The 144,179-nt window shown below is 38.2% G+C and overlaps 2 protein-coding genes and 1 non-coding gene across 5 annotated transcripts; 2 read left to right on the top strand and 1 right to left on the bottom strand.

Moving 5' to 3' along the window:
- The first annotated feature begins 36,579 nt into the window (after positions 1–36,579).
- DAPP1 (dual adaptor of phosphotyrosine and 3-phosphoinositides 1) lies at positions 36,580–111,933 on the top strand. 2 transcript variants are annotated; one of them, XM_066279713.1, is made up of 9 exons: positions 36,580–37,008; positions 58,880–59,002; positions 60,550–60,683; positions 76,198–76,328; positions 103,547–103,594; positions 105,608–105,670; positions 106,322–106,407; positions 108,864–108,951; positions 110,269–111,933. In XM_066279713.1, exons 1-9 carry the CDS (start codon positions 36,908–36,910, stop codon positions 110,335–110,337), a joined length of 843 nt encoding a protein of 280 aa, XP_066135810.1. In that variant the 5' UTR covers positions 36,580–36,907; the 3' UTR covers positions 110,338–111,933. The 2 variants fall into 2 exon arrangements, with proteins under 2 accessions (XP_066135810.1, XP_066135811.1); XM_066279714.1 differs by lacking the exon at positions 58,880–59,002.
- On the top strand, positions 65,922–66,057 carry LOC136307233 (small nucleolar RNA SNORA42/SNORA80 family). The gene has a single exon (XR_010725895.1). It is a non-coding gene; the product is annotated as a small nucleolar RNA SNORA42/SNORA80 family (small nucleolar RNA).
- Positions 111,934–128,236: 16,303 nt separating the features above from the next.
- On the bottom strand, positions 128,237–143,799 carry LAMTOR3 (late endosomal/lysosomal adaptor, MAPK and MTOR activator 3). Of its 2 annotated transcripts, none has more exons than XM_066281156.1 (7): positions 143,661–143,799; positions 143,298–143,343; positions 140,637–140,671; positions 133,685–133,743; positions 131,745–131,878; positions 130,582–130,645; positions 128,237–129,057 (listed from the first exon to the last, which is right to left on the bottom strand). In XM_066281156.1, the coding sequence occupies exons 2-7, from the start codon at positions 143,304–143,306 to the stop codon at positions 128,984–128,986; spliced, it is 375 nt and encodes a 124-aa protein (XP_066137253.1). In that variant the 5' UTR covers positions 143,307–143,343; positions 143,661–143,799; the 3' UTR covers positions 128,237–128,983. The 2 variants fall into 2 exon arrangements, with proteins under 2 accessions (XP_066137253.1, XP_066137254.1); XM_066281157.1 differs by lacking the exon at positions 143,661–143,799 and adding an exon at positions 143,487–143,634.
- Between the last annotated feature and the right edge of the window lie 380 nt (positions 143,800–144,179).

The raw sequence follows: 144,179 nt of genomic DNA, 5'->3' as shown, positions 1-144,179 counted from the left end.
GCAGCGGAGGGGTGGAGAAGCAAATGGGCGCTTCTCCTGTGTGCCCTGGCCGGGAATCGAACCCGGGTCCTCCGCACGCTAGGCCGATGCTCTACTGCTGAGCCAACCAGCCAGGGCCTTTCCAATTTCTTAATTTCCACCCTGGGATGGACCAAAACAGTTTGAAATTTTAGCTGAGCTGTTCCGTTCACTCTGCCCTTACCCCCTGCCTACACACACAATTATGGGTGATTTCAAGGCTGATCCATTTTTGTAACCTGATTCTACCCTGGGACCTTATGGAAAGTTAGAGTATCTCAGAAATATATCAGCTGGCCCATTGGCTAAGCCACTTTGCACTTTGTCATTTGCACATGTTGGTTAGCACAACAATTTTTTCAAATGAAGTCAGACCAAGAAGACAAGAAGGATTTGAATAAGGCTTACAAGATCCAAAAGTATGAAACCATAGTCTCCCTTTGTTGAATTAGCAGCTACTCTTGGAAACTTAAAAACAAAAGCTGATGTTCTCAAGGTTTCATTTCAGTCCATTTTTTCATTATTCAGAAATCAGTGCCAAGACGATTAAGCATGACTTTCCACACAGATGGTGCCTCTCTTCACCAGATCAAATGGCACCTGTCACACTAACCCTCAAATGCAGATGTGTGCATGTGTTTTTCTTCTTTTCTTTATTGATGTTTAGAAAAAGAGGAAAGGAGAGAGAGAGAGAGAAACATTTACTTGTTGTTTCACTTATTCATGCTGTCATTGATTCATTCTTGTATGTTCCCTGACCAGGGATGGAACCTATCACCTTGGCATGTTGGGATGATACTCTAACCAACTGAGCTACCTGGCCAGGACCTGCACATTTTTAAGACACAGTGTCTTAAAATGGCTAAGTAGTAAAGACTGTTCAGAAATTAGGAGACATGTTAAACAAAGCACTCTTCTGTTTTATTTTTTTAAAGATTTTTGTTTATTGATTTTACAGAGAGATTGGGGAGGGCGAGGAGCAAGGAATATAGTTGCTTCACTTTAGTTGTTTATTGCTTGCTTATCATATGTGCATTGACTGAGCAAGCCCAGGGTTTTGAACTGGAGACTTCAGCTTTCCAGGTTGATGCTTTATCCACTGTGATACCATAGGACAGACAAAAGCACTCTTAAACCACACACACACGTGCTTTCTTAAAGTGACTGGAATAACATACCAACACTGCTCTATCTGAAGGCATATTGATTCACTGTGATAAGAAGTGTTTTGTTAAATGCAAGTAGTCCCCAGATTCAACACAACACATAATGTGATCCATGTATGTGCAGGTAGCTTCCACAACACTGCATGATGTTTTCCAAAAGGTAACAACATCTGAAAGTTAAAAGAAATATTCAAAATTATTTTCTCCAAATCCATGAATCCTTTTACCAGTAGCTACAAAGGCAGATAAAAGATGGTCGTGAGCAATTGAACCCCAGGAATAACCAATGAGAATTGAGAAACAATAATATACCTCAGGAGAATAGGTCAGTCAGATTTTAATATCATTAGACATCAGCAGTTCAGAACAATGTCAATATTGCTACTTTTCCAACAGGGCAAACCCCCGTCACTGCTCTCCACAACCCCACTCACCCCATCCACAGCCTGGCTTCCTGCACTATCTGGCCTCTGGTTTAATATTACATGACTAAAAGCATGCTCTTTTCTTGTTCTTTTGTGTGTTTTCTTTGGTTTGTTTTTTTTCTAATAGGTTTTTTACTTTATATCTTCTAACTAACAAAGTGAGTTTTGAACTTAGGAGATATAAAAACAATACAAAGAAGCATTTAAAAAGTTGTCCAGCCCTGGCCAGGTAGCTTGGTTAGTTAGAGCATTTGTCCTAAAGCACAGAGGTCACTGGTTCAATCTCTAATCAGGGCACATACAGGGACAGATCAGTATTCCTGTCTCTCTTTTGCTCTCTTCCTTCCTATCTCTCTTTTTTTTTAAAATTTGAACCAATTCGTTTTATTACTAACGATTGTCCCAAGGCTTAGATAGGGGAAGGGGTCTGATGAAATTCAGATAGTAAGTTAATGGCCATAACTTTCCAGTCCTGTGCATTTTCTTCTTGCCTTTTTTTTTTTTTCTTTTTCCTTGGTGGAAAGCATGCAATAAGGACTAGGGAACTTCAACTGCTAACTGCAGGGAATTCACACTGTGCCCTGCATGCATGCAAATTACTGTAATAACTTGGACTTGAAAAGATTCCTAGTAGTGACGAGACGGAAATGGCGCCGTGAGCAGCGCGTCCGACAGATCTCCCCAAAATCACAACAAATTTATCAACTAGAAACAGAAAAATTTATCCTCGGAGCATTCTGGAGTTCCACACAAACTGAAAGCGAAAGGACTGTTATCACTTGAATCTGAGAAACGAAGGTGTAGAGGAAGCTACCGCAGGGACGTTCATTCAAGCCACGGAGGGAGTGCGCCTGTGGTGAGTCAGCCCACACTCAGGAGCATGAGAAGCCACCACCGTGTGCCCAGTCCGGTTGCAGAGCGAGCACCGCTAACGTTCCCAGCGGCCCGCGCACTGCGAGTGAGAGTCCCCAGCCACCGGTGCCCGGAGCACCCCATTCGCGCGCGTGCCCTGGGCATTCCACACGCCCAGAGCGCCCTACTGGCCCGCACACCCAGGGTGCCCCATTATCCTGTGCCCGGTGTGCCCCAGCCGCCAGCAGCGGGGCGAGCGGGAGAGGTGCCAGGGCGGTCTTCCCTACTTGGGAGATTCTCTCTGTGGGCGGGGCACCTCACCCAGCCATTCAAGCTAACAATCAAGTGTTGGGGGAGGGGCGCTCAGGCAGCCTGAAATACCTTCGGGAGCACAGCTGCGACCCAATCACTGAAATTAGCTTAACCCATGAAATCTGCGCACCCACAGGCTCTAATTGATAAGATCTCTCTCAGTTCAGCGATCCAAGACAAGAGGCGTGATATTTTTTAGTGCCTCTCGCTAAAGGGGCGGGGGCAACTTCTGATTGATAGAGCCTCCATATTCAGGGATAAACGCTAACAAGAGGGACTTGGCAGATAATAAGATCTATACTACACTAGTCGCAAGCAGAGACTAGTGCCTCTTCTTCCCTGCAAAAACAGGCTACAAAGTGTGGAAAGCCTGGGTTGAGTGGTCCAACTGAATGCTAGGCGCTAAACAGTCACCTTGACAACAATTGACTCCCACCCCCGCCTGATTACACTGGAGGCTCTGACTGCCAGAGCCTTTCCCAAAGCCTTGCGCTGAGTGGGGATAGAGTGGGGATTGCCCAGCTCTTTGAGCCTCTTACTCCCCAGGCAGAAGCAGTTGCAGCCTTATAGCTGGATCACCAGGCTGCTAATTCAGGAAGGGGGGACTAGGAGAGAGACTCCAGGAAAGCAAACTCTCTCATCGTTGGACCCTGCAAACGCCAACAAGCCTTGACTACCAGCAAGACTAAAGCCAATTATATGACATTGCCATAGAATCCCATCAACTGCAAATCCCTACCTAAGTGTGACACAGGGGCAGAGCCTGGGGTACAGAGTCACCGACCAGGAAGAGGGAGAGAAAAGAAAAAGGAAGAAGTTAACCTCTCAAAATTAAGAAAAATCCACAGACTTTACAACTTGTTCCACTAATTTTTTTGTTGTTGTTGTTGTTTGTTTCTTCTATCTTATTGCCTTTATTATTATTATTTCTATTTCCTCCACCTCGGTCCTTCTATTCTCTGCCCATCTTATGCTTCCCTTTTCTTGAACTATACTACCCATGAGTGTTACATTTTATTTCTCTTCTTCATCCTCACCCTCCTTTAAGGTTATACTCCAAAATACTTAACTCTCACTCTCTCCTCTTTTGTTTTTTTTTGTTTTGCTTTATTTTTTTTCTCTTCCTTTTTTTTTCTTCCTTCGTTTTTCTCTTTTTCTTATTTTTTCCTTTCTATTCGTTTTTATCTTTTCTTGTTTTACTTTCCTCCCATTTAATCCTCAATCACGAACAAATTAGTTAATTTGGGACTAAAGGGGTTTTTTTTGGCTTTATTTTTCTTTTTCGCTTTTGTTTTTGTTTTTTTTTCTTGTTTGTTTATTTTTGTGGCATTTTGGGTACTTTTTACATTGTTTTTTAACTCACTAGCATTCCTCCCAACCCAAGGTCTCCATTGTATTTAGTCTTCGCTCCACTTAATACAACAGATTTTTACTTATTATTTTTATTTTTTTTCTTCTTTATTATTCTTTTTTTTCCCTCCTTTTTTATGGTTCCCTCTTATCCCTCTCATTATATCTCTTAGTCAACCATCACTTACAAGCAAATCATCTTATGCTTGTCTAAGATTTTCTTCCTTTTTTTTTTTTTTTTTTTTTTTTTTTTGCATTTAGTAGGTCCCTACTCCCCTTTTTTTGCCCCTTGAACTCTTCACCCCAAATCAGGCCCTCCATTATAGGCAGTTTTTGTTCCATTTAGCATAATATAATTCACAGGTCATCACGATATTTCCCTGAGGAGAGGAGAGGAGGGAAAGAGAAGAAAGAAAAAAGGGGGAAATAATAAATTATTACTGTTATTTTTTTGTGGGGTGTTTTACCTTTTTTTTTTTTTTTTTTTTTTACTTTTTACTCTTTATTAATTCTAATTAGTGCTATCAACAAGACCACCCTCAGATGCCAATAAGAAAGAGGAAATCGAATATTATGGATACAAAAGAAAGAGAGGTAACACAAATAGATGTGGGAAAATCTATGGAGAAAAGACAACATATTGGAAGCCTTGGAGCTAAATGACAGAGAATTTAAAATAGAAATCTTAAAAATACTCAGAGATATACAAGAAACAGAGAAAGGCAATTTAGGGAGATCAGAAAACAACTCAATGAACACAAAGAATATATTACCAAGTAAATTGAAACTATAAAAACAAATCAAACAGAAATGAAAAACTCAATTCACGAGCTGAAAAATGAGGTAACAAGCTTAGCTAACAGAACAGTCCAGATTGAAGATAGGATTAGTGAAATAGAAGACAAACAACTTGAGGCACAACAGAGAGAAGAAGAAAGAGACTTAAAAATAATAAAAAAACGAGAAAGCCCTACAGGAATTGTCTGACTCCATCAGAAAGAATAACATAAGAATAATAGGTATATCAGAGGGAGAAGAGAAAGAAAATGGAATGGAGAATGTACTCAAACAAATAATAGACGAGAAATTCCCAAGCCTGTGGAAAGAACTAAAGCCTCAAATTCAAGAAGCAAACAGAACACCGAGTTTTCTTTTTTTTTTTTTTTTTAATATTTTTAATTCTTTTTTTTTTAATATTTTATTTATTGATTATTTTTTTTAGAGAGAGAGGAGTGAGAGAGAGAGACAGAGAGAGAGAGAAGGGGGAGGAGCAGGAAGCATCAACTCCCATATGTGCCTTGACCAGGCAAGCCCAAGGTTTCGAACCGGCGACCTCAGTGTTCCAGGTCGACGCTTTATCCCACTGCGCCACCACAGGTCAGGCCACACCGAGTTTTCTTAACCCCAACAAACCCACTCCAAGGCACATCATAATAAAGATGACACAAACCAATGACAAAGAAAAAATTCTCAAGGCAGCCAGGGAAAAGAAGAGTACAACATATAAAGGAAGGCCTATTAGATTATCATCAGATTTCTCAACAGAAACTCTACAAGCTAGAAGAGAGTGGACCCCAATATTTAAAGCCCTGAAAGAGAGGAACTTTCAGCCAAGAATACTATACCCATCAAAGCTATCCTTCAAGTACGAAGGAGATATAAAAACATTCACAAATACAGAAAAGATGAGAGAATTTATCAGCAGAAAGCCCCCACTCCAGGAAATACTAAAGGGGGTTTTCCAACCAGATTCAAAGAACAAAAGAAAACAACACCACAAGTAACAGCTCCACCAAGAACACAATAAAACCAAACTTAAACTGTGACAACAAAGGAAAAAAAGGGGGGAGAGGATGGAGATTAACAGTAGCAAAGGACAATGAAGTGCAGAAATACTCATAAGATAGGGTACTACAATGAATATGGTAGGTACCCTTTTCATTACTTAATGGTAACCACCCTTGAAAAAACCAACACAAAAACACTTGACTTAAAAAAGGTAGCAACAGAGGAAAGAAGTATGGAACACAAACAAACAAAAACAAATGATAGAAAAACAAAAAAGAAGAATCAAACAAGATACAAAACTAACAGAAAGCAATTTATAAAATGGCAGTAGGGAACCCACAAGTGTCAATAATTACACTAAATGTAAATGGATTAAACTTACCAATAAAAAGACACAGAGTAGCAGAATGGATTAAAAAAGAAAATCCAACTATATGCTGCCTACAAGAAACACATCTAAGCAACAAGGATAAAAACAAATTCAAAGTGAAAGGCTGGAAAACAATACTCCAAGCAAACAACACCCAACAAAAAGCAGGTGTAGCAATACTCATACCTAATAATGCTGACTACAAGACAGAAAAAGTACTCAGAGACAAAAATGGTCATTTCATAATGATTAAGGGGAAGTTGAATCAAGAAGACATAACAATCCTTAATATATATGCACCAAACCAAGGAGCACCAAAATATATAAGACAGCTACTTACTGACCTTAAAACAAAAACTAACAAAAATACAATCATACTTGGAGACCTCAATACACTGCTGACGGCTCTAGATCGGTCATCCAAACAGAGAATCAATAAAGATATAGTGGCCTTAAACGAAATACTAGAACACCTGGATATGATAGACATCTACAGGACACTTCATCCCAAAGCAACAGAGTATACATTTTTCTCTAGTGTACATGGAACATTCTCAAGAATTGACCATATGTTGGGCCACAAAGACAATATCAGCAAATTCAGAAAAATTGAAATTGTACCAAGCATATTTTCTGATCATAAAGCCTTGAAACTAGAATTCAACTGCAAAAAAGAGGGGGGAAAACCCACAAAAATGTGGAAACTAAACAACATACTTTTAAAAAATGAATGGGTCAAAGAAGAAATAAGTGCAGAGATCAAAAGATATATACAGACAAATGAAAATGAAAATACGACATATCAGAATCTCTGGGATGCAGCAAAAGCAGTAATAAGAGGAAAGTTCATATCACTTCAGGCATATATGAACAAACAAGAGAGAGCCAAAGTAAACCACTTAACTTCACACCTTAAGGAACTAGAAAAAGAAGAACAAAGACAACCCAAAACCAGCTGAAGAAAGGAGATAATAAAAATCAGAGCAGAAATAAATGAAATAGAGAACAGAAAAACTATAGAAAAAATCAATAAAACAAGGAGCTGGTTCTTTGAAAAGATCAACAAAATTGACAAACCCTTGGCAAGACTCACCAAGGAAAAAAGGCACAGGACTCAAATAAATAAAATCCAAAATGAAAGAGGAGAGATCACCACAGACATCATAGATATACAAAGAATTATTGTAGAATACTATGAAAAATTATATGCCACCAAATACAACAATCTAGAAGAAATGGATAAATTCCTAGAACAATACAACCTTCCTAGACTGAGTCATGAAGAAGCAGAAAGCCTAAACAGACCAATCAGTAGGGAGGAAATAGAAAAAAAACATTAAAAACCTCCCCAAAAATAAAAGTCCAGGCCCTGATGGTTATACTAGTGAATTCTATCAAACATTCAAAGAAGACTTGGTTCCTATTCTACTCAAAGTCTTCCAAAAGATTGAAGAAGAAGCAATACTTCCAAACACATTTTATGAGGCCAACATAACCCTCATACCAAAACCTGGCAAGGATGGCACAAAGAAAGAAAACTACAGACCAATATCTCTAATGAATACAGATGCTAAAATACTAAACAAAATACTGGCAAACCAAATACAACATATTAAAAAAATAATACATCATGATCAAGTGGGATTCATCCCAGAATCTCAAGGATGGTTCAACATACGCAAAACAGTTAACATAATACACCATATCAACAAAACAAAGAACAAAAACCACATGATCTTATCAATAGATGCAGAAAAGGCTTTTGATAAAATACAACACAATTTTATGTTTAAGACTCTCAACAAAATGGGTATAGAAGGAAAATATCTCAACATGATAAAGGCCATATATGATAAACCATCAGCCAACATCCTATTAAACGGCATAAAACTGAGGACTTTCTACCTTAAATCAGGAACAAGACAGGGTTGTCCACTCTCTCCACTCTTATTCAACGTGGTGCTAGAAGTTCTGGTCAGAGCAATCAGACAAGACAAAGAAATAAAAGGCATCCATATCGGAAAAGAAGAAGTAAAGGTATCACTTTTTGCTGATGATATGATCCTATACATCGAAAACCTGAAGGACTCCAAAAAAAGATTATTAGAAATAATAAACCAATACAGTAAGGTCGCAGGATACAAAATTAACATACAAAAGTCCATAGCCTTTCTATATGCCAACAATGAAATATTAGAAAACAAACTCAAAAAAATAATCCCCTTCACGATTGCAACAAAAAAAATAAAATACCTAGGAATAAACATAACAAAGAACGTAAAGGACCTTTATAATAAAAATTACAAAGCATTGTTAAGGGAAATCGAAAAAGATACAATGAGATGGAAAAATATTCCTTGTTCTTGGATAGGAAGAATAAATATAATCAAAATGGCCATATTACCCAAAGCAATATACAAATTTAATGCAATTCCCATCAAAATTCCTATGAGATTTTTTAAAGAAATGGAACAAAAAATCATCAGATTTATATGGAACTATAAAAAACACCGAATAGCCAAAACAATCCTAAGGAAAAAGAATGAAGCTTGGGGCATTACAATACCTGACTTTAAACTATATTATAGGGCCACGATAATCAAAACAGCATGGTATTGGCAGAAAAATAGACACTCAGACCAATGGAACAGAATAGAAAGCCCAGAAATAAAACCACATATATATGGTTCAATAATCTTTGATAAAGGGGCCAACAACACACAATGGAGAAAAGAAAGCCTCTTCAACAAATGGTGTTGGGAAAACTGGAAAGCCACATGCAAAAGAATGAAACTCGACTACAGCCTGTCCCCGTGTACTAAAATTAATTCAAAATGGATCAAAGACCTAAATATAAGACCTGAAACAATAAAGTACATAGAAGAAGACATAGGTACTAAAATCATGGACCTGGGTTTTAAAGAACATTTTATGAACTTGACTCCAATGGCAAGAGAAGTGAAGGCAAAGATAAATGAATGGGACTACATCAGAATTAAAAGTTTTTGCTCAGCAAGAGAAACTGATATCATAATAAACAGACAGCCAACTAAATGGGAAATATTTTCAAACAACAGCTCAGATAAGGGACTAATATCCAAAATTTACAAAGAACTCATAAAACTCAACAACAAACAAACAAACAATCCAATAAAAAAATGGGAAGAGGACATGAACAGACACTTCTCCCAGGAAGAGATACAAATGGCCAACAGATATATGAAAAGATGCTCAACTTCATTAGTTATTAGAGAAATACAAATCAAAACTACAATGAGATACCACCTCACCCCTGTTAGATTAGCTATTATCAACAAGACGGGTAATAGCAAATGTTGGAGAGGCTGTGGAGAAAAAGGAACCCTCATTCACTGTTGGTGGGACTGTAAAGTAGTACAACCATTATGGAGGAAAGTATGGTGGTTCCTCAAAAAACTGAAAATAGAACTACCTTATGACCCAGCAATCCCTCTACTGGGTATATACCCCAAAACCTCAGAAACATTGATACGTGAAGACACATGTAGCCCCATGTTCATTGCAGCACTGTTCACAGTGGCCAAGACATGGAAACAACCAAAAAGCCCTTCAATAGAAGACTGGATAAAGAAGATGTGGCACATATACACTATGGAATACTACTCAGCCATAAGAAATGATGATATCAGATCATTTATAGCAAAATGGTGGGAACTTGATAACATTATACGGAGTGAAATAAGTAAATCAGAAAAAAACAACTACATGATTCCATACATTGGTGGAACATAAAAACGAGACTAAGAGACATGGACAAGAGTGTGGTGGTTACCAGGGGTGGGGGGAGGGAGGACATGGGAGAGAGGGAGGGAGAGAATTAGGGGGAGGGGGAGGGGCACAGAGAACTAGATAGAGGGTGGCGGAGGACAATCTGACTTTGGGCGAGGGGTATGCAACATAATTTAATGACAAAATAACCTAGACATGTTTTCTTTGAATATATGTACCCTGATTTATTAATGTCATCCCATTAACATTAATAAAAATTTGTTTTTAAAAAAAAAAAAAGATTCCTAGTTCATGTAGTCCCCTCACTTTACAGGTGCAAAGAATGAAAAAAGAAAAAAAAAAACCACTGGAGAGAGAAAAGCAGCCTCTGACATTTGGAAGCTGGCCTGATACATTACTGGCCTGTTAATATTATTAGATGATAGCCTCGCCCTCTTAGCTGGCCTTGTATTTTCCTGTTGAACATAATTTCACAGAACATAAACATCAGACAAGGACATTCTGTAACCATGATAGATCAAGGCAAAAACAAGACCACTTAATTATATCTGACCACAAATACAACATAGACATTGCTCAAACCGCGTGCGCGTGCGCGCGCACACACACACACACACACACACACACACAACCAGAGAAGACATCCCCCATCCTAATAGGAGGGGCTGCTGCTTCTTTACCGATTATAGCTTTACCCTCAGCCTAGTATCCCTTCCAGGTGGGATTTATTGAGGTACCCATCATGGGTACGCCTGCTTTCTGGCATCATCTAATCCAGGTAACAGCCCACTTCCCAAAACCCTTTACCACATCACCTAAAAACTTCCTGGATGCCCCACGGTTCCCTGTAGTGTGCGTTCTCCCTCACAGGAAACAGCAATGTCCCCAACTTGTTCAACGACTAGTGTGTCCCTGGTGGTCTTGGATTAGAAGGCACTGCTGGACCTGATGAAGTTCACACAGAGCTGGTGACCCAGCTCACGAGGAATCTCCAAGTCTCCAGCGTGTTTTATCCTTCTTAGCATCCGTCGCTCTTTTCCTTAATGTCTCTCCCTTCCCCTCCTCCCCCAATTAGAATTAGCTCCACGAGGACAGAGACCTTGTCTGTGATGTTCAGAGCTGACTCCCAGTGCCTAGACCGGTATCCGACGGCGGCTGGAAGTGGAAACGATACTTTCTGAACAAATAAATAAGTGGGGCTTAATTGACACAGTTTCCTTTCATCAGTAGGCTCCTCCCAGTTTGTGGTGCAAACAGGCAAGCACCATAAACCCCTCCAAAACCCCTCACTGGGACGCCCGGGACACGCCTCAATCCTCCTCCCTTGCTCGAGCTTCTCCCACTCACCGGCCCTGCCACACACCTGGGTCCCAGGACCAGCCCCTCTAAAGCACCTAGAACCCACCTGTCTCCAACACGTGTCCCTACCACCAGAAGCTCGCTGCCCAACTGAGCTGCTACTTAGGCGTCTAATCCCTATCTCTCAAATAAATAAACATTAAAACTTGTCCATAATTTCACTATTCAGAGATGCTTCCAGCTCACCTGTTGCCATATTTCTGGCATTTCCTTTTTCTGTCAAGCTTTTCCCCCTATGATTGAGTTTATTTGTATATTTATACTACATAACAAATCACATTTTTAAAGGCTACTTAATAATCCTGTCTATGGCCTTGTTGTGCATTTCTTTTCTTTCTTTCTTTCTTTCTTCCTTTCTTCCTTCCTTTCTTTCTCTTTCTTTCTTTCTTTCTTTCTTTCTTTCTTTCTTTCTTTCTTTCTTTCTTTCTTTCTTTCTTTCTTTCTTTCTTTCTGTTTAAATTCAGTGAGAGGAGGGGAGACAGAGAGACTCCTGCATGTACCCTGACCAAGATCCACCTGGCTAGCCCACTAGGGGACCTTACTCTGCCTATCTAGGGTGCTGCTCTGTTGCTCAGCAACCAAGCTCTTCTTGGTGCCTGAGATGGAGGCCATGTAGCTATCTTCAGCACCCAAGGCTAACTCGCTCCAATTGAGCCATGGCTGCAGGAAGAGAAGAGAGAGAGAGAGAGAAATGAGAACAGGAGGGGTGGAGAAGCAGAAGGGTGACTCTCCAGTGTGCCCTGACTAGGAATTGAACCCAGGACATCCACATACCAGGCTGAAGGTCTACCACTGAGCCAACTGAATGGAGCCATTTTTTTGCCACGCATTTCTTAATTCTGCTAATGTTATTATATTTAGGCTGTTTCTAGCTTGCCACTTTTATAAGATAAAGAAACATTGAAAAAAAATTATTTAACAATGAAGATTACTATATTAATATTGTATTTGCTTAATTATTTTGCTTAAAATTCTTACAAATGAAATTATTGAGTCAAAGACTAAGTACTTCTCACTAAGACCTGAGAAATTATAATACTAAATGGCCAGTTTTCATACCCAGAAAGCACAAAAATGCTGATTCATAGCAGATCTCACTGACATTGAGCATTATCAGGTGGTTGGGTTTTGGGGTTGGAGAGAAAAGAAGGGGGCTTGTTTATTTTCACTTTTGCTAATTTGATAAACAAAAAAGAGTGTCCTTTTGCTAATATAATTTATATTTCTTGGATTACCAGTGGGTTTTGCATTTGCATTTTCTCATTCATGAATTTCTCTTCAAGGCCTTTGCTCATATAGCCACCCTTTTGAACTTATTATTATTAGTGGTAGTAGTAAGGTTTTTTTTATTAGTTTTAATGGGGTGACATTGTTAAATCAGGGTACATATGTTCAGAGAAAACATCTCCAGATTATTTTGACACTTGATTATGTTGCATATCCCTTATCCAAAATCAAATTGTCTTCCGTCACCTTCTATCTGGTTTTCTTTGTGCCCCTCCCTACCCCCAACCCCTTTGTGCCCCTCTCTTTTCTCCCACCCCCTCATCCTCCCCCATAACCATCACACTCTTGTCCATGTCTCTGAGTCTCCTTTATATGTTCCATCTATATATGGAATCATATAGTTCTTAGTTTTTTCTGATTTACTTCTTTCACTCAGTATAATGTTATCAATGTCCATCCATGTTATTGTAAATGATCCGATGTCATCATTTCTTATGTCTGAATAGTATTCCATAGTATATATGTACCAAAGCTTTTTAATCCACTTGTCCACGGATGGACACTTGGGCTGCTTCCAGCTCTTCGCTATTGTGAACAATGCTGCCATAAATATGGGGGTACATTTCTCCTTTTCAAACTGTGCTGTGGTATTCTTGGGGTATTTTTCTAAAAGTGGGATGGCTGGGTCAAAAGGCAGTTCAATTTTTAATTTTTTGAGGAATCTCCATACTGTTTTCCACAGCGGCTGCACCAGTCTGCATTTCCACCAGCAGTGCAGAAGGGTTCCCTTTTTTCCACATCCTTACCAGCACTTATTCTGTGTTATTTTGTTGATGAGCACCATTCTGACTGGTGTTAGGTGATATCTCATTGTGGTTTTAATTTGCATTTCTCTAATGATTAGTGATGTTGAGCATTTTTTCATATGCCTGTTGGCCAACTGTATGTCCTCTTTGGAAAAGTGTCTGTTCATTTCTTTTGCTCATTTTTTGTTTGGATTGTTTGTCTTCCTGGTGTTGAGTTTTACAAGTTCTTTATAAATTTTGGTGATAAACCCCTTATCAGACGTATTATCAAATATGTTCTCCCATTGTGTAGTTTGTCTTTTTATTTTGTATTTATTGTCTTTAGCTGTGCAGAAGCTTTTTAGTTTGATATAGTCCCATTTGTTTATCTTGTCTTTTATTTCACTTGCCTGTGGAGATAAGTCGGCAAATATATTGCTGCGGGAGATGTTGAAGAGCTTACTGCCTATGTTTTCTTCTAAGATGCTTATGGTTCCACGGCTTACATTTAAGTCTTTTATCCATTTTGAGTTTCTTTCTGTGAATGGTGTAAGTTGGTGGTCTAGTTTCATTTTTTTGCAGGTAGCTGTCCAATTTTCCCAACACCATTTATTAGAGAGGCTGTCTTTACTCCATTATATGCTCTTACCTCCTTAGTCAAATATCAATTGTCCAGAAAGGTGTAGGTTTATTTCTGGGTTCTCTGTTCTGTTCTGTTGATCTATATGCCTGTTCTTATGCCAGTACCAGGCTGTTCTGAATACAATGGCCTTGTAGTATAACTTGATATCAAGAAGTGTGATACCTCCCGCTTTATTCTTCCTTTTCAAGATTGCTGAGGCTATTTGCGTTCTTTTCTGGTTCCATATAAATTTTTGGAATATGTGTTCTATCTCTTTGAAGTACGTTATTGGTATTTTAATTGGTATTGCATTGAATTTATAAATTGCTTTGGGTAATATAGACATTTTAATGATGTTTATTCTTCCTAACTATGAGCATGGTATATGCTTCCACCTGTTTGTATCTTCCTTGATTTTTTTTAATCAATGTTTTATAACTTTTCAAGTACAAGTCTTTAATCTCCTTGGTTAAATTTACTCCTAGGTACTTTACTTTTTTGGTTGCAATAGTGAAGGGGATTGTTTCCTTAATTTCTCTTTCGGACAGTTCATTGTTGGTGTATAAAAATGCCTCTGATTTCTGAGCATTAATTTTATATCCTGCCACCTTGCTGAATTTATTTATCAGGTCCAGTAGTTTTTTTACTGCGACTATAGGGTTTTCTAATTACAATATCATATCATCTGCAAATAATGATAGTTTTACTTCTTCTTTTCCAGTTTGGATGCCTTTTATTTCTTCTTCTTGTCTGATTGCTGTGGCTAGGACTTCCAGGACTATGTTGAATAAGAGTGGTGAAAGGGGGCACCCTGCCTTGTTTCTGATCTTAAGGGGATTGCTTTTCATTTTTGCCCATTGAGTATGATTTTGGCTGTGGGGTTGTCATAGATGGCCGTTATCATGTTAAGGTATGTTCCCTGTATTCCCACTTTGCTGAGAGTTTTGATCATAAATGGATGCTGGATTTTATCAAATGCTTTTTCTGCATCTATTAAAATTATCATGTGGTTTTTCTACTTCCTTTTGTTTATGTGATGAATCACATTGATTGATTTGTGAATATTGTACCAGCCTTGCCTCCCAAGAATAAATCCCACTTGATCATGGTGTATGATTTTTTTCATATATTGCTGGATCCGGTTGGCTAATATTTTGTTTAGGATTTTAGCATCTATAGTCATCAGGAATATTGGCCTATAATTTTCTTTCTTTGTGTTGTCTTTGCCTGGTTTTGGAATCAGAATTGTGCTCGCCTCATAAAAGGAACTTGGAAGTCTTCCTTCCTCTAAAATTATTTTTAATTATTTTTATTTATTCATTTTAGAGGAGAGAGAGAGATTGAGAGAGAGAGAGAGAGAGAGAGAGAGAGAGAGAGAGAGAAGGAGGGAGGAGCAGGAAGCTTCAATTCCCATATGTGCCTTCACCAGGCAAGCCCAGGGTTTTGAACCGGAAACCTCAGCATTCCAGGTCAACGCTTTATCCACTGCACCACCACAGGTCAGGCCCTCTAAAATTTTTTGAAATAGCTTGAGAAGAATAAGAGTTAGTTCTTATATTTGGTAGAATTCACTTGTGAAGCCATCAGGCCTGGGACTTTTCTTTGTTGGAAGTTTTTTGATAACTGTTTCAATCCCCTTTGTTATAATCAGTCTGTTTAGGTTTTCTGATTCTTCCAGATTGATTTTTGGAAGATTGTATGTTTCAAGGAATTTGTCCATTTCATCTAGGTTGTCTAGTTTTTTGGCATACAGTTCTTCATAGTATTTTCTTACAATATTTTGTATTTCTGTTGTGTCAATTGTTATTTCTCCACTCTCATTTCTAATTTTATTTATTTGAGTCCTCTCTCTCTTTTTTTTTCTTTTTCTTTTTTGGTGAGTCTCATTAAAAGTTCATCGATCTTGTTTACCTTTTCAAAGAACCAGTTCCTGGTTTCATTGATCCTCTGTATTGTTTCTTTAGCCTCTCTGATCTTTATTATTTCCTTCCTTCTACTACATCTGGGCTTTCCTTGCTGTTCTTTTTCTAGTTCTTTTAGATGCAGGGTTAAATTTTTTATTTGAGCTTTTTCTAGCTTCTTTTTTTTTAAGATTTTATTTATTCATTTTAGAGAGGGGGGAGAGAAAGAGAGAGAGAGAGAGAAAGAAAGAAGGGGGAGGAGCAGGAAGCATCAACTCCCATATGTGCCTTGACCAGGCAAGCCCAGGGTTTTGAACTGGCAACCTCAGTGTTTCCAGGTTGACACTTTATCCACTGTGCCACCACAGGTCAGGCTTTTCTAGCTTCTTAAAGTATGCCTGTGGTGCTATGAACTTCCCTCTCAGTACTGTTTTTGCGGTGTCCCATAAATTGTGAGTTGTTTTATGCTCATTATCATTCATTTCTAGGAATTTTTTTTATTTCTTTTTTGATCTCATTCTTAATCCATTCGTTATTTAACAACCTGCTATTTAGTTTCCATGTGTTTTAGAATTTTTGAGTTTTTCTGTTGTGGTTGATTTCTAGTTTCATGCCATTGTGATCAGAGAAAATGCTTGATATAATTTCAGTCTTCTTAAATTTGTTGAGACCACTTTTTTGCCCTAACATATGGTCTATCCTAGAGAATGTACCATGAGCACTTGAAAAGAATGTATATTCTGCTGCTTTAGGGTGAAAGGTTCTGAAGATATATATTAAATCCAGTTTCTCTAGTGTGTCCTTTAAGTCTGCTGTTTCTTTGTTAATTTTCTTTCTTGAGGATCTATCTAGTGATGTTAGTGGGGTATTGAAATCCCTTCTATTATAGTATTGCTGTTCATCTCGCCCTTTAAATCCATCAAAGTCTGCTTTATATATTTGGGTGCTCCTATATTAGGTGCGTAGATATTTATAATGGTTATCTCTTCCTGTTGGATTGCTCCCTTTATCATTATGTAGTGGCCTTCTTTATCTCTTACTTAGCCTTTGTTTTAAAGTTCATTTTGTCTGATATAAGTATTGCTATTCCAGCTTTTTTATTTCATTTCCATTTGCATGCAATATTTTTTTCCATCCTTTTACCTTCAGTCTATATGTATCTTTTGTTTTAAGGTATGTCTCTTGTAGACAGCATATGTACAGGTCCTGTTTTTGTATCCATGCAGCTACCCTATGCCTTTCGAATGGATCATTTAATCCATTTACATTTAAGGTTATTATTGATATGTAGTTGTTTATTGCCATTTTATTCTTTAAAGCTGTATTCCTCTTTTGCTATATTTTTCCCACTTTGATCTGTTTACAACAGGTCCCTTAACATTTCTTGCTGCATTGGTTTGGTTGTAATAAATTCTTTTAGTTCTTTTTGTTGTCGTTGTTTTTGTCTGGGAAGCTTTTTATTTTTCCTTCAATTTTAAATGATAGCCTTGCTGGATAAAGTAGTCTTGGTTGTAGGTTCTTGTTCTGCATTACTTTGAATATTTCTTGCCATTTTCTTCTGGCCTCAAGTGTTTCTGTTGAGAAGTTCTGTGTTATTTATTTATTTATTTTTTTTAATGGGGTGACATCAGTAAATCAAGATACATATATTCAAAGATAACATGTCCAGGTTATCTTGTCGTTCAATTATGTTGCATACCCATCACCCAAAGTCAGATTGTCCTCTGTCACCCTCTATCTAGTTCTCTTTGTGCCCCTCCCCCTCCCCCTTCCCTTTCCCTCTCCCCCCTCCCCCCGCAACCACCACACTCTTATCAATGTCTCTTGGTTTCACTTTTATGTCCCATCTACGTATGGAATAATGCAGTTCCTGGTTTTTTCTGATTTATTTATTTCACTCCGTATAATGTTGTCAAGGTCCCACCATTTTGCTATAAATGATCCGATGTCATCATTTCTTATGGCCGAGTAGTATTCCATAGTGTATATGTGCCACGTCTTCTTTATCCAGTCATGTATTCATGGGCTTTTTGGTTGTTTCCATGTCCTGGCCACTGTGAACAATGCTGCAATGAACATGGGGCTGCATGTGTCTTTACGAGTCAATGTTTCTGAGTTTTGGGGGTATATACCCAGTAGAGGGATTGCTGGGTCATAAGGTAGTTCTATTTTCAGTTTTTTGAGGAACCACCATACTTTCTTCCATAATGGTTGTACTACTTTACATTCCCACCAACAGTGGATTAGGGTTCCTTTTTCTCCACAACCTCTCCAACATTTGCTATTACCTGTCTTGTTAATAATAGCTAATCTAACAGGTGTGAGGCGGTATCTCATTGCAGTTTTGATTTGCATTTCTCTAATAACTAAGGAAGATGAGCATCTTTTCATATATCTGTTGGCCATTTGTATTTCTTCCTGGGAGAAGTGTCTGTTCATATCCTCTTCTCATTTTTTTCTTGGATTGTTTGTTTGTTTGTTTGTTGTTGAGTTTTATGAGTTCTTTGTATATTTTGGATATTAGGCCCTTATCTGAGCAGGTGTTTAAAAATATCATTTCCCAATTAGTTGGCTGTCTGTTTATCTTGTTATCAGTTTCTCTTGCTGAGCAAAAACTTCTTAGTCTGATGTAGTCCCATTTATTAATTTTTGCTTTCACTTCTCTTGCCTGTGGAGTCAAATTTATAAAATGCTCTTTAAAGCCCAGGTCCATGAGTTTAGTACCTATGTCTTCTTCTATGTACTTTATTGTTTCAGGTCTTATGTTTAGATCTTTGATCCATTTTGAGTTAATTTTAGTACAGGGGGACAATTTTAGTATAAGAATGTAGTCCAGCTTCATTCTTTTGCATGTGGTTTTCCAGTTTTCCCAGCACCATTTGTTGAAGAGGCTTTCTTTTCTCCATTGTGTGTTCTTGGCCCCTTTATCAAAAATTATTTGACTATATATATGTGGTTTTATTTTTGGGCTTTCTATTCTGTTCCATTGGTCTGAGTGTCTATTTTTCTGCCAATCCCATGCTGTTTTGATTGTCGTGGCCCTATAATAGAGTTTGAAGTCAGGTATTGTAATGTCCCCAGCTTCATTCCTTTTCGTTAGGATTGCTTTGGCTATTCGGGGCTTTTTATAGTTCCATATAAATCTAATTATTTTTTGCTCCATTTCTTTAAAAAATGTCATTGGAATTTTGATGGGAATTGCATTAAATTTGTATATTGCTTTGGGTAATATGGCCATCTTGATTATATTTATTCTACCTAACCAAGAACAAGGAATATTCTTCCATCTCATAATATCTTTTTCGATTTCCCTTAACAATGGTTTATAGTTTTCATTGTATAAGTCCTTTACATTCTTTGTTATGTTTATTCCTAGGTATTTTTTGTTGTTGTTGCAATCGTGAAGGGGATTATTCTTTTGAGTTCATTCTCAAATGTTTCATTGTTGGCATATAGAAAGGCTATTGACTTCTGTATGTTAATTTTGTATCCTGCGACCTTACTGTATTGTCTTATTGTTTCTAGTAGTCTTTTTGTGGATTCTTTGGGGTTTTTGATGTATAGGATCATATCATCTGCAAAAAGTGATACCTTTACTTCTTCTTTTCCGATATGGATGCCTTTTATTTCTTTGTCTTGTCTGATTGCTGTGGCAAGAACCTCTAGTACCACATTAAATAAGAGTGGAGAGAGTGGACAACCCTGTCTTGTTCCTGATTTAAGGGGCAAAGCCTTCAGTTTTGTGCCATTTAGTATGATGTTAGCTGATGGTTTATCATATATGGCCTTTATCATGTTGAGATATTTTCCTTTTATACCCATTTTGTTGAGAGTCTTAAACATAAAATTGTGTTGTATTTTATCAAAAGCCTTTTCTGCATCTATTAATAATATCATGTGGTTCTTGTTCTTTGTTTTGTTGATATGGTGTATTATGTTAACCGTTTTACGTATGTTGAACCATCCTTGAGATTCTGGGATGAATCCCACTTGATCATGATGTATTATTTTTTTAATATGTTGTTGTATTCGGTTTGCCAGTATTTTGTTTAGTATTTTAGCATCTGTATTCATTAGAGATATTGGTCTGTAGTTTTCTTTTTTTGTGCCATCCTTGCCTGGTTTTGGTTTAAGGGTTATGTTTGCCTCATAAAATGTGTTCGGAAGTATTGCTTCTTCTTCAATTTTTTGGAAGACTTTCTGTAGAATAGGAACCAAGTCTTCTTTGAAGGTTTGATAAAATTCGCTGGTATAGCCGTCTGGGCCTGGACTTTTATTTTTGGGGAGGTTTTTAATGGTTTTTTCTATTTCTTCTCTACTGATAGGTCTGTTTAGGCTTTCTGCTTCTTTTTGACTCAGTCTAGGAAGGTTGTATTGTTCTAGGAATTTATCCATTTCTTCTAGGTTGTTGAATTTAGTGGCATAAAGTTTTTCATAGTATTCTACAATAATTCTTTGTATATCTACGGTGTCTGTGGTGATTTCTCCTCTTTCATTTTGGATTTTGTTTATATGAGTTCTTCCTCTTTTTTCCTTGGTAAGTCTTGCCAAGGGTTTGTCAATTTTGTTGATCTTTTCAAAGAACCAGTTCCTTGTTCTATTAATTTTTTCTATAGTTTTTCTGTTCTCTAATTCATTTATTTCTGCTCTGATTTTTATTATCTCCTTTCTTCGGCTGGTTTTGGGTTGTCTTTGTTCTTCATTTTCTAGTTCCTTAAGGGGTGAAGTTAAGTGGTTCACTTGGGCTCTCTCTTGTTTGTTCATATATGCCTGAAGTGATATGAACTTCCCTCTTATTACTGCTTTTGCTGCATCCCATAGATTCTGATATGTCGTATTGTCATTTTCATTTGTCTGTATATATCTTTTGATCTCTGCACTTATTTCTTCCTTGACCCATTCATTCTTTAAAAGTATGTTGTTTAGTTTCCACATTTTTGTGGGATTTTTTCCCTATTTTTTGCAGTTGAATTCTAGTTTCAAGGCTTTATGATCAGAAAATATGCTTGGAACAACTTCGATTTTTCTGAATTTGCTGATGTTGTTTTTGTGGCCCAACATATGGTCAATTCTTGAGAATGATCCATGTACATTGGAGAAAAATATATACTCAGTCACTTTGGGATGAAATGTCCTGTACATGTCTATCATATCCAGGTGCTCTAGTGTTTTGTTTAAGGCCGCTATATCTTTGTTGATTCTCTGTTTGGATGACCGATCTAGAGCCATCAGCGGTGTATTGAGGTCTCCAAGTATGATTGTATTTTTGTCAGTTTTTGTTTTAAGGTCAATAAGTAGCTGTCTTATATATTTTGGTGCTCCTTGGTTTGGTGCATATATATTAAGAATTGTTATGTCTTCTTGATTCAGTGTCCCCGTAGCCATTATGAAATGCCCATTTTTGTCTCTGAGTACTTTTGCTGTCTTGTAGTCAGCATCATAAGATATGAGTATTGCTACGTCTGCTTTTTTGTGGATGTTATTTGCTTGGAGTATTGTTTTCCAGCCTTTCACTTTGAATTTGTTTTTATCCTTGTTACTTAGATGAGTTTCTTGTAGGCAGCATACAGTTGGATTTTCTTTTTTGATCCATTCGGCTACTCTGTGCCTTTTTATTGGTGAGTTTAATTCATTTACATTTAGTGTAATTATTGACACTTGTGAGTTCCTTATTGCCATTTTATATATTGCTTTCTGTTAGTTTTGTGCTTTGTTTGATTCTTCTCTTTAGTTTTTCTATCTTTTGTTTTTATTTGGTTGTATTCCATACATCTTTCCTCTGTTGCTATCTTTTTTAAATCATGTGCTTCTGTGGTGGTTTTTTCAATGGTGGTTACCATTAAGTAATGAAAAGGGTTCCTACCCTGTTCATTGTAGTGCACTATTTTGTGAGTACTTTTGCACTCCATCACCCTTTGCTACTGTTAATCTCCATCCTCTCCCCCCCTTTCTTTTTGTTGTCACAGTTTAAAGTTGGTTTTGTTATGTTCTTCTTGGAGCTTTTACTTGTGGCTTTGTTGTTGTTTTTTTATTCTTTGTATCTGATTGGAGAACCCCCTTTAGTATTTCCTGGAGTGGGGGTTTTCTGGTGATAAATTCTCTCATAGTTTCTGTATCTGTGAATGTTTTTATTTCTCCTTCATATTTGAAGGATAGCTTTGATGGGTATACTTTGTGGCTGATAGTTCCTCTCTTTCAAGACTTTAGATATTGGGGTCCACTCTCTTCTAGCTTGTAGAGTTTCTGTTGAGAAATCTGATGATAATCTAATGGGCCTTCCTTTATATGTTGTATTCTTCTTTTCCCTGACTGCCTTGAGAATTTTTTCTTTGCAGTTGATTTGTGCCAATTTTATTATGATGTGCCTTGAAGTAGGTTTGTTGGGGTTAAGAAAACTTGGAGTTGTGTTTGCTTCTAGAATTTGAGGTTTTAGTTCTTTCCACAGGCTTGGGAAGTTCTCATCTATTATTTGTTTGAGTATGTTCTCCATTCCATTTTCTTTCTCTTCTCCCTCTGATATACCTATTATTCTTTTGCTATTCTTTTTGATGGAGTCAGATAATTCCTGTAGGGCTATCTCATTTTTTTAAATTTTTGAATCTCTTTCTTCTTCTCTTTGTTGTGCCTCAAGTTGCTTGTCTTCTATTTCGCAAATCCTCTCTTCTATCTGGCCTGTTCTATTAGTTAAGCTTCTTACCTCGTTTTTCAGCTCGTGAATTGAGTTTTTCATCTCTGTTTGATTTGTTTTTATAGTTTCAGTTTCCTTGGAGATATACTCTTTGTGTTCATCGAGTTGTTTTCTGAGCTCCCTAAATTGCCTTTCTGTGTTTTCTTGTATGTCTCGCAGGATTTTTAGGATTTCTATCTTGAATTCTCTGTCATTTAGCTCCATGGTTTCCAATATATTAAATTTTTTCTCCATAGATTTTTCCTCATCTAGCTGTGTTACCTCTCTTTCTTTTGTATCCATGATATTCGATTTTCTCTTCTTTAATGGCATCTGAGGGTGTTTTTCTTGATAGTATTAATGAGATTTTATAAGAAATAAAAAGTTAAAAAATAAAAATAAAAATAAAAAATTGCGTTTTTTTAATTAATCATTAAATAAAGAAAAATAAAATAAGATAAAAATTTGAGAAAAAAAGGGAATTTTTCCTTCCCCTCCTTTTTTCCTCTCCTCTCCTCTCCCTTCTTTCTTGAGAAAATCTTGTGATGAACTGTGAATTATATTGTACTAAATAGAACAAACAATACCTTTAGTGGAGGGCCTGAATTGGGGAGAAGTAATAAAGGGGTAAAGGAAAAAGAAAAAAAAAGAAAAATAAAATAAAAGAAAAAAATATATATATATAATAGAGGGGGCAGTATAGACCCACAAAAAGCAAATAAGAAAAAAATTTGGGTCAAGAATAAAATGTTTTGCTTTTAGGTGTTGGCTGACTCAGAGTTACGATGAGAGGAATAAGAGGGAAACAGGAAAAAGGGGTGGAAAATTAAAAAATTATTATTGTATTTAGTGGAACAAGAACTAGATAAAATGGAGAGCCAGGGATGGGAGCACTGCTAATGTGTTAAAAAGGTGAAGTAAAAACCCTCCAAAATGCCACAAACTTAAGTTTGAGTCCCAGATAAGATAATTTGTTTGTTATTGAGGTTTGAATGAGAGAAGACGTAAAGGAGAAAGGAAGAGACTAATATAGAGGGAGAAAAGAGAGAGAGAGAGAGAGAAAAGATGGAACCACTAAAAGAAGAAAAAAGAAAAAGGAGGAGAGAGAGAGAGAGAGAGTTAGGGGTTTTGGATTGCAACCCTCATAGAGAGAAAAGAGGAGGAAAGAAAAGATTATGGGAGATATAACACTTATGGGTAGTGTAGTTCAAAGAGAGGCGAGAGTAAGACTGAGAGAGAATTAAATGACCAAATTGGAATAGAAAAAAAAACAAAAAGAAAAAATCAAGAATGAAGAAAAGAGACACAGACGAACAAATATAATAAAATGGGATAGGTTATAAAGTCTGCAGATTATTCTTGATTTTGAGAGGTTATCATCTTGCTTTTTCTTTTCTGTCTCTCTTCCTGGTCGGTGACTTTGTACCCCAGGTTCTGCCCCTGTGGCATGCTCTGGAAGAGGTTTGCAGTTGATAATTCTCTATGGCGATGTCATGTATTGGGCTTCAGTCTCGTTGGCAGTCAAGGCTCATTAGTGTTTATAGGCTCCAACAGGGAAAGGGTCTCTCACTGTGAGTGTTCCTGGAGCCTCTCTCCTAGTCTTTCCTTCCACAATTAGAAGCCTGATAATCCAGCTATGGGGTTGCTGCTGCCTCTCCCTGGATAGTAAGAGGCTCAAAGAGCTGGCAATTCCCCACTCTATTCCCACTCAGCACAGGGCTCTGAGTAAGGCTCAGTCAGTCAGAGCTGCTAGCATAATCAGGCAGGGCTTCCGCCCACTCAAAGACCTCTGGCTCTGCCCCTCTGTGGGCTAACACGGGTGCCCACTCCTGAGGCGTTCAGAGGACTCTCTTGCCCACTCTCCGTGCGCACCCACCAGGATGTCAGACCAGCCATGTCACACTTCGAGTGAAATCCCTATCTGCACGGAAAAGATCGAGCGTTGGAATTGGCTCTCGCTCTATCCCTGTGCACGGCCCCCTCAGGGTGCTGGGGCGGCTCATAGATTCCTCTCCTGACCCACTCACGGGCCTCTGACTCTGCTCCTCTGTGGGAAAACATGGGCGCTCACCCCTGAGGAGTTTGGAGGAATCTCTTGCCCACTCTCCGTGTGTGCCGACCTGGATATCAGGCCAGTTGGAATCAGGCTTTCTCTCACTCCGAGAAAGCCCTCTGCCCACACGGAAAAGTTCCAGCGTTGGAATTGGCTTTTGCTCTGTCCCCATGCGGCTTTCCCAGGGCACTGGGGCGGCCAGGATATTCTGCTTCTGGCCCGCTCACAGGCCTCTGACTCTGCTCCTCTGTGGGAAAACACGGGTGCCCACCCCTGAGGAGTTCGGAGGAATCTCCTGCCCACTCTCCGTGCACGCTGACCAGGATATCAGGCTCAGACGGGACGCCTCTCACTTCGAGAAAGCCCTCCTCCCACACAGAAAAGTTCCGCCGTTGGAGTTGACTCCAGCTCCCTCCCCGTGCCCGGTCCCCTCAGGGCGCTGGGGCTCCTAGGAGATTCCGCTTTTTGCCCACACAGAGGCCTCTGAATCTGCTTCTCTGTGGGTTAGCATGGGCGGCGTGTTCGTAGGAATCTCTTGCCCACCCCTGAAGTGTTCGTAGGAATCTCTTGCCCACTACCTACGCGCGCCGACCAGGAGATGCGGAAAATGGCTGCCCCACTTGTCTTTCTTTGTCTGGGTTTGGCACGCATGTTAGCTCTAATTGCCCAGGTTTTTTCGCAGCTTGGATCTCCATGCCACAGCCTGGTTTGGCTGTTTGTACTGCGGCCTGGATCTATTCACTCCCTATGCCTGCCTTAGTTTCTATATTCTCAGTTCTCAGTGAAAGCCGTCCTGTTTGGATTAGAGAGGAAGGTGGAGCATTTCTTACTCCCTATATCCCCCGAGGTTTGACCATATATTTAGCCAATCTTTCACTTGACCCTACCTTCGGGTGTGTTGTGAAGCATCTGAAGACTCCAAGGATAGGTTTTTCTGTTTCTGGTTGAAGAACTTGTTGAGTTTATGGGGAGATTTTCGGTATCACTTCCTACCGCGCCATCACTCTGACGTCATCTCCCAAGAAGTTCTGTGTTATTTTTATGGGGGGGGGGTCCTTTGTAGGTGATAGCCTTTTTTTTTTTTCTAGCAGCTTTTAATATTTTTCTTTATCACTTAGCTTTGGTAATTTAATTATGATATGTCTTGGTGTAGATTTCTTTGGGTTTCTCTTTAATGGAGTTCTCTGTGCTTCTTGAACTTGTGAAAGTTTTTCTTGCATTAATTTAGGGAAGTTTTCAGCTATGATATCATTGAACAAGTCTCTATCCTTTGTTCTTTCTCTTCTTCTTCAGGAACCCCTATGATACGAATGTTATTTCTCTTCATGTTGTCACAGAGCTCTCTAAAAATTTCCTCAGGCTTTTTGAGTCTCTTTTCTTTTTTCTGCTCTGCTTCCATGCCTTCATTCAACTTGTCCTCCAACTCGCTGATTTAATCCTCTGCTTCATCATCCTGTCTTTAATTTCTTCCATTGTGGCCTTCATTTCTGATATTGTATTTGTCATCTCCAACTGATTCTTTTTTAATATTTCAATGTCATTTTTTATACTTGCTATTTCTTTATTTACATGTTCGTAATGACCATCTGTTGTTGTTCTAAGGTCCCTAAGCATCCTAACAATCATTATTTTGAACTCTGCATACAGAAGTTTGGTTATTTCCATATCACTCAGTTCATTTCCTGGAGGTTTCTCTTGTGGTTTCATTTGGATTGCACTTCTCTGTCTTCTCATTATATCTGTGTGTTTGGGTGTATTGTTTGTAGAGCTGGTTGAGTCTAGGCTTGGTGCTGTCTGCCTCCAGTTTTCAGTTGTGTTATTTCTAGGTCTTATTGTGTTGGCATCAGCTGTTATTTGTAATCCACTGTGGGATTTGACTTTTCTAGTAGAGCGGTTTTGAAGTCTTGATTTGTTTGTTTTCTTCTCCTGCAGTAAGTTTATTTTTATTGCTTGACTGTGGAACATTTGTGAAATGTTTTTTGGGTTTTTTATTTTAATTTATTGTGTTGATATGGTTTCAAGTGTCCTACTCAATATAATACCTTCTATATACCACATCATGCCTCCCATGCCTCATGGAGTCTCCTTCCACCCCCATTCTCCCCACCATTGCTCCCCTCTCCTTACCTCCACCCTTCTTTCTCTCTGGCTATATTGCTACCCTGTTGTTTGCATATATGTGTTATATATATACAATTTTGACTAATTCCTTTACCTTCTTTGATCCTGACCCCTCTTTCCCCTTTTCTCTGACAGCTGTTCCTTGTGACCCTGCCTCTGTTTCTATTTTGTCCCTCCATTTATTTTGTTCATTAGATTCCTTATATAAGTGAGATCACATGGTATTTGCCTTTTTTGCCTGGCTTATTTCACTTAGCGTAATACTCTCCAGGTCCATCCATGCCATGGCAAAAGGTAATTTTCCTTTTTTTAGTATTCCATTGTATAAATGTACCAACACTTTTTTTTATTCACTTGCCCATTGATGACACTTGGGCTTTTTTCAGATCTTGGTTATTGCAAACAATGTTGCAATGAACATGGGGTACATATCTTCTTTTGAATTAGTGTTTTGGAATTCTTAGGCTATAACCTTAGAAGTGGGATAGCTGGGTCATAAGGCAGTTTCATTTTTGATTTTATGAGGAAACTCCATATTGTTTCCCACAGTGGCATCATGAGTCTGCATTCCCACCAGCAGTGTAGGAGGGTTTTTTAATAAAAACCACATGAAGAAGCAGTAGTTCTTATGGGTTGCACACCTGGGTGACTCTCATAGTAAAGAGCTTTTGCTGCTGCCACATCTGCTGCCACATGACTGTGACCCTGCCAACCAAGTCTTACCTCTTGGAACTACATACACTAAGTGTTCTTTTTTTCCAGAAAACTTTAGACTCTTAAGATAATCACTGCTACCACCTCAGTGGGGTTTTTTCCTCAGATTTATTAACTGTTCCACTATCCTAATTGGACACACTTTAGTTTGCTGGAGTCCACTAGAGTGGTGAACAGAAAAAAAACATGAAAAACAAGCTATAGTATCATTAGGAGAATGGGGCAGGATTCAAACCACCCTTGGTATTGGTGCCATTTGTTTCTGTTAATATTGTCTAAAAGGTCCCTAATCATTTTGGGGGGTTTGTTTTGCCTTGGGTTCTTTTTGGTTTGGGGGAGTTGTTTTTTGGCTGTACATATCAAGGATGTTTACAGTAAGTAAAATAACTCTCAACTCTTTTTCAGATGACTTTTCCAAAGCCAGGTATCTTCATTCTGTGCCTAACGAACTGATTTGAAGGTTCAAAAAGCAGGACTATACATTTATGGGAGGTGTGCCAGGCACCACGAGCAACATGAAGAGATCCATTCTGCTTTCTTCCTGACACACAGTTTGAGTACACTTCCAAGCTCTGCTGCAGTTGGGCAGAATCACCAGTAAATTATCTCAGCAGAATGTGAGAGATTATGTGTACCTTTCATTGGCCCAGCTCATAAACACCTCCCTCACTTCCTCCTCCATGATGACTGGATTTATAAAACTAGAAAAACTTTGAAATCCTTGTGTTACCATGGTATGACCACCATCAGCCTGGTTTGTCAGTGACTGTCTTGTGAAGGGTTGCCTCCACTGACTTGAATATCTATCTATGCTAGAGAGTTCTGTGAATAAGAGTTAAACTTCCTCTGTGTTGAAGTAACAAATGTTAGGTCTATCTGAAGTAGCAATTTGGTATATCCCAACTAACACAGGAGAGAACAAGATCTACTGGAAATAACCTAGAATAAAAACACTATGACTCTTAGCTCCATTCCTGACCTTCTCAGCTCTCCTTCTGTCACAGGGGGCTGGAAGCCTACAAACTACATTTCATTGATTCACTTGCCAGCTGTCTTCCAGAAAGAATTTGCTAACTGGGAGACTAGAGAAAGAAAGAAAAATATATTTTTTAAAATTTCTGCTTTCAACAGTGTATTCAGCAGCAACGGTGGGAGTTGCAAGTTTCAGAAGTGTTAGTGCCAGTTTTCAGCTGTTATCAACAGAGATGTGTCCTCTTGGGTTCCCAGATCAGCAGTGGCAGTGTGTCCCTCAGGTCATCAACAAGTGTGACTTATATCAGAGGAAGTTACTGTTTCATGATCCTCCTCTTACTGCTCTTGTTCTCTCAACATCTTTCTAGCCAGTTTTCTATATTATATCCCTGTTTGAATAAAATATCTGGAATATATTTTCTTTTCTAATCTGGACTCCAACTGACACACTCAAATTCTCTTCCCAGTGCTACTAACAAGTTCCTTAACATTTCTAAGCTCCAATTTTTTCATCTATTAAAAAATAACAAGAATAATGAAACCTGTTCTGTCTAATTAATATAACATTCATAACATCCAAATGAAGTGATTATGGAAACTAGTAATTTATAGTTATGTTATTAACTTTTTTATGGTTCCTTGTTCAGTTTCTTTTGTTGGTCACACCTTTTTCTTTTTAGCATTTCAGAAGTCTCTTGAATATTTCTAAATATTCCTAAATCTTTATCCAGTTAAATATATCAGCTATTTCTTCCTCTGAAAATGACTAATATAACCAGTGACAGGAAAAGCTGTTCTTTTATAACCACTGAAGATGATTCTGTTCTGATTTTGTCCCCCTTTACTCCCCTCCTCCTTCCCCTGGTAACCACTTCATTTTTATCTATGTTCATGAGTCTCAGTTTTATACCCTGCTTATGTGTGAAATCATATAGTTTTTAGCTTTTTCTGATTTACTTATTTCACTCTGTATAATGTTCTCAAAGTCCATCCATGCTGTTGTAAATAGCAATATGTCATCATTTCTTATGGCTGAGTAGTATTCCATTTTATAGATGTACCACATCTCCTTTATCCAATGATTCTGGTTTTTATTTGAGCACATAGTTTTTTCAATACTGTCTGTTGGCAAATGTCAACAATATACCAATCAGCCTGGCTCCCTATGACTGTGCAGAACTAATTGAATGCTGGGTTTGGGCACAAAATACATGGAAGACTGACCTCAATATCCTAGGTTACACTCATGCCTCTCTTAGAAGAAGCAGAACTTCTGCCTTTATCCCTCACATATTCCCAGTTATTTCTGGGAGTTTTCAAAAATATGGCATCATGGGTGTTGAAGACCAAGACTCTTAATGAAGGAGTGACAAGGTCACATTGCAGATTATGTCAGATGGGAGATTAGACAGATAGATAGATTGATAATATATAATTATTTATAATATAATTTATTTGCCACCACAAGTAAGCAAATATCCTATGTAATTAATTCAGGTAGAGCTAAACAGAAGTGTTAACTAAAATATTTAGGCTGCAAATGAGTACAAACAATCTTTTTGAGATGATAAAAACATCCTAAAATTAGATTGTATTGATGGTGGCACAACGTGTAAATTTATTAAAAATAATTGAATTGTACATTTGAAGGAAGTGAATATTATGGTATGTAAATTATACCTCAATACACCTGTTAAATGCACAATTAACACGTCACAGGCACTGAAGAGACAGATGCCCAGCCCTAGTGCTAGAATAGTCTCCGAAGGCTCCCTCATTTGGAGAAGCGTGGAGAGGTACCAGAGGTCTGGGGAACATGGGTGGCCTAGATGAAAGGGAGATACTTAAGGATTTGGAACAGTGTCTATTTCAAACTTGTATGGAATATTTTAGTATTTAACAACCAATACTGAACGTTTTGAAGCAATAAGGCAGGGTAAAGAAATAGGAATGACAGGCCTGTGGCAGTTAGGGAAGCTCTTTCTGAGAAAGTGACTTTTGAACAAAATACCTGAGTGCAGTGAAAGAGGAAACCAGGTAAGATGTCAGAAGAGAGAGAGCTAAGAAAAAGTAATTACAAAGCCCTGAGTCAAAAGTGAGCCAAGTTCAAGGAGGAGTAAGGAGGAAGTAAGAGCTAGTTTGAAGAGAGGGGTGGAGTGATAAATATATATTTGTTTTAATAATCTAGGAGATGCCCTGTCTGTATGTCAATAACAAAGCACCTGAATATACTGGTAGGAACAAAGATAAAGTCCGGAAAAGCTATGAACTTGATGCTTGCCATTCCATTCCCATGGCCCAGATGGAGCGTGTGAACTTGGATCTACTATGACTGCACAGTGGATGAGGGGCACATATGGCCTTCAGGAAATGTTGAAAGAATGGAGCTTTTCCTGGGTAACATATCCAGTGAGATTCCTAGGGAAGCTCAATGCAAGATAAGGGCTTCCCCCTGCTGCAGAGAGCTCCTGATTCTCCACTTTTCCTAGACTGGGCTTTGTGAACTACACACCTGTTCTATAGAACCTTCAAACCCTTCAAGATGATAAGGGGGAATTACATCAGTCACTGGTTTAATGAATCAAAGAAATATTTCATATTAAGTAAAACAAGCTGAGAATGGAGTTTAAGATTAAATCTTGAAAATGAAAAGTGGGGAAACAGTAGAGAAGAAGAGCAATAAGAAGGAGGTAAGGGGAAAGATTGGGGAGCTGCCTGCTGAGTGTGAGCTTCCGACAGCTGTCTGGTTTGTCTGGAGGCGGACTGATCAACTGACATGCCTGGACCCTGGGAGTCAGGACTCCAGAAAGCCCTGGTTGATTGTCACATAGATTTTCTTCCCAAGGCAATCAGTGGTCTGGGGACATTGGGAGATGCTCACTGCAGTCTTTACGCTGCTCCAGAGCTAGTCTTCTGACATAATTATTTGATTAAAATGAAGAGACATTTGGATGAATAAAAAAAGGGTTCTATGGGAAGTAATCTCACAGGGTGATCTGATCATAAATTTTTAAATGGACAGGTCATGGTGAGCAGTCACACCTCAGGCATGTAACTTTTTAGTAAAAGGTTTATCTTTGCCTTAAGCAAGCCCTGCCAATTGTTTCCATTAACCCACCTCAAGAGAGCACATGAAGGAGCCTGTAATCCAATCCCCACCTTGCTTTCTCCAGTCTTCCTTATGTCCCCTGCTTAATTTCAAAAGAAAAGAAAAGAAAGAAAGAGAAGAGAAGAGAAGAGAAGAGAAGAGAAGAGAAGAGAAGAGAAGAGAAGAGAAAAGAAAAGAAAAGAAAAAGAAAAAGCTGCAAAACTGTTCCTCTGCAGAGCACTTGCAATTTTGCTGGCCAACATGTATTTGTCAGTTTGGCTCAAATCAACTCTTATAAGAATTCTCTACAGGTTTGGATGTTTATCACAACAGAAGGAACATAACTTTTATGTTCAAGCTCCTCTGTGGTAACCATGGGAGCCCACCACAAACTCTTTTCAGAAAAGACCTAATGTGAGGGCTGTGGCAATGAGGACACCAATGCTGGACTATACTTTCCCAATGTAAACTTCTCTAACCAGCCATCGTGGTTCTGGGGTTGCCTGTCGATCTAATGGAGACTTTCTCGGAACTGAGGCCCTTTATACCCAATTCTCCTTTCACTTTCTCTCCCCTCACAGGTGTCATACATACTAACTTGAATAGTGTCCTCCCAAAATCCATGTTCATCTAGAGCCTCAGAATGTGACTTTATTTGGAAATAGATTCTTTATAGATATAATTTGTTACAATGAGGTCATACCAGATTGGGGTGGTCCTTAATTCCAGTGACAAGTGTCCTCACAAGAAGGACATTAGAGGAACGCAGTGTGAAGACAGAGGCAAAGGTTGAAATGATGCATCTACAAGCCAAGGGGCACTAAAGATTGCCAGCCACTACCAGAAGCCATGAGAGGGGCATCGGACAGATCCTCCCTCAGAGCCTCCAGAAGAATACCAATGCAGCTGACACCTTGGTTTAGGACTTCTGATCTCCCAAGCTGATTAAATTTTGTTGTTAGTAGCTACTTAGTGTATGGTACTTTGTCATGGCAGCTCTAAAAGCTAGTCCATGGCTCCACACCATGGCCGGAGGCTTTCCCAGTCTTCCTCCCTCTTCCTTCCCATGTCCTGCACTTTTAGTTCCATCTTGGACATCTACCTTCCAGAAACTCAAACTGACAGAATGTCCAAAATAAAGAGACAGTCCAAGTTTTAGCTATCAAAATCTTCAAAAAGAGTCACTACCATGAATTGAACAAGAATTATCAAGCTGCGACTACTCCCCAGGTACCATGCTGGGTGGGAAAGGTATAAAAATGAACAAGACATAAGCTCTCCTCTAAGAGTTCTCTCACACTAATGAATAGAGTTTTACATTGAGAAATACATCAAGAAATCTGTTTGCCTAAAATGACCAATGAGAGGAACATTTCTAAGTAAAGAAGGAGTTTGATATGATCAATATTACTTAACAATGGGGCTTGAGTGGTTCTGGATAATCTATGAGAGAGTTCTCAAATCTAACTTAATCCAGTTCCCTGGAGGAACCTATGCTAAAGCTGTCTGGATATGGCTATGACACACCAACTACAAGAAATAGGTCACCTCCAGCCCCCATGTGTGCATCCTCAAAAAACAGTGAGCCATGTAGAAACAGAGATCTGGAGACAGTTATGTAGAAATAGAGATAAGTACTGTACATGGCAGATTGAGTAGCTGTCCCGAGAAATTTGGGAGATAAGAAAGGAGCAATGACATCCATGTAGACAGGACATGGGCCATGATGGTCTGATGCAGGCCCCTTAAATAATGAAGAATCTGGAAGAATATGGTAATTGGATTCCACATATAACAGCTAAGAAGAACACAGAAGCCTAAACACAAGTCAGAGTTAAAGGTTAGGTCCGTATACCACACAGCCTAGATGGGTCAGTGGAAGAAAAATTGACCTAAGGCAAGTAGAATGACTCCCAAGAGCAATGGTGAGAAGAGAAGCCAAAACAGTGGGGGTGGCAGGACAGCAGTGGATGAATTGTATGACCAGTCTTAACTCACAGAACTCAGAAGAAGAGAACAGAGCTGCCTTCTCACCACCACTTGGATATCCATCTGCTTAGCTGAGATATCCACTTGGTTATCAATGTCATCTTTCAATGACCAAACTTTACCTTTATAAAATATTTCCTGAGCACCTGGGAATTTATACCATGGCTTAATTTTTCAGAATTTTAAATCACCCAAGAAACTATGTTTTTTAAAGAATGTATTAGAAAGGGATAATCCAAAGTGTTTTTTTAAAGAATGTATTAGAAAGGGATAGTCCAAAGTGTTTCTTTCCTTTCTTCTTATGTGGAAACTCTCCGGAAAAAAAAGGAAGGGGTTAGAGTGAATTCTAACCCCTTAAACTTCATGAGTTATAGCCATATGCAGAAGCCTTATTCAAAAAAGAAGCTAAAACTACCTATATGGACCAGAGAAGAAAATAAAATAAAATCTCTATTAATTCAAGACTATTAACTCCCTTAGCCTTTGAGACTGTATTAAGTGATCACATAACTGTGGCAGAGAACACAGAGCTGGTGGCTCTCCCAGTCTTTTAAATTCCAATACTTTTAAAAGCAATATGGCAGCCCTGAGCTTGCCACAGAATTAGGAGAGATGAAAGTCCTTCTTTTGGAGAGCTGACCTGCAGCTAAAAACAGTGGTTAATTCTTTCTTTATCTGTTGTTTCTCTATTCCAATTTAACATGAAATGATCATTTTTTCTTTCTTGTGGGTGAAATAGTAAGGATCCCTTTACCCCAAGCTATGGTATCCCAGTCCATAGTAATTCCAAGCCATCGTTTCCCTTCAAAGAATGTAAAAAAAAAGAAAAAGAAATGTATTCTTTATTTTCCACAAACATAAATGGTGGAGAAGAGGAGTGCTTGGTTCACAGTAAATAGGCAGCAAAGGGAGCTCAGAGAACCATTCCCACTGCAGAGGGTGGGAGTGGAATTGCCATTTTTGGGTGCCAGTTGAAAAGCAGACATTGTGATACGTGTTTTCTATAGAGATACATAAATTGGAAAAAGATTAAAAAGGGTCTTCCATTACATGGAGTTGTTTTCATTAAAAAGTTCTTAGAACAGTCCCTAGTGTTAGAAGCTCATTCTTCTAATAAGGAAATTCTAACTAGTTGAAAACGTTCTCCCCATATTCTCTTTAGGAGAACCTTGATCATTTGAGCAGGATTGCCATTCCAAAAACAAGGCTTAACAGTTTTCATAAATAAATAAGATATTTTCCAACAAAAAATAAGATGTTCGAAAATGTTGAAAAGAGGTGATTTGTTTGTGTCCATTTCTATGTCCGATGCCAGGATCAAATTAGGCTGTATGAACCAGTACCATTGAAGAGATAACTGAAATAAATAAGAAGCAAAAGTTGTGTTTTCTTTCACTGAAAATATTATACCCTCCAAACAATCTAATGTAAAATATACTAGTAGATAGTTTTATGAATGCCCAGAAACTTTGTTGAAACCATCTAGTAATGTGGCAGCAACTGGTACCCGCTACAACTTACACGTGTACTTACCGGAGCAAGGGTTTAGTGGGAAAGGAGGGGGTCCTGGGGAAAACGGAATAAGTGACAAAGTTAAACAATGGCATCATAGGAGAGGATAACAGATGAGAGAGCAAAATGAGAAAGGGACAGTAGCAGGAAGATTGAAAAAGGGAATAGACTCATCTTAGTAAACTCCGCTACTTTTCTGGGGGAATATAAGGCTGAAAAAAAAAGAGAAACCAGAATTTGCTAGAACCGAAACAACATAGATACCTAAAACACTAAGCAAAGGGCTACAGAAAGGGAACAGGAAGTCTGCTGCCCGCAGCTCGCCCATCTCTGCGGCAGGCACAGTCAGCACCGCTCTGTCCAGGCAGGACCTGCCTCTGCTGCAAGTGGATCCTGCACTTCGCTCAGAGCAAACTGTACCCGGAAGGATTTTAAATGTTTTAAATGCTCCCATACAATCAGTGCGGGTTATCAGAGCTAGTTTCCCCAGGCTGTCTCTAGACACGCAAGAATTTCTTTGTGGGAGGAAACCAGGGTCTCACAAATGGCAGACACACGGAAGTGAGAGGGGAGGACCTCAAGGAAAGGCAGATACCAGGCGCAGGTCAGTCTCTCCTTCTGGAATCGCTCCGCTGTCTCTGCGCCCCTGTGAAGAAGTCTCCTCAAACTTGAATATGCAGGCATTCACTTTGGGGATCTGGTTCAAATGGAGATGCTGGTTCTGAAGGGCTGGGGCGAACCCGAAATTCTGCATTCTGATAAGCTCCAAGTGATACCAGTAGTTTTGGTCCCCAGATGGCACTGGGAGAAGTTATAGAGCATTCTGGTGACCCCTGAGTGAGTCAGGGCGGGGCTACAGGGAAGGGGGAGAGGGAGGGAGGGGGAGAGAGAGAGGGAGAGAGAGAGAGAGAGAGAGAGAGAGAGAGAGAGAGAGAATGAGACCAGAAGCACACCCTCTCCTGCAGGTGCATACAGAGAGAAGGCAGGAAGCAACACATGTTCTTTATCCATTTTATTACTGTACTTTGTCCAGTTCCCAAAGATTCAGTTACCACACTGTCCCTTTAGGACTCTGAGGCAGTGGAATTCTCTACCCATCAATCTGGACACAAAGCAATAGCGCTGTAAGCCCAGTGAGGGAAGTGGCCGGAGTGCTGACACTCCCCAGTAGTCGGCGACAGGCTAGCACGCCCAACTTTTCCTATCTTCTTTCACCTTATCTTTCTTCCGTGGAGGAAACAATAATTGTCTCTGCATCATGCCAACCTGAACATCAAGTGTACGTTGGAAACTTTGATAACTGAAGCAGAAATATTGAGAAAGTACTAAAATCCAGACTTCAGGATTTAAGTTAATGATTTGACTCTGATTTTTTCTCTCTGAAGATGTTGCTGAAATAGAAGCTTCCTCAGTGTTCTGTATATTCGTTTGTGAGACTCCAGGTGTGCTGAACGAGTGCGTGCATGTCGTCCGCTACAAACCAGAGGCTAGTAGCACTAAGGGGAAACGGGCTTCACGAGGGGAGTTTGAATTAATTGTCCAGTCCCAGTTGGAGTGCTGTCATCTTTGTCTCCTTTGATAGGAACTGCAGATTGCCCGATGCAGTGTGTGTCCTCAGAGTAGGAGCTAAGTTTGCATACTTCCTGACTGACAGAGCACTCTGCCAGTGCCTCGGGCCAGGGCGGTGAGTGTTGATAGGAGGAGTAACCAAGTTTCGCTTCCTTGCTGGTTGGAGACTCACAGCTGGCTTGTCTCAAAGAGGACAGTGTGAAAACAGCAGCAGGGCTCATTTCGCTGCCTCTTCCCCCATAGCACCTGGCAGGGGCTCCGCAGGCGTGAGGAGTGCGAATGGGCAGAGCAGAGTGTCTAGAAGGGAAAATGAGCACCCGGGATCCTTCAGATCTGTGGAGCAGATCCGATGGTGAGGCTGAGCTGCTCCAGGACTTGGGGTAAGAGAGCAGATCCACTTTTCAAAGCACTTCTTGGGTGAACATTAACTCCCGTTCCCACCCTAATGCTCACTTTGATTAATGATTGATTATCTTTAGCCCTCTGCCACCCCAATCTTCTATCCCTTCCACTTCATTCATTTGGGTCTGTTAGCTGTGTTCCTGGTTGGGGCCAATGGCATTATAAAAGCACATATTTTTTTCCAGATGTGAAATCAGGTAGATGCAGCAAATGAGACAAAAATCAAATGCTGGACATTCTCTGAGAGTAGGGACAGAATTGGGATGTATGAGTTGATGTTGCTTGTTTTTTTTTTTTATATTAATCTGGTTGCTCTCTAAACGGTTGGTGGTAAGTTAAACAGAAAGCCTACCCCACTCTACAGGAGAGGGACTTTTTCAAAAGAGAAAGGAGGAAGTGTTTGCAGCAATGTCCATATGCCTTTCTTTCTCCTGACACTGCCTTTGTGAGTTATTGTATGTATGCATGTCTGGGGGGGCAACTTTGAGCCTTGAAATACTAGCAACTCAGAAAGAGGATATAATTTCTGCCTCAAACAGGTAATAAGTTTGAGTAGATGGAGTCATCATTGTCCCATCTTTAAGAAAGAACCAGATGAGACAACTCATTAGGATATCTAATCAAATAAACAAATATTACACAAGAGAGGAATAGGGGATTTCCTAGAAATATTTGAACCTTTATCCTAGGTACTGGGAATAGGCTGGTGAGGCTGGTTTTGACACCTGTGCTTCACGAAAGGCAAAACTTGCACCTTCCCTAATAAACAGCTCAAATCTTCACAACCCAACGACATAGGAACTGTTATTGTCTTCATCTTACAAAGAAAGAAAATGAACACCAAAAGGGTTGAATAACTTGCCATATCACACATCAATTAAAAGACAAAGCTGGAATTCCAACCTACCAGAGCCCATGTTCTTAACCAGAGAAACAGTGAAGCGGGGAAGAAATCTCTCTCCCCTGAGATGGCACCGATTGTGTCTTTCATGCTGTATTATTGTAAAAGTTCTCAATATGTCTTGTCTCTAGATCTTAAATTTGAGGTCTCAGAATTGAACTCTACCTTCAGAAAGCAAATCCGATACAACAGTTAGAATTTTCTACAAAGTAAACATTTCTTCTCAGGAAATCAGAGTTCCAGGGTATCATTATCCTTCTAGATTTCCCCAAAGAAAAAAAGTAAAATGCCCCTGAGCAGCCAAAATGGGTGTCACAAGTTCAGACACTACAGCTGGACACTTGGGCTCTCACTTAGAGTGTTTTAAAATGATTAAAGTATAATTCTTATCTACATTCTCAGCCCACAGTCAGTAGGAAGCCCCAAAAGAGAAGAGATCCAAAGGAGATATTCAACTCTGGTCCTTAATAAAACAGTCCTTGAGCTTAAACTCTGTGTTTGAGTACACTGGCACTCACTTAAAAGACAAAGTGGGCTAGATGATGTCTCTTCCCACCCTAAAGCCCAGGGCAGGAAGCAACTATAGGTGAAACCCACAAAGAAACAGATCTGTGCCTTCTCTCTGTGTGAAAAGAATAGATGTTCAATACAATATAGAAACACTCCAAAAGTGTGCGTTTATGTCCAGACTTCTGTAATTTAGAAAGCCTGGATATTTATTAAGCACATGAGGATGGTTTCTATAACAACAAGCGAGCTACAATTATCTAAGGAAATTGCTCCATAGTTGTGGTTCTCAACCCTGCTGTGCACTGCAATCAACCAAGAAGTTTTTAAAAATTTCTGTCCAGGCCACAGACCAGAGTAATGACATCAGTATCTTGAAAGTGAGCGTTTTCTTATTAAACTTTCCAAGTGATTCCAGAATGAGCCCAAGGTTGAGAATATAATCTGCATAGAATATAAATCCATCAGAAGTGCTGAGTAAATGTGGCTTTGTTTTTCATTTATCGAATCTTAAAGCCATTAGCGCATGCTGACATTTTTGTTGAACAGTTTTATTAAAATATATTTTAGAAATGATAAAATTCACTCATTTCAAGTATATACAACTCAATAATTTTTAATGACTTTAAAGTTTGGTACAACAATTATGATCATAAATCAATTTTAGGACATTTCATCCCTGGATAAAAACTTTGAGGAATATGGTTGATTTAAATATACTCAATGGGCCTGACCTGTGGTGGCGCAGTGGATAAAGCGTCGACCTGGAAATGCTGAGGTCGCCGGTTCAAAACCCTGGGCTTGCCTGGTCAAGGCACATATGGGAGTTGATGCTTCCAGCTCCTCCCCCCTTCTCTCTCTCTGTCTCTCTCCTCTGTCTCTCTCCTCTCTAAAAAATGAATAAAAAAAATAAAAAAAAAAGTCTGATCCCAGCAAATGATATTAAAAAAATAAAAAATAAAAAATAAATAAATATACTCAATGGTGTGCTGATAAACCACATAGACAAAGCTTTATATCCAGAGTCTGCCTATTTCCCTGGTATAAATACTCCCACCTTGGACGGTGTTAAGCCACCAAGGATTTAACAACCAGCTTATAAAATTTCTGAAAATTTACTAATTGACTTGAGCTAGTACTTGCCCCTTCAGGATATTACTAATATTCCTTTTATAGGTAATAATATCTGAAAAAACTTGAAAATGACCTGTTGCTTTTAACAGAATTCTGAACATAAAGGAAGATTTTAATCCCCAATCATTATGTCATTGTTTAAGTATGTTCTATACCAAAACTTATAGATTTAGATTCTTTAAAGCTCCATGAAAACAATAATAGTTTAAGGTACTTTAAATATTTTTTTAAAATAGCTAGTTTTAATGACAATTTCTCAATTATTTTGAATAGGTTGATTAGGTAGGAAGATTTTAACATTTGGTTTTTTTATATAGACAGATAATATGATGATTAAATTAGTAAGATAGCATACATCTTTGTTTTTTGGTCCCTACTTTTCTTCAGGCCTTGGAACATGTAAGCTTTATAAATTAAACTCTGAGCCACAACAGATCTACCTCTTGCCTGTTTAAGACCCACGTGACCTGCTCAGAGCACAGGCTTATTCCTTCTAAAGTACTTAGATCAAGTGACTCAGATGGATTTCTGTGTCTCATTTATAGAGAGTCAGTAGAAAAATATTTACCTTCATTCACCTTAAAAGTATTAATGTGTCCAACAGCAAGAGGATAGAAAACCATCTGCAACTGTCACTCAGCTCCACTGATACTTTTGTGGTATGGGGGGGGGGGGGCGGAGTGGCCCATGGCAGAGGGAGGGGCGAGAAGGTCAAGAGTGGCCCATGAGAAGCAAGAAGTGAGTTGGGAACAGCCAGGCTGTATTTTGCTTTCAAAAATGAAATGACGGGGAAATGAACTGAGTAATGAATATTAGAGACATTACCTAAGTAATAAACCAGTGTAGAATTGTTAGTCAGTTAATAGATTAAAATTCCAGAAATTCTTTGACTATAACAAAATTTCCTATGAGATAAGGGAGGGACAGTATATGCATATAGTTTATAAAGACTTAATAAACTATTTAATTACAGACACAAAAGGGATACTGAGAAATGCAAATAGTTTAGGGTATTTTTAAATTAGATTATCTAGTCAGACATATTCCCTCAAGTGAGAAATACAATAAATATCTTCTTTTTTATACACTCTTTCAAATCTCAAATTTTATAAGTATGAGAGTTTGGCTGTGTTAGCCAGTGTCAAGGAGCTAAACTCTAGACTCTGAATATTTAAGTAAATAAATCAAAATGTCTTCCATTTCTTTGTCTCTTAAGCTTCACACACAAGAGAAGGTTAGAATAGATCAGGAATCAGTGAACGTTTTTTTGTGTGTGTTTTTTTTTGTAAAGAGCCAGGTAATAAATATTTGGACTTTGCAGGCCTATGATCTCTTTTAAAACTTCTCACATCTGCCATGTTGGTAGATAGAAGAACAACCAGAATTAACAGAAACAATGACCATGATGGTGTTCAAACACAATGTTATGTTTGAACACTGAAATTTGAATTTTATATAATTTTATGAGTGACAAAACATTCTTTTATTTCCCTTCCCAAACATTTAAAAACAAAACCAAATTAATTAATTAATTAATTAATTTAAAAAATGAAATAAAATAAAAACAAACAGGCCCTGGCCGGTTGGCTCAGCAGTAGAGCGTTGGCCCAGCGTGTGGAAGTCCCGGGTTCTATTCCTGTCCAGGGCACACAGGAGAAAAGCCCATCTGCTTCTCCACCCCTCCCCCTCTCCTTCCTCTCTGTCTCTCTCTTCCTCTCCCACAGCCTAGGCTCCATTGGAGCAAAGTTGGCCCAGACACCGAGGAGAGCTCCAGGGCTCTGCCTCAGGTGCTAGAATGGCTCCGGTTGCAATGGAGCAAGGCCCCAGATGGGCAGAGCATTGCCCCCTGGTGGGCATGCTGGGTGGCTCCTGGTCAAGTGTATGAGGGAGTCTGTCTGTCTGCCTCCCTGCTTTTCATTTCAGAAAAAAATAATAAAAAAATAAAAAATAAATCATTCATGGCTTTCAGTCCCTACAGAAGCATGTGCTTTGGCAGGAACTGGCTCTCAGGCGATGATTTGCTCACCTAAGGAAAAAATGATAACATCCCAAATAAGTTCTTATGGGACAGACATCTAGCACATATAGCTCTGGTCTTTAAAAGGTACTGGTATTCCAATGTTACATGTGGAGAGACCCATTAGCAGAGAAATCAGACTGCTTGATGTCCAGTGAATCTGGGTTGCGAGCCCAGGTATATTCTACCAATCTAGGATGCTCTCTTGTATGACAGTCTTTTTTTCCTAACCACCTACTCTGTGCCTGTACCATACCATTCACATCCATTATGTCATTTAACCTTCCTGATACACTTTAAATATCTATGATTATCCTCATTTCATAGATGCAGAGGGTGACTGCAAATAAGTTAAGAGGACTGTCTAGATCACCAAACTCATAAGCAGTACAGCTGAATGACATGCCTAAGAGATTACCCCAAGAAGGGTGCTCTTGCCACTGATCCAAGAATGTGTATGTTCTAACCCAGGGGTCAGGAACCTATGGCTCGCGAGCCAGATATGGCTCTTTTGATGGCTGCATCTGGCTCACAGACAAATCTTTTACAAAAAAAATAATAATAGTAAAAATATAAAACATTCTCAGGTATTACAATTCCTTCATTTCCCACTGCTCATGTTCATGGTTGCGAGTGGCTGGAGCCAATCACAGCTGTCCTCGGGACAACACCAAATTTTTATTGCATAATGCCTAATGTACACGGGTCGTTGTATGGCTCTCATGGAATTACATTTTAAAATATGTGGCGTTCATGACTCTCTCAGCCAAAAAGTTCCCGACCCCTGTTCTAACCATAGCAGCTAGTAATGATGACTTATTAAAGTGACACACGTCTCTATAGATAGGTACTATCACTAATGTCATTCCCATTTATAAATGAGAAAAGTGAAGGACAGGGCTTTGATCACACGCTCAAGTTTACATGCTCAAAACCCTTCCAATCCAGTTTTGCTCCAGAATTCATATGCCTGTCCACTAATGCGACTTCTTAATTTTCATCAAACTTCTTTCTTCTTATACTAGCACTATATATATTATACTAATGCTACTATGAACTTAAATAAATAGAAAACTTCTGTGAATACTACAACCAACAAATTTTATTATTAAAGGACATTAATTATTCTTTCATATAATTCACACAATATGCGTACATGCACATGACAAAACCAAGTTAATATCCTGATTAATAAAAACTGTTAAATTTTGTGTAGATTTTATTTTGGGGGTTTAGATAAATTGACAAAGCTAAGAGAAATATAAAAAAGTCAAAGCTTTAAAGTAACCTGTTTACAAACCTGTGATACCAAATAGAGCAATAACGCTTGTTCCTCTTCTGTGCACAATTCTGTAATCTTGAAGTCTAAAAAAGGAAGGTGAGTCTCTTGTGGCCACACGAGAATATGTAACTAATGTACAGCTTGATCTCTCTTTGACTCAAGCAAATTTCCTCTTCAGTTGTTGTGTTTTCTGTTCCTCTATGGGCGATGGTGACTTCCTTCTACTTACGTGTGGGAATCTGTCCACACACGTTCTCCACACTGAGTGGGGTCACTTTGTTTTATTCATTCACTTTTCCATTGAGTCATTGCTCCATCTGTTGTTGATGACATTATATGCAAGGATAGGGATGCTGAATTAAGAAACAACGTCTGTCCCCACGAGGAGTTTCCAGTACAGAAGGCAGAGAATGCACGTGCACATACAGTTAGAGAGTGCAAGGTCGAGTGGCCCAAGCGCCATGCAGTGTCTAGGTAAAGCATATCTCACAGGGAAGGCAGGAAGGAGACCACTGGATGTGGAGAAGATGGCCTGGGAACTGGTAGGATTTTTGTCAATTGAAGTTAGAAAAGAAGACATTTTCGAATGATAAAATGGCATGAGTGAAGTGGTAAAAGTGGTGAAACACATGAATATTCAGAAAATATAAAAAGCCTACATGGATTTAGACCTGCTCAGTCCCTGGAACCCAGCAGTTAATGGGCATGCAATCAGTGTGGTTCTGGTCTTTACCTCTCAGAGTTCCTTCCTTCCACCGTGTTCTAGAGAAAACTTCCACCTGGCTTTCTTTTTCTAGTTTCTAGTGTCATTACCATACCATCACCTTTCTTTTTTAAAGTTGAGTTAATTTCTTGCTCCCATTAACTCCCCTAGAGAATAAATTTCTATTTTGAGCCCACACACTTCTGGCTCCTCCTCCCTGGTGTGGGCCTGTCTGAAACCAACCACGGTCATGTAGCAGAGTCTGAGCTACGTGCTGGCTCACCTCCCAGCTCCCTGTGGTCACGTTTCCCGACTTCCTGCTCAGAAGTACCTGTGCCACTCTCTGTTCTTAGGCCTTCTTTATTGCTTAAAAATATAGTCATTTAAAAGTATATAAATAAAATAGGACAAAAGGTTAAAAAGTATTAGTCCTGAACAGTGGGTATTGTTTAAATGGAGGTATTATCTATTATTTCTACTTGTCTGTATATCTAAAATCATTCATAAAAAAACAGTTAAAAATAATAGATTGTATTAATTATTGAAAAACTTGGAAATATAGTACCAAAAAAAGTTGCCAGTACCATGAACCAAAATGACATATTGTTCAACTTCAACTGTGGCCATACTATATATAATTTTGTTCTTGCTTTCTGGTAGGATATTTTTCCATCATCTGCTTCTTACTCTGTCTCAAAGCAGGTTCTGGATCTGGTCTTTCTGGACCAACCTGGATTGCTATATTAAAGTTTAGATATTTCAATTACTCCCAATTCCAGGAAGCCTTAAACAGATTAGGAGTTTGGACTTTGCTTTAAATCCATTTGACAATATGATGTTATTGAATATTTATACAAATGTGGACTTACTTGGTCATCATGTTTTGTTTTAGGCAAATTAATCTGATAGTTTAGTATGATGGGTGGCAATGGGTTCAGAGCCATGAAAACTAATTAGTGAGGGAGTTTACAGATTGGTGAATAAAAAACTAGAGTGATGACCTGGGAATAGCAAGGAAGTAACAGGTGTGGACACTGGTAATTCCATTGAGCTAAGCACAATAAGTGATTTGCATGCAAATAAGAATGTTACTGTATGGTTGTTGAATGCCTTTGTATGGTTTTTCAAAATGACATTAAAGAAATGTTGGAAACCCTAATGTCATAATGTCTTCTAATTTGTTCTTTGTTTGCTTTATCACTACATATTTCTAAAGTTGCCTGGGTCTCATATGATCGCTCCTAAGGCTTCTGACTCAACACAAGAGTCTATCTTTTAGGTTGATTCTCCAAATAACTTTAGAATTATTTTGCAGATGCCAATACTAAGGCACTAAATCCTCCTGCTGGAGGCTGAACCCAGTGAGCATCCTTTGACAGTGAAATCCTTAGGAGGAGGGTTGTAGGTTATTCGTCTTTGTCTGCTTCTTCCAAGCCTACCACTTGACAAAGAGCAGGTGTCTAAGTGTTTGGATTGCCCCAAGTTGAGTCAAAATCAAAACCAGAACTCAAGGTGTCTGAATTCAGACTTGCACCACATCAAAACTGAAAATGAATTTTGGTTTATTACCCTTAGACTCACTCAGTTTCCTTATATCCAGAAGTTTTTGTTGGAGGGACAAAATGATGTTGTTTAGAGGCATCATCTAAACAATAAAATAGAAAAGAGATAACTAATAAAACAAGGGTCTGTCTGGTATCTTTTTACATCCCCCAAAGTTTGGAGCTCTTTCCTCTAGCCATAGGTTCCTGAGAGTAGCCCACTCTGTCTCCTGCATCTGCCCAGAGTTGTCAATGACAATGACCTTGAAGCAGCCTTTTACAAGATACACCTGCAAGGTACCCAGAGTAAGTGCGGAATCGAGCTTGAGTCTACTCAGAGATGAGCACCCCTGAGAGAACATCTTGTTTTGGATTTCTGTGCGGGCATTCCAGTCCACTGGTTTTCAACCTTTGTACCCTTGGGAACCAGTGAAAATAAGAGTATCATTTCAGGGACCACTAAGGCAAAAATCACCCAAAACATAAATGAATTTGACCCAAAACAAGATTATTGGGTCTATAATCCTCAGACATCAGGGTGATTAACCCTTTTGTAAACCGGCAGAAATTTCTAGTGAACCAATCCGTGAACTAGCAGTTGAAAAATACTGTTCTCATCATCCTCAAGTTCTTATCCACAACATATGTTTTCTAGTCAGTCTTTGAGCTTTGAGTATCAGTCCAAATCAAACGTTCCCTGGCCCTAACCACTGGGGGAGCAGTGATGTCCTTTTGGTCTTGCAGCCATTCCTGCACCATGCAGGCTGACCTGAACACTGGACCAATGGACCTCTGCTGGAATGAGGTACAATTTTCCAGCCCTCCCTCCAGTCTCTCCCAGTCTCTGACAAACCTGAGTGTATTGATCCACCACCGAGTCAGGCTCTTTGGGTCTCTCTTTATGCGTCTGTGTCTTTCTCTTTCTTTGGCTTCTGTCTCTGTCTTTTGGAACACTCTGTTTGGGTCATATTTGTGTTCCTACATCACTGTTCTGTAGGACTATCTATGTGAGCTGGTGTGCTTTTCTCTATCTCCAAGATTTGGTCTCTGTCTTTCTAGCTCTACCTACAGTTCTTAACTTTTGTGTCTCTGACTCTTTATGCCAGTCTGTGTCTCTGAATCTCTGAGTCTCTTTATCTCTGTGTTTCTACCTTTCAGAATTTCTTGCTTCATTCCTTAGACTCCTTGAAGAACAGGTTTGACATGGTCTCCAACTCCCACGGAATTCTCTTCTTCCTTTTAGTCCTGTTTCCTGAGCCTTGACTCCCACCAGAAAACAAAGCCTTAGGACTCACCCTTAGTTCATTGTTTGACCAGATACTCACATATTCTGCCTCTGTCATCACTTAGGTGTGCTTCTTAAAGCCTGGAGCACTAACCTCACCATTTAGCTCTGCTACGAGCACAGGCAAATTTATAATGGCAACATGAAAAGCAACAGACAAGCCAATTCCATCACAGAAACCTCCTTATTGGAAAGACTGTGGTGAGTCAGTCTTTGAACCTCTGCTATGATCATACTATGCCTAGCTAAGGCCTTATTAGAGCTTTCAAAACTCTATGCAAAGCCTTTGCTTGGTTCTCTGTACTTGGATCACTATCATCAATGGAAAGATAAACCCACATTTGTGAATATGCAAGTTCATATATGGACAGTACCATCTTGTCTTAGATAGGTCACCACCTGACTATAATGCAAACTGCAGCATGGATAGCTCTTGAATCAAATAAGACATTTCTCTATCTTAAACCATGATTTCTGAAGGTATAAAAGGTCAGATACTTTCTGTTTCGCTAAATGAAAGAACTTAGCATCAACCGTATAAATAAATGAACATGAAGTAAATCAGCAACTAAGCAATCCCATGAAATGATTCAAGTGGTAAAGGTAGACTAACCCAAGTTAAGATTGTTTAGAATGAGATTGTCTAATAGATTCATTTTATGGTCAATCTCTACTCTGTTCAGAAGGACTCCGAGGCCATGGATAGGCTTAGCAATAGAGAAGATAGATCAATGAGCCTTTTCCATGGCCTCAGAAAAAAGAGGGGCATCATGTGCTATGCATTTGTCATCTTTGGTCTAGAGAATTCAGAAAGCGTGTCAGTGTCATTCAAAAGTGAGACTAGTTTTGAAAATGAAGAAAAAATAGAAACTCTAGAGAAGAGTGTGTTTGTTGGCTGTTCAACTCCAGGGCCTTTTAGCTGCTTTCATACAATCAGGGGTTTTACCATTGTTTTGGGTTACAATGTATGTCTTTATATTTCAAAACATATGTCTCATAATTCTAATGAGATGGAGTCTAAGTTCTGTTGCTTCTCTTTGCCAGGAAGGAGAAAAATGTCATTGGATATATTAATAATCTGTAGATATGGGTTACTAAGAAATATTTCTACCAATAAATATATAATCTAAACAGATGCATGGGTCATGTGTTAATATGAAAGATTTCTTTCTCTGCCTTTTGCTCTTCTAGCTTCATTTTGCATCACTTCTCAGTGTAGACCTTCTGTCCCAGCTAGCTCCAACTCCTGATCTTCCTCCTCCATGAAGCTCTCTCTGAGCATCCCAGCCTCCTGTGAAGTCCCCTTCTGTACTATTTACTGTTCATGTCACTAAAAATGGCAGTTACTGGAGGACTTTCTGACAATTCTGGCCTGCAAATCCTTCTTTTTCCCTCCCCATTGGTGCTGTAAAGCCACGGAGTACTTTGCTTTGTCCTCTTTGTCCTTCTCTTTAGAAGCCACATACTGTGAAGTCAGACCATCAGGGTTGCTGAAATGAATTAAATTTTTAGGACCAAGAGTTCTTCTTTGTGATTCTCAAAATCTAAACTGCATATCAATCACATGAGTCTGTTGATAACTAGAGATTATAACTCAGCAGGAGTAGGGAGCCTGAAAATGTTTCTCACAAGACTTCAGGGCCCTGGTTGGTTGGATCAGTAGATAGAGTGTCAGCCCAGCGTATAACATTCTGGGTTGGATTCCCAGTCAGAACACACAGGAGAAACGACCACCTGCTGCTCCCCCCTTTTCTCTTCCTTTTCTCTCTCTCTTTCCCTCTCGCATCCTGTGACTTAATTGGTTTGAGCGTCAATCAGCCCTGGGCTCTGAGGATAGCTCCATTGATTCAAGTATCGGCCTCAGACGGGGTTGCCACGTGGATCCCATTTCCAGCGATGTGGAAGTTTGCCTCACTATCTCACCTCCTCTCACTTAAAAAAAAAAAAAAGGCACTGAGTGGCAAGGCTTGGCATTGTTTTCAAACACCAGGTACAACCCATTAGTGCTCTTAAAGTCAATTTAGTGAGTCACAATCAATATTTGTAAAAATAAATAAATAAATAAATAAATAAGAGAGAAAAAATAGTAAATAGGATATCAAATACTGGTGTTTCCTTTAACATTTTTTTTTTTTACTTTTTGTGTATGTTTGTATGTATTGCTGTGTGTGTTTATATATATATGGAAAGAGAAATAAATACAGAATGAATGTATTTTTATACCATTGGCCAATTCAAAATATATAAAAGCATCTCCTTTAAAGGACAATGCAAAAAGGAGATATAAACCTCTGTCAGCAAATTAAGACAGTAAAACTCAATGGGATAAGAATTTATGAAGGTTCCAACATGCTGAGCCAACTTCCCTGCAGGTTCCAGCGTGAAAGGACACAAGAAAGAGAGAAGAGGCTGAATTTGGGAACCAGTTTTCTGGATCTAGCTTGTCTTTTTTCTCTGTTGTTGAGCTTATTTCCTGTATGTTGTTGAGACACAGCTATGAAAATTCCTTAGTGGGTGGGTATTTCCTAATTTGTTACTGTATCATGGAAGGGATAATGCTGCTGTTTCCTTCGAGGTCATCTGCTGGTTTTGATCATCTCAAAGACCCAATACAAATATAGTTTAGAAACTACTCTGCAGCCTCTATTAGCCTTGAGACAAAATAATAACAATGTGTGGGCTTTCAAAGAATACAACATTGTTTGACTGTATTGGAATAAACAGTAGTGCCTTGCCCTTTTTCAGTTCTTCAGGAAAAATGAAGCCCCAAACTTTTTCTTTTAAGTTTTAGGAAAATGAACTTAATTCTAAACTATTCTCAGCAGCTGGCACAATGTCTGGCATATTCATATGTTATATATAATTAACAAATCTTGAATCCTATTTTTTCTGCAAAGGTTAAAGAATCACATTAAAAGTTTATAAAAGACTATGTTCCAACATATGAAAATAAGAGAGTTTTTACTAAGTATTATTATTAGTCACTTTGACAAATGAGAGAAAACAGGTTGCTACTCATGTGGGTCACATTGCTAATAAGTAAAAGTCATTGGAATGGATAGATTAGCTGAGGAAATGACTGGTGACAAAGGCATCATCCCTTCTCCCCAGAATTCTCACTGACACTGCATGGATGTTCAGATCTAAGTTAGCTTCTTTTTAGCCTCCCTTTTCAATTTGCATTTCTCAGTAGTAAAAGGTTTTCTTCTTCAACTTAATTCTAAAGACATCACCCTTCAAATGCAGCTGGCAGAGGCCGAATGGAGCAGCAGAGGAAAATGACTTATGTAGGTTCTGGCCTGTTGGCTCAGCTTCAGCCTGGTGTGTGGATGTGGATGTCCAGGTTTGATTCCCAGTGAAGGCACACAGGAGAAGCATCCATCTGCTTCTCCACCCCTCTTCCTCTTGTCTCTCTCTCTCTCTCTCTCTCTCTCTCTCTCTCTTCCTCTCCTGCAGCCATGGCTTGATTGGAGATAGTTGGCCCTGGGCACTGAGGATGGCTCCATGCCTCTTCCTCAGGCGCTATAGAGAGCTTGGTTGCTGAGCAATGGAGCAATGCTTCAGATGGGCAGAGCATCGCCTTCTAGTGGGTTTGCCAGGTGGATCCTGGTCCAGATGTATGCAGGAGTCTGTCTTTGCCTCCCCTCCTCTCACTGAAAAAAATAAAATAAAATGACTTACTTAGAAGATTTAATCAACAGTAGGTTTAGTGTGAATCAGCAGCATGATGCAACTGTCAAGAAACTAATGCAATCTTGGGGTTTCCTTAATGAGAACCAGCAGCTAGAAGAAGGGAGATCTGTGAGGCTCTCTTTTGCATGTCAGACCTTGGCATTAAGCTGACTGTAAGAATTTGGAAAGTAGTCAAAGGAGATAAGGTTTCTGAGTGATAAGGTCCCTGGGACCTAAAGGTACTGAAAGACTGTCAGAAAAGGAGAAGTTGAAGATGATAAAAAGAGAAGAAATACATTCTAAATGCTTTTAACTATTTGTTTAAATGGTCATTTTTTTTTAGTTGAAGCACACCAAAAAGTAGCTCTTGGACCATCTGTTGAAAGCAGGAACAGCAATTCAACACAGGCAAGAGCTCCCTGTCATCAACATGGAAGTATGGAATGAGCTTACCTATAAAATTGTGAGCTTTTTTTCATTAGCAATATGTAGACAAAGATTGGGTGGGGGTCATGTTAGGGTTTAGATTTTATTCATACTCTATACATAAAATTGGAAGAATTATAAACCAAACTGATGGTTGCAATGGGAGATTATATGTGATTTTTAATTATTAAGTTAAACATTTTTATTGTTTAATTAAAAAAAAAAACAGTTCGGCCCTGGCCGGTTGGCTCAGCGGTAGAGCGTCGGCCTAGCGTGCGGAGGACCCGGGTTCGATTCCCGGCCAGGGCACATAGGAGAAGCGCCCGTTTGCTTCTCCACCCCTCCGCCGCGCTCTCCTCTCTGTCTCTCTCTTCCCCTCCCGCAGCCAAGGCTCCATTGGAGCAAAGATGGCCCGGGCGCTGGGGATGGCTCTGTGGCCTCTGCCTCAGGCGCTAGAGTGGCTCTGGTCGCAATATGGTGACGCCCAGGATGGGCAGAGCATCGCCCCCTGGTGGGCAGAGCACCGCCCCTGGTGGGCGTGCCGGGTGGATCCCGGTCGGGCGCATGCGGGAGTCTGTCTGACTGTCTCTCCCTGTTTCCAGCTTCAGAAAAAAAAAAAAAAAAAAAAAAAAAAAAGTTCTAGCTCTGGCCAGGTTGCTCAGTTGGTTAGATACACTAAAGTTGTAGGTTTGAACCCTGGACAGAGCACATACAAGAATCAACTGATGAGGCCTGACCTGTGGTGGCACAGTGGATAAAGTGTTGACCTGGAATGCTGAGGTTGCTGGTTCAAAACCCTGGGCTTGTCTGGTCAAAACATATGGGTGATGATGCTTCCTGTTCCTTCCCCCTTTCCTCTCTCCTCTCTAGAATGAATAAATAAAAATCTAAAAAAAAAGAATCAACCGATGAATGCATAAAAAGGTGGAACAACAAATTGATGGGTTTTTTTCTCTTGCTTTCTCTAAAATCAGTAAATAAAAAATTAAAATCTTATACAATTTTTATAATCACAAGAGATGAGTATACTGTGAATCCAATGAAGTTTAAGCCTCAAGGTCCCTCCTGGTGCATGTAGTTAATAAATGCCACCTTGAAGAGTATTTAATTCTCTTCACCCTTATACATGAACATTTTAAATGCCCTGGAATCTTACAGCTTATATTTGAAATAAATTTGATGGAGGCCCCACATTTTCCAACTATCTTAAAAACTTCACTACCAATAAAGTTGAAAATAACTTTTCTATACTATCAACAATCTTAAAAATTATTCTAGGTGGGAGAATGAATTACTGTTTCATTCTCTCTGTAGAAAATTATATTATATGAAAAAATAATCAAAGACAATACAGACAAAAATACAGAGGGAAAAGGTATAGGAGAGCCTGACCTGTGGTGGCCCAGTGGATAAAACATTGACGTAGAACACTGAGGTCGGGGGTTCAAAACTCCAGGCTTGCCTGGTCAAGGCACATATGGGAGTTGATACTTCCTGCTCCTCCTCCTTTATCTCTCTCTCTTTCTCCTATTTAAAATGAATAAATAAAAAATAAAAATGTTTTAAAGTATAGGAGTGTGTTAACAAATAAAAATGTCATTTTTCTAAGATTTGTGATGCTTGTAATATTCATCACCTTTTTTCATTTGTAACTTTTGTGATTCCTCATTCTAGTAATTATTTTTTTATTTTTTGTTATTTTTATCTTAAATATTAATGTGACTTCTAAATTTTACAAGCTTCAAGTCCCTTAAAATCTGACTCTTTCCCTAAAAATCAGAATAACAAAATAAAAATAATTTTTTTTAATTTTATTTTTTTAATGGGGCGACATCAATAAATCAGGATACATATATTCAAAGATATCATGTCTAGGTTATCTTGTCGTTCAATTATGTTGCATACCCATCACCCAAAGTCAGATTGTCCTCTGTCACCTTCTATCTAGTTTTCTTTGGGCCCCTCCCCCTCCCCCTTTCCCTCTCTTCTTCTCCCTCCCCCCGGTAACCACCACACTCTTATCAATGTCTCTTAGTCTCACTTTTATGTCCCACCTACGTATGGAATAATGCAGTTCCTGGTTTTTTCTGATTTACTTATTTCACTTCGTATAATGTTATCAAGATCCCACCATTTTGCTGTAAATGATCTGATGTCATCATTTCTTATGGCTGAGTAGTATTCTATAGTGTATATGTGCCACATCTTCTTTATCCAGTCATCTATTGATGGGCTTTTTGGTTGTTTCCATAAAGACAGCTTCAAATACAGGAAATTTAGGTCCATGCAATTAGAACTGTATGTAATGAGCTGTTGGATGTGCATATTAAGCCACCGAAAGCCCATTAAATACAGCCTGTGTGACAGCAGCAAGGACCTGTAGGTATTGAGTGCCGAGTACAACACAGCATCTGTCTCCTCCTGGTTTCATCTCACCACTCCTGACCCAGCCCTTCGCTGCTCACGCTGAATCACTCCCACCGCCCTGCAGCGCTCTGCTCTGATCCTCTGCATGCCGGTCATGCTCTTCCTTCTAGGCCTTTGCTCTGATGATTCCTTTCCATCCCACCCTACCCTGCACCCAAGTGCTCAGTTAATTACAACATTTAATAAAAAGTAGTTGAACAAATTAAAAAGTATTAACAAATTATTAATAAGGTTATCTCAGGAGGTTGGATTAAGAAAGACTCTTTTACTTTCAAATTTTAGTTACCAAATAAATATATTAATCTATTTTTTCATTAGAGCAAACCAAATTAGAAAAATTTGATCAAGCTAACGTTTTCTTTAGCAACACCCTCAATCCTGGTTCCTTCCATTAAGGAAATCATACTCACGAGTTTAGTGTCTACTTTTATTTTATGTGTTTGCATATCTTTATATGTACACATATATGTGTTGTATAGTTTTGGGGGGAAAGGGTGTGGTTTTATACAACTAAGTGGTATCATTCTGTACCTGCTACTAATTCCTCTAACTTAGTAGGTTTGGGGATCTACCAACTTTTACTGTATGTGTGTATATAACAACACCCTCAGGAGTTTCTCAGTAAGGGTGCAGTGGGCGTTCTGCGTGGAACACTTCTCGGTCGTTCAGAGCTGCATCATTCTTTGTAAGATGCTGAGCACTCCTGGCACCCTCCTCACCAAGTAGAAGTAGCACCCAATCCCCTGTCCTCATCATTTGACAACCAAAAATGTTCTCACACCTTTTCAAACACATTTGGTTAACTTTTTACATATTCTCATCACATGAGCACTCAACTTTGTCATCTCACTGTTACTGGATATTTACAACGCTCCAAATTTTTACTCCCACAAACAGTCTGCAAGAAACACCTGTGTTCATTTCCTTCTATTTAAGTGTGAGCCTTCCACTAGGCAGACATGAGAAGTGGAATTGCTGGTCACCTATGTGTGTTCAGTTACGCTAGGTGTGCTGAATTGCTCTCCAACTTACACCCCTCCAAACCGTAGACGACAATATCCACAATCCCCAAATTCTCTAATAGTCAGTACTTTTCAACTGTGGTCAATCCAGTGGATAAAGAAAGTGGCACATTTTAATTTGCATTTCTGATTAATACTGAGATTGTTTACTTAAAACACACAATTCCTCTTGTGTGAAAGACTTTCACTTTCTCTTCTGTATCTGTATATATTTTAATTTTTACTGCATATACTTTATAATTAGAAAATATTATACACACCTCAGAAAATAACTTACATGTCCTTCAAGGCCTACTTGAATGTTAGCTTAATTCAGGAATGGTATTGATTTTTCTTCTTGAAACCTCCGTTGGGTGCTTCATTCTCTACTATTCAGCTTGCAAAGTATTTGTCTCATTCTCTTGACTAGATCAATAGTCTCCTGGAACCCAGCCTAAGGTTTTTCCATTTTTGTCCTTTTGACCTGCCCAATATCAATGCCTTGTGCAATGCTTTGCGCAGATTTGAAGCTTAATAAATGAAGATTTATAAAGCTGAATGACAAGAGGTAGAGAAGGTTGATTATGAGGAAACTACCAAGTTCAATCTCCTGCATTGTTAACATTTAGTTCTTCATGGACACAGGAGGGCATATTCCTACAAAAGATAATGTAATGTTATTTGGATCTATAGTCACTTCCTTGGAAAATAGTATGCTCACCCTAAGTTTCTAGGAAAGAAATGCTTAACACAATTAAAAGAGGAAGTTTAGGCATCTATGGAAGAGCTATTTGGGGAATGAGGCTCCTCATTACCCCTTAGACACCATGAAGTATACATAGGTAGCTATCTATGTTAGGTTTGCCCAGGCTCTGGACTCCATAAAATCTAAGAGATGCCACCCAGAAATTAACATTCACAAGATGCTCCAAACTGGAGCACAGTGAGATTCTTTTTGCTTTATATTCATTTTTTAAAATGTATTTATGTTATATAGTTAATATTGAAGACATTACCCTAAAAATTTCTTGGCAAAAACTGCTATCAAGTTGTAATTACCAGAAGAATTCTGTAAAGTCTTTAAACTCAGACCTCAGATCTCATTGAAAAGAATCCAAAGCATTATTCAAATCCTTTATGTTTTAGAATTTTGTTGATCCAGTCTTGTTGTTTCAAATATAAGATCTATTGGTCTTTTCTAAAATGTTCATTATTTGCAAAAGGTATTTAAAAACTTTTGAATTTGTAGAGATTTTAGCTATCAAAATAATTAGAATTTTGGTTGTAGCCAAACCTGAAGTATTTTTATAGCTTCACTTTTAATTTCTCCAATTGTCTTTTTTAAAATTCAAGTATAATCAACATACAACGTTGTATTAGTTTCAGGTTCCAATTGTCATTTGAAAGCATTTTGTAATGAGAAGATTTGAGTTTGTGAATCAGTTTAATGAATAAGCCCTTTTTAAAAAATTTACTGATTGATTTTAGAGATAGACAGACAGAATCATTGACCTGTTTTTGTATGTACCCTGACTGGGGATAGAACTCGCAACCTTTGCATATCAGGGAAGATGCTCTAGCCAACTGAGCTATCTGGCAAGGGCAAATGAAGCTGTTTTGTGGGTAAATAACTCAATGACTTTTCTTATAAAATGTTTTTCCTTGCAATTGCTTTTAGCTAGCAAATATATTTCTAGTGCAGGATAGAGGCATCTCTGCCCAAAGAAGAAATATGCCAAAGAAATGCACATTAGGAAATGTAGATTTAGAAACTTCCTTTCACAGACAGTTTTATGTTTAGTTTTTCTTATCAGGCTAAAATTTAGGCCATAAAGATATCACAGTGGATGTCAGTGTGACTCGTGACAACAGGATCCCTCAGGCCCAGATCCAGGCTCTTCCTGGAAATTCTTGTACACTATACACAGCTCATTAACAGTCCTTCATTTACTGACATTGTTGACATTATTTGCGTAATTTCCCATGTCCCCACCCTCTCTATTGCCCTAGGCTGTGGATTCTCTGCAGTAGCAATTGTCTTTGGTACCTAGCTTTCTGTTATCTGAAATAAATTGAAAGTAATACAAATTATATTTGAGCAATAAGAAAATCACAGCACAGAGGATACATCACAAATTTTGGCTTTGTGGATCTCAATGGCTTCATGCTAACAATTGATGAGTATTAAGTTTTGCCGTTTGCCAGGGCTGTTTTGATCATTTTATGTATGTTAATGTGCTGAGAACTGACCCATAGGTATGACTATTATTTATCCTATTTTAGAGTTGAGAAAACTGAGGCCCAGATTGGTTATGTAACTTGTATAACTAGTAAGAGTTATCACCTGGATAGGGACTCAGACAAACCAACTCCAGAGGCCACAATCCTAATCACCACCGTGGACTATCTCCACCAAGCTACTAAGGGAGTAAGAACCAGGTGAAAAGAGTATGCTAGACTGCTCTATTTCTATGGAATTGGGAGGGGGCATATATCCGAATGCTTCTAGATCAACAATTTCAACCTTTATCATATCATAGCATACATAAACTAATTACAAAAATACTGTGTCACACTGAAAAATATCTTTTTTACTGAATTGACAAAAAATAGGTATAATTTTTATTCATTTACAATAATAATAATAGTCATTACTTAACTATTTTTGCTCTGAAGTGACTTTTTAATAATTCAGGTGCCGGTACTTGTAAGCATTTCTATACAAAGAATTAACCAATCAGATGCAAGCTTATCTGATGTGACCAGTAAGATGCAATTCTATTATATGACTTATATATTTATGGTTCAAATCAGGGCATTCACACCAGACATTATGTTGGCTGTTGTCATTTTTTTTGACAATCTAAGGGAAAAGAGGTCACTGCCCTGACTAAATATTCAGGTATTGCATGTTTTAATAATTCTTGTAGGCTGCTCTGCCTGCCTACAAAAAAAGTGCCACTCTCTGTCTCAGTGCTTCACTAATAAACTCTCTCTCACCTTAAACTCTAAAATATATACATACATAAATAAAAATAAAAATTATTGGGCACATCAGATGAAAATTGCTGCTCTAGATGCATAATGTATGGCCAGTAGTCGTGGCCTCTGTCACAGCCACTAGGCAGGTGCATTAGATTCGAATAGATCATAATGAAACTGCAGAGCCAAGAACGTGTGGGCCATATCTTTTATTCTAGCTTGCACTCAGCAGGCAAGTGCACACAAACACACTGGGCTCCAAAACCCACTCACTCAGCACTCACAGAGTTACTGACACATCTGAGTTTCCCTAGAATTAAAGGCCCCCACCAGCTCACTCAGTCCCCTCTGGTTCCCATCTGCACGTTTCCATCTTGGCTGCCTGCATTCTGCAACAATGTGGTCTCCTTCAAAAATTGCCTCCTAGCTCCTCCTTTTTCCTTCTTCTTGAAACTTTTCAGCACTAAAATCCCTCCTCCAACACACATTAGCATAACCAAGCCCCTTCCTGAGCAGAAAGGTAATTAGCTGTATCTTCTGCGAGCATCATCCCATGAGCAGCGGCCATCTTTAACAATAAAAGTGAGCAAATCCCAAAAATACAGATTTCACAAACTTATTTGCCCAATACATAGGATATCTCTTGGGTGGAAACACAGGAGCATGGTTACCATTGGTGTCCTCCAGGGAAAAGAATGGGGGGCTGAGGATTAAGGGTGAGAAAGAAAGCTTTCTTCTTACTATGACTTCTTTTGAAAAGTATTTGGAATTGTTTTCTTGTACCATAAATATATGTTACCTTTTCTAAACCTTTTTTTTTTTAACCCAGAGATCAATTTGAATCTCCTTGGGACTTCCCCAGCTCTTCAGATATTTGTCAGTTTGAAACAGTATTTCTTGGGGCTTGCATCTCATATAAAACATCTGAATTCCTTGCACTGAACTTCATTTCACTCATGACAATGGGCACTAGCAATAGCTCAGTGGCTTTCCACACTGCAAAAAGTGGTACCACACTTGCATGAAAGACTGAGAGAGAAAACAAATGAAAAAGAAAAAAATGGCCAAGGACTATTCTTACAGGTTTTTTCTTTTACTTAAACTTTAAAAAAATTTACGAAGTTTACAAAGTGATTTTGAGCATTTGTCTGCTAGGGCTACCACAAAACGAGTGGCTTAAACAGAAGAAATTTATTATTTCCCAGTTCTGGAGGGTAGAAGCCTGAAATCAAGGTGTCAGTGGAGTTGATTCCTTCTGGGGCTGCATGGGAGGGATCTTTTCCAGCCCTGCTTCCTTGGCTTGTAGATGGTCATCTTCACTTTTACATGGCACTCTCCCTATTTGCAAGTCTGTCTCCAGTGACCCCTTTAAACAAGAGGACACAAGTCATATTGATTGGGGGCCTTGCTAATGACCTCATAATTTGCTTTAGACCTTATCTACAAATAAGGCCACATTCTGAGGTTCTGGAAGTTAGGGGTTCAACATATGAATTTTCTTTCTTTTTTTTTTAATAATTTTATTTTTTTAATGGGGTGACATCAATAAATCAGGATACATATATTCAAAGATAACAAGTCCAGGTTATCTTGTCGTTCAATTATGTTGCATACCCACCACCCAAAGTCAGATTGTCCTCTGTCACCTTCTAGCTTGTTTTCTTTGTGCCCTTTCCTACCCCCTTTCCCTCTCCCATTCCCCCCTCCCTCCCATAACCACCACACTCTTATCAACATATGAATTTTCAGAACACAATTCAACCCATAACACTTTGCTAGTAGCCCACTCTCTCTCTTACCCACTCTAGCCAAACCCAGTGATTTCCTTGTCCTGATGTTTTGGAGGACAGCTTGCTCTCTAGGCTACCTGTGTGGGGAATATTGCTGAGGTGATCTCTGAGAGGGACAGCCAATGAAAGAAGAGTCATGCCGTGGTCTGCCCGAGCGAAAACACTGTTCTCTCCTTCCTAGGTGGTATCATGGCAACCTTACACGCCACGCGGCCGAGGCTCTTCTCCTCTCAAATGGATGTGACGGTAGCTACCTTCTGAGGGACAGCAATGAAAGGACTGGGCTCTACTCTCTCTCCGTGAGGTAGGATGCTTAATAACTCTATGAATCCAACATGGTTCCATCTCTTACATTGACTTTAACATCGCACTCAAGTAGCCAGATAACAGAATCCTCCTGGTTTCTGGTAGACCCGCAGATCCAAGAATTCCAAGCCCTAAATGGTGAGACTGTGAAAAACATTCTTGCTCCTTCCATTGGCAGGTAAAAAATGTTAGATGCTGAAAGAGACTTTATGAATTGTTTAATCAAACCTCTTGCTTGACTGATGAAAAGACTGAAATCTGAAGTGGTAAATTGTGTTGTACTCAATAAACAAAGGAGAAGTTGCAGTTGAAGGGAACTGTATGAGCTAAGGGACAAAGTAGAAACTCCTAAGAGAACTAACTGTAGGTCTGGCTGGACTAGAGCAGCAATTCTCAAGGTGTGTTCCCAAGACCAGTAGTGTCACCTGAGTCTATGGTAAGAAGGCAGATTCTCAGGCCCCGTGCTGGCCCTACTGAATGCGGAATTCAGAAAGTAAGGGCCAGAAATCAGGTTTAACAAGACCTCCCGGTGGTTCTGATTTCTGATGCATGTGAAAATTAGAGCACACCTTGCACAGAGAGGGAAGGAATAGTGGGCTTCAAGTAAAATATAAAAATATATATATTACATATAATTTCTTTAATGCTCTGCCTCATTCCAAAAATAAGGTGCAAAATGATAATGTAGGGAATTTGATATTTTAGTCAGTAGGCAGTGGAACAGGCATGGGAGACAAAGGGCTGAGCTTACATAACTAATTAAGTGAAAGAAGCAGAATTCAGACTGACTCCCAAACAAATAAAGGAGGAGGGCTGAAGACAGAGGAGAATGTGGGGAAGATGTGGCCTGCCATTTCCATCATCTCTCTTCCCTGCCCTTCTTAAACTCATACTCCTTAAGGAAGTTAATGTTCAAGGACTTTTTCGACAAGTCACAGAATGCACAGGAAGAATTGTCTCTTAACTTCCCTAAAAGAAAGTGTGCTTTAAAAATGTCAGTGGGGCCCTGGCCGGATAGCTCACTTGGTTTGGATCATTGTCCCAAAACACGGAGGTTGTGGGTTTGATCCCCTGTCAGGGCATATACAGGAGCAGATGGATGTTCTTGTCTTTCCCTTCCTTTCTCTCTCTCTCTCTCTCTCTCTCTCTCTCTTTCTCTCTCTCTCTCTCAAATCAGTACAATAAACATCTTTTAAAAAATGTCAGTGGGCTTAGCCAGTGGCACAGTGGATAGAGCATCATCCCAGAGCACCAGCTCACCTACTCGATCCTGAGGATGCAGACCATATGAGAAGCAATCAATGGGTGCACAACCAATGGAACGAGTTGGTGTTTCTCTCTCTCTCCATTCCCCTCTCCCTTTCTCTCTTTCCTCCTCTCTCTTTCTCAAAGAAAAAAAAAGTCATTTGATTCAATGATTGTGTCATAATTCTCAGTTTTTAGAGGGGTTAATGGTGACATTAATACCTAAGGTTACTACACTATATATTCCTTCAAAAATTATATACATTTATTAAATAACATTAATTTCTTTTTCTCTTTTAGAGCCAAAGACTCTGTCAAACACTTTCATGTTGAATATACTGGATATTCATTTAAATTTGGATTTAATGAATTCTCATCTGTGAAGGATTTTGTCAAGCACTTTGCAAATCAGCCTTTGATTGGAAGTGAGACAGGTAAGCTCTGAACAGATAGGTAATTGACCTATGGGACACTGTTTCAGGATGGAGGAGGAACAGTGAATTTTAATTAAATAGTTATCACTTCTGCTGAATTATGTGCACATGACATGCAATTGGATATAGTTAGAAACAGTTTCCAATTACTGTGCCATATATTACATTCATAAATTATATATATATATTTATAGTTATATGTATTCCAGTATTATCCTTAAGAGAAAATAATAGGCTTATGCAAAGTAGACAATTTTTGTCAGAATGTTACTTAAATGATTGATTAAAAGCACACAATTTATTTTAAATGACCTATTCACTTTATTATAGTATATACAATAAACAAAGAAAAAACAAAGATCAAAACAACTTTTGATTCCTCATAATTTTTAGGTTCAGATAGTTTGCATATGAGAAGACCTATAACAGATAATTTTGAGCATTCTAAAAATAAAATTCATATTTAAATAGCCACAAAAATCACTAAATATTGAGAATATTGCCTAGCAATTGCTTTCTTGAACAGTTCCTTCCTTTCATCATAAAATTCTGTTTGTCTTGTCTTGGTTTCTCATAAGTTTTTAAATTGTATTTACATATAGCTAAAAAAAACAACTATGATAAACCATCAGCTAACATCATATTAAATGGCACAAAACTGAAGGCTTTCCCCCTTAAATCAGGAACAAGACAGGGTTGTCCACTCTCTCCACTCTTATTTAATGTGGTGCTAGAGGTTCTAGCCAGAGCAATCAGACAAGACAAAGAAATAAAAGGCATCCATATCGGAAAAGAAGAAGTAAAGGTATCACTTTTTGCAGATGATATGACCCTATACATCGAAAATCCCAAAGAATCCACAAAAGACTACTAGAAACAATAAGCCAATACAGTAAGGTCGCAGGATACAAAATTAACATACAAAAATCCATAGCCTTTCTATATGCCAATAATGAAACATTTGAGAACGAACTCAAAAAAATAATCCCCTTTTTTTGCAACAACAAAAAAAATACCTAGGAATAAACATAACAAAGAATGTAAAGGACCTATATAATGAAAACTACAAAACATTGTTAAGGGAAATCAAAAAAGATACAATGAGATGGAAGAATATTCTTTGTTCTTGGATAGAAAGAATAAATATAATCAAGATGGCCATATTACCCAAAGCAATATACAAATTTAATGCAATTCCCATCAAAATTCCAACTACATTTTTAAAGAAATGGAACAAAAAATAATCAGATTTATATAAAACTATAAAAAACCCTGAATAGCCAAAGCAATCCTAAGGAAAAAGAATGAAACTGGGGGCATTACAATACCTGACTTCAAACTATATTATAGAGCCACGACAATCAAAACAGCATGGGATTGGCAGAAAAATAGACAGTCAGACCAATGGAACAGAATAGAAAGTCCAGAAATAAAACCACATATATATGGTCAAATAATTTTTGATAAAGGGGCCAACAACACACAATGGAGAAAAGAAAGCCTCTTCAACAAGTGGTGCTGGGAAAACTGGGAAGTCACATGCAAAAGAATGAAACTCGACTAGTTTGTCCCCTTGTACTAAAATTAATTCAAAATGGATCAAAGACCTAAATATAAGACCTGAAACAATAAAGTACATAGAAGAAGACATAGGTACTAAACTCATGGACCTTGGTTTTAAAGAGCATTTTATTATATGAATTTGACTCCAAAGGCAAGAGAAGTGAAGGCAAAGATAAATGAATGGGACTACATCAGACTAAGAAGTTTTTGCTCAGCAAGAGAAACTGATAACAAAATAAACAGAAAGCCAACTAAATGGGAAATGATATTTTCAAACAACAGCTCAGATAAGGGACTAATATCCAAAATATACAAAGAACTCATAAAACTCAACAACAAACAAACAACCCAATAAAAAAAAATGGGAAGAGGACATGAACAGACACTTCTCCCAGGAAGAAATACAAATGGCCAACAGATATATGAAAAGATGCTCATCTTCATTAGTTATTAGGGAAATGTAAATCAAAACTGCAATGAGATACCACCTCACACCTGTTAGATTAGCTATTATTAACAAGACAGGTAATAGCAAATGTTGGAGAGGTTGTGCAGGAAAAGGAACCCTCATTCACTGTTGGTGGGAATGTAAAGTAGTACAACCATTATGGAAAAAAGTATGGTGGTTCCTCAAAAAACTGAAAATAGAACTACCTTATGACCCAGCAATCCCTCTACTTGGTATATACCCCTAAAACTCAGAAATATTGATATGTAAAGACACATGCAGCCCCATGTTCATTGCAGCATTGTTCACAGTGGCCAAGACATGGAAACAACCAAAAAGCCCTACAATAGAAGACTGGATAAAGAAGATGTGGCACATATACACTATGGAATACTACTCAGCCATAAGAAATGATAACCGGATCATTTACAACAAAATGGTCGGATCTTGATAACATTATACGAAGTGAAATAAGTAAATCAGAAAAAACCAAGAACTGCATTATTCCATACGTAGGTGGGACATAAAAACGAGACTAAGAGACATTAACAAGAGTGTGGTGGTTACGGGGGAGGGGAGAGAGGGTAAGGGGGAGGGGGAGGGGCACAAAGAAAACTAGATAGAAGGTGATGGAGGACAATCTGACTTTGGGTGATGGGTATGCCACATAATTGATTGACAACATAACCTGGACATGTTTTCTTTGAACATATGTACCCTGATTTATTGATGTCACCCTAGTAAAATTAATTTAAAAAAACCCACAACTGTTCACAAAAATTAGGAGATCAGAGAATGTGCAGATACTCCAGTACGTTCAGCTTTTTGTATGGTGCATTTCCACCAATGAAATAAAAGTTGGTTTGCATCTCATTTGCATAATTGAACAACTTTCTTTGATTTGTGGCTTGTCTTTTTGATGTTCTTGTTTAATAAAAAAATCAAATGCTTTTTTTATCACTTCATATTCATTTTGAAATATCCTCTATTTTTTGTGAGCAGTATATTAAATTTACTTATTTGAGTTGTTAGAGTCAAACCAGAATATTCATGTTAAAAACAAGTAAATAGGCTATCTTGGTATTTGAATCATCAAAGTTTTTTGTCCATACTGTTTAAAAAAAATAAAATATTATTCTTATATTTATGATATAGAGTTGTGATTTTTGCATATCCTAAATGACAATTCTCAGTTAATCAAAAGTTGGGCGATTTCAAGAACCTACGGCACAGAGGAATTTAAGACAATTAACACCACTGGTTACTGTTTTCTTGGTAAACATGGCCAGGGGGCTTTTTGTTAACTTTAGTATGGTGGGAAGAGATGCCACCACTGGCTTTTCCTTTTCTATTTCTGTGGTCTGGATAGAGATGAGTCAGACCAGTGTGGAGCATAGATGAAAATCACAGTGGAAACCACAAAATATTTGTCTTACTTTCTACTGACGGCACAGGTCTATAATATAATGTTCCAAACTAAGAAATTGAAGCTATAATTTTTTTTCTGGTGGAAATTCTCCCCATAAGTCCTGAAAATCACTTCCCCATTTAGCCAGGATAGTTTTCATGAATGAATGATAGATGGGGATGCATTTATTTCCATTGCTACTTTGACTTTAGCAAGGATTTCAGTTTTTCTCTCTCTTTTTTTTAATGTTTATTTTTTTATTGATTTTAGAGAGAGGAGGGAGAGAGAGAGAGACAGGAACATCGATCTGTTCCTGTATGTGCCCTGACCAGGGATCAAACTGGCAACCTCTTTACTTCAGAACGATGCTCTAACCAACCAAGCTATCCGGCCAGGGTGTATTTCAACTTTTCAAATCACTTCACTTTAGACTTGTTTCCTACTTGTGTCCAATCCACACTCAGTTTTGTTCAATTCTTGATCACTGGTAGTGAAAGGGAGATTTTCAAAGCCAAAGAATTTGTCTACCTCTAGTGTTGTCCTTCTTGATGACCCCCAGGTTCTGATATACCACTTGGCACTTTGGGTGAATGAATGAATGAATGGGTGACTATGAATAAGAACTCTTTGTAGCCTTCAGATTCATTATAATTGTTATCTTCCACCTTCTCTTATTTCTCCAAGCAAAGTCAGCTTTCTTATTATTATTTATTTTTTAAAAGAGAAGAAGGGAAATAGAGAAACAGACTCCTGCATGCATCCCAACCATGATCCCCCTGGCAACCCGGCAAGGGGCCAACGGTCGAATCAATGGAGCTATCCTCAGTGCCTGAGGCTGGCACTTGAACCAATCAAGAAAGAAGAGAGGAAGGGGAAAAGAAGCAGAGGGTTGCTTCTCATGTGTACCCTGACTGGGAATCTAACCCAAGACTTCTGCACACTGGGCCGACGCTCTATCCACTGAGCCAAATGGCTGGGACCAGCTCTCTTCTTTTAAACTTTCTTCCAAGACTCTATTTTCAACCCCTTTAATCATTCCTTCTGTTCTTTCCTGGACTTTCTTGAAGTTAGGGAAAAAGTACCCATTCTGCCTACCTACAGATTTCAAAACAATTTAAGATTAAAGTGAATGAAGAGTTTTTTAGGTGAACCTTTCTGCACTGACCTAATCACCAGACTAGAGGATCACCTAAGACTGTTCGAAAGTAAAGTCTCCTTGACATTGAATTTGGGACAATGTTAAATTTCCCAGTAAATCCATTAATCTAGCTAAAGAACGTTTGTAATTGATGCTTTAAGGATTGTAAAGATTTGTAATCCTGACTCTTAAAGTATTTTTCTCCAAAGCTAAAGCTTGCTATTCTATTATTATTACTATAAGTATTTTATTTACTGCAATAAAACTTAGGACTGTTAAGTTTTAATTCTCACCACTGCATCTCCTCTGTTCTATTCATTATCCAATAGGGAACTTACACTGGTGCTAATGGATATGCACTTGACTTACTGGCTTCTAGTCCTTAAGTTAGATTCTTCTAATTTTATGAAATATCCTTATCTGTCCCAGACAGATGAAGGCACACTGAGGCTTGGAATAAGGGACAAAACCCATGACAAATAAGTGTCTAATTTTGTCCCTCTGGAAGTAATAGGCTTCAGAAAACTAGATCAAGAGCCAAAGTCATGATGACTCAAGCCTGGAAGGTCCTCAGAAATCACAAAATCAGCACTGTGACCTATGAAGAATGGTGAATGGAAACTAGGATGCCATCTCCTAAAAATAGATGTATTCTTATTCATTTAAGAATTGGCTTCTGGAGCATGGTAATGGATTATGGCAGGCCCTTCTATGCGGGCCTCTCATCGTGTCCCCATGCCACAGGAAACTGCAGCCTCGAACCATTGCCCAACCTCCTCATCTGTGGGCTGTGAGCACTGAAGGGGGTTGTACAGTGTTTAAAAAATTTTGTCTTTGAAGAACCATTATCTGGAAAAACCAACTTTGGACTAAACTAAGAGGACTCTTCAACCAAGGAACACTGAAGAAGCCACACTGAGACTGGTAGGAAAAGCGGAAATGCGGAGAGGGCTGCCCAGCTCCTGGGACCGATTGAATGGCAGCTCGGAGGAACTCATGTGGTAGGAACCATGGCTCTATTGGTTTGAGCACATAGGTCCCAGGTGCTGAGGATGGCTCCATGGAGCCTCCACCTCACTGAAAATAGCTCGATTGCAAGCATGGCCCTAGATGGGCAGAGCATCAGCCTTGTTGGGGGTTTCTGGGTCAATCCCAGTCAGGGCACATGTGGAAGTCTTTCTATCTCCCCTCCTCCCATTTGGAAAAAAGAAGAAAAAAGGAAAAAAGATGCTCTACCTCATATGTCATCAGGAAAATGCAAATTAAAATAATTAGATACCACTACACACTATTATAATATAGTCAGTGTTCCATAATTTGGAACACCAACAACACCAAATGCTGGTGAGGATATGGAGCAACAGAAACTCTCATGCATTGCACGTGGGGATGCAAAATGGTACTGCCATTTTGGAAGACAATTTGACAGTTCCTTACAAAACTAAACACACTTTTACCATACAATCTGGCAATCAAGCTCCTTGGTATTTACTCAAAAAAGTTGAAAAATTATTCCCACGAAAACTTACATATAAATATTTATAACATTTTTATTCATAATTGTCAGACTCGGAAGCAACCAAGATGTCCTTTAAAGGTGAATGGATAATAAACTGGCATATCCAGACAATGGAATATTATTCAGCACTGAGAAAAAAATGTGTTATCAAGCCACAAAAAGACCTAGCGGAAGTTTAAATAAATATTAATTACTGAGTGAAAAGAAAAAAAAATTGTCTTCTGGTGTTGGCTTCCCGTGATCAGACCTCCAGGCTGATGATTTCTTATGCACCATTAGATGAAGTGCAAATTCTTCTTAAAGTTTTTGTTAGATAAAATATCACCAGGGTTCTCATGTCTAGATCTTCAAAGTGGGAAAGACAAGACTTGGGCATCTCAGGCTACTCCTCTCAACCAGACCCCACTCAGGCCAGCCTCACCTGGCAGGGTCTGGAGAATACGTTTACTTAAGAAAAACCTTCTTACATTCAACCACAGGCAGGGAGGACATCACCTCTGAAGGCAAATGAAAAAGACCAAATAGCCAACAACCTTACACTTTTGCCTTACTTTATATTTAATGTTTTCGGTAGAGTGAAACTCAGAACATAGAGATATATAATGTACCCTCTTGCTATACTTTCCTCAATGGCCCTTTTATCTTCTAACATACGTGCAACTGACTTATAAAATATTAGCACTATTAGACTCTGGCCAGTTGACTCAGTGATAGAGCATTGACCTAGTGTATGGATGTCCTGGGTTTGATTCCCAGTCAGAAGTGAACATCTGCTTCTCCACCCCTCCCCCTCTTCCTTCTCTCTATCTCTCTCTTCCCCTCCAGCAGCCAAAGCTCCATTGCAGCACATTGGCCTGGGCTCCATGGCCTCACCTCAGGCACCAGAATGGCTCTGGTTGCAAAGTAGCAATGCCCTAGGTGAGCAGAGCATCACCCTCTGGTGGGCTTGTCAGGTGGATCCCGGTCAAGTGCACATGGGAGTCTGTCTCTCTGCCTCCCTGCTTCTCATTTCAGAAAAATACAAAAAAAGAAAAAATATTTGCACTATTATATAAACTATGAGAAGGATTTTTGTCAGTTTTGTTATGGGATATGTCCCAACACAGAAAAGAATCAAAAATAATATTTATCCACAATATTTTATATTGAGCAGTCCATTACCAACACCCGCATTGCAGTTTGCATGGCAATACCATGACCTGTGGACTCCTAACAATTAATGTTTACTTCCGAAGTTTATACAAAGCATAATTTGAAAGGATGTTCTGTGTTGTATGTATGCTCAGTAAAGATTAAATTCAGAGTTTGCCTTTCATTTGTAATATTAAGATGTCATATAAAACATCTCTCATATTTGTACCTGGCTTCTAAATTCAACTCAAATCTGCTTAAAAATTTGAGATTTTGTATACATGTTTGGTCCATTATTAATTTGTACTGTATCCTCTTATAATTGGCTAAGTTTCTTATAGTGTTGAAAATATAGACAACAATTCTCTTGATGTTAAATTCTGAATATCATTAGAACAAAAATTACCTTTCCCATTACCTTTTGTTTCTACTACAATACTTATGTATATAAAATTGTCATATATGATTCATTATAAGAATTACTATGTTGTGACTTTAATCACTTAACAGCATGAAAAATTATAGTATTAGTCAAGTGCTTTGTTTGCACTTACCCTTTATAGTAATTGGTTCTTAGTTTTAAAGATCCTATCTGGTTCTTTCTTAAATGTCAAATTTCCACTTCTCTTTTTGTTTTGATGTGGGGATTCCCAACCTCTACAACTGCTACAATTGTTATTTTATTTTGTGACACCAGCCATTTTACTTAGGTAACATTTTTAAATAATTAAGTTTAAATTATTTTAATTTGAGAATTGTGTGACATTTTTGGAAATAATTTGGTGACAACTTGGAATTTTGCCAAACCATGACCAGGAATCACTTCTGCAATTTATGTTTGCTAAAATATATATATTTCTTAGTTTGCAACGAGGTATGTTTGAGAAAGGAAAAAACAAGCAAGGAAGAGAATGAAACCAACATTGAATGTTTACCAAGTTCTAGGCCTTCTATTAGATGTGACAAATAACAAATCATTTAATCTTTTGAATCACCCACAACAATATACAAAGTGGTACCGTTTTCAAATGAGGAAATCAAAACTCAAAGATTTTAAGTTATTTGTCTGAAGTTGCATAGTTAGTAAGCATCAGAACTGAGGTTGGAATCCAGACTAACCTAGCTCTAAAGGGTAGGCACTTCCTATTCCCCCTGCTCTTGCCTGGAACTGCCTTCACAGCGACACTGTAGCATAGTGTTGGTGGTCTTCAATGGGTTTGGATGGGAAGAATCCCTGCCACAAGATATAATAGGATATTTACAGGATATGACTGGGTTACAACATGTATTTCAGCCCTATGGCTCTGTCTCTAAAGTCTATAATAATATTTTTGGTTTGTGATATAAAGCCATTGCTTTTAAAGAATGTAAATCAACTTGAATGCCTGTCTTCGTATTTATTGCCATTTGAGAAATTGTAGAGAAAATCTTAAAACACAGAATACTGGCTAAAAAATATTCCCCAAATACTTTGGCTCATCTCATTCATGTCTCTCCAGAAAAGATAGAAAACAGCCTACGTAAATAGAAGAAGGTAAAATAAAATTTAAAGTTTGATGGAGGAAAGGAAAAACGAGGTGCAAAGATAAAATAGAATCAGGAAAAAAAAAAAAAAGGATTTCAAGCGACTATTATACATCTATGGAGAACCGGACATGCATTTAGTTACAAAGCATTCTAATTTTTCTTGCCCCTCAATTGGGCCTGTGTGTTTAACTAGATTTACAGATGTTAGAATGAGCAGGGATCTCAGAGACTATTTAATTTCTTCTTTACCAATGATGAAACTGAACCCTGGTGAGAAATATTGAGGCAAAAACTCACATCTCCTTTCCTGAAGCAATATTTCTAAAAAATACATTTCTTTGAATTTTGATTTATACATATGCTCCCTTGCCCAGAATAGATAGAATACAACATTTCACATGCCACAGACAGTTTCCATAGCGGTGACCACGCAAAGCTGAGAACAATGCATGGTAGAATGAGGAAACACATGAATTCCCAGTTCAACTCCAGTCTCTGCCATTCACCAGCTGTGTTTCCTCATGCAAGCTATGTGACCTCTCTGAGCTTCAGTTTCATCATGTTTTAAAATTGAGCTGATGGTATAATAGTTCATACCTTAAAAGGTCATGCCTTGCAGTGAAGATTCAGAGAGATTAGGCAAATAAGACCTTTAGAATGATTCACAGAATGCCAAAAATAATCATTATTATTGTTATTTAATGAAGACTATTTGTGGTAATTCATTCCATAATATTATCTATGAGAGATGTGCATTCTTTGGTATATTATGAAGAGTTAGTTTAGGGACAACTGATTTTGTATTTATCAAATGTTTGTCTTCTTCAAACTTTAAGTCCCTTCTTGTGTACCTGAATATGGTTTAGCTAGCACCATTTTATGATGGGCTAAGGTCCATAGAATTGTACACCTGAAATCTATATAATTTTATTAACCAATGTCACCCCAATGAAGTAAAAAAAATCTTTTTTCCCTAGAAAAAAAAGGAAGAAAAGAGAAAAATTTTGAATATTCCTATAAATGCCCCCTAGAAAGCCACCTCCCATTGACGGGAAGAGACAGAGGAACCCATTATGCATTAGCTAGTTGCAAAACTTGTTTTCTGATCCTGAGGTCAAAAATGAAGCATAAACAGATCTGATCTTATTTTAATATAATTCATCAAATGGATATTGAGTGCCAACTATAAACTGGACACTTGTTAGTCACTGACAATCTAGTGATAAATCAGATATCATCCTTGCCCTCAAACATCTTACAGTCCAGCTGGGAAGCAGATGGATAAAGCACTAAATTTAGTGTATAAAAGAAATATTCAAAACAAAAGTTTCCCGCCCTGGCTGGTTGGCTCAGCGGTAGAGTATTGGCCCGGCATGTAGAATCCCAAGTTCAATTCCCGGCCAGGGCACACAGGAGAAGTGCCCATCTGCTTCTCCACCCTTCCTCTTCTCCTTCCTGTCTATCTCTCTCTTCCCCTCCCACAGCCAAAGCTTCATTAAAGCAAAGTTGGCCCCGGGCGCTGAGGACGGCTCCATGGCCTCCACCTCATGTACTAGAATGGCTCCAATTGCAGTGAAGCAACATCCCAGATGGGCAAAGCATCACCCCCTGGTGGGCATGCCAGGTGGATCCTGGTCAGGCACATGCGAGAGTCTGTCTGCCTCCCAGCTTCTAACTTCAGAAAAATACAAAAAAAAAAAATGTTTCCCTTTCAAGATTGATATGTGCTGTCGCACTACACTTGGTTTCAGATACCCAACCGATGCCTGGGGCTCGAGACTGTTCTCATTCTTCTTGCTGGAATACAAGATGAGTTCTTCAATACAGTCTCACAGTATTACCTACATAGTAGGTATCCTGTAAGTTCTAGTTCAGTCAAAGCAAATTGAAATGCCGCCCCCATCCTGCTCTGATCACCTCAAAAATGAACCTCTACCAAACATTTCTGAAACCAAGCTTCAGTCAAAAGCAGGAAACAACAGTCTCCATATAGTTCAGAAACTGAAGTGAAACTAGCAGCCAGGTTTCCAAGACCTGTGGTTACTGATCTTCCTCTCTCTTCTCCTTCTACCAGCCTTGCCTCTTGTTGTCTTATATCTGAATCTTCCAACCAAGTCCTGGAGTTCATTTGTTTTGAATCTTTTAACCTAGAGTTCTCCTTTGGTGCCAAACCACTATCTTGAACTTTGAGTGGAAATTATATTAAGTTTGTAGTGGCTTAATTATGTTTTTTTTATTGAAAATCACAGAAACCTACCTTGACAAGCTGAACTGAAAATAAAAGAAAGGTATAAGGAGAGGAATAGAATTTTTTGGAAGGATATTAGTATTCCCTTCCAGAATTTAAGGACAGGTTGAACAACAATAAGGGATCAGCTCAGTGATCATGACAACTCTGAAGCTTTAAGCAAATTGAAATGCCTGCCTTGGTCCTTCTCTGATCACTCAATATATATCTCCACTGAGTGTTTCTGAAACCAGGATTCAGGTCAAAGGTAGGAAACAGTAGTTTCCTTCATGTTGTTCAAAAACTGAAGTTAGTGGATCTTATCTCCAGAGAAGTAGTTCAGCAAATCTCCAGAAAGTGAGTCTAGTGAGTGCAGCCCAGGTGAGGTGGTTAGGGGGAAGGCCAGGGTCTATGAGGATCTACTTCTGTATTAGGATGGGACAATCTCTACAGAAGGGAAAATCACCTTAAGCCTAGAAGACATGCCAAGAAGTCTGTATATTGGCTCTTCCTTGGACAGAATGGTCAACTAAAGAGACCTGTTTTTTATAAGGCCAGATTTTTATCAGGGCAGGTTCCCATTTTATAAGTAGTTTATGATTTTCTCATTCCACCATTCAGTCTAATCTCATTTCTAGTTTTACTTGTTAAAATCAAATTATAGTCAATCTTACTTTCCTGGTTGACTGAATATCATTTCCTTCAGCTTAGCTTTTATTGGTTAAACTTTAGAAGAGACTTTTCAAATAGAATTAAGGTCCCTCAATGGTGATTTAAAGAACTGTACTTGAAGTTGTCCTGTCCTTGCTCCAGGCCAGGATGGTTGTGGACCTTGGAGGCTGGTCCATCCCAGGCTCTTTCCTGCCTTAAGCCTGAATTACTGTGACATTCATTCATTCACTCATCAAGTCTTCATTATGTCATAAACTCTATCAAGAGGTAAGGATACAGAGATAAATTTGGAATTATACCAACTCCAAAGGGCTCACAGGGGGGTTGGTAATATGTCCATTGCTTTATAATACCAAGTGGTCACAGCCGTGCAGGCTCGTGAAACAACACTGGCCCAGAGATCCTTACATGGCAGCACAACTAGCCCCTATGGCGATGCTCCCCTAGGGACTGATACTGTGTTAGGCAGGATAACACCCCCCAGCCCCATGATGCCCACATCTTTTCCTGGACCTATGAACAAGTTAGTTTACATGGCAAGAGAAAATTAAGCTTAAAAATTAATCAAGATTAATTAATTAATTAAGATTAGTTAACCAGCTGACATTGAGATGGGGAGATGAGACTGCATTGTCAAGGTGGGCCCAGTGTATTCACAGGGTCCTTACATATGACAGACAAAGGCAGAAGAGGGAAAGCCAGAGACACACAGCGTGGGAAGGCTTGACCTGCTGTTGCTAGCATAAAAGATGGAGGAATGAGGCCACCAGTCAATGCAGGCAGCCTCTAGATGCTAGAAAAGGCAAAGGAATGAATTCTTCTCTAGAGCCTCCAGAAGAAAAGCAAGCCTATCCTTCTAATATCTTGATTTTAAATTAGTGAGACCTATTTCAGATTTTCCACCTCTAGAACTATAATAAGTCTGTGTTCCTTTAAGTCACTACATTTGTGGTGATTTGTTACAGCAGCAATAAAAAAAATAGAACCAATAGATATGCGTGGGATATGCATGCCTGGTTATATGCAAAAAGAGGATTGAGTAGGTACATCTTTGTAAAACACTTTAAAAAATATTTTCATATAGAATAGGATAAAAATTTAACATCAACTTTGAAAATTAAGCACAAGATTTCACATCCTTTCTAATTTGTGAGTTGCTTTGGTCTCTGGGCTCCAGTCCCCCTGTCTTCTTCTCTCAGAAAGAAGTGTTCAAGAGGCACTGATAGGTCTCAGCACTGTAGTCAGTGACTACTAGACAAATGCCACTGTTATTCTTAACAGAATGTTACTCAGTGGTCCTTTATAACTTAACATTCATGTTCCCAAAGATGCAAACATTGGACTTTCATTTAAAGATTTAAAAAAATAAAAAAATAAAAAAAATAAAAAAATATTCAATATCAAGGCATAATAACATCTAACATTTATATAATACTTTCACAGACACTTCTTTATTGGTACTTAAAACAGCCCTGTAGTCCTGGTTGATTGGCTCAGCGGTAGAGCGTTGACCCAGCGGGTGGAAGTCCTGGGTTCTATTCCTGGCCAGGGCACACATGAGAAGCGCCCATCTGTGCCTTTTCCCCTCTCCCTTCCCCCTCTCCCTTCTCTCTATCTCTCTTTCTTCCTCTCCTGCAGCCAAGATTCCATTGGAGCAAAATTGGCCCAGGCGCTGAGGATGGCTCCATGGCCTCCACTTCAGGTGCTAGAATGGCTCTGATTGCAGTGGATCAACGCCCCAGAGGGGCCGAGCAGAGCCCCCTGGTGGGCATGCCGGGTGGATCTTGGTAGGGCGCATGCGGGAGTCTGTCTGTCTGCCTCCCCCACCCCTGCCTCTCACTTTGGAAAAATACAAAATAATAATAAATAAATAAAACAGCCTTGTGAAAAAAGGGTAATTATTCTCACTTGTCAGAGGAGGAAACAAAAGCTAAAGCAATTGTCTAAGTTCAACAGGCACTGAGTGGCAGTGTTGGCTCTTTTCATGACACCAACCAGGGTGATGCCAGGCACATTGCTGGAGATTTTTCTCTAGGATTGGTCACGTAGGCACCAGCCTCAAATTCATCAGGCATCTGTGTGACTGACTGTTCACAGCTTCGAGCCTGCACAATGGCTGCTCTTGATTTAGGTGTTGCTGCTTTCATTATGACTATAAAACTGTAACCAGCCACTTGTCTTGATATGACTAGATTTGTTCTTATGAAAGGATCACATTGACAAAAGAGAGTGCAGACAATGTACGAGAATGGAGTTTTGGCTTCTGAACACTGTGAAGGCTGTTTCCATTGTGATCCCAATGCTACTGACGTAAGCTTGATGCAGAAAGAAGAGACCAGAGTCTCTTATTCTTGACTGGGGCCAAGATCAGAAGCCCTCTTTTGGCTTGTCTCAATGATCCTTTTCATTTTACAGTAGCACCTTATCTGGACCCAGGTATCTAGGGCTGCAGTTGTATTTGTGCAGTGAGTACATTGTGTGTACTCAAGTACCGTAGAAAGGTTTGGCTTTGTTTGTAGGTTTATTGTTATTGGGATTTTATAATTACAGAGGAGGTATTTTTCTTTCCTCATTGTTTTTCTCTTCCTCCAATTCAATGTCCATGCTTTTCATAATCTTTCAAATTACCTTTTTAAAGAAGTCTCTCTGACTTCTCATATAAATATCACCTTTGCCCAGCACCATGCTTTTTGCTCTCTATTTCTTTACCTTGTTCTATTAATTGGTTCAAAACGCTTTCTCACTTAACATTATCTTTTTCCATTTTTTTCTGTTTCCCCTGCCCCAGAGCAGCTGCTATATCTCCTTTGTTTGCTGTTATATGTAGAAAGTGCCTGACACATCATAGATCTCAGTAAATATTTGTTTAATGAGTTACTGAGTTCTTTAATCTCCCTCAGTGTCTAGTACAATCTCTGCCTATAATGACCCTAGTGAAATAGAAAATAAAAAAAATTGAAGCCATAGCAAATGGGAAAAAACCCTTAACTTACTTTTTTGTTGTCAAAGTTTCTAGTTTCTGATTGACTGATTGGGGGAAGGGAAGGATCAAAAGTGGGGAACTTCAGACGTTGGGTAGGAAGCATAAAGTGAGAACTGCTCTCAGTCCCTGAATGACAGGCCAGTCAAGCCCTCAAAGCCTGGCCCCTAGGCGGAGCCTGTTTCCAGCCTGGGTACGCCCTCTTTCAGATGGAAGTGAATATTCACCCCATGTTAAGATACGCACAAAGGCTTGGGGTAGTTTATTAAAATAATTGGGTGGTAGGAGGCAGTAGAGAGAAACTGTGAATCCACTTTTTTGAGAGCCAGTGATTTGTTACAAGTTTGTTTTGAAACTGGTAAGAAATAAGGACAATGGAATAAATCTTCTTGTACCCCAGCGCACTTGTTTGGTTTGTAAAGTCTACTGGAAGACTTCTAGTTAATTGTTTAAGGTCTAGATCAATGCCGACTCGTCTAGGAAAGCTTTTCTGAAGGGTTTCATAGATGGGTTGGTTCTTCAGGGCCTCTGGGAACCACTATCGTGCTTTCTTCATATTGTTGACATTGATTGGTCTTTTACCCTCTTCATTTAAATGAATTTGTTAAGTAATGTTCACTGATAGTTCTCTCTGAGCACTAGGAGACCAGAAATCATCTCAATATGCTTCACATCTCCTGTGCCCAGCATGAGTGCCTGGCACAGAGATATGTTAATGTTAACAATATAATGTTAAATAATATTAGTATTTTAAATAATGCTAAATAATAATAAAATGATAAATATTAAGAAAATAAGTGAATACATGAAAAAACAAGAGTTACAGTTATCTGGTTGTTAGCATTTGGTCCTTCTTTCTAGGGAAACTACTTGAATATGGATTTTTTCCCCCTTCATTTAGGCACTCTGATTGTTCTGAAACATCCCTATCCAAGAAAAGTGGAAGAACCTTCCATTTATGAATCCGTCCGGGTTCACACAGCAATGCAGACAGGAAGAACAGAAAATGACCTGGTACCCACTGCGCCTTCTGTAAGTGGTTATCACTTTGACATGGCTCTCTCACTGCCTAATAACAGTAAAGTACAATAAGAGTGACATACTTTTCAAAGTATGTTTGTTCACATAAAAATTCTAACTGGGGATATAAAGCCTGAAAAGGAACATAAGATTTGAAATCTATATATTATTTAGTTCATCTGGTTCAGTGTGCAGCATAAAAAAAAAACACAGAAAAACAATATGATTAGTGAGAGGATCTTAAATACTTCAAAAATGGCACTTAAATCTCCATCCTTACTTAGCCATATTTGTTCATGTTTAATGAGTGATATATGTTTAAGTTCACATGGTTGGTTAAACTATTATTCTTTGACAAGTTTTCTAAGGAGAAAAATAATTTTTCTTTTACATTTTAACGGTATATCAAAAAAAATATTGTTCAAAAATATTTTACTGTCAACCCGTGGGATGTTATTTCTCTAGCCTTCACTGAATGAAGGCTACAGACAGAAAACACTTTCACTTCTTTGTGCAGTTTCAGTGCCCGCAGACCACTCGTTGTGCGTCTAAGTGTCCACCTCCATTTGTTCTGGGAGCTACGACCCTGCAAGGATTCCTCTTCAGCACCCTCTGCCCCGCACTGTGCTCAGGGTTCCTCTATTCTTTTTCTCTTTGTTTTCTGAACACTCATGGTATAAATCATCTGCATTTGTGCAGATAATAAAGAAGACAACACACAAATGAACTATCAAGAACAAATTTTAGACAGCAACCGTTAATAATTGGAAAATAGTCATTTGGAGATATCCAGCTACAACTATACTAAAATACGAGTGACTTATCTGTCTCTGCAGTAGTTTTCCTACTCTGTTACCATAGACATGTCTCTTAAAAAGCAGCTTCACCACGTGGCCTTCCTTTTTAACATCCTTCTGTGGTGCCCATGGTCTTCCCAGCTGGCCTGGACCTGCTGGCCCACTGGCCTCATCACATACTGCTATACCTACACTCACACTTGCAACCTGCTTCTCTCAACATCGTGCATTTCTGATTGTGATCCTCCTCCCTGCCCTGCATCTGAAATGCTACCAACACCACATTGTCGCCTCATTTTTTAAAACTTGAATCAGGGATCAGTATCTTCCAGGAAGACTTCCTAGCCCCCTTAGTGTCCTGCCTGTAAAATGCTCCTTTTCTGTGCTGCGAAGCACTATCTGTTTGCCTTTGTTCTGGAGGCCAACTCCCTGCACACGTGTCTGCTCTTCTCAGCAGCCTCACACTTCTCAGGACAGGCATCACAGCTTGTCTTTGTAGCTTGATAGCTTAGTCAGGTTTGCATCACACATTACTTTCTTGTTGCTATGCTATATTTACTCAAAAATTAAAATCCTGTAAATTGGTTGAGAAAACTATTTTAGCTTTGATAGAGTTAGCAGAGGAAGTATCAACCTCAGAACTAAAGAAATTTAGGAAAACAAAACAAATCGTCATCAGACCAAAGAACAAATTTAGACTTACTAATTCTTTGTTTTCCAGTTGACCCCGTATTCCTAACTTTCCTCTTTCCCCATCCTTACCCCACCACCAACCACCTCAGCAACTCTTTTATTTATACTCTCAGCTTAACTTCACATTCTCCTCTCTCCTTCTTCTCCTAAAGATTTCCACTCAAGGTCAATTGTTCCATAGCCCACTATGTGTGTTCTTTATCAACAGTAAAATGGAGGTAATACCTAATTTGAAGAGTTTTTGTGAGCATGAGATGCAGTATACTTAGGTAGAAGGAGATCAATTTAGACCAAATCCTAGAAGCCTTATTACTTATCTTCTTGTTTACTCCAGATGATTTAACTGCCCAAGTATCTAAATATGGTCATACATAGAATGTTCAGTATTATGGAGTTTTTCAAACAGTGGTGAATGAATGGTTGAGAATGATTGCACTCACACTATAAATGAGAAATCCATGAAGTTTATTTTGCAGTAATATAGACAGAAAACTATAAAGGGTTCTTAGTGGGTACAGAAGCATCTCTTATTACTTCTCACTAAGGAATGATTGATAACTGGACCCGCTGGCTGAGGAAACATGGATCAGATACTCTTGTCCTTTACTGAGCATAAGAGCTCTCAGCCTTTACTGTCACCCCCCAATGCCAACATGATACTGCACCTCCATCTCCAACCTGAGAGCTCTGAGGACTTCCAGACTTCCCTTTTCTCTTTTAGGGGTGCAGGTCTTGCACAAATTCTGCGATAGAGGAAGAAAATTCAGTCCTATTTACATAAAAAAAAAACTTCTTACTTGAAGTGAAAATGAAAACAGATGTCTTATTGCCCAGAAATGTAGATACTTATATAACACTCTTTAACATACTTTAGCAGCTGCATTTGGGGAAATTACTATTTAAATATTTTATAAAAAATATAGGATTGGGTTATTGAGATAGGATGATATTTAATTCACCTAATTAAACATTTTTTCTTTTTAAATTGAATTTACTAGATGACATTGGTTAATAAAATTATATAGGTTTCAGGTGTATAATTCTATAGCACATCATCTGTATATTCATTGTGTGTTCACCACCCCAAGTCAAGTCTCCCCTTCCATTATCACTTATCCCATTACCCTCTTCAACCTTCTCTCACCCCTACCTTTCCCTCTGATCATTCCCATACTGTTTTCCATGGGCTTTCTTTTGGTTTATTCCTTCTACCTTTTTTACCCAGCCTCTCCCAATCCTCTCCCCACTGACAGCTATCAGTCTATTCTCTGTGTCTATGCATCTGTTTCTATTTTGTTAGTTTATGTGACTTATAAGATTCCACATATAAGTGAAATCATATGGTATTTGTCTTTCTCTGACTGGCTTATTTCACATAGCATAATACTCTCCAAATCCATCAATGCTGTTGCAAAAGGTAAGATTTTCTTCTTTTTTATAGCCAAGTATTATTCCATTGTATATATGTACCACTGCTTTTTTTATCCACTCATCTACTGATGGGCACTTGGACTGCTTACAAGTCTTGGCGATGTAAATAATGTTACAATGAACACGGGTGGGGGGGCATATATCTGTGAAATTATTGCTCCAGGCTTCTTCAAATATATTCCCAGAAGTGGAATCATTGGGTCATAAGATAGTTCCATTTTTAAATTTTTGAGGTAATTTCATACTGTTTTCCACAGTAGCTGCACCAATCTGCATTCCCACCAACAGTTCATGAGTGTTCCCTTTTCTCTCATCTTTGCCAGCTCTTGTTGTTTATTGATTTATTGATGTAAGCATTCTGACAGGTGTGAGGTGATAGCTCATGGTGGTTTTAATTTGCATTTCTCTAATGACTAGTGACATTAACCATCATTTCATATGTCTATTGGCCATCTGTATGTCCTCTTTGAAGAAGTGATTATTCAGATCCTTTGCTTGTTTTTCCATTGGATTGTTTTTCTGGTGCTGAGTTGTTCATACATTAGAGATATTAATCCCTTATCAGATGTATCACTGATGAATACGTTTGCTCTTTCAGTAACCTGAGGTAAGTTCTCAGTGAGTCATCAGGTAGAGCAAGTGGAGTTCATCAGATCTCCGAGTTCAAACCCGGTGCCAGTGCTGGAACCGAGGCCACTCAGTAAATATCCCAGGATTATCAAGTTTAGCAGCTACCCACCTGGTGCTTGCACACTTATGTGATGGGGCAGAGTCTCAAAAAGTGGCCAGGGTGAGGCCAGCAGAGTTTATCAGCCCAAATAGACCAGATTTGGCCCTGTGAAGGGAGGGCTCTGCACCAGCATAGCATGTGAGAGAAAATATTCCCCTCTCCTAGAACCAGATAACTCAGTCTGTCCCAGATCCTGCCAGGAGCCCAGTCTCAGCAGAGCAGAGCCACCAAGAGTTTGGAGGCAGCAGCAACCAGGGTCCAGAAGAGTGAGGCTAATGGATTTCTCATGAAGGGCAGGTGTCAGTCAGGTTCAGGGGAAAGTGAGGATAATGGCTCCCACTTCAAAGCCTCGCAACTCAGTCACTGACACCTCTTGAGCCTGCCCAGACCTCTACACCTTGGCCCAGGCAACTGACTCCTCTGCAGACTATAAGCTCAATAGGGTAAGGCATCAGGGAGTCCAGAGGGTGGGGTTATTGCATCCACCCAGGCTCATGCCATACAGAAGAGTGAGCTCCACCCAAGAAAGATGGCGTTTACAGTGTGGAAGAGTGACTCAGCACAGGGGACCTACCTGCTGTTTCCTTAGCTTTCTCCCCAGAGCCGAAGACCCCCATCTCTCCTTGCATGACTCTAGTTTTCTCTGCCCTCCCTCCACTGCCAGGGTGAGTAGGTGGAAATGAGATTTTTGTGCATTAGCCCTTGAAGAGGGCACTTGTACCTCTAGAAAACTCTTGACCCTCCCTGGCAAACAGAATCACCAATGATTTTCCCAGTCAGATATTATGTGGGTGCCTCTTCTCGGCTCTGGTGCTCTGGACTGTAAGGCCTGGGGTGTAGTTGAAATGCTCTTTAGGGGGAACCTTTGCAACTGAGATATCCTTCTGGAATATCAGCCACTGACCATGGGAGGGGGACAGCGGTTTTTGTGTCTCTGTCCTTCCTACCAGTCTCAAAGTGGCTTCTTCTGTAATCATTGATTGTAAGATTTATCTTCAGCTAATCTTCAGCTGGTAATTTGAGTTTATTTCTCTATATTTTAGTTGTAGTTTTCATTCTGCCCTGGGTGGGCATGACTGTAACATCCACCTACTCTACTGCCATCTTGGATCTTCTTTTTTTTTTTTAATTAAATTTATTGGGATGACATTGGTTAATAAAATTATTGAATATATAGGTTTAAAGTGTGCAATTTTATGATACATTATATGTATCTTGCATTGTGTGCCCATCATCCAAAAGTCAAATCTTCTTCTGTCACCATATATTTGACCCCCTTTACTCTTTACTACTCCTAACTCCCCTTCCATTTAGTAACCACCAAACTGTTCTCCCTATGAGTTTTTGTTTGTTTTTCTTGTTTGTTCATCGGTTGCTTTCAGTTTTACAGCTTACATATGAATAAAATAATGTGGTTCTTGACTTTTTCTATCGGACTTATTTCACTTTGCATGATATTCTCAAGAATGTTGTTGCAAATGGCAGTATTTCATTTTTTCTTATGCCTGAGTAGTATTCCATTGTTATATGTACCACATCTTCTTTATCCAATCCTCTATCAAAGGACACTTTCGATGTCCTGATCACTGTGAATAATGCTGCAATGTACATAGGGGTGCATATATCTTTGTGAATAAATGTTTTCAAATTTTTCTGGTGAGGGATTTCTGGGTTACATGGTAATTCTATACTTAATTTTTTTGAAGAACCTCCACATTGTTTTCCAAAGTGATTGTATCAATTTACACTCTCATCAGCAGTGAATGAGGATTCCTTTTTTCTACAACCTCTCCAATACTTGTAATTACTTGTCTTGTCAATAATAGTCATTCTAACAGGTGTGAAGTGGTATCTTTTGATTTGCACATTGTGAAGTTGAGCATCTTTTCATATAATCTGCATGTCTTTTGGGGAGCAATATCTGTTCAGATCCTCTGCCCATTTTTTTTTAATTAATTTTAATAGGGTCACATTGATAAATCAGGGTACATATGTTCACAGAAAACAGCTCTAGGTTATTTCATTATGCTGCATTCCCATCACCCAAAGTCCAATTGTCTTCCGTCACCTTCTAACTGGTTTTCTTTGTGTCCCTCCCCTCCCCCGACCCCCTCCCTCTCCTCCTCCCCACCCCATAACCCCCACACTCTTGTCCATGTCTCTGAGTCTCATTTTTATGTCCCACCTATGTATGGAATCATATAGTTCTTAGTTTTTTCTGATTTACTTATTTCGCTCAGTATAATGTTATCAAGGTTAATCCATGTTGTTGTAAATGATCCGATGTCATCATTTCTTATGGCTGAGTAGTATTCCATAGTATATATGTACCAAAGCTTTCTAATCCATTCGTCCACTGACGGACACTTGGGCTGTTTCCAGATCTTCACTATTGTGAACAATGCTGCCATAAACATGGGGGTGCATTTCTTCTTTTCAAACAGTGCTATGGTGTTCTTGGGGTATATTCCTAAAAGTGGGATAGCTGGGTCAAAAGGCAGTTCGATTTTAAATTTCTTGAGGAATCTCCATACTGTTTTCCACAGTGGCTGCACCAGTCTGTATTCCCACCAGCAGTGCAGGAGGGATCCCTTTTTTCCACATCCTCGCCAGCACTTATTCTGTGTTGTTTTGTTGATGAGCGACATTCTGACTAGTGTGAGGTGATATCTCATTGTGGTTTTAATTTGCATTTCTCTAATCATTAGTGATGTTGAGCATTTTTTCATATACCTGTTGGCCATCTGTATGCCCTCTTTGGAGACGTGTCTATTCATTTCTTTCACCCATTTTTTGATTGGATTGTTTATCTTCCTGGTATTGAGTTTTACAAGTTCTTTATAAATTTTGGTTATTAACCCTTTATCAGACATATTGTCAAATATATTCTCCCATTGTGTAGTTTGTCTTTATATTCTGTTCTTATTATCTTTAGCTGTGCAGAAGCTTTTTAGTTTGATATAGTCCCATTTGTTTATCTTGTCTTTTATTTCACTTGCCCGTGGAGAAAAATCGGCAAATATATTGCTGCGAGAGATGTCAGAGAGCTTACTGCCTATGTTTTGCCCATTTTTTAATTGGATTGTTTGTTTGGTGTTGAGTTGTATGAGTTTTTGTACATTTTGGATATTAAAGCCTTGCTAGAGCTGCTGTTTGTAAATGTCTTCTCCCATTCAGTTGATTGACTTTTTGTTTACATTTCTTTCCCTGAGCAGAAGCTTTTGAGTTTAATACAGTCCTCTTTATTTATTTTGCCTCTACTTTTCTTGCATTATGGGTCACATTTATTAAATCTTCTCTAAGATCAAGGTCCACAAGTTTCATGTTTGTTGTCTTCTATAAAATGAGGTACCTAAGAATAAATTTTGTTTCAGGTCTTATATTTAGATCTTTGATTCATTTTGAGTTATTTTTTTATATGGTGGCTATCTAGTTTTATTCTTTTACATGTGGCTTTCTAATTTTCTCTGCACAATTTATTGAAGAAGCTTTCTCTATGCCATTCTGGTTTGGGGCTCCTTTGACAGAAGTATTTGCTTGTATACATGTGGGTTTGTTTCTGGGCTCTCAATTCCATTCTATTGGTCTCTGTGTCTGTTTTTCTGACAATACTGTGCTGTTTTGATTGTCACTTTGTAGTATAATTGAAGTCAAAGACTGTGATACCTCTAGCTTTATTCCTTTTTCTCAGGATTGTTTGGCCTTTTGGGGTCTTTTCTGTTTCCCTAAAAATCTGGTGATTCTTTATTCTATTTCTTTAAAAAATTACCATTGGGATTTTGATGAGAATTGTATGAAATCTATATATTGCTTTGGGTAATGTAGATATTTTAACTATATTGATTCTTTCAATTCATAAACGTGAAATACCTTTTAATTTTTTTGTCTTTTTCCATCTCTTTTAGTAATATTTCAGTGTATAGTTTCTTTGAGGTCTTTAATTTATTCTTAGGCACCTCATTTTATTCTTTTGGTTGCAACTGCTAGAGAAATTTTTTTCCTATTTCTTTTTTCTGAAAATGTATAGTTATCATATAGAAATGCAATGAATTTTTATGCATTGGTTTTATATCTTGAAACTTTACTGTGTTTATTGTTTGTAACAGATTTTTGGTCAAGTCTTTAAGGTTTTCCATATTTAAAAAAAACTATGTCATCTATAAAAAGTGAAAATTTTATTTCTTCCTTCCCAATTTAGATGCCTTTTATTTATTTCTTTTGCCCAATTTCTCTAGCTAGGAATTCCAGTAGTGTGTTGAGTAAGAGTGGTTAGAGTGAACATCCTTGTCTTGTCTCTGATCTTAAAGGAAAAGCTTTCAGCCCTGGCTGGTTGGCTCAGTGGTAGAGTGTTGGCCTGGCGTGCAGAAGTCCCGGGTTCGATTCCCGGCCAGGGCACACAGGAGAAGCGCCCATCTGCTTCTCCACCCCTCCCCCTCTTCTTCCTCTCTGTCTCTCTCTTCCCCTCCCACAGCCGAGGCTCCATTGGAGCAAAGATGGCCCGGGCGCTGGGGATGGCTCCTTCGCCTCTGCCCCAGGCGCTAGAGTGGCTCTGGTCGCGACAGAGCGATGCCCCGGAGGGGCGGAGCATCCACCCTGGTGGGCAGAGCGTGCCCCCTGGTGGGCATGCCGGGTGGATCCCGGTCGGGCGCATGCGGGAGTCTGTCTGACTGTCTCTCCTCGTTTCCAGCTTCAGAGAAATACAAGGGAAAAAAAAAAAAGAAAAGAAAAAGAAAAGCTTTCAGTGTTTCACTATTGATTATGATATTAGCTAAATGTTTGTCTATTATGTTGAAGTATTTTCCTTCTATAGCCATTTTGTTGAGTGTTTTAATAATCATTGGATGGGTTATCTTATCAAATGCTTTTTCTGCATCTATTGATATGATCATATGATTTTTATTCTTTAATTTGTTAATGAAGTGTATTACATTGATCAGTTTGCGTATGTTGAGCCATAGTTGTGACCCCGGAATAAACCCCAATGTATTGTTGAATGCAATTTGCTAATATTTTCTTTAGAAGTTTTGCACATATATTTATCAGAGATGTTGGTAGTTTTCTTTTTTTGTGTCATTCTTTCCAGGTTTTGGTATGTGGGTTATATTGGCCCTGATGTGTTAAGAAGTACTGCCTCTTCTTCAATATTGTGAAACCATTTGAGAAAACTAAGTATCATATTTGTTTTAAATGTTTGGTAGAATTCACTAGTGAAGCCATTGTGGACTTTAACATTTTGGAGGTATTTAATGGTTGTTCCAATCTCCTCACTATTGATTAGTCTATTCAGATTTTCAAGTTTTTGAAATTTAGTCTAGGAAGGAGATAATATTTCTAAGAATTTATATATAAAGTTCATTGAATTAGGTTGCATATAGTCTTTCAGAGTGTTCTTCTATGGTTCTTTGTATTTCTCTTTTTTTATTTTTATTTTTTATTTTATTTTTTTACAGATAGAGTCAGATAGAGGGATAGATAGGGCAGACAGACAGGAACGGAGAAAGATGAGAAGCATCAATCATCAGTTTTTCGTTGCGACACCATAGTTGTTCATTGATTGCTTTCTCATATGTGCCATGACCGTGGGTCTTCAGCAGACTGAGTAACCCCCCGCTCGGGCCAGTGACCTTGGGTCCATGCTAGTGAGCTTTTTGCTCAAGACAGATGAGCCCGCACTCAAGCTGGCAACCCCAGGGTCTCAAATCTGGGTCCTTCTGCATCCCAGTCCAACACTCTATACACTGCGCCACCGCCTGATCAGGCAATCCTTTATATTTCTGTGATGTCTGAGACTTCACAGAAGAGATGACTTCTCTTTCTTCATTTCTGATTTTGTTTGAGTCTTTCTCTTTTTTCTTTAGTGAGTCTGGCCAGAGGTTTATCAATTTTATTAAAATTTTTTTAAATAACCAGCTTTTTTTTGCATTAATTTTTTGTATACTCATTTTGTCTCTATTTCATTTAATTCTGCTCTAATTTTTAATTATTTACTTTTTCTGCTGACTTTGGGCTGCTTCTGTTCTTCTTTTTATAGTTCTTTAAATTGCAATGTTAGATAGTTTACTTAGAATTTCTCTTGTTTCTCGAGATAAGTCTGCAATGGTATGCACTTCCTTCTTATTCTTGCTTTTGCTGCATACCAAAAGTTTTGATATGTCATATTGTCATTCTCATTTGTCTCCTTATATCATTTGATCTCAACTTTTATTTCTCTTTTAGTCCAGTTATTTTTAGTAGTTTTTTGCTTATTTGCCACATATTTGTGGGTATGTTTTTTTTTATTCCTTTTGGCAGTTGATTTCTAATTTCAAACCATTGTCATCAGAGAATATACTTGGTATGATTTCAAGCTTCCTAAATTTGTTGATGCTAGTTTTATGTCCCAACATATTATCTATTTTTGAGAATGTCCCATGTGCACTAGAGAAAAATGTATAATCTGGTATTCCGAGATGAAAGTCTCTGTAAATGTCAATTATGTCTATTTGGTCTAATGTATCATATAAGGCTGATATTTCTTTATTTGTATTTTGTTTGGATGATTTATCTATAGGTGTTTAGATCCCCTACAAAGATTGTGGTTTTGTTAGTTTCTCCCTTTGGTTCTATTAGTAGTTGCTTTATATATAAATATTTTGGTGCTTCCTAATATATATATATATATATATATAGAGAGAGAGAGAGAGTAGTGTTGTGTTCATGATTCAGTGTCCCTTTTATCATTATAAAATGTCCATCTTTGTCTCTTGTTAACTTTTTTTGTCTTGAAACTTATTTTGTAAGATATAAGTTAGACTACACCTGCTTTTCTGTGGAAGTCATTTGCTAATTTTTTCCTCCATTAAGTCAGCTGTTTCCTAAGCTTGTAACTTATTCTTATTTCTTTTATTGAACTCTTTATTCTCCAGAATTTCTATGGTTCTTGTTTAAAGTTTCAATCTCTTTGGTAAAGTACTCATTTTGTTCATTGGTTTTATTACTGAGTTTATTAAACTGCCTACTTGTGTTTTCTTGTAACTCAGTGAGGTTTTTCAGAACTGTAATATTAAATTCTCTGTCATTTAAGTCACATATTCCCATGTCTTTAAGTTTATTTTCTGGAAGTTTTTCTTTTCTGAGTTGCCTTGTTACCTTGGTTATTCATGGTATTTGATGGCATTCTTTCTTTATCTAGGCATCTATATTTGAGTAACACTTCTCTAATAAATTGATGAGAAGAAGCCTTTCTATTGTTTTCTAATAGGGGTGCTGAAACACATGTTTTATAGTTCTCTTGCACTGCCCTGGTTTTTGAGATGTCTGTGGGCTGTGGAAGATGTCTTATGTTCCTTGGGAAGGTGGGTGTCTCTTCCGTGTTCAGATTGTCTTGGTCTCAGAGCAATGTGATGGGCGATGGGGTTATACATCTGTGAAATCCCAGTGCTTTCCTCTGCAGCCAGATGCTTCCAGCAGTGTAGCCTGAGTGAGTGGGGGTGAGGTGAGCTGGGGGAGGCTGGCTGGTGCCTCAGTTGCTTTGTTCACCCAGAAATGGTGAATAGCAGACCTCAACATCCTCCACTCTGTACCTCCACTCAACCCTGGGCTTAATCACAGAGCATACCTGTCACTCAGAGGGAGAAAAAAAGGATGTTTCTGTAGTACCAGTGCTCAAGTTCTCAGGTAATGGGCTCTGCAACCCAACACTCACTGCTACAGCTTCTTCTGGGACCTTCTTTGGCTCTTGGAGGGTGAGGGAAGATGAGCTATGGGAAGATGAGAAGAGGCAGTCAGACTCTGTGGTTTATTTCTCTGTCTGGAATGCCAATTGCTGAACAACTGTGGCCATACGACTGGCCTCCAACTGCTTACTGATCACCTCTGCAGGAATATTCATTGTGTTTCTCTGCTCATCTTGGCTTAAGGCAGTGCCAGAAGCAACTTGATTCTTTCTCACTCCAGTCTGAACCTTGCAGTGAACTCTGGGTTGAGAACTGTGGTTGCACAATTCTAGCATCATCTAAACCCTTCTGCCTTTTCACCTCTCTGGTTTAGTCCCACTTGTTCACCTTCAGATATTTCAATGCATAGATCTCTCAAATATGTTTGTATGTTGAGCAGGAAATCTAGTGGTGGGATTCAAATAATTTAACAACTGGTTCTCTGCCCTAATGGCCATTTAATGTATAGAAAAATGACATACCAAAAGGTAGTTTATTATTTTATGCATTTAATACTTATATAAAAACAATAAAAGAGGTAAACAAAACTAGATTATGTTATAAGAAAGAGTTTTAAAATATTAATGAAAAAATATTAAGTAATACTCGACAAAAAACAATAAAACTATTATTTAAGATATTTTCATATTGTTTCTTGATGGCATCCTCATTTGCAATTTTCTTTGCTTTTATCTGAGCATAAGCAGCTGTGTGATTTATCCTTAACCATCTTTTTACTATAAGAGTAGGATCCCATTCCTTTAGAGCAGTGGTAGTCAACCTGGTCCCTACCGCCCACTAGTGGGTGTTCCAGCTTTCATGGTGGGCGGTAGCAGAGCAACCAAAGTATAAATAAAAAAATAGATTTAGCCCTGGCCGGTTGGCTCAGTGGTAGAGCATCGGCTTGGTGTGCAGTAGTCTCAGGTTTGATTCCCGGCCAAGGCACACAGGAGAAGTGCCCATCTGCTTCTCCACCCCTCCCCTTCTCCTTCCTCTCTGTCTCTCTCTTCCCTTCCCACAGCCAGGGCTCCATTGGAGCAGAGTTGGCCTGGGCAATGGGGGTGGCTCTATGGCCTCTGCCTCAGGCACTAGAATGGCTCTGGTTGCAATAGAACAACACCCCATATGGGCAGAGCATTGCCCCCAGGTGGGCATGCTGAGTGGATCCCAGTCGGGCGCATACAGGAGTCTGTCTGACTGCCTCCTCGTTTCCAACTTCAGAAAAATACAAAAAAAAAAAAAAGATAGATTTAACTATAGTAAGTTGTTTTATAAAGATTTATTCTGCCAAACTTAGCAAAAATCTGACATAAAGTACTTGGTAAGTATTTATTATTATATGCTTTAACTTGCTATAACTCTGCTGTTTAAATTTTATAAAGTAAAGTTACTTCCCTACTTTATAAATCACCATTACTGTGGAACTGGTGGGCGATTAGAAAATTTTACTGCTATCAGAGATACAAAAGTGGGCGGTAGGAATAAAAAGGTTGACTACCCCTGCTTTAGAGGTAGGCACTTAGAATATGCTGTTTGGAAAATAAATATTAAAAAAGAGTTAAGAGTGTAAATTTGTGATTTCTACATTGGGCAGCTGCTTAAGCACCCATCTTAGTGAGAATCCTGATTACAAGTACTATTTTAACAACTGATTAGCCGAACTCAACCAAAAATTATGTATCGGTTCTGCTGAACCGGTGCAAACTGGCTGAATGCCACCACCAAGACAATTCTTTTTTGAATTAGAGCTATTCAATTTGAAGAAACTTCAAGGGAAGAGACCAAGGGGACTTCTCATGCTACCATTCTTCTAATGTCCTCTAAATTGTTTTTAAATGTCTATGATACATCCAGTTTTAAGCATAGGTGTTTGGTAGTAAATTAGGCAAAGGCTCTGCCCTCATTAAGCTCATCTTCCAGTTGAGGAATCACAGGCAATAATCTATGTAATAATATAAAAACCATAGTAATACATTATAAAAAGAAAAAGTAAGATAGAGAAGAGAGATACAGGGGAGGTCTATTTGAGGAGGTGACATTTGAGCAGGGGCTTTTCTGAGGAAAGGAAAGACTCATGTCAACATGTGTGAGTATTGCAGGGAAAGAGACCAGCACAAAAGCCCTTATGTGGGAATTACATTGAGATATTTTAAAAACTAACAGGAAGATCATAATGACTAACATGGAATGAGCTAGAAAAAATGTGGTAGGAGATGAAATTATTGAGATAATAAGGCAGCATGAAAAGCAATGATGTTCTCAAGAAGAAGTACTGCCCAGCTAAGTGTTTGGAAATTTATGAGAATGTTTTAGTTGTCACAGTGCATTGGGGCACTACTAACACTAGTGGGTGTCAAGAACTGATAGTCTGAGACTGAACCCTACTTGCAAGCTAAAAAGTTAGTCTCCCACAGTTTCATGGATGCTGATAGATGGCACCAGACTTCTGGTTGTCTGACTTTTCCACTGGAGAATGACAGTTTCTAACACTTACAGCTGTTTGCTGTACAAACATGTTTTAATATTTGGTCTAAGACAAATAGCTGTTAGCGCTTTGCTCCTAAGTTGTCAAGAAACAGTTGCTAAGAAATAGCAAGGGTCATGGAGCTGAAATATGCCTCGATACATATTGAAGGCTTATCCTGCCCAAATGTCAGCTGTCCCTCCTTTACACAGCATGAAGGGCCTCGTGGGAAAAAGTAAAGAATTTATTTATTTTTAACTGCTGAAGAGAAATTTTGAAAGTTTTGAATAATAATTTGTTTTTAAGTTTGGGGAAAAGGATCATTTTAACTACTAAGTGGAAAATGGTGTGGGGACAAATTTGGATACAAGGAGACCAGTTAGGACAGTGGTCCCCAACCCCCGGGTCGCGGACTGGTACCAGTCCATGGGCCATTTGGTACCGGTCCGCAGAGAAAGAATAAATAACTTAAATTATTTCCGTTTTATTTATATTTAAGTCTGAACAATGTTTTATTTTTTAAAAATGACCAGATTCTCTCTGTTACATTCATCTAAGACTCACTCTTGACGCTTGTCTCAGTCACGTGATACATTTATCCATCCCACCCTAAAGGCCGGTCCGTGAAAATATTTTCTGACATTAAACCGGTCCGTAGAGCCCAAAATAGGTTGGGGACCACTGAGTTAGGAGACTGTTAACAGCAGACCAGTTAAAAAAACTAATGGTGGTAACTGAAACTAAGGAGAGAGGATTAGAATGGGTACTTAGAACAGGAGGAAGAGATAACTGGTCAATTTCCAGATGTGTTTTGAAAGTAGCAGAGACAAGACTTAATGTGGCTTGAATGTATTGTGTGAAAGAAAGCAAGAGGGTAAACACTTCTCCACTGACTAAGATTGCTAAGATTGAGGGAGGAATGTGTTTTGGGGGATGCAAATGAGCAGCTCTGTTTTGAACTTAGAAATGTGAAATTCTAATCAGTTATGTTGGTAGAGATTAAGTGAGTAGAAACTAAGTAAAATAATATATGTTAAGTGTTTGACATAGATTAGGTCCTATTTAAAATGTTAACTTCCTTAACTTTCCTTTTGTGGTATTTGATATTTTTAACAACTTCCTTCTAAAATTTCCATTCCCTTTGCTTCTGCAACATCTTTCTTTCTTATTCTGTTATCTCTATAACACATAGTTCCTTTCCTTTGACACTTCTCTTGTATGTTTGCCATTTTTAGTATTGTTTTTGAAGCTCTTCTCACAGTTAACACTTTAATGTCTGTCTTTCTAGATTTTTTCTTAAATAAGGATGATATATTATATATAATACATATTATATATCTAATGACCTCTTTATTGTAAATAGAATTATAATCTGCTTGTTTAATTAATTATCTTGATAACATCTCATGTCATTACATAATCTTCAAAATCATCATTAAAACAAATTCCTAAATATTCTAATATTTATATATACCATAATTTATTTACTCAATATTCTATTATGTTTTTATGTTCTGTTTTTGGTGGTTATTCAGTGTTTGATGAAAATATACATACTATTATTATTATAAATAATTTTAATCTCACAGGAAAAAAATTGCAAGAATAGTACAAAGATTATACTATACACAAGAATAAACTCAAAATAGATTTAAGACTTAAATGTTAGACTAGAAACCATAAAAATCCTAAAAAAAGACATAGACAATAAATCTCACACATTCTTGAAGCAATATTTTTTCTGAGATATTACCTCAGGCAAGGAGAACAAATGATAAAATAAACAAAGGGAACTACATTATACTAAAAAGTTTTTGCACAGCAAAGGAAACCACTAACAAAATGAAAAGACAACCCACTGATTGGGCAAACATATTCACCAATGGTACATCTGATAAGTTTAATATGCAAAGTTTATAAGAAACTTATACAAGTCAACACCAAGAGAAGCAAACCATCCAATTAAAAAGTGGGCAAAGGACTTGAGTAGACACTTCTCCAAAGAGGACATGCAGATGGCTAATCAGCATATGAAAAGATGCTCAACATCACTAATCATCAGAGAAATGCAAATTAAAATCACAATGAGATATCAACCCACACCTATGAGGATGGCTATCATCAATAAAGCAACAAACAACAAATGTTGGTGAGAATGTGGAGAAAAGGGAACCTTCATGCACTGTTGGTGGGAATGCAGATTGGTGCAGCCACTGTGAAGAGTAGCATGGAGTTACCTAAAAAAAAATTTAAATGAAACTACCTTATGATCCAGCGATTCCACTTCTGGAAATACAGTTGAAAAAGCTCTAAATGTTAATTTGAAAGAATCTATACCCCCTTATGTTTATTGTAGCATTATTTACAATAGCCAAGATTTGGAAACAACCCAAGTGTCCATCAGTAGATGAGTGGATAAAAAAGCAGTGGTTCATTTACATGATGGAATACTACTTGGTTATAATAAAAAAGGAAATCTCTCTCTCTTTTTTTTTTTTTTTTTGCAACAACATGGATGGACCTGGAGAATATTATGTTAAGTGAAATAAGCCAATCAGAGAAAGACAAGTACCATATGTTTCATCTACATATGAAATACAATGAACAAAATTAACTAACAAGCAAAACAGAAACAGATTCATAGATACAGAGAGTAGATTGATGTCTGTCAGAAGGGAGGGGAGTTGGGAGGCTAGGTGAAAAAGGTGAGGAGATTAAGCAAAGAAAAAAAAACTCATAAGTACAACAAACAGTATGGTGATTACCAGAGGGAAAGGAGGGCAAGAGGAGGCAAGAAGAGGGTAGAACGGGGGATAAATGGTGATGGAACAAAGCTTGTCTTGGGGTGGTGTGCACACAATACAGTATACAAATGATGTATTATAGAACTATACACCTGAAACCTAGATAATTTTATTAATCAATGTCACCCCAATAAATTCAATAAAAATTTTAAAAAGATAATAGTGTAAAAAAAATGTATTTGTTCCTGAGCCATTTGAGACTTAACCTACATGATGCCTCCTCATCACTGCAGTATTTCAGAGTGTATTTCCTACACACGTTGCCTACATCACCACGTAGAGCCATTCAGATTAGAACATTAGGATTGAGACAGTGCCACCATCCCATCCACAGATCTAATTCAGATTTTGCTAGGTTTCCCAATATAGTCCTATAGCACAAAAGGGTTCAGTCCACATTCACAAGTGGCATTTATTTGTCTCACCTCTTGAATATTCTTTACTCTGGAACACTTCCTCAGTTTTCTCTTGATTTCGTGACTGTGACACTTCTGAAAATAAAAGGCCAGTTATTTTGAGAACTGTTCTTCAACTTTGATTTGTCCTATGTGGCCAAACATTAGATTCAGGTTTTGCATTGTTGGTAGAAATACCGCAAAGCTGATATTTGCTCTTCTCAGTGCATCCTCCCCAGTGTGACATAATTTCAGTCTGTCTCATTACATTTTGTTTGATTGCTTAATTAGCCAGGTTTCTTTACTCTAAAATCACTTTCATCCCTTTTTTATTGATAAACATTTTGAGGGAGGTTGAGACTAAGTAAATATCCTGTTCTTCATTATACTCTTATCCACCAGTTTTAGCATCCATTGATATTTCTTGGCTATTTAATAATTACTGTATTGTTGTGAAATGGCCATTCTATGGTTCTTTTTCCTTTTATATTTATTGTTGTCATTGTACTCTAAGAAAAAACATTTTATTTTCTGAATTTCTTCAGTCATTTATTTTAATATCAATAGGTTATCATCATGACTATGACTATTATTTTTTTAATTTTTAAATTTTATTTAGAAAATTAACTTTAACAGGGTGACATTGATCAATTAGAGTGCATAGCTTTCAGGTAAACATTTCTATAGCATTTGAACTGCTGATTATGTTGTATGCCCATCACCCAAAGTCAAATAATTTTCTGTCACCTTATATTTATTCCTCTTTACACCCTTTCCCTAACCCCTTTCCCTCACCTCTAAATCTCCATCCCCCTGATAACCATTGCACTCTTATCTATGTTCATGAGTCTCAGCTTTGTATCTCACCTATGTGTAAGATCATACAGTTTTTAGCTTTTTCTGATTAACTTATTTCATTCAGTAGAATGTTATCAAGGTCCATTCATGTTGTCGTAAATGACTCTATGTCGTCATTTCTTATGGCTGAGTAGTATTCCATGGTATAGATATACCATATCTTCTTTATCATATCCTCTATTGAGGGGCACTTTGGTTGTTTCCATGTGTTGGCCACTGTGAATAATGCTGCGATGAATATGGGGATGCATGTATCTTTACATACAAATGTTTTCAAGTTTGGGAGGTAGATACCCAGTAGGGGGATTACTGGGTCATATAGTAATTCTATTCTTAATTTTTTAAGAAACCACAATACTTTCTTCCAAAATAGTTGTACTAATTTGTATTCCCATCAACAGTGTATGAGGGTTCCTTTTTCTCCACAGCCTCTCCAATACTTGTTATTACCTGTCTTGTTGATAATAACCAATTTAACAGGTGTGAAGTGGTATCCCATTGTACTTTTAAAATGCATTTCTTGAATAGCTAGTGAATATGAGCATTTTTTCATATATCTGTTGGCTGTTTGTATGTCTTTTTAAGAGAAGTGTCTCTTCAGGTCCTCACACCATTTTTTAATTGGATCATTTGCTTGTTTGTTGCTGAGCTTTGTGAGTTCTTTAAATATTTTGGATGTTAACCCTTTATCAGAGCTGTTGTTTGCAAATATCATCTCCCGTTTTGTTGGCTATTTGTTTTAATGTCAGTTTATTTTGCTGTACAGAAGCTTTTTAGTTTGATGTAGTCCCATTCATTTATTTTTGCCTTTACTTCCCTTACCTCAAGGGTCAATTTTTTTTTTCCTGTCCCACCACATCTAGACTCCAAGGAGAAGGGACTACAGGTGGGAAGGCTGGGCCCACCCCCGCAGGCCCTGGGCAGGCATTAGTCACCAAGGCCTCCAGATGCTCTGGGCTATGCGGGCAGTGGTCAGGATGTCCAGGGTGGCGGGTACCAACTCTAGCCCCTCAGCAGGTACACAACTCAGTTCAACCTCGGGGGCCTCCTCTAGGTCGGAGCACAGGTCATCCCCAGGGGCTGGGGAGCTAGGTAGTGGGGACTCCAGGGCCCCTTCTGTGAGCCAGCTGCTTTGCCTAGGGGCTCCCAGGGGCCCTGTCAGAGCATCCCCGAGCAGATCTTGAAAGCTGCTGCCCTCGCATAATTGTTCTCTATGGCCAAGGTCCATGAGTTTAGTGCCTATATTTTCTTCTATGTAATTTATTGTTTCAGATCTTATGTTTAGGTCTTTGATTCACTTTGAATTAATTTTTATGCAGGGGACAAACTGTAGTCAAATTACATTCTTTTGCATGTGGCTTCCTAATTTTTCCAGCACCATTTATTGAAGAGGCTTTCTTTTCTCCAATGTGTGTTTTTGGCTCCTCTGTTGAAGATGATTTGACCACATATATGTGGTTTTATTTTTGGGCTCTCAATTCTGTTCCATTGGTCCATGTGTCTATTTTTCTGCCAGTACCATGTTGTTTTGATTATCATGGCTCTATCGAATAATTTTGAATCAGCTATTGTAATACCTCCAACTTTGTGCCTTTTCCTTAAGAGTGCTATGACTATTCGAGGTTTTTTATGGTTCCATATAAACCTGGTGATTTTTAGTTCCATTTCTTTAAAAAATGCTATTGAAATTTTAATGGGAATTGCATTAAATTTGTATATTGTTTTGGGGTAATATGGCCATTTTAATTATGTTGATTCTTCCAATCCATGAACATGGCATATTTTTCCATTTCATTATGTCTTTTGCTATTTCCTTCAATGATGTTTTGTAGTTTTCAGTATATAGATACTTTACATTCTTTTTTTTTTTTTTTTAAGAGGTTCTTTTTTTTTTTAATTTTTTTTTTAATTTTATTTATTCATTTTAGAAAGGAGAGAGAGAGGGAGAGAGAGAGAGAGAGAGAAGGGGGGAGGAGCTGGAAGCATCAACTCCCATATGTGCCTTGACCAGGCAAGCCCAGGGTTTCGAACCGGCGACCTCAGCATTTCCAGGTCGACGCTTTATCCACTGCGCCACCACAGGTCAGGCGATACTTTACATTCTTTAAGTTTATCCCCCAATGAATATTTTTTTGCAACTGTAGAAGGGATTTTTTTAGTTTATTTTCCAGTTTCATTGTTTGCATATATGAAAGCAATAGACTTCTATATATTGATTTTCTATCCTGTAACCTTACTGTATTGGTTAATTGTTTCTATTAGTCTTTCTATGGAGTCTTTGGGGCTTTCTATATACAAGATCATGTTATCTGCAAAAAGTGATACCTTTAGTTCTTGTTTTCCAATCTGAATGCCTTTTATTTCTTTCCCTTGTCTGATAGCTCTGGCTAAAAATTCCATCACTATGTTGAATAAGGATGGAAAGAGTAAGTAGCCTTTTCTTGTTCCTTATTTTAGAGAAAAAGTTTTCAGTTTTTCAGCATTTGTATGATATTAGCTGATGGTTTGTCATATATAGCCTTTATTATGTTGAAGTACTTTCCTTCTATACCCAATTTATTGAGTGTTTCAAACATAAAGGAATGTTATATCTTACCGAAATCCTTCTCTGTGTCTTTTGATAGGATCATATAATTTTTATTCTTTGTTTGGTTGATGTGGTGTATAACGTCAATTAATTTAAGTATGTTGAACCATCCTTGTGCTCCTGAAATGAATCCCACTTGATCATGATGTATTATTTTTTTAATGTGTTGTTGTATTTGATTTGCTAGTGTTTTGTTTAGGATTTCTGCATCTGAATTCATTAGCAATATCAATCTATAGTGGGTTTTTTTTTTTGTGTGTGTGTGTGTGTGTGTGTGTGTGTGTGTGTGTGTGTGTATGTGTGTGTGTATTGTCCTTCCAGGTTTTGGTATGACAGTTATGTTGGCCTCATAAAATGTGTTGGGAGTATTCCTCTTCTTTTATTTTTTAGAAGACTTTGAGAAGGATAGGTACCAAATCTTCTTTGAATGTTTGGTAGAATTCACCAGTGTAGCCACCTGGTCCTGGACTATTATTTTGGGGAATATTTTTGATAGTTGTTTCTATTTCATCCCTGCTTATAGGTGTATTTAGGTTTTCCACTTCTTTGTGACTCAGTCTAGGAAGATTATATAGTTCTAGAAATTTATCCATTTCCTCTAGGTTATTGAATATGGTGGCATATAATCTTTCATAATATTCTACTATGATCTTTTGTGATGATCTACTGTGATGTCTGTGGTAATTTCTCCTCTTTCATTTTGGATTTTGCTTATGAGTCATTCTTCTTTTTTTCTTTGTGAGTCTAGCCAGTGGTTTGTCTATCTTATCGATCTTTTCAAAGAACCAGCTCTTTGTTGTATTAATGTTTTCTCTAGTTTTTTTGTTCTCTATTTCATTTAGCTCTGCTCTAATTTTTACTATTTCTTTTCTTCTGCTGACTTTTGGTTACCAGTGTTCTTCTTTTTCTAGTTTCTTAAAATGTGATGTTAAGTTAGACTTGGGATCTTTCTTGTTTCCTGATATAAGCCTGTAATGATATAAACTTCCCACTTATTACTGCTTTAACTGCAACCCAGAAATTTTGATATTTTATGTTGTCATTTTCATTTGTCTGTAGATAGCTTTTGATCTCTTCTTTTACCTCTATATGACCCAGTCATTTTCTAGAAGTATGTTGTTTAATTTCCACATTTTTGTGGGTTTCTTCTGTTTTTTAGTTGAATTCTAATTTCAAAGACTTATGATCAGAAAATATGCTTGGTATAATTTCACTCTTCCTGAATTTGTTGATGTTAGTTTTGTGGCCCAACATATAATCTGTCCCTGAAAATATTCCATGCACACTGGAAAAGAATGTATACTTTGACATTTTGAGATGAAATGTCCTATAAATGTCTATATGTCCATTTGGAATAATGTATTCTTAGACTGATATTTCTTTATTGATTTTTTGTTTTGATTATATATTTAAAGCCATCAATCGTGTGTTGAAATCTCCAAGTATGATTGTGTTTTTGTCTGCATCTGTTTTTAGATCAGTTAGTAGATTTCTTATATATTTTGGTGCTCTCTAGTTTGGTGCATATATATATATATATATATATATATATATATATATATATATTAACAAGTGTTATGTTTTCTTGGCACAATGTCCCCTTTATCATTATAAAATCTCCATCTTTGTCACTGGTTATTTTGTTGTCTTGAAGTCAGCAATGTCAGATGTGAGTATGGCTTTTCTTTGAATATTATTTGCTTGGAGAATTGTTTTCCAACCTTTCACTTTGAATCTACTTTTGTCCTTGAAGCTTAGAAGTGTCTCTTGAAGGCATCATATGATTGGGTTTTGCTTTTTGATCCAATCTGCTACTTTGTGCATCTTTATTAGTGAGTTCAGTCCATTTACATTTAGGGTAACTGACATTTGAGGATTTCCTATAGCCATTTTATGTTTTGTTTTCTGGTAGCTCTGTGTCTTGTCTGGTTCTTCTCTTTTTTGTTTCTGTCTATTGTTTTCGTTTGGTAGTATTTCATACTTCTTTGCCCTGTTTCTTTTTTTCTTAGGCTGTGTGGTTCTTTTGTTGTCATTAGGTTTTTGTGAGAATAATTGTCATATGTACAAGAGTCCTTTGTCTTTTGAGTGCTTCTGCACTCCATCTTTTTTTGCTACTGCAAATCTTTATCTTTTTATGTTATTGTTGTCACAAAATATCCTTGTTTTTATTGTGACATTGTTGGAGCTTTTACTTACTGTTTTGATTTGTTTTGTTCTTTGTATCTGGTTGAATAACCCCCTTGAGTATTTCCTGCAGTGAAAGTTTTCTGGTGATAAATTCCCTCAGCTTCTGTATGTCTGTAAAAGCTTTTTATTTCTCTTCATAGTTGAAGGATAACTGATGAATATAGTATTCTTGGCTGGTAAGCCCTCTCTTTCAATACTTCGAATGTTTGGGCTCACGGCTCATTCTCTTCTTGCTTGTAGAGTTTCTGCTGAGAAGTTTGATGAGAAACTAATGAGTTTTCCTTTATATGTTATGTTCTTCTTTTACGTAATTGCCTTGAGGATTCTTTCTTTGTCATTAATTTTTGACAATTTTATTATGATGTGCTTTGGAGTAGGTCTGTTTGAGTTGATGTAAGTCGGTGTTCTGTTTGCTTCTTGGCTTCAAGGCTCTAACTCTTTCCATAGGCTTGGGAAATTTTCATCAATTATTTGTTTGAATAGGCTGTCCATTCCCTTCTCCCTCTCTTCTTCTTCTCATATGCCCACTATTCTTATATTGCTCTTTCTAATGAATTCAGACAATTTTTGTAGAGCTCTCTCAGTTTTTTTTTAATTTGTGATTCTCTCCTCTGTAACATCTCTAGTTGCCTATCTTTGATGTCACTGATTATTTCCTCTGTCTAGTTTGTTCTGTTAGCTAAACTTGTTACCTCAGTCTTCAATTCATGTATTGAGTTCATCTCTGTTTTTAAAGTTTCAGTCTCCTGGTGAGGTATTCATTTTATTTATTAATTTGTTTTCTGAGCTCATTAAGTTGCCTATTGTCTTCTTGCATCTCTATGAGTATTTTCAGAACTTCAATTTTGAATTCTCTATTATTTAACTCCAAGGCTTCCATGTGATTGAGATTTTTTTTTCTGGAGATTTTTAATTTCCTTTCAGAGATACATTTCTGTCTTGTGTAGCCATTGTATTTGATTTCTGTTTGCTTGATAGCATTTGAGAGTGGTATTGTTAGGAACCCTAACAAAGAAACAAAACAAAATTTAGTCCATTTGGTGTGTGGATCTTTCAGGCCAACCTGCAAGATCAGCTGGGTTTCCTTCACTGCATTATAGTTGTTCAATTTGTTGAAATTTCAAGGAGAGAGATCAGGAGTATATCTCTCACACCACCATTACTCTGACATCTCACTATTTATTTTGATCCTTTAAATTTTCTCAGGTTGACCAATAAGAGCCTATTCAAGATTACTTCTATGTCATTATATTCTCACAACTCAGAATGTTCTTACTTTCTGATATAGCAAAATATTTCAGGTTTTGCTTTCATCCCTAGGATCAGCTAAGTCTCAAAAAAAAATTTTTCTCCTAGAAAGTGATACTTTAAAAACTAAGATCTGCATGCTACATGTTTATTGTTACTAAGATCTCACTCTCCAAGCCCACTCTGAGAACAGAGCTACCAAAAGTATGTATGTATGTAAGTGTATATATACAGTGTGTTTGTAAAATCATGGTGCACTTTTGACCGATCATAGGAAAGCAATAAAAGGCGATAGAAATGTGAAATCTGCACCAAATAAAAGGAAAACCCTCCCAGTTTCTGTAGGATGATGTGGCAGCATGTGCGCATGTGCAGATGATGACGTAACACCATGTATACAGCAGAGCAGCCCACGGCCATGCCAGTTGAGATGTGGACAGTACAGAGGAAAGTTCAGTGTGTTCTGTGGCTCACTAAATTCAATCCATGACCAAAGTGCAATGTGAATATCGGCGCATTTATAATGAAGCGCCACCACGTAGGGATAACATTACTCAGTGGGATAAGCAGTTGAAGGAAACTGGCAGTTTGGTGGAGAAACCCCGTTCTGGTAGGCCTTCAGTCAGTGACGAGTCTGTACAGGCTATACAGGATAGCTACCTAAGGAGCCCTAAAAAATCTGTGTGTGAGCCCACATCGAACTGCACTGAATAAGTATGAAACTGGGAGTGTTTTCCTTTTATTTGGTGCAGATTTCACATTTCTGTCATCTTTTATTGCTTTCCTGTGACTAGTCAAAAGTGCACCATGACTTTACGAACACACTGTGTGTGTATATATATATATATATATATATATACACCTATATTTATTTCTACTTCTATTTCTACCTATTTATCTATCTATATCTATATATCTATGCCTTTCTATCTGTCATCTATCCATGTATTCATGCCAATACTTCCAATCCTAATTCAACACCACAAGGTTCATTCTCATTTTTTCACTTTTATATTTATAACTCTTTTTCCCCACAGTGAAGAATATGAATCCTATTATCTTCAATACACTTATTTGTGAACAATCAAGTGTAAGCCAACTCTTATTATCCAGGAATAATTGTCTGGCTATTGTCACTCTTACCTTCACCACAGATGCTCATAAACTATGTCTTGTCCATCGTCATCACCATCCCTTTAGGCAGAAAGTCCACCTCACCTGTTAGGCTTCAACATCTCAGTCCAAGCTACTGCAGCCACTGTTGTTCACACAGATGCTCCTTGTACGCTGCATGGGTCCTTTGTACTAAGGTGGAAAACCCTACACACTCTCCATTGATGCCTATCCAGTGACATTTAACTAAATTTAAGGCAGTAGGCACACAAGCAGATCAAAAGTATGGTGGGAAGGCAAATCTTTTATTTTAAAACATTTAGATGGTTTACAGTTTGGGACTCTTATAAATATCTTTCCTCTTACTAATCATCATTTTTTTAAAAAAAAGATAAATTTTCTATATAATTATTTCCTTTCTCTCATCCTGAGACCATGAATAAAATTAATATTCTCAGCTTTTTCTTCTACAGTCTTCCACTTATCTACTAAAACCTTAGAAAAAATCTTGACTTATAGTATATTGCTTGGATAGAGATAAGATGAAGGAAGTAGTATAATTCCTTAGCTTGATTTCAATTAACAATTCTATCAGGGTTTTTTATATAACAATTTATCCTTAATTATCTTGTCTCAGCAAACTTTAAAACAACCCAAAATCTTAATTTTTACCATTTCCATAATACAATAAAACCAAACTAAGTTCAGTCACTTCCATTTCTTTTAATGCCAAAATAAATTGAACTGATTATGCTAAATCATATTCACAAGTATTGTTTAATATAATTTAAGTGAACACTTGGGAAGTTCATTCTTACTTTGATGCTATAATAATTTTAAAAGAAGTAGTCATATATTAATTCTTGCTTAAATTTTTTTACTCTGGTGATGGTTGTTCTCTTTTTATTTGGTAGCAAGAATTCACCTCATGGAAAAATACTTGGAAACTCCTATGAAAAGAACCTTGATGTCTACTAAGTTATTTCCCAATTTTCTCTCATTTTTTGTCTTATTAATATAAATTATAACACCATATTAGAACAAAATATCCTATTAGGAGTTCAATTTCTACAAAATTCTATAAAATTATAAATTTCTTTATCCTAGGGTCCTTATTTTATTCAAATTTTTATTAACGCAGTCCCCTGCCATTTTTTATATTTTGTAGTTGTTAGGGAAATGTGTGATGCTGTTACCTTTGAATTAATTATATATATGTTAAAAGAAATGACTCATTCTTACTTCCAGTTCCTTTTAGATGAATCAAGTATAAATAAATTTGCATTCTTGAAAGTCTGTTCCATGTACTAGAAGTCTCAAAAGATGGTTTGTGTGGAGGATTATGCAATCAAATAAATATTGGAATAATATTAATATTTCTAATGTTCCCTTTTAAAAATTTACAAAGCACATTAGCATAATACGGGCAGACTCTGGGAAGCATGGAAGCAAAGAAATCCCTTTACTTTGCCCAATCCAGAGTTTCATAAATGTGTTGACCCAGTGTCAAGGAGTGTGTGCGTATATTTATATGCCTAATCCCTCTGCAACAATCCAAGCAACTGGATGTCACATGATACACTTTGCTCAACAATAACTTTTTTTTTTTAATGAGAGAGAGAGAGAAAAGAAGGTCAAGAAATGAGAAACATCAACTTTAGTTGCATCATTTTAGTTGTTTATTGATTGCTTCTCGTACATGCCTTGACTGGCTGAGCCAGTGACCTCTTGCTCAAGCTAGCAACCTTGGGCTCAAGCCAGTGACCTTGGGCTTCAAGCCAGCAACCTTTGGGCTCAAGCCAGTGACCACTGACATGATTCCACACACAAGCTGGTGAGCCTGCATTCAAGCCAGGTGAACCCTCACTCAAACTTGTGACCTCGGGGTTTTGAACCTGGGATCCTAGCATCCCAGGTTGACATTTTACCCACTGTGCTACTACCATTCAGGTCCAACACTAATTTTTATAAATGGTATGATGTAACTGATTGTTTGCAAATAGCTAACTCCAGTTAGGAGAGAGTATTTACATTATTGCTTGTTGCTACAGAATTATGCAAGTCGATCCAGTCTGAGAGTCTCTATAACACAAGAAAGGTTTTCAACTGCCTAGGTGAAGAATGGAAGGCAATTATTTAATAGTCAAGGCAAACTTGTGTTTTATTTAAAAACAAGGTGGAAACAGAAAGACAAATATCATGTTGTGATAGTTCTTCTTTCTTTTTCAGCTAGGCACCAAAGAAGGTTACCTCACCAAACAGGGTGGCCTGGTCAAGGTAAGGGGCATGTGTTTGCTACTGTCAGCCACAAGAAAGGAAACATGTCATGTAGACTCAATTCTCACTTTGACACCTTTTTAAGGAATAATTACCTGCTCATTTTTTTAAGTGAGAGGAGGGGATATAGTGAGACAGACTCCCATATGTGCCCTGACCTGGAACCACCTAGTCACGCCCATCTGGAGCAGATGCTTGTAACAACCAAGTTATCCTTGGTGTCCAGAATAATACTTGAACTAATTGAGCCTCTGGCTGCAGTAGGGGAAGAGAAAGAAATGAGGGAGGAAAGGAGGAGTACCTGCTCATTTACACCCAATAATAATATTTACCTGTTTCAAGACTTCATCTTAATAGCTAATATTAGTTAAATTCTGGAAAGTTACTTGAATACTCTGGCAAAGTGAAATGTATCAGAGTAGCCTACAGTTAATACTCAAAAATACAATGCAATCCTTTTTAGTGGAATGATCAAGGATGAAAGTAGCATGTTACCTCTAGTATATTTCTTTAAAAAATTGTTTTTAACAAAAAGTTAAAATTGTATAAAATGTTACCTAAAAGTAGGCAAAAAAAAAAAAAATCATTGGCATTAATGTAACTGTTAAAAATCCCAAAGAAAACACATTAGAACTTTACTAGTTCGGGTGCCCAATGGTTCCTCCATTTATGTAATCATATTTTTAAAGTTACTCTTGTTTCATTGCATTGTGCCAGGAAGACCTTCATGAAAGAGCTCTACCCTTTCTATTTTAAGGATCAAGGCACTTAATATCTCTTAAGCGTACTTCCCTGCTTAAGTGGATCCTAGATATTTAATCACTTGTGTCCTTACTAGACTAGATGCTTCCTAAGGACAAGAAATATTCATATTCATAGTAAAGTTATTTTTAAATCCATTGTTACTTCTTTTTACCGGGTACACTGACACTCAGGATCAGATTAAGGTTTGGGTAATAAGTAAAGAGATGTGGGGAACAACAGTGTTTGTCATCAATGCCGTGGAATTCTTAGGCAAGGTATAGAATATCAAGTGATTTGAGGTTCCTAAACCTCAATGTGCATATTTGTAGAACAAGAATAATAGTATTTGAATTATATGAGGATTGGCTATAATATATATAAACTTCCAAAAATAGTGCGTAGCCTGCAGCAGATGCTCAAAAAAATGATATCTGTTCTTATTATAGAGTTGATAAAATGGAAACTATAGTGTTTGTTATAAAACACCTTGAATAGTTATGAAAGGTTATTTTTTTCTTATGAGTTCAAATATTCTAATGATATCCTTGCTTTTATTTTAAGCTTAATGCACAAAAACATTTTAAACCCAGGTCAGGTATCTCAGTTGGTTGGACCATCATTCCAATACGCCAAGGTTGTAGATTTGATCTCTGATCAGGAAACATACAAGAATCAGCCAATGAATGCATAAATAAGTAGAACAATAAAGTGATGTTTCTCTCTCTTTCTCTTCCTCCCTGTCTCCTTCCCTTCATCTCTCTCTAAAATCAATCAATAAATAAAACATTTTTAAAAACAAAATCATTTTAATTTTTGTATATATTTTTAAACTTTTTTCAGAAATAACACCATAAAAATATTTTATTGGCCCTGATTGGTGGTTCAATGGATAGAGTGTCAGCCTGGCGTATTGACATCCTGGGATTGATTCCCGGTCCGGGTATACAAGAGAAGCGACTGTATGCTTCTCCCCCCATTCCTCTCCCCCTTCTCTTGGGTGCTAAAAAAATAGTTCAGTACTTGAGCATCAGCCCCAGATGGGGTTGCTGGGTGGATCCTGGTTGGGGTACAGGCAGGAGTCTATCTTCCCTCTTCTCACCTAAAAAGAAATATATATATATATATATTAATATAATATATATATTATATAAATAATCACACACAAACTTTCTAATCTTTTATATTTTTTAAAACAAAAAAAAAAATTTCTCATTCAAATGTTGCATTTCTGTATTTAAAACCCACATGTTTTGATTATTATTTTCTCAGACCTGGAAAACAAGATGGTTCACTTTGCACAGGAATGAACTGAAATACTTCAAAGACCAGATGGTGAGAAACATGATAATACATTTTCCCTTTAAAAATCAGCTCTGCAGATGAAAGGAAACATCTGCCTTTTAAAACCCTAAAATTTTCCTTATGAGCACCTGGAACATCTAATAAATGAGTGGAGATATGAGTTATTGATTCCTAATACGAGCCACATTCTTTTGCAAAGATGGGATGTGTAGTCCAAAAACCATTTTCTGGGACCAGTTAAAGTTGGTCAATGGAATCATTCTCTTGCTACAATGCATTAACTGTTTTTTGTAGTGATTTCTCCTCAATTAAAAGTAGGTCCATTTCCCCATGTCCATTTTGTTAAACCAGTTTAAATTTGTTTTGTTTCTTCTCACTTTCTCTGTACAAAACTTCTGAGAAAGAAGAAGTTTAAAACAAAATGAGGAAAATGGCTCCCTTCCTTGTGTTAAAATCCATCTCAATCAAATTAAAATTGATAAATCAATGTCCTCTTAGAGCCCAGTTTCATGAAAGATCAACTTCCAAATCAGGGATGTGTTACTTCCCTTATTGTCCATCCCCTTTGATGAAAGGAAAATTGACAGTTGCACATGGTAGAAGATTTATTAGGGGAGAAGTGATGAACAGATTTGTATGCTTTTTATGATGACATAGCTTGCTTTTTTTTTTTTTTTTAAGTCACCAGAACCAATACGGATCCTAGACTTAACAGAATGTTCAGCTGTACAATTTGATTACTCACAGGAAAGGGTAAACTGTTTTTGGTAAGTCATTTTATTAAGGAAGTGTTTTTTAAAGTCTTATGCCACTTAGTTTAGCTGGGGAGTAAAAAGCTATGTCTTAATGTGTACAAACATTTTGATCCAACTAACATGGATTTAGCCATCATAAACACCAGGCATTTATGTAAGGAGTGCACACCTGCTGGGTACCATTGATTAAGTTGTACACTGCCCAAGTATGATACACCTCAGAGGATGCTATTCACCTCTTAAACAGCTTGATGCTTTTGGAGTTTTCCCCCAATTATATATAACTCTGTTGACTCCAATGAAGGATGATATGAACTGTTATGAATTTCTGGGAGATGGCACAAAAGTGTTTTGTTCTAGCACAGTAGTATAACATGACAACTTCTTAACTGGGAGAAATAGTCTATCTTGAGAATGAGATGTCTTATTTGCCACCAACTTCTATTTTAAAGTTTTCGAACATACAAAAGTTGAAGGACTTATATATCCACATTTCCCTGACCTAGCTGCATCAATGGTTAATATGTTGCTATATTCGCTCTATCTCTATTCACTTTTTGTCACCAGAACCAACTGAAAGTAAGTTGCAGACATCATATTTTACTCCTAAATACTTCGATACGCATTTCCTTAGAAAAAATACCAGTTATAGAACTATAATACTATTACTACACCTAGGAAAATTAACATTAATACTACAGTATCAATCAAGAGTGGGTGTTATTTTTTAAAATTGCATAAAGGAAACATGAGCCAGCAGAAGTTTATATTCCTCATATAACAAAGTATTGGGAGGCAGGCAGCTGTCTTGACAAAGGCAGGTCCTGTGTCTCTACAATTTTGCTGGCCTTTTCCTCATGCTTGCTATTCCAGAGTTCATGCAAGTGGTGATGAAAGATGTAGGGATGACCTCAGCTGTGTTTGTTAATGTTTTTCAGGAGAGCAGACCTTTTCCCAGAAAGTCTCCTATCAACTTTCCCCTCATATCTCATTAGCCTAGAACTGGGTCCCATGACCATCACCAGCATTAGAAAGAAACTAGAAATGGGTAATAGCATAATTATAATTGGCTTCAACTATTATAATTTATCACTTGTTTCTTCTATTATAAGAAAAAAGGAAAATATTATCTGTATTGATGGCCAATTATTAATGTCTACCACAGGAAGCACTACACTGACAGTTCCAGAAACCAGTTTTGTACAGTGTGTGCACAATATCACTCCCTCGCTCCTCTCATTGTCCACTCAGCCCTTGAGTGGACTGCACATCATCAGTTTCTGGTGGAGACAAAATATGCTGTTTAGGCTTTAGCTTTAGGGTACAGAAGCTCTTCTGAATTTCAGTTCTGGTCTTTGTGTGTGTGTGTGTGAAAGAGAAAAATGTTTTGGTATTTTGCATTTCAACTGTAAGAACAGGAAGTAGGGGCAAGATGTAAGCTACAGCTGACCTTATTAGTCAAATGATTTTGACTCTATAGCCAAAGAGATAATCAAATGAAGAGCTACTATATTCCTATAGGGAACAAGTCTTTTGTGCTACTAAAAAAGTTTATCTTTCTTCCAGCAGAGACTAATTCATGGCCAGTAGTGGGCAGAATGACTAGCTAAGGAGTTTCATTGTCTCTTTTTCCTGTCCTCAAATAGCAAACTGCCTATTATTCTCATTAAAGCAAGCTAACCTAAATGAGTATCTTCATCAAACTCTTTCTTGTCTTGTTTATTCTTTGAGTCATAGCAAAGGTTCTGAGTCATTTTACAGATCAGCTGAATAAACATAAGTGTTGTGTTAAACCTAAGACAAAAGAATATGGGGGGTGTCCTGGACATGTTTTTCTCTTCTTTGAATTCTCGTTAGAAAATATAAATCTGCCTGACCGGTGGTTGCACAGTGGATAAAGCATCGACTTGGGACACTGAGGTTCCAGGTTTAAAATCCCGAGGTTGCCAGTTTGAACCGGGTTCACCCAGCTTGAGCACAGGTTCAACAGCTTGAGCGCAGGCACACGAGTTTGAGTGTGGTGTCACTGGCTTGAGCGTGGGACCATAGACATGAACCCATGGTCGCTGGCTTAAGTCCAAGGTCGCTGGCTTGAGCACAGGTCACTGCCTTAAGCAAGGTGTCACTGGCTTACCTTGAGCAACACCCCCTCCCACCGTCAAGGCACATGTGAGAAGCATTAATGAACAACCAAAGCGCAGCCACTATGAGTTGATACTTCTCACCTCTCCTCCCTCTCTCTCTCTTTCAAAAAGAAAAAAAATTTTGACTCATAATGGTAACCTGAGTCTACAGCTTCCTTGACATATCTGCAGACTGCTGGCAGGAATAGTTCCAGATACACCAGGTCTTCAGATTGCTTCCCCAGGCCCTTTGTCAATTCTTGTTTTCTTGGAATACCCTAATTAGTGCTAATTAGAGTTCAACTAATATATAGTCAGCTCACCATCTTTCTTTTGTCTTATCAGCTTGGTATTTCCATTTAGGACATTTTATCTCTGTGCAAAGACGGGAGTAGAAGCTGATGAATGGATCAAGATATTACGTTGGAAAATGGTGAGTTATACAAGTTTTCTGGATCCATGCCTGGTACGCAAAAATAACATTTGAGACATTATTTCTGTTGAAAGAGTCAGACTATCCCGAGAACCACTGGGATGTCTACTTGCGGGCATGAGCAAAGTCTGGTCATCCTTCCGGGACATGGAAGGGCTGCAGAAAGGAGTAAAAAGAGAAAGGAGGGACCTGTACTGGGGTCTCAGCCCCAGGGCCTTCGCCTTGCACCTGAGCATCTATCAGTCTTCCTTTAAGTGTGCAAGCTTGTCAATTCTGCCTGGAGGAGGACGAGTGGGACCAGAAGGTCAGACAGAGGAAAGCTGACATAGGTCTATAGTAGAAAATCCTTTTAAATTGGCAGAGAAGAAAGTTTGCCACGGGAACTTAGCTTAATTTCCAGCATAAGCATTACTTTGTACAAGGACAAAAGGTATTTTATTTTATGTGCTTCCTGTATACCTATCAGGGGAAATATGGAGTGCTTATTAAAATGTATCAGTCTCACATATTTCTCGTATGTATAAATTACTAAACTGTTAGCCCAGAACTTGTCCTGAAAGCTTTCTAAACTTTCCTATAGTCCTATTAACTTGAAACCCTTGATGTTTTTTAAACATAAACCAAAAAACCCCATAATTTTTATAATTATTTTTTAATAAAATTACCTGGTAATAAAGTCTTGTTGAATCTTCTTTTCTAGATACCGGGACTTTTGCTTTTGTTATCTTTTCAGTTTGAAATCCAAATACCACTCATTTTGAGGTGGTTCCAATATATTTGATATTCAGTGGGAAATTTACCTTATGAAACCTTTCCTGAGATATGGATCATTTTTTTATTCTTCCCATTTTGTAATTATTCAATCAACTTATAATAATTCTAGAAAAAGGTTAAAATACATCAGATGCACATACTTTCAGACTGCTTTCTGTGCCAACAAATATCATAATTTAAAACAAAATCTAATCATTCTTAAACGTTCTTTACCTGCTCATTCCACCTAATAATACATTATGAAAACTTTTCCATATCAATAAACTTAGATCTATGTCTTCCTCTGATTCATTTAATTGTATTGTATTTTATGGATTCCTTACTATACGTTTTAGGCCAATTCCTAATTTGCACAACTTTTAGCAACCAATTTACTATATTTCTCCTGAAAAAAAAAATTAAAACTTGGGGAGGGGGCACATGATAATTTATACTTGCATGCCTTACTAATAAGCATGTCTTATTTAGTATTTGTTAAAGACAGAGTTTGTTATCTGAAAATTGCTTAATAATACATAGACATGTATGTGCATTTTATTACAGTCTCAAATAAGAAAACAGCTCCACCAAAGGGAAGGCACAATCCTATCTCGGTCATTCATCTTTAAATAGACCTTTCCTGACGAGGGGTACCCTGGCCAAGAGCAGGTGGCATGTTCTCTGATGTTGTGAGCCGTATCAGGCTTCAGCTGAAAGCTGACTACAGATTCTTCTTTAAAAACAAATCAAAAGCAGATGCTGCTTTGGATCTTTCTGAACACACCATATTTCCTGATGCACGGGAAACTGCTGCCCTTCAAGATGCCATCCCCTTCAGAATATTGAGGCGTCATCTTCCTGATGGAAACCAAGGCAACGGCTGTACCCAGTGTGCTCACTCTTAGAACACAAATAGAAGATAGAGGGGTGTGTTCTCCCTCATCATGGTCCCCAGCCTTGTGGACAGTATTTTCCCAGAGTCCCATTCCATGTCATGGTCAGCTCATCTGACATCCGGGTTGTGCTATTAACCAAGAAGGAAACAGCAGTCTGGTTAGTTTGAGACATAGGCTGACTTTTAGAAAGTATGTTGAGATAGAAAACATCAAAGATTGGGTTGGGAAGGGAACCAGGTTATTGTTTGTTTTTCCCCCCTTTACTCAAAAAAAACAAGACAATTTCCAAAACTGTGTGGAAGTGTTTGCAGGATTTATTTCCTCTTTGTAAAAGACTCATGAATCTGGTGCGTTCTTCCCTCCCTGCTAATGATACACCTGTGAGAACTAAATGTCTTCTGGATTATGAGGTAGGGTGATAAAGGAAGGTATAAACTTAAAAAAAATCTCTTTAAATTATTTTGGATAAAGTGTTTTATAAAATGAGAAAAGATAAATTAAGGAAAGATAACAAAGTAGTAGATGACATAGTTTAATAATATTATTAAAATTATTATTCTAACAATACTAGAGCACATGTAAGCACTAAGTTATCTTCATTCAGCATTTCTCCAAACAGATTGAAAGAGCCTTCTCAAGAAGAGTGTGTTACAATCATTCTTTTCCCAGAGTGAACTGTAGGTGTTGGCCCAAAAGAAGGAAGAGTTATTTGGTACAGAGACGGCTGAGTATACCATGCACCTTATTCAAGAGCAACTCCTGTTACCAGTTGAGGGAGCAATACTGAATCCACATGCAGTGTATAATAGATGTTTGCTACACAGCACTTTCAAACTAGAATATGGAATTGAAATGGGGGAAAGAGATACTGTCATCCAGAGCTCATAAATAGATTTTATTATCTCTAGTAATCTTTTTTTTATATATATAGAAGCTTGAAGGGAGAGAAGGTGGAGGAGGAAACTCAAAATACAAAGATTATGGTGCAAAGTTATGATATAACAATTCTCTTGCAGTCTAAAGGAATGCTCATGTTAAATATGTTTTTCTGTTAACCTAAACATCTAAATGTCAGAAATTACATTAAAATTTTGTATATTTCAAACAATGTTTAATGTATTTTGTTATGTTTGTATCATGAGATAAAGTAAATATCAAGTTACAATGTATTAAATTTGCAAAGTAAGGAGTTACAAATGAATCCTTACTGAAATGTACTGTTTTATGTTTTGTTTTCTTATAATCAGTGATCTTTCTTTGTGTAGGCATTACTGTTTTTACATTTTGTAAAATATGTCATGTTTATTTATATTCTTTGGTTATGTTTATTAAAAAGTGCATGATTTTCTGTGCTTGTAATATTTTGCTATTAAAATATATATTTAATATCGGTAATTTAAAAGAAATTCAACTGATTAATATCATAAATAGAAATGAAGAATCCATATTGGTTAGACTATGGGCTATGAAGGATTCAGAGTTGAAGAAGTAGTCTGGGTCCTCAAGGATTTGTTAGTTAAATATGGGAAAGATAATAAAAAACATGATAATGTATAGAACAAAGTAGATACTGCAGGTGAGCACACAAAGCTGTATAATGGAAAGTGGACCGTAGTGGAGAGAAAGCCATGTTTTGAGGGTTCAACATGAAAAAGGCAAGCTAACACATACCTACCATGTCATCAGTACTACACTAGATGTTCTCCCTTCTGTCAGCAGCCCTTTGGAAAGTGGTCATGATTTCACCTCAGAAAAGGAGACCCTCAGCTATTTCTACAAGTCCAAACTGAGGGAGAATGTTTTGTGCCAACAGCAGATCTGAGTGGGGTTGTTTGAAAGAATAGCCAGTGGTGTGTCTGTGTCAGGCCATGTCTACTAATGGGTGTGTGCTTATCATAAAGGTAGTGCTTCTTAAGCCATAGCCAACACATGAGCTGCTACAGTCATTCCCCTTCACCAGCAGGAAATATGACCCTAAACCCCGTGGATGCCGGTAATGGCAGACAGGACCAAACTCTATAAATACTATGTTTTTTGCCTAAACCTACATACCTATGATAAAGTTTAATTTATCAATTAGGCACAGTAACATTAACAACAATAACTAATAATAAAATAGAACAATTATCATAATATACTATAACAAAAGTCATGTGAATATATTCTCTCTCTTTCAAAATATCTAGAATTTTCCATTTAATACTTTCAGACCCTCATTGGCTATAGGTAACTGAAATCACTGAAAGTGAGGCTGGAAATAAGGGGAGACTACTGTATTCTCAGCACTCTCCCTCAAAAGCACTGTTCCCTCTGGGTCAGGAGAGTCACCTGTGGGGGGATGGCTGTGTCTGCCGCTGAGGGAACACTCCCCCTATTCCAGGGACACTGGACATCAGAACACTGAGTAGGACAGAGCCCTTCTCTTCCCACCCATGCAGCATGTGAGAGCACGGGCTCGTCAGTCCCCATCTGAGCAAGTACAGTACATAGCAGGCTTCCAGGCTGCTCACTATGGATTCAGCTGTCAGGACATGATGTTGTGTAGTTTAAGTCATCTGTGATGAAGGATCAGATTCTTTTCTTTCCCTTTCTCCCTCCCTCCCTCTCTCCCTCCGTTTTTCTTTCCTTCCATTTCAGAATGGAATATTATAAAATCCAATACAAATAAATTATTAGAAAAATTAAGCAAAAATAAAAATGTTACAATTCTATTTTTTTAATCAGATTTCACACACATAAAGTCATATGTCAAATTGCTATACCATTTTGCCGCTCTCAATTTCTGTACGGAGCTTGTCACATGCTGCTCCCGGACAGAACAGCCCTGTGTCAGAGCGCATTTCAAGGAGCTCTAGTCTAATGGACTGGCAGGTAATAGGAACCCAGAGCCTCCTTGAGAAAGACTTCACCTGAAGGTAGAGAGGGTTGAGATGCATGTTTTATTGATGGATTATGGACATTTGTAAAAGAGTGATTCTTGAGAGTAATGGCGGGGTAGAAAGTGATACTGATAAATCTCCCCCAAAATTCAACAAGATCTTCAACCAGAAACAGAAAAACCTATACTTGGAGCTTCCAAATGCTTCACAATACACCCAAAGGTATGATTGAGTGAAAAATTGGCTAAATATATAACCAAACCCCGAAGGAAATAGGGAGTAAGAAATGCTCCGCCTTCCTCACTAACCTAAACAAGGCGGCTTTCTCTGGTAACTGTGACTATAGAAACTGAGGTGGGCAAAGGGGGTGAATAGATCCAGGCCGCGACACAAACGGCCGAACCAGGCTGTGGCATGGAGATCCAAGCCAAGGAAAATCTGATCCTGTGGCAACCCGGGCAATACAAGCTAACACTCGCGCCAAACCCAAACAAAGAAAGACAAGCGGAGCGGCCATTTTACCCGGTCTCCTGGTCGGTGCGCAGTTAGTGGGCGAGAATTTCTTCCTAGGCCCCGAGAGTGGGTGCCCGTGTTGCCCCACGGAGAGGCAGGGTCAGAGGCCTTTCTGTGGGCCGAGGGCAGAGTCTCTGGGCAGCTCCAGCGCCCTGGGAAAGCCGCGCACGGGAGGGAGTGAGAACTAATTCCAACGGTGGAAATTTTCCATGCTGCAGGGCGTTTCACTCAGAGGGAAACGCGGCCGGCCTCATATCCTGGTTTGCGCGCGCAGATAAGGAGTGAGCGATTCCTCCGAGTGCCTCGGCAGTGCGCGCCCGTGTTATCGCACAGAGGGGCAGAGTCAGGGGCCTTTGTGTGGGCCAAAGCGGAATCTCAGGCCACCCCAGCGCCTTGCAAAAGCCGCGCACGGGGACGGAGCGAGAGCCAATTCCAACGCTGCAACTTTTCCCTGCGGTTGGGGGTTTCACTCAGAGCGTGAGACTGCTGGCCGGATATCCTGGTCGCAGACAGTGAGTGAGAGTTTCCTCCAAGCGCCCCGGAAGTGGGCGCCCGCTTGTGTTACTAGACAGAGTGGCAGAGCCAGAGGTCTTTGAGTGGGCGGAAAGCCCGCCTGATTATGCTAGTAGCTCTGACTGACTGAGCCTTACCCAGAGCCCTGTGCTGAGTGGAAATAGAGTGGGGAGTTGCCAGCTCTTTGAGCCTCTTACTATCCAGGCAGAGGCAGCAGCAACCCCATAGCTGGATTATCAGGCTACTAATTGAGGAAGGAAAGACTAGGAGAAAGGCTCCAGGAACACGGACTCTCTCACTGTCGGAGCCTATAAATGCTAATGAGCTTCGACTGCCAACGAGACTAAAGCACAATACATGACATTGCCATAGAGACTTATCAACTGCAAACCTCTACCTGAGCGTGCCAAAGGGGCAGAACCCGGGGTACAGAGTCACCGACCAGGAAGAGGGAGAGAAAAGAAAAAGCAAGAAGATAACCTCTCAAAATCAAGAATAATCTGCAGACTTTATAACCTATCCCATTTTATTATATTTGTTCGTTTGTTTCTCTTATCTTCATTCTTGATACTTTTTTTCCTTCCTCCAATTTGGCCGATTAACTCTCTACCGGTCTTACTCTCTCCTCTCCTTGAACTACACTACCCATAAGTGTTACATCTCCCATTATCTTTTCTCTTCTCTTCCTTTCTCTCTATGAGGGTTGCACTCTAAAACCCTTAACTCTCTCTCTCTCTCTCTCTCCTTTCTTTTTTCTTCTTTTACTGGTTCCCTCTTTTTTTCTCTCTCTCTCTTTCTTTTCTCCCTCTATATTAGTTTCTTCCTTTCTCCTTTACATCTCCTTTCATTCAAACCTCAATAACAAACAAATTATCTTATCTGGGACTCAAACTTATGTTTGTGGCATTTTGGGGGTTTTTTACTTCACCTTTTTAACTCACTAGCAGTGCTCCCATCCCTGGCTCTCCATTTTATCTAGTTCTTGTTCCACTAAATACAATAGTATGTTTTAATTTGTCCCCCCCATTTTTCTGTTCTCTTATTCCTCTCATCATAACTCTTAGACAACACCAACACCTAAAAGCAAATCATTTTATTCTTGACCCAAATTTTTTCCTTATTTGCTTTTTGTGGGTCCATACGCTCTTTTTTTTTTCTTTTTTCTTTTTTTTTCTTTTTTTTTTGCCCCTATATTTCTTTTCCCCAATTCAGGCCCTCCATCACAGGCATTGTTTGTTATAATTCACAGTCCACCACAAGATTTTCTCAAGAAAGAGGGGAGAGGAGAGGAGAGGAAAAAAGGAGGGGGGGAATAATTTCCTTTTTTAAAAAATTTTTATTTTATTTTATTTTTCTTTATTTCATTATTAATTTTTTTTAAAAAAAAACAACTCTTCGATTTTTTATTTTTTTTATTATTTTTTTAACTTTTTATTCTTTATTAAATCTCATTAATACTATCAACAAAACCACCCTCAGAAGCCATTAAGGAAGAGAAAATCGAATATCATGGATACAAAAGGAAGAGAGGTAACACAGCTAGATGAGGAAAAATCTATGGAGAAAAAATTTAATATATTGGAAACCTTGGAGCTAAATGACAGAGAATTCAAGATAGAAATCCTAAAAATCCTGCAAGACATACAAGAAAACACAGAAAGGCAATTTAGGGAGCTCAGAAAACAACTCAATGAACACAAAGAATATATGTCCAAGGAAATTGAAACTATAAAAACAAATCAAACAGAGATGAAAAACTCAATTCACGAGCTGAAAAACGAAGTAACAAGCTTAGCTAATAGAACAGGTCAGATAGAAGAGAGGATTAGTGAAATAGAAGACAAGCAACTTGAGGCACAACAGAGAGAAGAAGAAAGAGACTCAAAAATTAAAAAAAATGAGATAGCCCTACAAGAATTATCTGACTCCATCAAAAAGAATAACATAAGAATAATAGGTATATCAGAGGGAGAAGAGAGAGAAAATGGAATGGAGAAAATACTCAAACAAATAATAGATGAGAACTTCCCAAGCCTGTGGAAAGAACTAAAGCCTCAAGTTCAAGAAGCAAACAGAACTCCAAGTTTTCTTAACCCCAACAAACCTACTCCAAGGCATATCATAATGAAATTGACACAAACCAACAGCAAAGAAAAAATTCTCAAGGCAGTCAGGGAAAAGAAGAATACAACATATAAAGGAAGGCCCATTAGATTATCATCAGATTTCTCAGCAGAAACTCTACAAGCTAGAAGAGAGTGGGCCCCAATATTTAAAGTCCTGAAAGAGAGGAACTTTCAGCCACCAATACTATACCCATCAAAGCTATCCTTCAAATATGAAGGAGAAATAAAAACATTCACAGATACAGAAAAGATGAGGGAATTTATCATCAGAAAACCCCCACTCCAGGAATTACTAAAGGGAGTTCTCCAATCAGATACAAAGAACAAAAAAAAACAGAGCCACAAGTAAAAGCTCCAAGAAGAACACAATAAAACCAAATTTAAACTGTGACAACAACAAAAAGAAAGAGGGGGAGAAGATGGAGATTAACAGTAGCAAAGGACGATGGAGTGCAAAAGTACTCACAAAATAGTTCGCTACAATGAACAGGGTAGGGACCTTTTTCATTACTCAAAGGTAACCACCATTGAAAAAACCACCACAGAAGCACATGAGATAAAAAAGATAGCAACAGAGGAAAGATGTATGGAATACAACCAAATAAAAACAAAAGATAGAAAAGCGAAAGAGAAGGATCAAACAAGACACAAAACTAACAGAAAGCAAGATATAAAATGGCAATAGGGAACTCACAAGTATCAATAATTACACTAAATGTAAACGGATTAAACTCACCAATAAAAAGGCACAGAGTAGCAGAATGGATTAAAAAAGAAAATCCAACTGTATGCTGCCTACAGGAAACTCATCTAAGTAACAAGGATAAAAACAAATTCAAAGTGAAAGGCTGGAAAACAATACTCCAAGCAAATAACATCCAAAAAAAAGCAGGTGTAGCAATACTCATATCGGATAATGCTGACTACAAGACAGGAAAAGTACTCAGAGACAAAAATGGCCATTTCATAATGGCTAAGGGGACACTGAATCAAGAAGACATAACAATTCTTAATATATATGCACCAAACCAGGGAGCACCAAAATATATAAGACAGCTACTTATCGATCTTAAAACAAAAACTGACAAAAATACAATCATACTTGGAGACCTCAATACACCGCTGACGGCTCTAGATCGGTCATCCAAACAGAGAATCAACAAAGACATAGTGGCCTTAAACAAAACACTAGAGCACCTGGATATGATAGACATCTACAGGACATTTCATCCCAAAGTGACTGAGTATACATTTTTCTCCAGTGTACATGGATCATTCTCAAGAATTGACCATATGTTGGGCCACAAAAACAACATCAGCAAATTCAGAAAAATCGAAGTTATACCAAGCATGTGTTCTGATCATAAAGCCTTGAAACTAGAATTCAACTGCAAAAAAGAGGAAAAAAATCCCACAAAAATGTGGAAACTAAACAACATACTTTTAAAAAATGAATGGGTCAAAGAAGAAATAAGTGCAGAGATCAAAAGATATATACAGACTAATGAAAATGACAATACGACATATCAGAATCTATGGGATGCAGCAAAAGCAGTGATAAGAGGGAAGTTCATATCACTTCAGGCATATATGAACAAACAAGAGAGAGCCCAAGTGAACCACTTAACTTCCCACCTTAAGGAACTAGAAAAAGAAGAACAAAGACAACCCAAAACCAGCCGAAGAAAGGAGATAATAAAAATCAGAGCAGAAATAAATGAATTAGAGAACAGAAAAACTATAGAAAAAATTAATAGAACAAGGAGCTGGTTCTTTGAAAAGATCAACAAAATTGACAAACCCTTGGCAAGACTTACCAAGGAAAAAAGAGAAAGAACTCATATAAACAAAATCCAAAATGAAACAGGAGAAATCACCACGGACACCGTAGATATACAAAGAATTATTGTAGAATACTATGAAAAACTTTATGCCACTAAATTCAACAATCTAGAAGAAATGGATAAATTCCTAGAAAAATACAACCTTCCTAGACTGAGTCAAAAAGAAGCAGAAAGCCTAAACAGACCTATCAGTAGAGAAGAAATAGAAAAAACCATTAAAAACCTCCCCAAAAATAAAAGTCCAGGCCCTGACGGCTATACCAGCGAATTTTATCAAACATTCAAAGAAGACTTGGTTCCTATTCTACTCAAAGTCTTCCAAAAAATTGAAGAAGAAGCAATACTTCCAAACACATTTTATGAGGCCAACATAACCCTCATACCAAAACCAGGCAAGGATGGCACAAAAAAAGAAAACTACAGACCAATATCTCTAATGAATACAGATGCAAAAATACTAAACAAAATACTAGCAAATCGAATACAACAACATATTAAAAAAATAATACATCATGATCAAGTGGGATTCATCCCAGAATCTCAAGGATGGTTCAACATACATAAAACGGTTAATGTAATACACCATATCAACAAAACAAAGAACAAAAACCACATGATCTTATCAATAGACGCAGAAAAGGCTTTCGATAAAATACAACACAATTTTATGTTTAAGACTCTCAACAAAATGGGTATAGAAGGAAAATATCTCAACATGATAAAGGCCATATATGATAAACCATCAGCTAACATCATATTAAATGGCACTAAACTGAAGGCTTTCCCCCTTAAATCAGGAACAAGACAGGCTTGTCCACTCTCTCCACTCTTATTTAATGTGGTACTAGAGGTTCTTGCCACAGCAATCAGACAAGACAAAGAAATAAAAGGCATCCATATCGGAAAAGAAGAAGTAAAGGTATCACTTTTTGCAGATGATATGATCCTATACATCGAAAACCCCAAAGAATCCACAAAAAGACTACTAGAAACAATAAGCCAATACAGTAAGGTCGCAGGATACAAAATTAACATACAGAAGTCAATAGCCTTTCTATATGCCAACAATGAAACAATTCAGAACGAACTCAAAAGAATAATCCCCTTCACGATTGCAACAAAAAAAATAAAATACTTAGGAATAAACATAACAAAGAATGTAAAGGACTTAAATAATGAAAACTATAAACCATTGTTAAGGGAAATCGAAAAAGATATAATGAGATGGAAGAATATACCTTGTTCTTGGCTAGGAAGAATAAATATAATCAAGATGGCTATATTACCCAAAGCAATATACAAATTTAATGCAATTCCCATCAAACTTCCAATGACATTTTTTAAAGAAATAGAGCAAAAAATCATCAGATTTATATGGAACTATAAAAAACCCCGAATAGCCAAAGCAATCCTAAAGAAAAAGAATGAAGCTGGGGGCATTACAATACCTGACTTCAAACTCTATTATTAGGCCACGACAATCAAAACAGCATGGTATTGGCAGAAAAATAGACAGTCAGACCAATGGAACAGAATAGAAAGTCCAGAAATAAAACCACATATATATAGTCAAATAATTTTTGATAAAGGGGCCAACAACACACAATGGAGAAAAGAAAGCCTCTTCAATAAATGGTGCTGGGAAAACTGGAAAGCCACATGCAAAAGAATGAAACTGGACTACAGTCTCTCCCCCTGTACAAAAATTAACTCAAAATGGATCAAAGATCTAAACATAAGACCTGAAACAATTAAGTACATAGAAGAAGACATAGGTACTCAACTCATGGACCTGGGTTTTAAAGAGCATTTTATGAATTTGACTCCAATGGCAAGAGAAGTGAAGGCAAAAATTAATGAATGGGACTACATCAGACTAAGAAGTTTTTGCTCAGCAAGAGAAACTGATAACAAAATAAACAGACAGCCAACTAAATGGGAAATGATTTTTTCAAACAACAGCTCAGATAAGGGCCTAATATCCAAAATATACAAAGAACTCATAAAACTCAACAACAAACAAACAAACAATCCAATAAAAAAATGGGAAGAGGATATGAATAGACACTTCTCCCAGGAAGAAATACAAATGGCCAACAGATATATGAAAAGATGCTCATCTTCTTTAGCTATTAGAGAAATGCAAATCAAAACGGCAATGAGATACCACCTCACACCTGTTCGATTAGCTGTTATTAGCAAGTCAGGTAATAGCAAATGTTGGAGAGGCTGTGGAGAAAAAGGAACCCTCATACACTGTTGGTGGGAATGTAAAGTAGTACAACCATTATGGAAGAAAGTATGGTGGTTCCTCAAAAAACTGAAAATAGAACTACCTTATGACCCAGCAATCCCTCTACTGGGTATATATCCCAAAAACTCAGAAACATTGATATGTAAAGACACATGCAGCCCCATGTTTATTGCAGCATTGTTCACAGTGGCCAGGACATGGAAACAACCAAAAAGCCCATCAATAGATGACTGGATAAAGAAGATGTGGCACATATACACTCTGGAATACTACTCAGCCATAAGAAATGATGACATCGGAACATTTACAGCAAAATGGTGGGATCTTGATAACATGATACGAAGCGAAATAAGTAAATCAGAAAAAAACAGGAACTGTATTATTCCATACGTAGGTGGGACATAATAGTGAAACTAAGAGACATTGATAAGAGTGTGGTGGTTACGGGGGGGAGGGGGGAATGGGAGAGGGAGAGGGGGAGGGGGAGGGGCACAAAGAAAACAAGATAGAAGGTGACAGAGGACAATCTGACTTTGGGTGGTGGGTATGCAACATAATTGAACGACAAGATAACCTAGACTTGTTATCTTTGAATATATGTATCCTGATTTATTGATATCACCCCATTAAAAAAAATAAAATTATTAAAAAAAAAAAAAAAAGAGTGATTCTTTTTTTGTTTGTTTGTTTTGCTTTTAAATGAGAGTAGAAGAGATACAGAGACAGACTCCTGCATGAGCCCCCACTGGGATCCACCTGGCAACCCCTGTCTGGTGGTGATGCTCGGCCCATCTTGGGCCACTCACCACAGAGCTAGCGCCTGAGGCAAAGGCTCAACAGAGCCATCCTCAGCATTCAGGGTGATGTGCTCTAATCGATCGAGCCATAGCTGTGGGAGAAGAGATAGGTGGAGGCGGTGGGGGGGAGTGGATGGTCACCTCTCCTTTATGCCCTGACCGAGAACCAAACTCAGGACTTCCACATGCTGGGTCGTCGCTCTACCGCTGAGCCAACCGGCCAGGGCCAAAATAGGGTGGTTCTTAACACATTCTTGTCTATTACTCAGACCGTCCACCAAACCTAAAGTTTTTTTCACTGGAGTATCAAGGTACAGACACTGATATTATGTCACACTTACAACTGTGAGGATGGCACTGCTAGCCTTCAACAGTCTCTAGGAACCCCTGTTTTCTGTCAGCTGCAGCAGCGGCCGGAGTTTGAGAACAAAGCCATCCCGAAGAATGAAACTGGCAGGGGCCATGTGGCTCTGCAAAGGCTGGTTTCAGGAGTCCATGTAAAGGGCTCTGTGGGGACTTCCATAAATACCTGGAAGGTATTTGAGAGGGACTGGATTTTTCAAAGAAGCAGCAAGGAGGGAACGAGAATTGGTTCAATGGGCTCCAGAACCTGCGGTCATTACCCTAGTTCCAGAAAGCTACATTGGTAGACATACACAGCAATCAGCAAAATACTCACATTGGTTTTGTGACCTTTGGCGTGGGGCTATTATGGTAAGAAAGGACAAATATAAACCAATTGCTTCTACTAGGAAGGTAGTAAACCAAAAGCAATGGAGAGATTTCAGAGATTACTGCCACCATCAAAGATGGGTGATCAAAGGTGGTGATGCCTACGGCATCTTCATTCAACCCATCTGTTTAGCCTGAGCAGAAAGTAGATGACGCCTGGAGAATGACAGTGGGTTATCACAAATTTAACAGCTCCAATTGCAGCTACTATTCCAGATGTGATTTTGTTGCTTGAACAAATTAGCACACCCTGATACCTGATACACAGCTATTGATTTGAAAAATGTTCTTTTGTTTTGTTTTGTTCTTGATTCCTATTAGTAGAGTGTTGGAAACTGCAAGTGGCAAAAAGCCTTTGTAAGTTCGAGGCTTAGCAAAAAGCTAAGTTCTCCCCTCTCCTCCATATTGGCTATGAAGCTGAGTATTTGCACTCATCCCATATCCCTCCCCCCCTTCACTTGTTTGCTTAAGTTGCTAGAAGCAATTTATATGCCCTTCCTCTCACCCTTTGTTTGTTCAGTTGTTGGTTGATTTCACTTATGCATTGGGGGGGAAGGATTCCTGTTTATGCTTTAAGAGAATTCCTATTTTTGCCTCAGATGTGTGACTTTGTATTGAAGACATCCTTATTTGCATATGGCTATATAATAAAGCAAACCGGGGCTATTGAGCTCTGTCTTGCCATCAGCTTGCAGAGGCCTCCCGATCCCATCCTATTTCTCTTTAAGCCTATTTTCTTTATTCTGTATTGTTCTCCCTCAGGACCTAGAATTACTAGCAGCACTGATTCGCGGCAGTAGAGAACACCAGAAGCAGTTTATCTGACAAGGCCAGCAATATACCTTTCACTGTCCTACCTCAGCTGAATTAGTTCTCCAGCCTTATGTTGCAATTTAGTCCAAACAGATCTTGACCACTTTTCCCTTCTACAAGACATTGCCAACTGCCCCACTGCATCAATAACATTATACTGATTGGACATAGCAAGAAGTGGCAACTACGCTAGACTTGTTTATTGGACATCTGTGTACCTAAGGGTGGGAAATAAATCCGGAAAAAAATTAAGGGCCTTCTACTTTGCTAAAATTCTAGGGGTCCAGGGGTGCAGAACAAGTTAAGGTACCTTTTGTAAGGTAAAGGTTAACTTGTGCTTTTCCCACAACCAAGAAAAAGGCATAATACCTAGTATACCCAATGAGCCTCTTTAGATTTTAGAGACAATATATTTCTCATATTGCTCATGGAATTCATTGGTCTTACCATGTTTCCCACCATTTTGAAGCAGCTGGCCTGATAGAATGGTGGAGTGGCTTTTTGAAGGCTCGTCATTGCCCTATCTGGTGGCAGGTGGTACTGTGCAGGGCTGGGCAGCATTCTCCAGGGAGTTATACACGCTCTAAATCAGTATTCAATATATGGTGCTATTTCTCCCATAGGTCCAAGAATTAAGGTGTAGAAATGTACATGGCACCACCCACTATTAATCCTACTGATCTGGGCTGTCCCCACCTTCTTAGGCTGTGCTGGTCTCGAGGTTTTGTTACAGAGGAAGGAATGCCTCCATCGGGGGACACAACAATTCCATTAATCTGGACATTAAGACTGCTACTTAGTTACTTTGGGCTCCTCAAGCCCCTGAATCAACAGGCAAAAAAAGGAAAATGACTCTAGTGGCTGGAGTGATTGATCTTGATTAGTAGGGGGAAACGGGGGGGGGGGGTAAGGAGGAGTATGTCTAAAATACAGATCTTCTAGGGGATCTTAGTACCACTAAGCCCTGTAAAGTTAACAGAAAGCTACACAATTCAATTCGGGCAGGACAACTAATGGCTCAAAATCTTCAGGAATGAAGGTTTGTGTTACCCTACCAGGCAGAGAGCCAAGACCAGTGAGGTGCCTGCTGAGAGCAGAGGGACAATGGAAGGAGTAATGAAAGGTGGTTATAAATACCAGTGACAACCACATACCCAGTGGGAGAAAGGACTGTGGTTATTATAGTTCTTCCTTATTTTTTTTTATTAAAGATTTTATTTATTCATTTTAGAGAAGGGGGGAGAGAGAGGAGGGGGAGGAGCAGGAAGCATCAACTCCCATATGTGCCTTAACTGGGCAAGCCCAGGGTTTCAAACCGGTGACCTCAGTGTTTCAGGTCGACGCTTTATCCACTGCGCTACCACAAGTCAGGCCAAGTTCACATACATCAAATATATATATATATATACACACACACACACACACACACACACACATATATTATAAACACACACATAAATATTAAGCAATTATTTTTTCTTGCTTCTCTTATCCTCTAACGTAGGATATAGAAAAATTGGGTAACCTTATACCACAGTATTTAAACTAAATTATATTATTACCCAAGGACTTTACATCCTCTTCTGGGGAAACGGATAACGTTCTCAGTTCTATGTTGGATAGTTGTATCATGTTAGACAGATGTATGACATGGTTATTGTAATTATTTGGAATTAAGTAAGGTTTAAGATGTGTACAGCTGCCAAGCTGGCAAGGATAAACAGTGAAGGTTACGTGTCATTTTGGCTAGGCTACCCAGTTACTCAATAGAACATGAGTCTAGCTAGATGTTGCTATGAAGGTATTTTGTAGATGTGCTTAACATCTACAGTCCATTGACTTTAAATAAAAGAGATAATCCTCTATACCTTGGATGTCCCTCATCCAATCAGTTGAAAGGCCGTAAGAGCAAAACTGGGGCTTCCCAAGGGGAGAGATTCTGACAAGACCGTAGGCTCAGCCCCTTCCCGACATGTCCCAGGCTCTAGCCTGCCCTAGTGCTTTGGACTTGTCAGTTCCAACGGTCAAGTAAACCAGTTCCTTAAAATAAACTTGATGCATTTATATGCTAGTTTCCTTGACAAACCCTGGCTGGTACAAACTCTGCCCCAAATACCTCATCATCATTTTATTATAAAGTTTGTTGTTTACTAAAATATTATTTTTGAATAGTTAAAAATTCAGAAAGTTCAAGTTAATGGTAAAACGCTCATTTCTGGGATCCCTGTGCCCCAGGTGCCTAGTCCACTCCTTGGGGGTTGCCAATATGACCAGGTAGTGTATCTACAGATACTCTAGTATATACAAATATAAACACACACATATATTTTATCTTCTTATACATAATTGTAGCATACCCGTTTCACGCCATGCTTTTTCCAATGTTATATCTTAGAGAACATTCCATTTTAGTATCTATAGTCCCGTGATGGCGAACCTATGACACGCATGTCAGCACTGATACATGTAGCCATTTTTGATGACACACGGCTGCATGCCTTAGAACAGGGGTCCCCAAACTTTTTACACAGGGGGCCAGTTTACTGATCCTCAGACCATTGGAGGGCCGGACTATAACAAAAACTATGAACAAATCCCTATGCACACTGCACATATCTTATTTTAAAGTAAAAAAAAAATGGGAACAAATACAATATTTAAAATAAAGAACAAGTAAATTTAAATCAACAAACTGACCAGTATTTCAATGGGAACTATGGGCCTGCTTTTGGCTAATGATGGTCAATGTGCTCCTCTCACTGACCACCAATGAAAGAGGTGCCCCTTTCGGAAGTGCGGCGGGGGCCGGATAAATGGCCTCAGGGGGCCGCATGCGGCCCGTGGGCCCGTAGTTTGGGCACCCCTGCCTTAGAAGGACATTTCATCCTCTGCTTCTGCATGGCCAGGTGCAGGAGCCAAGGATAAAACATTTGCTGTAGTGTAGACTCTCTGTGCCAGAGGTCTGTAGGCCAACACAACAGAACTCCGGCACATGCGTCTAGTTCTGGGACTTCAGGTTAGGCCATTAGGGAATCTTTGACCTAACTTCCTGCCGCGGAGCAGGGAGCAGTGGAATGCCACGGAGGACGCATCTCTGGGGCCCTGTGATCGCCATTACCAGCAACCACATAACCACAGCAACCATCATCCAACCTACTGTTCTGGGGTGTTGAGGATTTCTAATTGACCATCATTACTGAGATAAGTGAAGGGGAGGCTGGGAGAGGCCAGGGCCTGTGCTATGGGTGCCATTTCCCGCCATTAGAAATAGCGGCAGCCATGTTAATTTATATAAGATGCAACTTGCAGAATTTCAAGACAGCATCTGGGTTCAGGTGTTTGTCGACTTGAGGTCAAAGCTTGAGAATCTGGAAAGGTGATGTTTGGAGAATCAAGAGGAGTGCCACTACGAACAGGAAATTTGGAGTGCCTGGAACCGATTACCAGACACTTAGCACCCTGAAAAATACAGCAATGGCTTTACTCACAATTTTTCCCTCTATGTACTTTTGTGAGACCTTACTCTCAGCGTTAAATAATATCAAAACCAACAAAAGAAACAGATTGACAGATGAAGTTAGTAGCACTTGCTTGGGCTTGAAGTGTACAAAATACCAACCTTCAACTAAAGATTTAGACAATAAAATTCAGCAACAAGAAAGTCACTAATAGGCAGGTTAAAGAATTCCTCCTCCCCCTCACTTATCTTAGTTTACGGCACCCCACACAGAAAGTTAAATAATATCAAAACCAACAAAAGAAACCGACTGACAGATGAACAAAGAAGTCACTAAGCAGGTAGGTTAAATAATTAGTCTTTGGTTTATTAAATAGTTATATAATTATACATGTTTGTTATTTAAACTATAGTATCAGAAAATAATGGGGTTTTTCTTAGTGACACACTACCTGAATTATGCTCGGTTTTTTGGCAAATTTTGACACACCAAGCTCAAAAGATTGCCTAACACTGCTATAGTCATTCTTTTTTCCATTGGGCAAACGTAATTTATTTAACCAATCTTCTATGATTAGTGTGACCATGTCATTTCCTATCTGGGACACTTGAGAGTTGAAAGCTCTGAGAATAATTATACCATGAAAAGCATATATAAACTGGTACTGTAAAAAAAAGTCAGAATATATGGTCACCCTATCTATGATAAATTATCTAGATTGTTTCCAATCTTTTGGTATTAACCAAATTGTAACACATAGACTGCTATGTATATAATCTTGCAGTTGTCCATATGCAGCAGTAGGATAAACCTAAAAGTGGAATTGCTAAATGAGTGTAATGGATAATTCTGTCAACTTGACTGCCCCTGGGGTACCCAAATTAAATATTTTATCTGTGGGTTCTCTGGAGAATCCTAGTATTTTAAAGTTTGATAGATTGCACAATTGTTTCTCATAAGGGGGCATAACAATTTTCACTTTCATCAGCAGAGTTATTAAAAAGGCTAGTGGCCCTAGCTGGTTGGCTCAATGGTAGAGCGTCGGCCTGGCGTTGCAGGAGTCCCGGGTTCAATTCCGGGCCAGGGCACACAGGAGAAGAGCCCATCTGCTTCTCCACCTCTCCCCCTCTCCTTCCTCTCTGTCTCTCTCTTCCCCTCCCGCAGCCGAGGCTCCATTGGAGCAAAGTTTGCCCGGGCGCTGAGGATGGTTCCGTGGCCTCTGCCTCAGGAGCAAGAATGACTCTGGTCCCGACAGAGCGACGCCCCAGATGGGTTGAGCATCACCCCCTGGTGGGCATGCCAGGTGGATCCCAGTCAGGCGCATGCCTCCCCGTTTCCAACTTCAGGAAAAAAAAAAAAAAAAAAGGGCTAGCTCTACTAGTTGTGTGTGTGTGTGTGTGTGTGTGTGTGTTTGGCGAGTGAGACAGAGAGGGACAGAAAGGAAGGGAGAGAGATGAGAAGTATCAATTCTTCGTTGCAGCAACTTAGTTGTTCATTGATTGCTTTCTCATATGTGCCTTGACTGGGGGGCTACAGCAGACTCGAGTGACCCCTTGCTCAAGCCAGTGACCTTGGGCTCAAGCCGGTGACCTCAGGGTTTCAAACCTGGGTCCTCTGCATCTCAGTCCAACACTCTATCCACTGCACCACCGCCTGGTCAGGCTAGTTTTAAACTGGGGGAGGAAAAAAACTATGTAGTGCTCAAACTAAACTTTTAAAAATACTATTTTATTTATACTCACATATTGAAAAAAATGGCTGTGTATCATGTTTACATACAAATATTGAAAACACATCTAAATTTTATAAAGAACACACAACAGTACACTATGGTTGGTTATAGAAAGCAGAGTGGGGGACGAACCACTAGCTATCCTCTTCATTAAACAGCAGCACCCTCTGAGAACAATCAAATCAATTAGTAATATTCATCTATACTGCAAAATAATATATAGACAGGAAAGTTAGCGATTGTACTGATATTATTACTTTTACTAGGCCATTTTATCTTCCCCACACTCAATGCAAAGAAATAAAACAATATGAAAAAAATATGTCCTCATTATTCACAAAAGGATCTGCTTGATTCTGCATGCCTGGCAGAATGTACAAGAGGGAACACCTCACGGCCCAAGTGGATCAGAGTATCATTTTGATTCTGACCCACTGAAGAGAATCTCATGCAGATTTGGTGACTGGGCTAACTCCATGGGAGCTGTAATAGACTGAACCATTTCTGTGGTATCCCCAGATCTCAGTAAATAAGACCCATACAAGAAAAGATAACATTCAATCTGTCCATAAACTGCATCTACAGATGCTTTCTTTAGTGTAAGGTAGAATAGGGGCCCTTTCTTGAGTACATGGATACAAGTATTGGTGTGGTATCAAGATTGCTAGACCAATATTGTGTCTGTTACAATGAAGATAAGGTTTACATCAAAAACAGTCAGATTAAGAAACTTCTACAACTTGTCTCAGTTCTTCAAATAATGGAGCCAGTTCCTTTTCTAGGCTGACAATTAGTCCTAAAACAAAGAGATAAGAAAATTAGAACATTAGAAAAATGTTTCTGAAAAAAGTCTGACTTAAATTCCCTTTCTTTGAATTTAGTTACTAAAAAGTAACCGAGACAGAGTTTATTCTGCACAACTACAAAATACTCTAAGTAACCAAAAACTCATTCATTATGAAGTTTACATATACTTCTATGTTTAAAAGGAAGTTCAATGATGAATCTGGAAGACAACTTAGCCTAGAAATTACTATTGTATTTTAGCTTTTCTTTAGTTTACCAGACTGAAAGGCTATATATTTTAGACACAGTATGTTCAAATAAATAAGAATGTTCCTCTGTTTCAGAGGATTAAAAGCATCTGGGATTCTCAATGAAATGTTCGAAGTACTAAAATAAAATTCTGTACATTATCATAATTATAACCAATGATTTTAGTATGTGATGGTGATTTATTATAGCTGAGGTTTAATATACTTAATATATTGATACTACTATTATATACAGGGATGGGTCAATGTAGGTTTACAGTTGTAAGTACACAAAACAGTTTATTTTTGTATTATTTATTATTTATTGTATTATTTATTTATATTATAACTGTAAACATACTTTGGCCCATCCCTGTGTAATTTACAAAGTGTTTCCACATATATATTTAACAGCTTCAAAACATTTAGAAATGGAAAAGACCTAAGAGATCATTAAATCTAAACTCATTTTAAAGATCAGGACACTAAGGACTGGCTCAGTGCCACAGATGGAAACAGAACTTGCTGAAACAGCTTGGAAAGGAAAAAACAGAAAAGAGAATCTGAAACAGTTCTACAAAGTGATCAAACCTGAAGGAGAAAGACCTTAAACATCCCACTTTATCCAAAGGGAGTAAAAAAATACAATTCAACTGAATACTATTACTTTACACACAAATATGCAGCAAAGGCAACTGGGTGTAATGGGATCTCACTATCCTCTACGGAGAATACAGCTTTCTAGTGTTTTCAACTCTTCTACTCTCAAGGAGAATGTGACTACATTCATCCTATTCACACTCTTCACATTCATCTTGCTCACCATTGCTCAAGATTTAAAAAATTCTTTTAGATTGGTCTATATATTTAACTCGTCCTTGACCATTTTATGTGCTTTCTTTGGTTCTCTGCTCTCTTTTGCTTTCTTAAGCTGTTTTAATGTGAACACGGTGTAGCATTCAAGAATTAAAATAACAGTTATATTTTCTTTTCTATCTAAAGGAAAACCTATCACACATTCTGCCTCACTTGAACTATAAAATAACTCGCTAAGGGGGAGAAAGCAGACATTAGCTCCATTATACAGACATTGAAAACAGAGAAGTTACTTTTCTAGAGCGCAAGGACAGTATTGTGGATGCAAGGACAGTATTGTGGATGCATGGCCCACAAAGTCAGGGTATTTTTTTGTTTTTATCCTAAATCTACTCCTCTTATCACACTAGACTGTTCAGATATGGTATTATAAAAGATTAAAAGCTGCATTTAAGGTAATCAAAACACACCTGTATTAGCATTGCTGCTGGCTATGAAACTCACCACCAAAGGTAAACGATTAAATTGAACCACCTAAAAAGAAAGTAAGATTTAAATAATATGTTTCATTATGAAAAGGCAGTATAATTCAATGAATTATCTTAATTTTTCAAAAACCTTTTAAATGGCCAATATGTAAGATACAAGCCCACCATTATGAAATATGAAAGAGCTGAAAATAAATATTTCCATAAAACAGTTACTATTTACCTCTTAGAGATACCATTTAGCCTGAAAAGTTTTTAAGGTGGGACTGTGTCTTCATCTTCTTATCTCTAAAGACCAGCAGAGCCTTGACACAGTAAGAGCTCAATAAAATTTCATTGTTGAATGGCTAAAAGAAGTATTTCTCAGTCACTCATGATTTTTCTGCCTCCTATGTACCACTATAATTTAAACCAGTTTAAATTAACTTTAAATCAACCATCTTTAATTTAGCCTCAATCTAATCCTTATCTGTAAAGTTAAAGGTCAGATGGTTTATCTTTTGTCTAGCATACATTAAAATACACAACTTTTAAAATAAAAAGATGTTACTTGTGTATCATCAGTAGTATATGAGTCATTTTGATAATAAGCACTGCTCTAAAAAAACAGGCTATTAATTTATTCTAAAGAAAATACAGCTGGAGATCAAGAAGTATGTAGCAACTAACTCCTTCCCACAATTAACCTCACTTGTTTTATATAAATAGAAAATAAAATATAAATAACATCTATAATACATATATTCCAAACCAAATGAAAGAATTAGCTAAAATAACAAATTTAAATAAATAACATCATTTGTCTTTCAAGAGATATTTTTATCTGTCACAATAAAAGTGTCATTTGAGAAATCACAGCTGTTAAGCTAAGGGCACCATCTACTGGAAGTAACAGTGACCTGACTTCCCCCTTTCAGGATAACATATGCTTTGTTATTAAATCCTTCAACTACTTTTCTACAGTAATTAATTCCTGGTATAAAACGTGAAGAATATCACTATAGCTTAACATAATCAGTTTGAAGACTAAGGTTTTAAAATTCCATCCCCTTCAAAACTCAAATTTAGAATAATAACACAAGTTATTTTATATAGAAAACAGTAATAGTTGAAATCAGGAAACTATTCAATAGCTATGAACTTACCTGGTAAGTATTATAGTAACAGATGATACTTTTATTTTTTGAAAGTCCAAGTTTACTCCCTTGGTCTGTTGCAAGGGCAAAGGTAGATAAGAAACCAGGTCTCAAAGCATGCTCTGGAGCATTATCATTGGCCACTGCAAATACAAATGAGCTAAGTAAAAATTATGTAGTGGGAATGATTAAAAGACTTGCAGTACCTTTTTAAAAATATCTATCTTTAAAAATATCAAGCACAGCACAAGGGTTCTGCTTCTAACGTTTAAAAACATATCACTAACTGGGTTTCATCAATTTAGGTGTGAAAAATTGCTCAGAAGAGTTGAGTTATCATAACTAAGAGAAGAACGATGATTTTCACAATAGTTTATTTTTAAAAGAATACTAAATGTTTGTTTCCTTAATATCTACCTACCTTGAAACACATTAATCAGTGCATTTAATAAACTAAATATTCTGGTTAACTGACAGCCAAGCTACAATAAAATAAACTTCGGAAAACTGTTTTCATAAAACCCACAACAGTATCACTACAGGTATTCGTAATTCTTCAGCTGGCCATCTATTGTCCTTCACTCTTTAAAGTCATGGAGTTAGCTATGCAAGCTTAAGGCTTTTTAACACAGAGATCCTTAGAAAGAACATAAGAGCTGGAAAGTCTCCTTTTGTTTAAGGCCTTCATTACAGAACTAAGAAAAGGCAAGTGACTTGCTCGTAGCCACCTACATTTTATGGTGGGTCAGGAAGCACACTGGATCACGTATCAGGAGGTGAAGGGTTCTAAAATTATTTTGTAACTGACTCATACTGCAACTTCAGAGTGACAATGTACTGTGCTTGCACTTGACCATCTTCATTCACTCAAAAACAAAAGAACTAAATTAACTGATTACTAAACTACCTTCATCTCTAAAGTTAAAAATAACTTGACATATATAACCCCAAGTGGAAAATAAACTGGCAAAAAATATATAGAACATTATTTACTCTTTCTTTGGTAAAGCTATTACTATGTCCCAGTGTAACTATATACATCCATTCTGATGATACCAGACCGAAGTAATAAAGATGGTCTTCATATATACTGAATGTGACATTTTTTTAGGTTAGCAAGCTCTTCTTTAGGTGAAAAATTCTTATCAGATTCTAGTTAACTAAAGTTACTAGTGAAATGAAGTTTTTAAAAATCTTAATTCCGTAAGGAAGTAGAAAATAAAGAAGATGAAACAAAAACAACCAATATGTTGATTCAAATGTATGAATGCTTATCTTAAAACTAATGAAAAAAAATGTTTTGGGGAGGTGTCTTTGTCTATATCTAGCTGCATATATGCTCAGCCTCACCACTTAGATTTACTAATGGTTTATACCATAAAATGTCTTTAATAGGAAATGGGGCATGTGATAAATCCGTGCTTAAGCTCTGAATGGTAACATGATACACTGAAAATGTACTAAGTTTCAAGTTTCACACAGACCATTTCCTGAATTTATTGAAAGAGAGTTCAGCCTGACCAGGCGGTGGAACAGGGGACACTGAGGACCCAGGTTCGAAACCTTGATGCCCCCAGCTTGAGCATGGGGTTCATCTAGCTTGAATATGAGCTCACTGGCTTAAGCACAGGGTCGCTGACTTGAGCAAGTGTCACTGGTTCAGCTGGAGCCCCCGTATATGCTGGTCAAAGCATATACGGGAAAGCAATCAATGAACTAAGGTGCTGCAACTATGAGTTGATGCTTCTTATCTCTCTCCCTGTCTGTCCCTATCTCTCTCTCTCTCTCTCTCTCTCTCTCTCTGTGTGTGTGTGTCCTTGTCTCTCTCACTTAAAAGAGAAAGAAAGAAACAGAGATCACGCGCTTGTCTGCTTCTGCTCTAGTCAGATATTATTACATTTTAATTCTAAAGCAAACATGATATTGGCATGTTAAGTGCTCAGTTTTACCTTTAATAACAGGGACTCCATCTCTGTCTGACACAACAATAGCATGGAGCCCTTCAACACTAGAAAGGGAAAAAAAGTTAAAATATTAGAAAACATTTCACTTTCTGAAAATATAAGGTCTATCAGAAAGTTCTGTCCATTTCTATCACAAGTTTCAACACGTAAGCATGTTTATTTGGCGCATGTGTGCCTCTCTATATTATCACTTAATGTATACATACTGACGTAGCAAATTAACTAAAACAAAGTTGATTCACATTAGTCTTATGTGTGAAGCAATAGTGTACCCATGGCTACTGATAAAGTTCATTTACGCCACTGTAAATGACAGAAGCGTGTCTGTTGCATCCACCATATTCCCCGGACTTAGCACCCTCCAACAACTATCACTTGTTTTTGTCCTTACAAAATTTTTTGAAGGGCAAAAAATTCAAAAATGAAAAAGATATCAAACAAGCACTGGTTCAATTTTTCGCATCAAAAGAAAACATTTTTCAAAAATGAGATACACAAATTGCCCTCACGCTGGCAAGAAATCATTAATAATGGCAATTATATTATTTAATAAAGTTTATTGACGGTAAGAAAAATTTGTATTTTGTTTTATTTCAAAAACGGACAGAACTTTCCGGTAGACCTTATATGTATCTCAAAGTCATAATGGTAATTTTTATGTATATTTCTGAAAACCTGTGGAAACTCAATTATTGACAGCATAAGTTCCTATGTTTGCCAGAACTCTTTCAGAAATAGAGTGAATATGTACTCGATGATATTTATAATTATTTACAATTTTATGTAGTTTATTGATGAAGATCTAAAACACAGTGGATTCTCCATTAAAATTGCTAATTACTTTGATTTACAGAAGTATGACACATTATCAGCAGTGGTTACAGTGACAGACTTTTTCTTTCAATCATTCTAATAACAAGTGCACACTATTTGTGGCAATGAGTATTTCCTTTTTTTTTTTTTTTTTTTCCTGAAGTTGGAAACGGGGAGGCAGTCAGACAGACTCCCGCATGCACCCAACTGGGATCCACCCGGCACGCCCGCCAGGGGGTGATGCTCTGCCCATCTGGGGCATCACTCTGTTGCAACCAGAGCCATTCTAGCACCTGAGGCAGAGGCCACAGAGCCATCCTCAGTGCCCGGGCCAACTTTGCTCCAATGGAACCTTGGCTGCGGGAGGGGAAGAGAGAGACAGAGAGGAAGGAGAGGGGGAGGGGTGGAGAAGCAGATGGGCGCTTCTTCTGTGTGCCCTGGCCGGGAATCGAACCCAGGACTCCTGCACACCAGGCCGATGCTCTACCACTGAGCAAACCGGCCAGGGCGTAATGAGTATTTCTAATACCATGCTAAGCAAAAATAAACAATCACTTCACAAAATTAATAATCTAAAAAGAGAGCGGCTATTCAATTAAATAATCTCACACTAACAAATATAAAACTACACCTGTGCCATTACATGATCTGTAATCTGGGGACAGGAGAGCCTATAAAAGAGAGGAGGGTCAACTTAGACATGTGGGTCAGGGAAGACTTCCCTGAGAAAGTGACAGCTCAGCTCAGATGCTACAGCACTGATTAAGAGAAAGGCAAAAATCTCATTTTAAGCTGAAGGAACTGGACGGGCAGAATGAAAGTCATCCAGCAATCCTTTCAGCCATGTCTATATAAGGAACAGTAAGCAAAATGGTCAAGACTAGACCTCCAAAGTTAAAAAGACCTGGGTTCCATCTGGGCTCTCCTGCTTAGTATTTGTGCTACTGAGGGGCCAGTTATAAAACCTCAATTAACAATCTGGAAATGATGTAAGTGTACTACTGGGCTATTGTGGCATTTAATAAAATAATACATGTAGAGGTCAGTACATAGTTTACATTAAAAATATTAGTTGTTAATAGTATCAGGGTATCATGTGTACCCTGACAATGACAACTTATCACTGTAGGTTAAGTATTCTTAGTGAGAATTCCTATAGCAGAAAAGTATAGTGTTCAAGATCATAATGAGAAAACATTCTCAAACTTTCAATATTTATGCAAAACCTTAGAGCCTTGTAACCATCTTGTAACACATGTAGATTGCAACTCAGAAATATGCTCAATATTCCTATTATATAATCCAGAACTATCCATTCCGTGTTGTATTAACTTTAATATTTTAAATTAGGAATGAAGAATATTCGTATTAACTTACACTTAAATTATATTTTTAAAAATCCCACTGTCAAAAATATTTAAGTCAGAGAAGTGTTATTACAATTTGAGAAAATGTTACAAAGTCATTTATCTGACTCACATTAAAAATAACAATGAAAAAACTGTATTTACTAATATTATTTTCTATTGTCATTCAATCCTAAAATTATCTATGAATTAAAACATACCCTATACAATTATTGTATAAAAAATATATTCTTCTAAGTTAAAAACTGGGTCATATAAAAATATATGCTACATATACTTGGACACCCACACATCACTTGGTGCAGTTACCAACAGCACAATCTCTGGAAATACAAAAAGATTGGAAACCTACTTATCCATCAAGAACAGTTAAATACGTTATGACACACATATGCAATGGAATACTCTGCAGACATAAAAAAAGGCAGCTACTCTTTAGGTACTGGGAAGGACTGATCTCAAAATTATAGACGCAAAACACATGGTTTTGAATAGTATGTATAAGAAGCAACTTATATAATAACTCATGCAGGCATACATGAATGCATGTTGCAACAGACTAAATGTTTGTGTCACCCCCAAAATTCATATATTGAAAACTTAGTCCCAATGTGATAATATATATTTGGAGGTAGGGCCTTTGGGAGGTAATTAGGCCACAAGGGTGGAGCCCTCATGAATGCACCTTGTGTCATTAGAAGATGCTAGAAAGCTAGCTAGCCCTCCTTCCTTGTGTGAGAATATGAGAAGTATGCAATCTGCAACCCAGAAGAGTGCCTTCACCAGAACCCAACCATGCTGGTACCCGGATCTCAGACTTCCAGGCTCCAGAACTTCTGTCACTTACAAGAAATATCCAATCTATGATACTTTGTTAGAACAGTCCAAAATCAGACGTCTGAGTATCTGTACAAGTAAATATTTATTTATCTACATGTTTGCCTGTAAGTAACAATGGGTGCTATGAGAGGCGAACTACGTGACTGAAGGGACAGTGATGGGACACTTCTCACTGTGTCCTTCAATTAATTTTTGAATACTGAACTTTATGAATGTAGTACTTACTCCCAAAATAAGCAAATTAAAAAACAGGTAGAGTACTACAAAAATATTTTTAAGACATCTGTCACCATAGGTAGCTTTTTTTTCATAACAACTACCTTAATTGCCAACTAATGCATAAAAAAAGGTGGAAATAAAAACACCTTTTTTTAATGGATTTCAAATTCAGAGATAATTGTTCAACAAAGTAGAAAAATTATATACATACTTAAAGTAAGCACCTAAGAAAATAAGGTCACAAATATAAAGTGTTTCCAATTCTACATAGTCAACGAAGAACAACATGAATAGATTTTTACCAATTATTGAAAATAACTTATGATGTATCAATAGGTACACTATACTTTTAGAATTAAATTTTATGAAATATTCTGCAGAAAACTAAAGCTTATGCTTACTAAAATATTTTTATCCAAAAAAAGCAAATGTTACATTAGTAATCAAAGACATCATACTTAGTTTTATTTATAAAATGATGAAACATTTGGTTATTTTAAAACAAGTTGTGACTACATAAGCCTGAGATTGCTTGGGTTACAACTAGATCTTAAAACACAAATCCAAAAACTGTATTTAATAGAAAAAAAAGGACAAAACCACATTCCATTAGTATGTGTAGCTGATGGACCCACAGCTCTGAAGCTAGGCTGCCTGTGTCCAATCCCTTAAGTTTTCTCAGTATCTATAGCAACAAATCAAAGTGTGCATTCTAACATTTTCTTTATAAGTGTTCAATATTATTATATCTTCATTCTTTTGGCTCTTGGGATGCAAGATACCTAATTACAAGAAGAAATGGTCACAAATATGACTCAAACTGGCCTCAGTCATCACGGGGAAAAAAACACTACATGGTACTAATCATTTCTTTCCATTATGAAAAGATTTTCATTATGTTTTTACAAATATCTTTTTTTTGTGTGTGTGTGTTTTTCTGAAGCTGGAAACCGGGAGGCAGTCAGACAGACTCCCGAATGCGCCCGACCGGATCCACCCAGCACGCCCACCAGGGGGCGGTGCTCTGCCCATCCGGGGCATCGCTCTGTGGAGACCAGAGCCAGTCTAGCGCCTGGGGCAGAGGCCAAGGAGCCATCCCCAGCGCCCGGGCCAACTTTTGCTCCAATGGAGCCTCGGCTGAGGGAGGGGAAGAGAGAGACAGAGAGGAAGGAGAGGGGGAGGGGTGGAGAAGCAGATGGGCGCCTCTCCTGTGTGCCCTGGCCAGGAATCAAACTCGGGACTTCCGCACGCCAGGCCAACGCTCTACCACTGAGCCAACCGGCCAGGGCCCAAATATCTTTTTTACAAACACAACTATACTTCTGTTTCTGTACTGTTATCAGTGTGATATCCGCCCCCCCCCCATACACCATCACCAACTGTTTAGGTAAGTAACACCATTCCCTCTAAAAGCATGGGTCAAATTTCAGTATGATAAATTAACTGAGTAACTGCATAAAGTACAAACTCCGCCAACTCTTTAGTTCACAAATCACTACGTAAATAACTAAATAACAGACAAGACAGTGAGCTGAATAACCAGTCACATCACTTTTTCCAAAGTGTGTTGGTGATTGGTCACTGAGCATGTTGTTCAGTTTATACACAAAAAGCAAAGCATGTAGTTTTATCTCATCGTCCATAAAGATGAAATATAGCAAAGAAATGAAAAGTGATGACACTGGAAGTGAAATCTGAAAAGCGAATGGAGTTAAAAAAGAAATACCTGGCTGAAAGAATGTTGACATTATTTATCATTGTTCTGCATGAAAGCGCAGCCAGAGGAACTTGGTGAAGGCGGACGAAGGGACATAAAGGAGAAAAGCGGTTGTGATGAAAAGGATAAAGATGTCCCAGAGGAAGTGACACTGGCAAGAAACCTCACATATGAGAACTCTCCGAGGTATTACACAACACTGAAAGCACCAAGGACAAAATGTTGAAAGCTGATCCAGACTTATCAGTATGCAGTTTGCCATGGCACAGAAACGCTGCCTGCTTCTTCTCTTAAGGATATAGCTTTCATGTATCTTAAGGTAGATGAAAAGAAGTAGTCAAACACTGTTCAAACTACTCTTGATAAGTTTTTATAAAGAAATATACTCTAATTCTCAAAGTTTCTATTATTTCAAATTATAGTGTACAAGCAAATATTCGTTTTAGTATTTGTTTTCGTTATCCTAAATATAACCAACAATAAGAGGTTTCAATGTTTTGATAAAAACTTTTAAAGGTCACAAAACAACTGTAATTTTTCTCACTGGTTACTGAAATTGCTTTGGCCAGTCAGCATGTGGGGTCTTTTCTGACACTGCCGTAATGTGCGGGAGTAGGACTGCCCAATCATTAGGTTGAGAACAATCGGCAGCTTGTGTTTAGTTTGCCAGTTCTGGGAGGAAAAGAGGAAAAATATATTTTAAATATTCCACTAATATAAAATCAATGATAACAATTGTTTATCACCTCAGTAGTGTTTTCCTCCTAATGTGCAAAGAAAAATATAGATAAATCAAAACCAGAAGATAACATCATTAATTTCTAGTAGTCTGTAATCAGAGTCAAGGTACCACTAAATAGGCAAGTCACACCAAGCAATTCAAGAAAAAATCCAACCAAGAGGGGGTCCCCTCACTCCGCCTACAGAAATAAAATGACATCTAAAACCTTTTTAACTTCAAACAGATTTGGATAAGAAATAAAAATATTAAACCAACCAGGCAGTGGCACGGCAGATAGAGCACTGGCCTGGGACATGAAGGACCCAGGTCCTAACCCTGAGGTCCCCGGCTTGAGCGCAGGGTCACCAGTTTGAGCATGGGATCACAGACATGACCCCATGGTCACTGGCTTGAGCAAGGGGTCACTGGCTCAGCTGGATGCCCCAAGTCAAGGTACATATGAGACAGCAATCAATGAACAACTAAGGTGCCGCAACTAAGAGTTGATACTTCTCATCTTTCTCCCTTCCTGGCTGGCTGTCTGTCTATCTCTCTCTCTCTCTCTGAAATTTAAAAAAAAAAATTTTTTTTAAATTTAAAAACAGCATATACTGCTATATTATCTCAAAGGTTATTCAGATATTCTGGAATATGGTAATTGATGTCTCAAGTTATATTCTTCTCTTAACTCTTAGGTATTTTATATTAAACTAAATATGAACTTTAATTCAATTAATGTGGCAAAGTCATTCCAATCAGTAAAATTTCTAATATGAACTTTGCTGTACTTAACACAGGGCCTAATTTATAAAATGGTATAGAAAATGGACTGCGTGCAGGCAAAAGAAAACCTTATGAGTGTTCCAAGTATGAAGTGCTGCCTACGTCTATCATTTTGGGTTATGTGTAGACTTGACAATTAGGTCTTAAAAGCAAAATTAAAGACAAGCTCTTAGTTTTTTTCCCTTAAAATTAACTACATCAAAGTATAATCCAGTAAACCGCTGATAGTATATTTGAAAGTACCCACTAGTTGTTTAACCTTACTAAGTCTTGTAACCTCTTTAAGGCCCCGTGTTAATTATCTACAAATTCAAAAGACAGCATTTATGCTACCTACAGCTATGTTAGTTATTTTAAGTGCTAAACAATAGCATAATATACATACAATATTAGTCTAAAACAGTAAGAAACAGAGTACTACATAAAATTAGCATGTTATGCAGAAGTTATTTAATGACAAATTAGTAACTGTTTTACCTTGGTAACTTTTTATATAGGAATCTCTTGAGGTCCTGAAAGAGAACAGTAAAACATCATATAATAACATGCCTTATACTAAGTCTCTAGATCCTGCCCCATTCACATTTCAGGGACCTTAAGTCTTCATTCATAACTTTTCTTGCTTCTGTTTCCTCTTTCTGATTTTGTGTTACTTGAAGCAAGTTAACCCTTTACTTTTTAAGCCTTAGTTTCATTATTTGCAGAGTAGGGGACAAGAGCAGAACCTACATCATAAGACTGTTTTTAAAGTTTATCAAGATGTATGCATGTAAAGCGATTAGCATAACTGGAATTGGAAAACACCAATATATATTAGCTGTAAAATCAGATCATACTTTATGTATTATTTCACATTCTGTTGCAACTGCTGTGTTCACTTGAGAACATATTATGAATATATTTTCATAGGGCTTCATTACATCACTTTAACAATCCTGGGTAAGTTGATTTGCTTCTCTGAAATTCAATTTCCTCACATGACTAAATATATATACAATAATGTATGTCAAATGTTTATCATGACTAAATACATGTTGATGTATATCAAGTGATTAGCACAGAACATAACTAGGTCAAAATCTCATTACTCTCTCTCAGCTGGGGAATTTCATTGACAATCAGGTATCAATTATGAGCTCTGCATAGATAAATCATATGTTGTTTCGAACTTCTGAACCCTACAATTTTCCAAGCCTAATGTTCATTTTATTTCATGTTATCACCAATTTACCTTTGCTCTCATTTTAAACATACACCTCAATTTATCATGGTTCATCTAAAATTAAAATTACCTCAATTATTTTGTTATTTTATCTGAATACCCTTGTTATTCAGGTATGAATGTAATAGTAATAGTTAACCCTAACCTCATATTTGTCACTTTTAAATAACTTGTGAAATCAAATGTTTTTTAATTTTTTATTGAATTTATTGAGGAGGCATTGGTTAATAAAATTGTCAAGATTTCAGTTGCACAATTCTACAATATATCATCTATATTATCCCTCCATCATTATCTATCTGAAGTCAAATGTTTTTAAACTGATCTCTTTTCCTTTTCAACTGACATTATGGTTTATTTTCATTCTACTACTTATGACTTTCATTAACCTCCCAACTGGTATGCTGGTCTCATGTTTCTATCTCATGCAATTCCAAGAGTCCTATTTTCTCCTTCTCTAAAGCTATAATTGTAGTGATTCTCAACATTGACTATGAGTAACATGTGAGGAGCGTTAAGAAAACACACACATGCACGCACGCATGCGCACGCACGCATGCGCACACACACTGCGCTTGGGTTGGAGGTGCTCCTCCCTGTGTAGCCAAGGTTGAGAACTAATGTTTAAATGGCTCTCAACTGTTTACTGAATTATGTACAAATTCTTCAGACATTTGAGACTATACAATATTGCCTATTAACTAAGTTTACAGCCGTTTCCCACCAATCCCTCATACATATCCTTATCCCTAGCTAAACAGGACTGTTCACAGCTCTTCCATACGTACTTCTCCATTTCCTAGCTCCTTCTCTGCTTGGGCTCTTCATTCTACTAGCCTCTTATTTTTTTAAAATATTGCAACATTTAGAGCTAATACCAAACCACCAAATACTCTAATCAGTTTTTCCTGAGAGACAAACTGAAGGTATTCCTTCTCCTTTGAGTTTACACACAATAATGTACGCATATCTATGATTTTTAAAATAAACTGTAAAACCCTGGAGAAGAATTATACCTTAATCATCATTTCTCCCACAGCCCTTATTACAGATACTGTTTTTAGCTATTTGACTATGCCTAATATGACCTAAAAAATAATGGAAGACACCCAAAAAATGGGTTGATAAAGGTACTGTTTAATGTTGAAACACATAATCTTGCCCCCTAAAAAGAAATGATATTCATATTAATGCTGAATAACTATATAGTGTAGTGGGTAAGAGCATGGACTCTGGAGCCAAACTGGCTGGGTTGGTATCTTGACTCCACAAGTATTAGCTGTGTAAACTGAGGCAAGTTAATAGATTTTTCTGTGCCTTATCATCCTCATCTATAACACAGGTATTGATAGTGTCCACCTCATAAAAGTTGTAATAAATGAATATACATTCAATGCTTAGAAAAACCAGCATGTATGTAAGCAACGTAAAAGAATGCAAAATATAAACATTAGTATGAATATTAATTTCCTGCTGTTTCTGGTAACTAGCACAATTAAGTTACCTAAATTTAGAATTTGACTTTTATTACTATGCTAAGGAGATACCAATTATAAGTCAACTAAAATCGGTACAATGAATCTAGATAGAGACCATGAACACCTGCTGAGAAAAAGGATTCCGGGCAGCAAATAACGACTTAAAAAACCGAAACGGTACGTGTTCAGAGTCTCTCTTAAACCTGCAGGCTTTGGAGAGTGGGAACAGGGGCCCTAGAGGCCTCCACCGCCATGCCAGGCCCCACCCAGGCCTTCAGCCAATCCATTCCTCTTGGTCTCTTACTCCAGAGCCTAAAGAAAATAATTATGGAGGTAGGGGCAAAACGAAACAAATTTCTACTCGGGAAGCGCCACCTCGCCCCGCCCAGCAGTCTACTGCAAACTCCCCACCCTCTCCTTCCTCCCGTGTTTACTCACATCCGCCATGGCGAACCCTTTCGTCCCGCAGATTCAATATCTACTCCTGTAAAAGAAACTCCTGGTGACTCTCCCGTCAAGGCTTCCTCGCTCCCACCCCCCGATAAACGGGTGACCCCTCATCGGGGTCGGCAAGGATCCAGCCTCCAGGACTCGCGGTCACCTAGCGGAGTCTCAGTTCCCACACACCGATTAGGGCAGCAGGTTGCCATAGCTCACTCCACCTCCGAAGCCCGCAGGAGCTGAGCCCAAGGAACCGGGAAGGGGCGTCTGCTTCTCTTCCAGCTCAACGCCTGCGCCACCCACGGGCCCAGGCCTGAACACTTGGCACAGTGACTTCAGATACCCGGCTTTCTGGGTTACCTGGTTCTCGGGGGAGCAGGGTTTGTGACAGTCTGCTGCCTCTTCAGAGACAGCTCCAAAGAAATCCTGCTCCCAAAGCCGCGGTCACATGACTTGTGACCTCCTCTGTGCTCCCGGAAGCACACCCTCCGCCTCTGCGGCCCTTGACACAGGATTTCCGGAGAGGCGCGGCGGAATCTGGGACCTCAAGGCCCTGCGTCCCGCCCGGCCGCGCCCCGCCCTACCCTTCCCTGCTCCTGCGCCTGCGCAGACGCCGGGACTCGGGGCCAGTGAGACACTCGCAGTAGTAGACAAGATTGGGTACAAGTTGCAACGTATAACCCCACCCTGAGCAAAGCATGCCGTAAGAGAGTGTTGTGCGGAGAGCGTGTATGATATTCATTAGTTTTCAAAGTCTGGTATCTTAAAAACTTCTAGTTGAAAAAATTTGAAAGGATAGTGTTACAAGCGGAACTGCAAACACGAAATTGCCCGTTATCGGAAGTCCCCAAATCAGCCCCTAATTTGCTAGTCTACTTT

This window comes from Saccopteryx bilineata, chromosome 5, assembly GCF_036850765.1.
Source record: "Saccopteryx bilineata isolate mSacBil1 chromosome 5, mSacBil1_pri_phased_curated, whole genome shotgun sequence".
Taxonomy (NCBI): Eukaryota; Metazoa; Chordata; class Mammalia; order Chiroptera; family Emballonuridae; genus Saccopteryx; species Saccopteryx bilineata.
Note: the sequence above shows the minus strand (reverse complement) of the source record. Positions and strands in the feature narration are given on the sequence as shown.

Bases quoted from the DNA above. Each gene is read 5' to 3' on its own strand.
- DAPP1 (XM_066279713.1), top strand. From the start codon at position 36,908: ATGGGCAGAGCAGAGTGTCTAGAAGGGAAAATGAGCACCCGGGATCCT. The intron at 105,671-106,321 runs GTGAGAAACATG...TTTTTTTTTAAG, and splicing joins AATACTTCAAAGACCAGATG to TCACCAGAACCAATACGGAT. The intron at 108,952-110,268 runs GTGAGTTATACA...ATTTTATTACAG, and splicing joins AGATATTACGTTGGAAAATG to TCTCAAATAAGAAAACAGCT.
- LAMTOR3 (XM_066281156.1), bottom strand. The intron at 131,879-133,684 runs GTAAAACTGAGC...TTGTATTTGCAG, and splicing joins TGGAGTCCCTGTTATTAAAG to TGGCCAATGATAATGCTCCA. The intron at 130,646-131,744 runs GTAAGTTCATAG...CTTTCTTTTTAG, and splicing joins GTTACTATAATACTTACCAG to GTGGTTCAATTTAATCGTTT.